Genomic DNA, 133,954 nt, shown 5'->3' on the forward strand with positions numbered 1-133,954 from the left:
ATTATGACCGCCGCTACATCTTGTAATAATAATGAGAAAAGAAGGAGAAAATGCATATTAAATTATGTCATAAATTATTTTTTAATTAAATACTGATTGGGCCAACAAGTTGCACACTCTTGCCAGGATTTGCACCTGGAGTCTCCCACCCAAAGGATGGACGTGTTACTATTACACCACAAGAGTTGTTTTTTTTTTTTTTTTTTGAAATAGTTGCATCAGCAACTATCCTATGTATTTTGTTTTTTGAAAATAGTTACAACAGCAACTAATTTTTTTTTTCTATTTGCAACAGCAAACATACTTTTTTCTACTTTATTTTCTTGCTTGTTTTTTCTTTGCAGATGGTTTGAACAGTGAATGTGAACATTTTCTTAAAATAAATAAAACATATTATTAAAAATATTTATAAAAAAGAATGTATTAGGTGCATTTACAAAGAGCTTCTCCACTCCTCAAGGGTCTGTCCAGATGCAGGGCAGTACCATTTGCCACGTACCTGTGAGTGTCCAGTTTGCTTTGATTTAGGTTGACCACACAGCTTACACTCATAGTGGTAGCTCTCTTTTGCCTTTCTCATCTTTGGGGGCTCACCTTTCCTCAGTCGCTCCTGGTTCTCAAGGGCTGCCTTGCGTAATCGCCATTCACGCTGGCGATTAAAGGGATCTAGTGCTTGGTGAGGGAACCTAGGTTGGTCGGGACAGTAGGAGGTGGATGAACAGCCCTGGGTGGATGCTGAGGGTGGTGGTTGGGTGGCAGGCCAGCCCTGGATGGATGCTGAGGGTGGTGGGTGGGTTGCAGACCAGCCCTAGGTGGATGCTGAGGTTGGTGGGTGGGTTGCAGACCAGCCCTGGGTGGATGCTGAGGGTGGTGGGTGGGTTGCAGACCAGCCCTGGTGGAGGACCAGCCCCGGGTGGATGCTGAGGGTGGTGGGTGGGTTGCAGACCAGCCCTGGTTGGAGAACCAGCCCTGGGTGGATGCTGAGGGTGGTGAGTGGGTTGCAGACCAGCCCTGGTTGGAGGACCAGCCCTGGGTGGATGCTGAGGGTGGTGGGTGGGTGGCAGGCCAGCCCTGGATGGATGCTGAGGTTGGTGGGTGGGTTGCAGACCAGCCCTGGGTGGATGCTGAGGGTTGTGGGTGGGTGGAGGACCAAACATGAGAGTGTGCCAGGGGTGCCTGGTAAGAAGACCAGCTCTGGTAGTGTGTTGGGGATGGCTTGTAGGCAGAGGACCAGCCCTCCATACAGCTGTTTTGAGAGGAAGCAGCATCGTGTTTGGCAATAGCTGCGTCTCCCCCACCTGTCTGTGGAATAGCAGGTGTTCTGGAACTGTGTCGCTGGCGGATTTTTGCCTCGCCCTCACGGTTCTCAGGCTCCTGGAACTCCAAAAGAGTGTGTCCATGCTGAACTGGCTGTGATGGTAGGTCACGAACCTCCAGGAGGGATTTTTTAGCCACGGCAATCTGCTGTGGAAGCTGCACACCCTGAAGTAAAGAACCCCGTTCAGTTCTCTTTTGGCAATCATGCAGCCTGCAGAGACAGAAAACAAAACACACACGAGAGTTTTTCAGAACATTTTTCAGTGTGTTAATTGTTAAAAATTTTGTTCAAATATGCAATTCAATCAATTAATGAAGATATTAAAGATGAACTCACCAGGAGGACACAGTGGTGTTGTTTATGTTTACCAGTACCAGGTCACTCCTGTCCATGATCTCTCTGCAGTCCTCAACTAGCTGCTTGATGTGAGAGTATGCCATGACAATAGACTGGGGTATGGCAAATGTCCTCCCTTTATTGTCCTTTGGCCTATTTCTGGCTTCCTTGTACTCTTTGTACAGCTTGAGAGCAACACACTCTGAAATTCTGTTTTGGTCTGGTCTGTGAGCAGCCTGACCATGGACCATGAACAATCTGCAAATAGATGACCAGATCACATAGTGCTCATTATATATGCATGTTCACATATTGACATAAATACATTGATACAAATACTAAAGAATATAGCTATATGAGATGTGGATACCTCTCAGCTGCTTGCCGGCCTGGAGCAGAGCCACTGCGCTTTCTTGAAGCCCTCCAAGGTCCTGGCAACGTTGTTTTTTTTGCTCTTGAGGGTGTATCTGGTGGGGGTCTGGTCAAAGACACTTAGATGTGAGTATAACCTCAAAATCTCTGCCACTTCAGCATTGGAGAGTTTTGTTATAGTTCGGTTAAGCCCAACCAGGTAACCTGCCAAGGCATCAACTGCCTCCCATCCAGGAATCCCTCTGGCATCACACCTAGTGCCCTGTTACAAGAATTGAACCAATAAACACCATAAAATTTTAAACATCTGGTACAAGAGCAAATATAAAGAAGCCCACATTTCTGATGGTGAAACATTATCCACTTTACCGTAGATGGAGTGACGAGCACACTCTCCTCAAATGGGGTGAGGACGGGACTTGCGGAGGCATCTCTCTCATCAAATCGGGTGAGGACGGGCCCAGAAGAGGCATTACTCTCCTCCAATGGGGAGTAGATGGGCCCAGCAGAGGCATTACTCTCCTCCAATGGGGAGTAGATGGGCCCAGCAGAGGCATCACTCTCCTCCAATGGGGACCTGGGATCTGGCCAGGGCCTAGGGCCTAGGGCCACCGCTTCCAAATTGCTGAGGTGATTAATAAAAGTATACACAGAATAAAGAATAAATAAAGAATAAACAATCTTTTACATTTTTTGTGTCCCTTCTACATTAAAAATGAACTGTTTATTAGTTTTAAAATATTTTTTTGATGTCTGATATACTCTTGATATAATATTACCTGCAATGTGAGGTCATGAGCCTGTGGTACGGTCACATCAGGACATTCGTCCTCGAGGACTTCATCCAAGATCTCAGGCAGGATGTACCTCACCAATACCAATCTGCTGGCTCATAAGATCTCCTCTGTTGGACTGTACCAGAAGATATTCTACAGCAATACGCTCTCCTGCAATAAGTATTCACCAAGGGAAAAATTATTGTTTACTTGCCTACCATGTCACAATATAGGTCTGATCATCATCAACAGCAGACTTTTCTTACCGTTAGGTTTCCCAGGGGGGATAAACTCTGGAAGAAGAGGTTTTCCCAACACTTTGTTGCTGAGCGTATTCACATTGGACATCAAACGAATGTTATACAGCTTTGTCCTGGATGTCTCAGTCATAGAAAGTGCTTGTGCTGACCGGTTTAAATTCCACCTTGACACACCCTCAAGCATGTACATCTGAGTGTGCAATGCATTGCATCTCCACCCGGATGAGACAAAAAACAGGATCACTGATTACAACAAATTAAAACAATATTTTGTCAACATTCAATAGCAAAATATACCATATGTGTGTGAGGTTTTAACATGCCTGGAATGAAAGCAAACTGGTGCTTATGAAAGCTTTCCAGAGAGGAGGACCCTCTGCTGCATCTTAGCACATCCAGTGTCTTCTCTCCTTTCTCCAGCCCTGACCCAATGTTTGTGTAAAGCTGCACTCCTGGTGGATCCTGAATGCAGGCAAGGTGCTTTTGCTGTACCTCCCACACTTGAGACATGCGTTCATGGTTTATAAGGTGCAGCCCAGTGCCGTCCACAAGGTGCCACATGGAGTCAAGAAGACTTTTGATGAGGGCACGAGTCTCCTCCACTCCACGGGTTTTCCTGCGGCAGCGCTTGGCTAGCTCTTTAGAGCTGATGCTCGCCAACACCTGGGCATCTGTTGGCTCGTGGCCCTGATGCTTTTGCCTCAGCTCTGACCGCTTCGCCTCTTTCAGATGACAGATGTCCTGGTAATCCCATTCAAAAATGCAACTCGACAATTTGGAGCAACGTACCGTACAGTGGATGGTGTTCTGTGGTGAGACCGTTGGTGAATCGCCTCATAAAGTGGAACACATCCAACCGCACAGTGGACGTCCATGGCCGAAACCAATGGAGAACTGGGCTCACTCCTGTGTAAAAGCATTTTTTGGTTTGTATTGTCACCAACTGCCTTAATTTGGCAAAAAAAACATCAACACAAATTACAGGAAACCCACCTCTGTCACTGCAACAGTCTCTATCCACATAGATAGCAGCTGGCTGTGGCTCACCAGCATCCCTGTACCGTTGAACGATCACAAGTCATCCAGCCCAGCCCCCTCGCCGGTTGTGAGGACCGAGTTGAGGACCTGACCATACTCGTTCCCCACATTGGACATCCATGTTGCCGTGTTCTCAATCCCCCCAGCAAGTTTTTTGGTAACCTGTTATAACAAAAGTATATACATCATTAGCATATGTATTCTTATCAAACCCTAAAAGAACAAATGAGCTCAAGCTTATATAGGTTTACATTTACCTTAGTGGAATCAAGCTTCAGAATTCTGCCAAACTTTGAAGTGGTGACACCTTTGAGTTCATCAAGGTGACCGACAACATCGTTGGCATGCACTGTCTCGAACCACTGGGCCAGGGGCAAGGGAGAGAAGGGTGGTGGTGGTGGGGGATAAACAGCCTGGGACTGCTTCAGGCAGGATCTCTTGTGAATTTCACAATCTGTGAAATAGTCACAGGATCTCCTAGCCCACTCCTCACTGTGTGCCTCTTGAAAGGCCTGCTGCAGGTAACTGGAGCTATTCCCTGCTGTTCTAGGACGCAAAAGTGTCACACATTTTCTGTCCAGTGCCAAATGTGTAGTCAACACAGCAGGGAATTTGTTGCGGTTTAGAGGGGTCAAGTTGCTTTAAAATGTCACTACTCCAAGGACAGACAGGTTGTTTGCACTGGCTGCACCTTGGGTAATCTCCCCCTATTAAATAGTACTTGCTATCCACATCAATGACCTCTCTGACCTTGGTGTAAATGCCAGAGTGGTGCATCTTTCGGTTGCACAGAGTGCATTTCAGAGGGATGCCCCACATACGCATTGGTGCCCAGGAACATCCTCTGTCGAAAGTAATCATGTGGGTTTGGAGGTGCCACAGATCTGATTGGGCTTGGGGGGTGGTGCCAATTCTCCCTGACATTCTGTCTCAGCTGCCAACTTGCGTCATAGAGGATGTGGGCAATCCACTCCCGATCACCTGGCTTGATGACCCGGAGGAACGGCTTTGGCAAAAACCTGGCCCGCCTTACCTCTGGAAAGCACAGAGGGACTGGGAGCCCTGGTGCTGCTGGAGGAGGAGCAGAAGCAGGAGAAGGAAGAAGTGGTGTGTCACTCTGAGTCGCTGGTGCCATCTCAGATAGTGTGGAAGGGCTAGGAGCAGGAGCAACTTGGAGACAGATGGTTGGTGTCGTCTCTTGGGCTGTGAGGCAGACTGGAGCTGGAGCATCTCGGGGAGAGACGATTGGTGTCGGTGTCATCTCTTGGGCTGGGGTAGTGGAGGGACGGGCTGAAGGGGTTAGAGGAGAAATGTTTGGGAGGTCTGTGGGAGATTTTGAGACATGACACTTCTCAAGGTGCTCTGATAACCTGACAGCACCCATGGCCTTTGTGCCGCAGTGCTCACACTGCTCCTGGACATGGAAGTCTGACAGGTGCTGAGTAAACTGGTCAAAGAGCACTTCCTGAGCACAAAGGGAGCATGTCATGGTATTATCACCGCTCCCTGTCTGCTGTGGACCTGCTGCGGTCCCTGTCTGTTGTGGACCTGCTGCGGTCCCTGTCTGCTGTGGACCTGCTGCGGTCCTTGTCTGCTGTGGACCTGCTGCGGTCCCTGTCTGCTGTGGACCTGCTGCGGTGCTTGTCTGCTGTGGACCTGCTGCGGTTCCTGTCTGCTGTCCTGACTGAGGGAAACAATATTTTGTATTTACTCTCTATATCCTCTTATCCTCTAAATCACACAAAAATCTGCATCAAAACAGTGATTTGGAGAATCAAGCACAACGAAGAACCAGCCATGGGAAACAGCTGTAGAGGAAGCATTTGTCAGCATCTTTGTCTCATATCATATGTTTAAGGATTCAATGACATTACTTACATCATGGTAGCCACATTTGCAGGGGATCTTTTTCTCAAAAATGTCTTTTTTTCTGACCGTTAGGCCAAATGCAGGGGTCAGGGGACAATTCTTTATCCTCTCTAACATTGCCTTCCAACGTCTGCTCCCAGGTCTCTGGCCAGTGGAAAATTTATATTTCCCCTGGGCAAACAGCATCATGACGCCGGTCCAGAATGAATCTGGCTTTCCTTCCTTTGGCATCTCTATAGGACAAGAGGCAGTCATTAGGCTGTTGTAGGCAACATGTAGGTCTACATGCACAGACAGACAGACAGATAGATAGGAAATTAAGCAACTACAATATAAGGTTGTATGTTTTTTTCCACAGTCTCAACTAATTTGGTCAGGAATATTTCAAGTCTTAAGTTTCTGAGACACTGTTTCATTTATATTGTTATGCTAATGTGAAATAGTTTGTTCAGATCTCATCAGATGGCATGAACTCACACGGATGGTTGTCGGTTATTAAAAATGTAATCAAAACAGTTTAGTGATGAAAGAAATGGAAAAAAATGATACTCTCTCACTCACCATCTCTCTCTCTCTCACTCTCTCTCTCTCACACACACACACACACACACACACACACACACACACACACACACACACACACACACACACACACACACACACACACACATTCACATTCACATTCACATTCACTCACTCACTCTCTCTTTGAAAAAAATGGCTGTTATTTTACAAACTGAAATTGTATGAGAACTGAACTGAAATCACAACACAAGCCAATCCTGTTTCTTCATGTTTGTTAAGAAATGATCATACCCACTCTTTCACTCACTCTTATTCTCTCTCACACACACTTTATAGCACTCTCTTTGAAAACAATTGGTATCTGAAATTGTATGATGAATGACATGAATATATATTAAAATATCCAATTCAGTTTACCTTGATGCCTATTTTCTGTGTCAATTTCTTGTCCTATTGCAATAGATGTTATATGGTCAGTTGGTGTAACCAATATTTTGTCTAAAAGACTAATATTTTACAAAAAAAGTTAATATGAATAATAATTTAATACTCTACTACACTGTAATAATGGGTGTTTAAACCATTTGTACTCAAATGGTCAAAGAATAGACATAAAACAAGATGTTTACAGCATATGGTCTTGCTCAGTACAACGAAAAACCCATATCATTTATAATAAAACATATTCTCATAGGATATTACTAAATAAACTACTAATTTCATGCAATTGCATGAACTCTAGGAGGTGTGAAATATTAGATATTGGTCATTTTTTGTGGTTACACCATTTGACAGTTTAACGGGCTGTCAGTTCTATCTTTTGTTAAAAATAGTATAAATTTCATATTAAATAATAATTAACATAGCGATCAGGTTTCTGACCGTCTTATCAAACTTAGCAGCGACATTTAACACTTGACACAGAGACAAAATCGAGCATCTCTGTTCTAGTTTAATTTGATGGACACAAGAAAGACACGCAAAAGACACTTAAAAAGTTCAGTAAAGAAAATAATTAACATTGCGATCAGCGTTATCTCTTAAGGTTTGTGACCGTCTTATCAAACTTCACGAAAAACATCCAAGGTTTGTCACAGCAGAAGTATTTACAAACACACCACATACTTTTACGATTTCATTTCAGTGATTTACATAATTTTAGTAAGTTCTACTTACTTTTAGTGTCGAGAGATATTCACCGCCGGTAAATAAAGTTACCTCAGAATGAACTGTGACATCGTCTCCATCAGTCAACCAATGAGAACACTGTGCGCACGGGGCCCTGTTTCGACGCATCTGATTGGCTCTTTTGCCCCCCTTGTAGCGGCAACTGTTTCGAAGCATATGATTGGCTCTTTTGCCCCGCTGTTGTTAGGAGTTAGGACACTGTTAGGAGTTGTTAGGACTTTGTTTGGACTTGTTAGGACTTTGTTTGGACTTGTTAGGACTTTGTTTGGACTTGTTAGGACTTTAGTTTTTTTGAATTTAGTGGAGGTTACGGCCACGACTACAAGCTGGCTGAAAGTGGCATGTCGTTTGGCTTGGTGCCTTGCAGCGTCGCTGCCCGAGGCCAGTGTAGATCAGCAAGAACTCAACAAGAAAACGTACCGCTCCACAAAAAGAGGCTTGTTCGCCCGAACAGGGACTTGAACGCTGGACCCTCAGATTAAAAGTCTGATGCTCTACCGACTGAGCTATCCGTGCTACTGACACCTAGCGATTAGAAAATATGCACACACCATATTCTCTCTGAAGCAAGATTCTTCCGAAATAAATAGGAGCGTTTCGTTTTCAGTCTTGTCTGAAAGAAAAGTCTGATGCTCTACCGACTGAGCTATCCGGGCTCTTGTTCGAGAAGCGTGCGTGCTGCGTGAGAACGCACAGCAAAATGAATCGTATTGGTGCAGAAAAAAGGGTGTCCTCCAATGCATTGCGTTTCCTTCTTCGAAGATTCAGAACGGCCGTCAAAACGTCTGCTATGTCAAAATATATTTGCAAATTAGTGGGAATGCAGCCTATTAGACTGATGATAATAGTCATTAAAGGAAAATAATGCTAGGAAAAAGAACAAAAACTCACTGCTACTTGTCTGGAAAGCCTCTTCACACGCTTCAATGCTGTTGACTTGCCGCGCTCTTATCGTTATTGTAAACTTGTGTCAAAGGCGCAGTTGTTTGTAGCAAATAGCAAGCCCGCGGCACTCAAGGTAACAGCTAGCGAGTGTACTGACACCTAGCGATTAGAAAATATACACGCACCATATTCTCTCTGAAGCAAGATTCTTCCTTAATAAATAGGAGCGTTTCGTTTTCAGTCTTTTCTCTAAGGGTTCGAAAATGAGAGCTCATGCTTTCAAAGAATGTCCCAGTTTCAATTCCCTCGAACATCCAGAGCACATCAAGGGCACGCGCCGTGCACAAAAAGAGTAGTCCGAAGGACGGGGTGAGGAGAGGTGGTGACATGGAGCTCAATTTCAATGGCACCCAGAAAACCTTTCCGTGACCCGGACTCAAACCGTGGTTGCTGCGGCCAAAACGCAGAGGACTAACCACTATACGATCAAGGCGAGCTACCGGTCTACCCGACGTGTCCTTGACTACAAAGGCGTCGATGCCCGATGCCAGTGTAGATCAGCAAGAACTCAGCAACAAAACGTACCGCTCCACAAAAAGAGGCTCCTTCGCCCGAACAAGGACTTGAACGCTGGACCCTCAGATTAAAAGTCTGATGCTCTACCTACTGAGCTACCCGGGCTCTTGCTCGAGAAGCGTGCGTGCTGCGTCGCAACGCACTGCAAAATGAATGGTATTGGCGCAGAAAAAAGAGTGTCCTCCAATGCATTGCGTTTCCTTCTTCAAAGATTCAGAACGGCCGTCAAAACGTCTGCTATGTCAAAATATATTTGCAAATTTGTGGGAATGCAGCCTATTAGACTGATGATAATAGTCATTAAAGGAAAATAATGCTAGGAAAAAGAACAAAAACTCACTGCTACTTGTCTGGAAAGCCTCTTCACACGTTTCAATGCTGTTGACTGGCCGCGCTCTTATCGTTATTGTAAACTTGTGTCAAAGGCGCAGTTGTTTGTAGCAAATAGCAAGCCCGCGGCATGCTAGGTAACAGCCAGCGAGTGTACTGACACCTAGCGATTAGAAAATATACACGCACCATATTCTCTCTGAAGCGAACCGGGGTTGCTGCGGCCACAACGCAGAGTACTAACCACTATACGATCACGGCGAGCTACCGGTCTACCCGACGTGTTCCTGACTACAAAGGGGCCTTGTCATCTTTAGCTTGAAGACAAAACTGTTTCTTACCAACATAACTCTTTTCAAGGGTAATCCTGTAACAGCGACTTTTTTTCCTTTTATAAAGTTTAAACTAGGCCTCCAGAAGGTTACAAACTAAAGCAGACGCACGCTGTCAACGTAGTCGGCAGGATTCGAACCTGTGCGGGGAGACCCCAATGGATTTCTAGTCCATCGCCTTAACCACTCGGCCACGACTACAAGCTGGCCGAAAGGGGCCTGTCGTTTGGCTTCGTCCCTTGCAGCGTCGCTGCCCGAGGCCAGTGTAGATCAGCAAGAACTCAACAACAAAACGTACCGATCCACAAAAAGATGCTCGTTCGCCCGAACAGGGACTTGAACCCTGGACCCTCAGATTAAAAGTCTGATGCTCTACCGACTGAGCTACCCGGGCTCTTGCTCGAGAAGCGTGCGTGCTGCGTGGGAACGCACAGCAAAATGAATCTTATTGGCGCAGAAAAAAGAGTGTCCGCCAATGCATTGCGTTTCCTTCTTCGAAGATTCAGAACGGCCGTCAAAACGTCTGCTATGTCAAAATATATTTGCAAATTAGTGGGAATGCAGCCTATTAGACTGCTGATAATAGTCATTAAAGGAAAATAATGCTAGGAAAAAGAACAAAAACTCACTGCTACTTGTCTGGAAAGCCTCTTCACACGCTTCAATGCTGTTGACTTGCCGCGCTCTTATCGTTATTGTAAACTTGTGTCAAAGGCGCAGTTGTTTGTAGCAAATAGCAAGCCCGCGGCACGCTAGGTAACAGCCAGCGAGTGTACTGACACCTAGAGATTAGAAAATATACACGCACCATATTCTCTATGAAGCAAGATTCTTCCGAAATAAATAGGAGCGTTTCGTTTTCAGTCTTTTCTCTAAGGGTTCGAACCTGAGAGCTCATGCTTTCAAAGAAGGTCCCAGTTTCAATTCCCTCGAACATCCAGAGCACATCAAGGGTACGCGCCGAGCAAAAAAAGAGTAGTCCGAAGGACGGGGTGAGGAGAGGTGGTGACATGGAGCTCAATTTCAATGGCACCCAGAAAACCTTTCCGTGACCCGGATTCGAACCGGGGTTGCTGCGGCCACAACGCAGAGTACTAACCACTATACGATCACGGCGAGCTACCGGTCTACCCGCCATGTCCTTGACTACAAAGGCGTCGCTGCCCGAGGCCAGTCAAAATATATTTGCAAATTAGTGGGAATGCAGCCTATTAGACTGCTGATAATAGTCATTAAAGGAAAATAATGCTAGGAAAAAGAACAAAAACTCACTGCTACTTGTCTGGAAAGCCTCTTCACACGTTTCAATGCTGTTGACTGGCCGCGCTCTTATCGTTATTGTAAACTTGTGTCAAAGGCGCAGTTGTTTGTAGCAAATAGCAAGCCCGCGGCACGCTAGGTAACAGCCAGCGAGTGTACTGACACCTAGCGATTAGAAAATATACACGCACCATATTCTCTCTGAAGCAAGATTCTTCCGAAATAAATGGGAGCGTTTCGTTTTCAGTCTTTTCTCTAAGGGTTCAAACCTGAGAGCTCATGCTTTCAAAGAAGGTCCCAGTTTCAATTCACTCGAACATCCAGAGCACATCAAGGGCACGCGCCGGGCACAAAATGAGTAGTCTGAACCGGGGTTGCTGCGGCCACAACGCAGAGTACTAACTACTATACGATCACGGCGAGCTACCGGTCTACCGGACGTGTCCCTGACTACAAAGGGGCCTTGTCATCTTTAGCTTGCAGACAAAATGGTTTCTTACCAACATAACTCTTTTCAAGGGTAATCCTGTAACAGTGACTTTTTTTCCTTTTATAAAGTTTAAGCTAGGCCTCCAGAAGGTTACAAACTCAACGTAGTCGGCTGGATTCGAACCTGCGCGGGGAAAACCCCAATGGATTTCTAGTCCATCACCTTAACCACTCGGCCACGACTACAAGCTGGATGAAAGGGGCATGTCGTTTGCCTTGGTGCCTTGCAGCGTCGCTGCCCGAGGCCAGTATAGATCAGCAAGAACTCAACAACAAAACGTACCGCTACACAAAAAGAGGCTCATTCGCCCAAACAGGGACTTGAACCCTAGACCCTCATATTAAAAGTCTGATGCTCTACCGACTGAGCTATCTGGGCTCTTACTCGAGAAGCGTGCGTGCTGCGTAGGAACGCACAGCAAAATGAATCGTATTGGTGCAGAAAAAAGAGTGTCCTTCAATGCATTGCGTCTCATTCTTCGAAGATTCAGAACGGCCGTCAATACGTCTGCTATGTCAAAATATATTTGCAAATTAGTGGGAAAGTTGCCTATTAGACTGATGATAATAGTCATTAAAGGAAAATAATGCTAGGAAAAAGAACAAAAACTCACTGCTACTTGTCTGGAAAGCCTCTTCACACTCTTCAATGCTGTTGACTTGCCGCGCTCTTATCGTTATTGTAAACTTGTGTCAAAGGCGCAGTTGTTTGTAGCAAATAGCAAGTCCGCGGCACTCTAGGTAACAGCCAGCGAGTGTACTGACACCTAGCGATTAGAAAATATACACGCACCATATTCTCTCTGAAGCAAGATTCTTCCGAAATAAATAGGAGCGTTTCGTTTTCAGTCCTTTCTCTAAGGGTTCGAACCTGAGAGCTCATGCTTTCAAAGAAGGTCCCAGTTTCAATTCACTCGAACATCCAGAGCACATCAAGGGCACGCGCTGTGCACAAAAATAGTAGTCTGAAGGACGGGGTGAGGAGAGGTGGTGACATGGAGCTCAATTTCATTGGCACCCAGAAAAACTTGCCATGAACCGGATTCGCTGCGGCCATATTGCAGAGTACTAACAACTATATGATAACTGCGAGCTACCGGTCTACCCGACGTGTCCCTGACTACCAAGGGGCCTTGTCATCTTTAGCTTGCAGACTAAACTGTTTCTTACCAAACATAACTCTTTTCAAGGGTAATCCTGTAACAGTGACTTTTTTTCCTTTTATAAAGTTTAAGCTAGGCCTCCAGAAGGTTACAAACTAAAGCAGGCGTATGCTGTCAACGTAGTCGGCAGAATTCGAACCTGCGTGGGGAGACCCCAATGGATTTCAAGTCCATCACCTTAACCACTCGGCCACGACTTCAAGCTGGCTGAAAGGGGCATGTCGTTTGGCTTGGTGCCTTGCAGCGTCGCTGCCCGAGGCCAGTGTAGAGCAGCAAGAACTCAACAACAAAACGTACCGCTCCACAAAAAGAGGCTCGTTCGCCCGAACAGGGACTTGAACCCTGGACCCTCAGATTAAAAGTCTGATGCTCTACCGACTGAGCTATCCGGGCTCTTGTTCGAGAAGCGTGCGTGCTGCGTGGGAACGCACAGCAAAATTAATCGTATTGGCGCAGAAAAAAGAGTGTCCTCCAATGCATTGAGTTTCCTTCTTCGAAGATTCAGAATGGCCGTCAAAACGTCTGCTATGTCAAAATATATTTGCAAATTAGTGGGGATGCATTCTATTAGACTAATGATAAATGATTTCCATTACAGGAGAGTAGGTGTTAAAACTTCATGCTGATTTGTACTCGGCTTTCGCCAAGATAATCACCAACTAAGACGTAGCTTTACAGTAACCTATGCTTCTCCATCCATTTACACTTCTTTCCATCTGGTGACGTGAATCTCCTTCTGTCTGGTGTTAATAGTGTATTGCACGTCAGCACACACAACGGCTGCAACCACAGTGTGGTCCCCCCATAACAACCCTCTGGATTGAGCGGAGTAGGGAACATCTCTTGGGTCTTCAAGTGGGCACCTTCCATCCTCAGTGTTTCGTCGACTAGCCCACGACACCTCAAGAGGGCTCGACAGTGACTCTGGCGTCCCAGAGTCACCCCCCTCCGTCCCCCACTCAACTCAGCCCAGCTTACTGACCTCTACTTCCCTCTTGCTGCTGAGACCTATCCACAATCTCACAATCTCTCCGCAACCCAACCATACGCGCCGACCCGTTTGACTAAGGCTGTCGAGCTCCGCTGGTGGGTTAATATGCAGTTTCAGTGGCAACGGTTCCGTATGGCCTACCACCTACCACAAAACACAATATCTGCCCAACCACCCCTCATTCACGCAATATACACAGGAACGTAATGACTGTAAATACTATACAACCTATACAAATAAACCAACAGTTGCTGCTGAGACCTAACCACAATCTCACAATCTCTCCGCAACCCAACCATGTGCGCCAACCCGTTTGACTAAGGCTGTCGAGCCCCACTGGTGCGTTAATATGCAGTTTCAGTGGCAACGGTTCCGTATGGCATACCACCTAACGCAAAACACAATATCTGCCCAACCACCCGTCATTCGTGCAATATACGCAGGAACGTAATGACTGTAAATACTATACAACCTATACAAATAAACCAACAGACTCTTCAAGTTTTCAAGAAATCTACGAAACCGTAGCATGGCGGCCTGTACACAGCCAGCTAGAATCTTTCCGTCTCAACCACAGCTAGTTGCTGCTCCTTTCTGCTGCTTCAGATAAGTTCTTTACTGTGCGACGCAACTCTTGGCCACTGAATCCGACGTCTCTGAGGAACCGGGTTGTAGAGTGTGCCACAAAACCTCGACAACCCACTTCCATTGGATAAACCTGGACTCTCCATCCTCGCTGTTCTGCCTCAGTGGCCAGATGAGCATACCGCAGTTTCTTCCTCTCATATGCCTCATCTACTGCATCCTCCCATGGCACTGTTAACTCTATCAGTTGAACAATGCGTGCTGATCCAGACCACAAAACAATATCTGGTCGTAGGTAAGTGGTGGCAATCTCAGGTGGAAAAATAAGCCGTTGATCAAGATCAGCCAGCATCTTCCAGTCCCTAGCAGCTTCCAGTTGTCCTGGGCGAGAATTGGTGTTAGCACCTTTTCTTGGTGGTTGCTCGCCTGGGCGGAGGAATATTGTCTTCTGCGTGTAATGTTTTGCTAGAACAGGCGGCAACTTATTGGTCATACTACGGTTGCCTTCCAATGCTAAAGCCAGACATCGCAATACTTGGTCATGGCGCCAAGTAAACCGACCCTGGCTAAGAGCCACCTTACATCCTGTCAAAATGTGCCTTAATGTGGCAGGTGATGAACACAAAGGACAAGAGGGATATCTCCTACCCAGAGGTTTAGGTTCTGCGGTGATGGGAGAACATCATATGTTGACCTAATAAGGAAACTGATCCTACTCTCTTCCATTGACCAAAGGTCTTGCCAGCCCATTTTGCGTTGTTCCACACTCTCCCATCTCATCCACTCTCCCTGCTTGGCCTGGGAAATGGCCTTTATACATCTCATCCTCTCCTCCTGCTTTCGCACCTCGTTGACTACCAGCTTCCTCCTTTGAGCTGGGCCTGCCTTGTGCCATTTAGAAGGAGCTAAACTGAGCCCAAAACCCCCTCTTCCATGCTGTACCTGTCCCACGATATCCCCAATTGGAAGGTCAGCCTTTGCCTCTACTACAGATTTCTTTGCTGACCACTTTCTACCAGTTTTTACCACAGGGGCTGCCTCCCTTACACATTTGTCGCGTGACTCTGCTAAAGTCATTTCCAGTCTGACCTTGGCACACTTAAACTCCTCAGTTAAAGCAGAGACTGGCAGCTGCAATACTCCTTTACTATAAAGTCCCACTCTGCTGAGGCAGCGTGGAACTCCCAACCATTTCCTGATGTATGAACTTATTAACGCTTCCAGCTTATCCACTGTTGTCAAAGAAACCTCGTACACAGTCAGTGGCCACAGCAACCTTGGCAGTAGACTGAAGGGGGTGGATTGGTATCCACTGCTGCTTCAATGTATATGTAATGATTGATTATAATTAAGGTATTAATCAATATTTTTCCTTCTAAATATCAAATGAGTTGAATGACTTCTCTGGAGATTTTACTTTATTTATATAAGTTACCAGTGTGATTACTGAAATGTTCTTTTCATGTATTCTTTAATGTCTGTATTTGATATCTGAATGCAGTGCTTGCTTATTTAACCCAGCTTCCAGAAATGAAGTAGGGACTTGTTTTGTGTTTGAGAAAGGTCTTCAATGTGTTAAAACATGTAGGGGTCATTGAAGCCAATAGTTTAAGGGGTCATTTCTTTGTTAAAGCCTTTCTTTCCAGTTAGACTAAAGTTTAGCTATCCTTGAGAGAAAGAACGCATTATCTTGATGTTTTGAGAGGACTCTCCTGTTTATAGTGAGAGCCCGGCCAAATCCAACCTTGGAAAAGCGGTGTGTCGGTGTGTGTGTTAGTCTTCTTGGTTACAGGTTAAGGAACCACTGGCATTATTGGAGATTGACTGAGTTGTTGTTCTGGACATGCTGGCGCCCAGCAACCCAAATCTGCGACCTGGAAGGTCATGACGTGCCTAACTTCAGCTGCATAATTGATGGAGATATGCTTCAGTCTATCTGTATATGTGTGGAAAATTACTGTGTTTATCTATTTCATAGCCAATGAGAATCATTCATCCTGTAAGCAATGACGTAGCTTAGACCTTGGAAATCGTATAACTGCTGTGATCTTTGTAACTGTAAGCGGGGCGGCCTACGAACTCCTGTGCGAGTATTGAAGCTGACTTCTGCTGATGAAACTGCAAACTATCTTCAGTAAATATTTTCTTAAATTTTTTAGAATTCTGACTCTGGGTCTTCATTCTTCATATCTGGTTCTGGGTCTTTAACTGTACACCCCTTACAAGAACAAACTGAAAGCACCAGAGTTTCAGTTTGCCTGGTAGAGCACAGCTGTTTATGCTCTTCAACCCTTCCACTGCTTGTCGTCTAACTTCTCCCACTCGAACTGTGTCCTTTAGATCCCCATCGTACCATCTCCCTAGACTCTTCACTGGCTTCTGAGAAACTGTTGGTATTGCCTCACCATTAATGAAGAATGTTTTATCTACTACCTTGCTTTAATTATTGAGATTCTCCTTGATTTAGAGGGCTTAAATTGCATTCGTGCCCATTCAATATTATCTGTTAACTTCCCCAATAACCGATTAGTGCAGGCTACCGTTGTAGTCATGGTTGTCATGTCATCCATGTATGATCTGATTGGTGGTAGTCGCATCCCAGAAGCCAATCACTCTCCTCCTACTACCCATTTTGATGCCCTAATGATTACTTCCATTGCCATGGTAAAAGCCAGTGGAGAAATGGTGCATCCTGCCATTATTCCAACCTCTAAGCATTGCCATGTAGTGCTGAATTCTGGAGTTGAGAAACTAAATTGAAAATCTCCAAAATAGGCTTTCACTAAATTTGTAATCGACATCGGTACCCTGAAAAAACCAAATGATGCCCAAAGAAGCTCATGCGGCACTGAACCATATGCATTAGCCAAATCCAGGAATGTCACGTGGAGATCCCTCCTCTCCATTTTAGCTGATTGAATTCGTTGCCAGATAACACTGATGTGTTCTAAGCATCCTGAGAATCCTGGAATGCCCGCTTTTTGAACTGAAGTGTCAATGAAGCCATTCTTTAATAGCTAGGTTGACAATCTCTGAGCAATAATGCTGAAGAAAATCTTGCCTTCGACGTTTAATAGTGAAATAGTGCGAAACTGACTGATGCTTGTAGCATCTTTTTCTTATAGTAATTAATAATAGTAATTAAAGGAAAATAATGTTAGGAAAAAGAACAAAAACTCACTGCTACTTGTCTGGAAAGCCTCTTCACACGCTTCAATGCTGTTGACTTGCCGCGCTCTTATCGTTATTGTAAACTTGTGTCAAAGGCGCAGTTGTTTGTAGCAAATAGCAAGCCCGCGGCACTCTAGGTAACAGCCAGCGAGTGTACTGACACCTAGCGATTAGAAAATATACATGCACCATATTCTCTCTGAAGCGAACCGGGGTTGCTGCGGCCACAACGCAGAGTACTAATCACTATACGATCACGGCGAGCTACCGGTCTACCCGACGTGTCCCTGACTACAAAGGGGCCTTGTCATCTTTAGCTTGCAGACAAAACTGTTTCTTACCAACATAACTCTTTTCAATGGTAATCCTGTAACAGTGACTTTTTTTTCCTTTTATAAAGTTTAAGCTAGGCCTTCAGGAGGTTACAAACTAAAGCAGGCGCAAGCTGTCAACGTAGTCGGCAGGATTCGAACCTGCACGGGGAGACCCCAATGGATTTCTAGTCCATCACCTTAACCACTCGGCCACGACTGCAAGCTAGCTGAAGGGAGCATGTCGTTTGGCTTGCTGCCTTGCAGCGTCGCTGCCCGAGGCCAGTGTAGATCAGTAAGAACTCAACAACAAAACGTACCACTCCACAAAAAGAGGCTCGTTCGCCCGAACAGGGACTTTAACCCTGGACCCTCAGATTAAAAGTCTGATGCTCTACCGACTGAGCTATCTGGGCTCTTACTCAAGAAGCGTGCGTGCTACGCGGGAACGCACAGCAAAATGAATCGTATTGGCGCAGAAAAAAGAGTGTCCTCCAATGCATTGCGTTTCATTCTTCGAAGATTCAGAACGGCCGTCAATACGTCTGCTATGTCAAAATTTATTTGCAAATTAGTGGGAATGCAGCCTATTAGGCTGATGATAACAGTCATTAAAGGAAAATAATGCCAGGAAAAAGAACAAAAACTCACTGCTACTTGTCTGGAAAGCCTCTTCACACTCTTCAATGCTGTTGACTTGCCGCGCTCTTATCGTTATTGTAAACTTGTGTCAAAGGCGCAGTTGTTTGTAGCAAATAGCAAGTCCGCGGCACTCTAGGTAACAGCCAGCGAGTGTACTGACACCTAGCGATTAGAAAATATACACGCACCATATTCTCTCTGAAGCAAGATTCTTCCGAAATAAATAGGAGCGTTTCGTTTTCAGTCTTTTCTCTAAGGGTTCGAACCTGAGAGCTCATGCTTTCAAAGAATGTCCCAGTTTCAATTCACTTGAACATCCAGAGCACATCAAGGGCACGCGCCGTGCACAAAAAGAGTAGTCCGAAGGACGGGGTGAGGAGAGGTGGTGACATGGAGCTCAATTTCAATGGCACCCCGAAAACCTTGCCGTGACCCGGATTCGAACCGGGGTTGCTGCGGCCACAACGCAGAGTACTAACCACTATACGATCACGGCGAGCTACCGGTCTACCGGACGTGTCCCTGATTACAAAGGGGCCTTGTCATCTTTAGCTTGCAGACAAAATGGTTTCTTACCAACATAACTCTTTTCAAGGGTAATCCTGTAACAGTGACTTTTTTTCCTTTTAAAATGTTTTAAGCTAGGCCTCCAGAAGGTTACAAACTCAACGTAGTCGGCAGGATTCGAGGGGGGGTTTGGGGGGGGTGGAGAGAAGAAAAGAGGGAGGAAAGGGAGAAAAAGAAGAGGAGAAAAAAGGAGCAAAACGTACAATATATTAATTTTTATCTACTTTCTTATCTTCTCAACATTGTTTACACACAGTTCTGCACTTATTGCAAGGTTTGCAAATAGCATCACTTCATCACTTTAATTAAAGTATCATCACTTTAATTTCATGTCTCTTGCGGGATTCGAACCTATGCCGTGGCAATATCGCTTGCATCTTCGCTTGTTCTCTAGTCTCGTAGTGCATTTCGGAAGTACTACATGCAATGCATTGTGGGTAACGTAGTCATTTTTAACACAGGAACTCTTTTCCATATAAATCCCTACAGTAGTAACCCTGTGATTATGCAATTATGCACATGAATGCATTTAAAGCAAACGCTCTTGTAAGTAAACATATTTTGTGATGTTAACAAATCAATATTCAAATAATTAACTCAAAATGTCACATGCTACATTTAAAGCTATAACAGTATTAACAGTGTATAAATGTAAATAACTCTCCCATCATGTTTCCCCTCCTTTTTTTGTAAACTCAATTATTTGAAAGACTACATCTGTGCAGCACAAGTGAATAAAACATATTCCAAATTGAGTGTTGGGTTTTGTGAATAAATGTAAAATGATTCTGCAAGTAATTCTGGCTTTAGTTTTAACAATTACATTCAATGGTTGACACTCACTGTCCTGGTATTCAAGAGGAAATTACTTAAAAACGTGAAGACTGTTATTGGCTCCAATAAAATTATTAAACTTTATTGTAACAGACAGACAAGTAATGGTGACAGCAATTATACACTCTTCCTCCAGTCATCCAGGGTCAGTCCTGATGCTGGACAGTACCACTGCCCCTTCAGCTGGGTGTGTCCAGTCCTTTTATTTTGTCCTGTCCAAACCCCTTGCAGGTGTAGTGGTACTTTTCGTTTGTCAGCCTCTTCCGTGGCGGTTCCCCCTTTGACACTAGCTCCTCATCCTCATGGGCAGCTTTTTTCAGCTATTGGAACATGTCTCAATAAACGTAAACTATTAGAGATTGCAATGAATCTATCATATATATAAAATCAGATACAAATAGGATTGGTATGAATAATAATGCTTTGTTATTAACAAAATGTTATGATAATAATTATGACCGCCGCTACATCTTGTAATAATAATGAGAAAAGAAGGAGAAAATGCATATTAAATTATGTCATAAATTATTTTTTAATTAAATACTGATTGGGCCAACAAGTTGCACACTCTTGCCAGGATTTGCACCTGGAGTCTCCCACCCAAAGGATGGACGTGTTACTATTACACCACAAGAGTTGTTTTTTTTGTTTGTTTTCATGGCGCCAAGTAAACCGTAGATCACATAGATCAGCAACTATCCTATGTATTTAGTTTTTTGAAAATAGTTGCAACAGCAACTAATTTTTTTTTTCTATTTGCAACAGCAAACATACTTTTTTCTACTTTATTTTCTTGCTTGTTTTTTCTTTGCAGATGGTTTGAACAGTGAATGTGAACATTTTCTTAAAATAAATAAAACATATTATTAAAAATATTTATAAAAAAGAATGTATTAGGTGCATTTACAAAGAGCTTCTCCACTCCTCAAGGGTCTGTCCAGATGCAGGGCAGTACCATTTGCCACGTACCTGTGAGTGTCCAGTTTGCTTTGATTTAGGTTGACCACACAGCTTACACTCATAGTGGTAGCTCTCTTTTGCCTTTCTCATCTTTGGGGGCTCACCTTTCCTCAGTCGCTCCTGGTTCTCAAGGGCTGCCTTGCGTAATCGCCATTCACGCTGGCGATTAAAGGGATCTAGTGCTTGGTGAGGGAACCTAGGTTGGTCGGGACAGTAGGAGGTGGATGAACAGCCCTGGGTGGATGCTGAGGGTGGTGGTTGGGTGGCAGGCCAGCCCTGGATGGATGCTGAGGGTGGTGGGTGGGTTGCAGACCAGCCCTAGGTGGATGCTGAGGTTGGTGGGTGGGTTGCAGACCAGCCCTGGGTGGATGCTGAGGGTGGTGGGTGGGTTGCAGACCAGCCCTGGTTGGAGGACCAGCCCCGGGTGGATGCTGAGGGTGGTGGGTGGGTTGCAGACCAGCCCTGGTTGGAGAACCAGCCCTGGGTGGATGCTGAGGGTGGTGGGTGGGTTGCAGACCAGCCCTGGTTGGAGGACCAGCCCTGGGTGGATGCTGAGGGTGGTGGGTGGGTTGCAGACCAGCCCTGGTTGGAGGACCAGCCCTGGGTGGATGCTGAGGGTGGTGGTTGGGTGGCAGGCCAGCCCTGGATGGATGCTGAGGGTGGTGGGTGGGTTGTAGACCAGCCCTGGGTGGATGCTGAGGTTGGTGGGTGGGTTGCAGACCAGCCCTGGGTGGATGCTGAGGTTGGTGGGTGGGTTGCAGACCAGCCCTGGGTGGATGCTGAGGGTTGTGGGTGGGTGGAGGACCAAACATGAGAGTGTGCCAGGGGTGCCTGGTAAGAAGACCAGCTCTGGTAGTGTGTTGGGGATGGCTTGTAGGCAGAGGACCAGCCCTCCATACAGCTGTTTTGAGAGGAAGCAGCATCGTGTTTGGCAATAGCTGCGTCTCCCCCACCTGTCTGTGGAATAGCAGGTGTTCTGGAACTGTGTCGCTGGCGGATTTTTGCCTCGCCCTCACGGTTCTCAGGCTCCTGGAACTCCAAAAGAGTGTGTCCATGCTGAACTGGCTGTGATGGTAGGTCACGAACCTCCAGGAGGGATTTTTTAGCCACGGCAATCTGCTGTGGAAGCTGCACACCCTGAAGTAAAGAACCCCGTTCAGTTCTCTTTTGGCAATCATGCAGCCTGCAGAGACAGAAAACAAAACACACACAAGAGTTTTTCAGAACATTTTTCAGTGTGTTAATTGTTAAAAATTTTGTTCAAATATGCAATTCAATCAATTAATGAAGATATTAAAGATGAACTCACCAGGAGGACACAGTGGTGTTGTTTATGTTTACCAGTACCAGGTCACTCCTGTCCATGATCTCTCTGCAGTCCTCAACTAGCTGCTTGATGTGAGAGTATGCCATGACAATAGACTGGGGTATGGCAAATGTCCTCCCTTTATTGTCCTTTGGCCTATTTCTGGCTTCCTTGTACTCTTTGTACAGCTTGAGAGCAACACACTCTGAAATTCTGTTTTGGTCTGGTCTGTGAGCAGCCTGACCATGGACCATGAACAATCTGCAAATAGATGACCAGATCACATAGTGCTCATTATATATGCATGTTCACATATTGACATAAATACATTGATACAAATACTAAAGAATATAGCTATATGAGATGTGGATACCTCTCAGCTGCTTGCCGGCCTGGAGCAGAGCCACTGCGCTTTCTTGAAGCCCTCCAAGGTCCTGGCAACGTTGTTTTTTTTGCTCTTGAGGGTGTATCTGGTGGGGGTCTGGTCAAAGACACTTAGATGTGAGTATAACCTCAAAATCTCTGCCACTTCAGCATTGGAGAGTTTTGTTATAGTTCGGTTAAGCCCAACCAGGTAACCTGCCAAGGCATCAACTGCCTCCCATCCAGGAATCCCTCTGGCATCACACCTAGTGTCCTGTTACAAGAATTGAACCAATAAACACCATAAAATTTTAAACATCTGGTACAAGAGCAAATATAAAGAAGCCCACATTTCTGATGGTGAAACATTATCCACTTTACCGTAGCTGGAGTGACGAGCACACTCTCCTCAAATGGGGTGAGGACGGGACTTGCGGAGGCATCTCTCTCATCAAATCGGGTGAGGACGGGCCCAGAAGAGGCATTACTCTCCTCCAATGGGGAGTAGATGGGCCCAGCAGAGGCATTACTCTCCTCCAATGGGGAGTAGATGGGCCCAGCAGAGGCATCACTCTCCTCCAATGGGGACCTGGGATCTGGCCAGGGCCTAGGGCCTAGGGCCACCGCTTCCAAATTGCTGAGGTGATTAATAAAAGTATACACAGAATAAAGAATAAATAAAGAATAAACAATCTTTTACATTTTTTGTGTCTCTTCTACATTAAAAATGAACTGTTTATTAGTTTTAAAATATTTTTTTGATGTCTGATATACTCTTGATATAATATTACCTGCAATGTGAGGTCATGAGCCTGTGGTACGGTCACATCAGGACATTCGTCCTCGAGGACTTCATCCAAGATCTCAGGCAGGATGTACCTCACCAATACCAATCTGCTGGCTCATAAGATCTCCTCTGTTGGACTGTACCAGAAGATATTCTACAGCAATACGCTCTCCTGCAATAAGTATTCACCAAGGGAAAAATTATTGTTTACTTGCCTACCATGTCACAATATAGGTCTGATCATCATCAACAGCAGACTTTTCTTACCGTTAGGTTTCCCAGGGGGGATAAACTCTGGAAGAAGAGGTTTTCCCAACACTTTGTTGCTGAGCGTATTCACATTGGACATCAAACGAATGTTATTCTTGTGTTGTTGTTGCATCTCCACCCGGATGAGACAAAAAACAGGATCACTGATTACAACAAATTAAAACAATATTATGTCAACATTCAATAGCAAAATATACCATATGTGTGTGAGGTTTTAACATGCCTGGAATGAAAGCAAACTGGTGCTTATGAAAGCTTTCCAGAGAGGAGGACCCTCTGCTGCATCTTAGCACATCCAGTGTCTTCTCTCCTTTCTCCAGCCCTGACCCAATGTTTGTGTAAAGCTGCACTCCTGGTGGATCCTGAATGCAGGCAAGGTGCTTTTGCTGTACCTCCCACACTTGAGACATGCGTTCATGGTTTATAAGGTGCAGCCCAGTGCCGTCCACAAGGTGCCACATGGAGTCAAGAAGACTTTTGATGAGGGCACGAGTCTCCTCCACTCCACGGGTTTTCCTGCGGCAGTGCTTGGCTAGCTCTTTAGAGCTGATGCTCGCCAACACCTGGGCATCTGTTGGCTCGTGGCCCTGATGCTTTTGCCTCAGCTCTGACCGCTTCGCCTCTTTCAGATGACAGATGTCCTGGTAATCCCATTCAAAAATGCAACTCGACAATTTGGAGCAACGTACCGTACAGTGGATGGTGTTCTGTGGTGAGACCGTTGGTGAATCGCCTCATAAAGTGGAACACATCCAACCGCACAGTGGACGTCCATGGCCGAAACCAATGGAGAACTGGGCTCACTCCTGTGTAAAAGCATTTTTTGGTTTGTATTGTCACCAACTGCCTTAATTTGGCAAAAAAAACATCAACACAAATTACAGGAAACCCACCTCTGTCACTGCAACAGTCTCTATCCACATAGATAGCAGCTGGCTGTGGCTCACCAGCATCCCTGTACCGTTGAACGATCACAAGTCATCCAGCCCAGCCCCCTCGCCGGTTGTGAGGACCGAGTTGAGGACCTGACCATACTCGTTCCCCATGTAAAAGCAATTTTCAGAGGTTAACAAAAACCAGCATCAAAAGGTGTAAGAAAACTTTCAAGAGGCAAATTGTAATAAAGAGAAAAGGTTTATTCTGTATGAGGATTCTTTTCACAAACCGCAGCTACCCAGTTTCGAAACAGAATGCCTGTTAGACTCAACAAAACATAGACATTTTATACAGCTCTCAGTCATCATAACCCCTCCTACCAAGTTTCTGTAATTTTCCTTAAAGATATCCTATATCTTTAACTGGTTTGGGCTGGTTTTCTACCCCCCTGGACAGGTCAAACTGTCCTTTGTCCCTGAAAAACCAAAAGGCCTTCATTTACGACCTAAATTACCTCCTGCTTCTCTCAGAAGAGGGTATGGGACTTTATTTTATTAGTAAATGACCCCCTGTATTCTCCTGACTAACTTACTTCTCGGGCTCTAGGTGTCTGTCTTCCTGGCCCATCTGGTTTTATTACGTTTGTTCTTTCCTGTTCCCCTTCAGCTGCCAGAAACCCTCACAGAAACACATGATAAAAATGAAATTAACAGTTTGGAAACAAATGAATATAAGTAATACTGAATTTTTCTGTAACAGTTTCCTCCTCTTTATCATTCTCTGATAAACTATATATAAAAATTCAGCCTTGTTTTTTTTCTAATTTTAATCCAACCCATTATACTATTAAATCTTAAGAATAGAATTAATTCAAGTCTTTACATCACAGTTATACTCTTCATGTCTGATTTTCATATAGCTGATCATTTTACTTGGACTTGATCAAAATTTAGAAGGGAACTAAAAACTTAGGCTGTTTTCGTAAGGATAGGCCCTTAATTACTTAGCAAGCAAATAAATATTTATATGAAGCTGGGCTAAATCATAAACACTGTCATTGCACCTTTGACTTGGATCAGTCACCTCAATATAAACAAGAAATAGTATAGATCACATTAGTAGAAGAAGAAGAAAATAAAAATAAAAAGAATAAAAATAAAAACAGTAAATAAAACAGTAAAACAATACTATCAAAATTTAAACAATCAAACATAGTTTAGAAAATCCCTTTCATGTTCCTCAGAAAGGCAAAGAGAGAGAATTTATCACATCTCTGTGTAAATGTCATAGCTGTCATAATCACCACACTGCTCTTCATTAGTTGCTGGGTACCTGGTCAGTTTCACTGCTTGAACTGATGTTACTGTGCTAACTGTTCCCGCCCTGATCAGTCTCTGTACTGAGCTGGAAACGCACTTCATAATACATTGTAAACAGAACAGAATTAATAACCCCATACCAGCAATTGGCAAGACAATTTGGATTATCCGGTAGAACCACCCTGACCACATAGACATCAGCCACCCCGCCCACTGACTACCAGTAGCTGGGGAGGGCTCCTTTACGGCTTCTCTCATGTGATCAATGATATTGGTTATGTTATCACTGTAATCAGGAATGTTAAAACAACATGATACCCCCAGCATTTTACAGACTCCACCCCTTTCTGCAGTAAGAATATCGAGAGCTAAACGGTTTTGAATAACTGATTCTCTTAATTGACGCATTTCCTCGCTTATTAATGTCAAAGCATTTTCCGTGCTATTGGCTATCGCTAATACTGTCCATGCTAACCCATTAATCTTATTAATTGTTACCGCTGTACCCACCCCTAAGAAGATTGACCAACCTATATTTTCTCCCGGTGTTGTCCATGGGTCAGTTAATGTATACCCCGCATAATGATTTGGCAAAGCCCCAGGCAAGATCTTAACATCTCGCTTCTCCCTTTTACCTACTTTGTTTGGCAAATACACAGAAGTTCCCACATTCATTAAAGCTGGATAACAGCAACCTGACCAGTCTTTTCTAGGCAAACGGTGATAAGCTCTGTTGCCACACACCCACACCGCAGCTGGTGAACTTTCGCTCGGTTTGTTGAATGGGCATGTGAAGTTGATTTCTTTGTTGTTGATGACCGCTGTACAATTGTCCATTGTTCTGTCATGTACGTTGATTTTGATCCTGCAGTCAGACCATCCAGTCCTTAGCAGTCTTGGTCTGTTGAAACAGACGCAAACGTCACCCTGGACATATGTTACTCTCAAAGGTGGAATTGCTATGTCAGTGTTGTTGTACTGCTGTATATGTTCACAGTTGTCAGCAGGCTGTTTCGTTGGTGTCCTTCCTTCCTCCAGGTCCACAACAGTTATTAGCACATCAGTCATTTGTTGAGGAATAAGACACTTAGTTTCATTGACTGTTGCTGTCCTCAGAGGGACAGCTTTCCAGGCATGAGATATTTGCAGACACATCCAGCAACTCGTTTTGATCTCCAATTCCTCTTTCTGTAGCATTGCCAGTGCGCAGGCTTTGTTCCCTTGGCATTTCATCATGGCTTTCCGCACTTCAGGATTTATTTGACCTCTGCTTATGTCTTCGTTTCCCATCCAGGCCAGTTCCTCTTCAGTAGCTTGTTCGACCTCGGGCGGCACAGGTGACAAGAAAGGTGTCGTCGTTGTTTCTGTTCGTGGTCTGGTTGCCTCGATTACCATAATGTCTACTGTCTCATACCAGTCAGTTTCAGTCAAGTCCAGGGCACAGTAATATCTGCCTTGGTCCGTACGTGTCGCATGTTTCAATGTTACTCTCATCCCGTATCTGTTGTTACTCATTTCATCTACAGTGTGCACCTGAAATCTTTCATCGTATTCCGTCCTATAGTGATGAGCGTATGCTTTTACGTCGGTCCACTTACATGGGCTTTCGCAGAAGTAGAAATGTGCGTACTCTTCAGTCTGTCCATCGCATCCGAGACAGTTCTTTTCGAATGGGTTGCACTCAAAAGTCACACTTGATCCCTCTTCTATCGTGATGATGCTTCCGTGCAGTCCTCTCACCGGCTCCACTTCCGTGAATGTGTCTCTTTTATCACGTTGTCTGATGGTGCTGTTCAGCACAGATGTTTCAGTCCAGTTGGTGTGTTTTTCCCCGGGCCACACTTTCAAACCCTCAGTGGAGCATAAATTTATCAAAATAGTCACTGATATCAAAGTTAAAATGGAAGGTTCACACATTCCTGACAGTCTGGATAGATGCCATGGCTTTGAACGATCCATCTTGTACAATACTGCAACTGTGTTGTGTCAGAGAATACCTTTTTAAAACGCTCAGAGTCTTATCAGTCTTTGTTGATATACAGTGTATGGCCTGACACTGATCGTCTCGTGTTTCACTCCGCTCGTCGCTGCTGTCTGCACACTGGTCTCACCACTCCCCCCTGAGTGACTTTGCACCTGTACTTCTGGCGTTCTGGCTTGACTTTAGGGCTTATTGTTGAGCTTGTTGTCGTCCTTGGGGCTCCTCCTCCTGTTGCTCTTCCGATATGGGTGGAACTCTCCTGCAGTGATTGGCATGCACCCACGTGGCTCGTTCTCCGACCTTCACCGCCGTATGCGTGATCAGCAAAACTTGGAACGGTCCTAGCCACCGTTTCGCCCTCCAGTTCTTTCTCCTGAGGTCACGGATCACCACGTAATCACCCGGCCTGATCGTATGCAGGAACGTCTCAGCAACCTTCCCCTGGGCAGCTTTGACCTGCACAGAAATGTTGGATAACAGACACGACATTTCTTTGCAGTAATTCAACATTTCATTTTCACACATATCAGTCGATGGAAGCCTGCGTTTTCCCCCTTCTATTCCCATGAATGGTGGTCTACCAAAGAGAATTTCGAATGGGCTCAAATTAGTTTTGACTCTTTTTCTCATCCTCATGTACATCAACACGGTTGGGAGTGCTTTCACCCATGAGAGTCCAGTTTCCTCACAACATTTTGCCAATTTGTTCTTTATCGTTTGGTTTGCACGTTCCACAGCTCCCGCGCTGGAGGGTTTATAGGCGCAATGCGTTCTCATATTAATTCCTAAGAACTGACCCACCTGTTTTATTATCTCATTGACAAAGTGTGTTCCGTTGTCAGAACTGATTTTTCTTGGAACTCCCCATCTTGGGACAATCTCGGTTAGCAGAGCTTTGGCTACTGCTGCCGCGTCTTGTTTCGAGGTTGGGAAAGCCTCGACCCATTTCGACCACATGTCTACCATTACCAAACAATATTTTTGCTTTCCGCACGGGGTTAATTCAATGAAATCGATCATTAAATATTCAAATGGCCCCTCCGGGGCTGGCTGACTTGCCAGTGGTGTTTTAATGCCTCGTGCAATGTTATATGTGGTGCAAATCACACATCTTTTGCAAAAATTCTCAGCGTATATTGTGAAACCTTTGGTAAACCACAATTCTCTCATTTGCATAATCATCCCTTCCTTTGATGCATGGTCCAACCTGTGCATTAATTTAGCATAATGTGGGAAAAAATGGTTAGGCAAACATGGCTTTCCATCGACAGATCTCCATACACCATCAACAAGGCTGCAGCCTGACGTCTTCCATTTGTTTTTCTCAGCTCCTGTGGAAAAAGACTGCATGCTCTGTAAACAAGGAGAAATGTCATTGTTAAGGTTAATGTCAACTTGTGCGCAAGTGGCGCCACTGTTATGAGCTTCAGTCTGCTTTGCTGCCGCTGCTTTCGCAGCCATATCAGCTCTGGCGTTGCCTGTTGATATGGAACTTTTATCATTAGTATGCGCTGCGCATTTACAAATTGCAATCTTGCCTGGTAGCAAAATGGCCTCTAACAGGTCAGATACCAATGAAGCGTTCAGTATCGGTCGTCCGTCTGACTTTAAGAATTGTCTGTGCTTCCACAAAGCACCAAAGTCATGCGTGACTCCAAAAGCATAACGCGAATCTGTGTAAATCGTCACACAGTTATCAGTCATCAGTTTACATGCTTCAGTCAAAGCGACTAATTCAGCTGCCTGTGCAGAGTAATTACATGGTAATTTGCCAGATTTCACAGTTTCAAATTCAGTCGTTACAGCATAGCCTACGTTATTTTGTCCTGTTTGTGGATCTTTTGACGCAGATCCATCCACAAACAGGATATTGTCACAATTATCAAGCGGAACGTCCATCAAATCTGGACGCGGTGTGCACACCTGTTCAAGCAGTGACAGACAACAGTGATGTTCCTCGCCGTCCTCCTGTGTGGGCAGGAGGGTGGCAGGGTTCAGTGTTGTGCATCTTTTCACAGTTATGTTTGGCATGTCCAACAAAATTGTATGATACCTCAGCCATCGGGCTGTAGACAAATGTGATGTTCTCTGCTCCTGCAAAATCATGGACACCGCATGTGGGACCTCCAAAGTTAAATCAGCATAGCCTACAAACTCTCTTGAGGCCATGACGGCCAATTCAGCTGCCGCCACTGCCCGGAGACAGTGTGGCAATCCTTGAGCCACAGGATCGAGTTTTGTTGAAAAATAGGCCACAGGTCTCAATCGGTCACCATGTGTCTGCAGGAGGACAGAAGTCATATAACCATTCTTTTCATCAACCATCTGTGTGAACGGACGGTCCACATCCGGAAGGCCTAACGACGGAGCCATAGACAGTTGTGCTTTCATGTTATTAAATGCTGTTTCAGCTTCACTTGTCCAAACAAGTTTGTCACATGGCTTCAGCCCTTTCCCTGTTGTCAGGGCTCGTAAAGGCTGTTCTAAAATGGCATAATTGGGAATGAACGTACGACAATAAGCACACATTCCCAAAAATGACAACATCTGTTTTTTTGTTACGGGCTTTGGCACTTCTTTTATGGCCTGCACCCTCTTTTGTGACAGTGTTTTGCTGTTCTGTTTAATAACATGCCCCAGGAATGTTACTTCCTGTTTCACAAACTGCAGCTTTGAAAGGCTTGCCCTGTGCCCCTCCCTCTCAAGATGCTTCAGGAGAGTCAAAGTGTCAGACCTGCAAACAGACTCATTTACTGAACAGATTAAAAGGTCATCGACATAAGAGAGAAGTGCGGTTCCCTCTGTCAAAGTTAGATTATCAATACTTCTCCTGAGCGCCTCGTTATATATCGTTGGACTTTCGCAGTAGCCCTGACATAATCGAGTAAATGTGTAACCTTTACCATTGAAATCGAACGCAAACCAAAACTGGCTTTTCTCATCGACCGGAACACTAAAGAAAGCATTGGCCAAATCCACCACAGTGAAATACGTTGCATTTTGCGGAATTTGTGACAGGATAGTATACGGATTGGGCACTCTGGGAGCTCTTGCAATGACAGATGAATTTACCGCCCGGAGGTCCTGAACGAACCGCCATTCGATTGGATGATTTCTGTCACGTATCTTTTTTACAGGAAAAATTGGAGTTCTGACTGGTGAATCATCACAGGGCCTGATTATACCCTCTTTCAATAAAGCATCAAACACTGGTTTTATGCCCTCTAATGCTTCACGTTTCAGGGGATATTGCGCTTTACATGGTCTGAAATCAGATTTTGGTATAATTACCCCTGGCTCACATCCTTTTATAAGCCCCACATCATATTTGGTTTTTGCCCACAATTTCGGTGATATTTGTGCCAAAGAAATATCAATTTCTGAAGCAGAAATATCCCCCTCCCCCTGTGCTGTCACATTTCTCCCAATAGCAGTCACATTTCTCAGGACCCCAACCTCAAAGTCACAGTTTGATTTAAATGCCCCCACACTCTCACTCTCTGCTGTCTGTGAATCAACTTTCACCCAGTCTGTGGCTAATAAACATTCTTTCACAAAAAAGCCCACATCTCTCCACTGCTGGCTTATGGTCTTCGACACAGATAAATGGCATACGGTGTTCTCTGTCATGAGATAACAACCTTTCTGACTCTCATTCAACACTGCAGACAGCGCACACACATTTTCATTCCAGAAAATCTTGTCAAATTTCACACTTTCATTTTCCACAGAATTAAACCACATCTTTTCAAAGTCTGAATCTCGCTCTGCCACGACATGTGATGTACAATGCATTTTATCATTGGTCATAAAATCTGTGTTGACTGGGTTTGTTCGACTTTTTGCCAATTTCAAAATTTTCTCTGCCCAATCAACATCTGTTACCTGCCATTCATATGCCCATTTCGGCTCAAATTTAGAACAAGTAATTTGTGGTGTTTCCTCAATGCTGATCCCATAGGGATCAGCAGAGAGGGACAAATTTAATTTGCACATCAAATCACGAGCCATCAGAGGTGCTGGACAGTTAGGGGACCACACAAACTCGTGGTTGAACAAACGACCGCTTTCTGTCTCGCACTCTAATGGTTCTGTTAACCGGTCAGAGAGCAAATGGCCCGAGGCCGATGTGCTTTCATACACTTTTCCGGTTAATTTCGGAACACATGGTAAATCACATGGTCGTAACGTGGACTGACAGGCTCCTGAATCCACAAGAAAATCGATTACTACCCCATTGACTAATATTGGATAAATTGGCATTTCAGAATACCCTGTACTTTTGTACAACTTAACACGTTCATCAATCACACACAAAGATTTGCAAGGAGTTTTTTTTTCATTGCAGGTAGCAGAAAATAAATCAGTGTATATGTTTGTGTGTGCGTCATGTTTGTGTGTGTTAGTAAAAATGATTTCACTTCCCTTTGCTGTAGCCAGAGATTGACTTCCTAGAGCTGAACCCTCTCCGTCCCGCTCTCCTGCCCTCTCGGTTCAATCAGACTTTATGTTCGGACACGCGCTGCTCCAGTGTCCGTCCTTCCTGCACACTCTGCATCTTGTACAGTCTCGGTGCGCGTGTGCATTTGTCGAGCAAACATAACAGTTCCATTTTCCTCCAGCAGCTTTTCCTCTCTGTCCCTTTCGATTAGCAGGGTTTGAATGGGAAAACGCAGGTTTGTTAGGTTGTTGTTGTTGCACAACTACCATTGTGAGGGGCTTTTTCTTGTCTTTCTTTTCCTCGAGCTCCTCTTCGGCGTGAATAGCGTGCTGCAGCGCTGAAGTCAAACGGCCGTTTTTCCACTCCACATAACTTGACTTTGTCCCTCTCTTGACTTCGGGTCTCAGTCCTCGCATAAAATATCCCATCAAATGACTCTCCCAAGTACTTGGTTTTGTTCCCCTATCTGCGGGCTCAAGTAAGCCACTGTACTGTGCAAATGTCTCAAAAAGTCTGAAATAATAGCTGCTTACCGATTCTTCTTTTTCTTGGATACAGCATGTGATTTTTTCAGTGTCCACACGCGGAGGAAAGGCTGTGCTGATGGCGGTGGAGAAATTTTCCACTTCTTTCTTGTATGAGTCGTTGCTTTCATGGTCCCAGTCTGCGTGCACCCTTCTCACGTCTGTTTTTGCCAGCTTTCCGGCCACTTTGCCCCACTTTACAGCGCCCATTTTCACAGTCAGCAGTCGTTTTAATTCTTGTGTGGTCGGGCTGAATTCTCTGCATATCGCAAGCAGTTCACTGGCAAACCGTTCACCCGCGTCTTGTGGGTCTGGTAGATGTGCCATAGCGTCCTTCATATCAGACATTGTCCAGGCTCTGAAGACTAGTATTGGCCCGTCCGTGCCAGCAACTTCAACCATCGGAGCCGTCACATTCGACATTTTGAATTTTGCCGCTGTAAAACTGACCTTTTCTGGCTTGGCTTGTGATCTTGTCAACATTTGCTGTTCGCTTGGTTCCGGTCTCCTCTCGCCTTCTTCGCTGCTTGTCGCGGTCCGTGCTGAGGAGTCTGTCTCCCCCTGCCGTACTGGCGGTGTTGGTAGTTGTGCTCGAAGATGTTCTGATAGTCTTTTTACCACTCGCTCAGCGGCTTCGGCTTCCGCTCGTGCTACTCTTGCATCTGCCTCTGCCTGCGCTGCTCTTTGGGCTGTCAATGTCAATTCAATTTGTGCTCTTGCTTCTGCGAGTTGTTCTTCTTGGGCTGCCATTCGGTGTGCCATTTGTTGTCTGTCCTGCTCCAGTTCTTGTGCGGTTCTCAGGGGTGGTGGAGAGCGGTCCAGATCGAGGTCCAGCTTGAGGGCCGTTATCTCTGCTACGGGATAATGATTTGTGTTGTAGGCAGGCGGCGGGGCCGTTGCCATCTCGGTCACATGTGGGGAAACACATACATTCGGTTCATTAGTAGTATTCTGTTCCAGTGGAACTGTCTTCACACATACAACATTCTTCACATCTTTCTCGCTGTTCCCCACTAGTTCTTTTTGTATCTGTTTTCGTTCTCGCCTGTCAGCCTCTTCTACCCAACACATTATAGTCTGTTCACACCCCTTGCATATATGTTTAACACACATACAGCAACCATTCTGTTTTCCCTCGTTCTTTTTTATTGATTCTTTTACGACATTAAGTCTTATCTTACTCAAAGTTCCCGCCTCGGGGAAATCGTGATATTTGATCAGTTTTTTTATGTCAACCATACATTTACCCCCATAATTATTTCTCATTTGACAGAATATAGGTGTGTAAAAATGGTCTAATTTACTATTAGATGACCCCATTTTTTGGCTGAATCTTCTCTCTTGGATTTTTTGCTTTTGACGCGCGTCTTATTTATCTGTCAAACGTCTTCGACAGATCCGGTACTGTCACCTTGGACCGACAAGGGTAGCAAATCTGCTCTGTAATTACGGTTTATTCAATCTCCTCACGCACCCAATCAATCAAGCGTGCACAAGAATTAGTTCAAGCGCGTTTCTTCCGTACGCTGTTTTACATAGAATTAACTCAAGCGCTTTTGCTGGAATTAATTAAGTTACAATCAAAGATTTTGAATAAACCAGTACTTCAGTTGTGACTCTTCCTGTTCACCTACGAGCAATTATGGTACTTCTGTTACCACCTACAGGAGCTTAGTTTTTTTTTTTTTTTTTTTATATAGAGATCGGTCTGATTCTGTCAGATCAATCTCTCCCTCAAAACTTACTCTGCTCGTACCAAAGAGACAAATTCAGCCAATATGGTTCATGTTCACTCACAATTATCAATTTACACTTAACATCAATAAAACAATTTGCAGTTTCTTACCCAGAGATGCTTTTTTTTTCTTTTCTGTAATTGCCACGGATTCTTTTGATCTTAGTGGGATTTCTTCCTCTGGTCCTGAATGCGGGTATTGGCTCTCTCTCCCTTAATCTGTTGAGTTCTATCTCAAACTGTCGAGGTATGAGACTGGCCGCCTGGTGCTGCCAGGGTTGTGCACTTCCGTCAAATCCGTTCTCAGGACCAGGAGAAGAAGTTTCCGCATAAGATCCCACTTCTGACACCAATTTGTAAAAGCAATTTTCAGAGGTTAACAAAAACCAGCATCAAAAGGTGTAAGAAAACTTTCAAGAGGCAAATTGTAATAAAGAGAAAAGGTTTATTCTGTATGAGGATTCTTTTCACAAACCGCAGCTACCCAGTTTCGAAACAGAATGCCTGTTAGACTCAACAAAACATAGACATTTTATACAGCTCTCAGTCATCATAACCCCTCCTACCAAGTTTCTGTAATTTTCCTTAAAGATATCCTATATCTTTAACTGGTTTGGGCTGGTTTTCTACCCCCCTGGACAGGTCAAACTGTCCTTTGTCCCTGAAAAACCAAAAGGCCTTCATTTACGACCTAAATTACCTCCTGCTTCTCTCAGAAGGGGGTATGGGACTTTATTTTATTAGTAAATGACCCCCTGTATTCTCCTGACTAACTTACTTCTCGGGCTCTAGGTGTCTGTCTTCCTGGCCCATCTGGTTTTATTACGTTTGTTCTTTCCTGTTCCCCTTCAGCTGCCAGAAACCCTCACAGAAACACATGATTAAATGAAATTAACAGTTTGGAAACAAATGAATATAAGTAATACTGAATTTTTCTGTAACACCCACATTGGACATCCATGTTGCCGTGTTCTCAATCCCCCCAGCAAGTTTTTTGGTAACCTGTTATAACAAAAGTATATACATCATTAGCATATGTATTCTTATCAAACCCTAAAAGAACAAATGAGCTCAAGCTTATATAGGTTTACATTTACCTTAGTGGAATCAAGCTTCAGAATTCTGCCAAACTTTGAAGTGGTGACACCTTTGAGTTCATCAAGGTGACCGACAACATCGTTGGCATGCACTGTCTCGAACCACTGGGCCAGGGGCAAGGGAGAGAAGGGTGGTGGTGGTGGGGGATAAACAGCCTGGGACTGCTTCAGGCAGGATCTCTTGTGAATTTCACAATCTGTGAAATAGTCACAGGATCTCCTAGCCCACTCCTCACTGTGTGCCTCTTGAAAGGCCTGCTGCAGGTAACTGGAGCTATTCCCTGCTGTTCTAGGACGCAAAAGTGTCACACATTTTCTGTCCAGTGCCAAATGTGTAGTCAACACAGCAGGGAATTTGTTGCGGTTTAGAGGGGTCAAGTTGCTTTAAAATGTCACTACTCCAAGGACAGACAGGTTGTTTGCACTGGCTTCACCTTGGGTAATCTCCCCCTATTAAATAGTACTTGCTATCCACATCAATGACCTCTCTGACCTTGGTGTAAATGCCAGAGTGGTGCATCTTTCGGTTGCACAGAGTGCATTTCAGAGGGATGCCCCACATACGCATTGGTGCCCAGGAACATCCTCTGTCGAAAGTAATCATGTGGGTTTGGAGGTGCCACAGATCTGATTGGGCTTGGGGGGTGGTGCCAATTCTCCCTGACATTCTGTCTCAGCTGCCAACTTGCGTCATAGAGGATGTGGGCAATCCACTCCCGATCACCTGGCTTGATGACCCGGAGGAACGGCTTTGGCAAAAACCTGGCCCGCCTTACCTCTGGAAAGCACAGAGGGACTGGGAGCCCTGGTGCTGCTGGAGGAGGAGCAGAAGCAGGAGAAGGAAGAAGTGGTGTGCCACTCTGAGTCGCTGGTGCCATCTCAGATAGTGTGGAAGGGCTAGGAGCAGGAGCAACTTGGAGACAGATGGTTGGTGTCGTCTCTTGGGCTGTGAGGCAGACTGGAGCTGGAGCATCTCGGGGAGAGACGATTGGTGTCGGTGTCATCTCTTGGGCTGGGGTAGTGGAGGGACGGGCTGACGGGGTTAGAGGAGAAATGTTTGGGAGGTCTGTGGGAGATTTTGAGACATGACACTTCTCAAGGTGCTCTGATAACCTGACAGCACCCATGGCCTTTGTGCCGCAGTGCTCACACTGCTCCTGGACATGGAAGTCTGACAGGTGCTGAGTAAACTGGTCAAAGAGCACTTCCTGAGCACAAAGGGAGCATGTCATGGTATTATCACCGCTCCCTGTCTGCTGTGGACCTGCTGCGGTCCCTGTCTGTTGTGGACCTGCTGCGGTCCCTGTCTGCTGTGGACCTGCTGCGGTCCTTGTCTGCTGTGGACCTGCTGCGGTCCCTGTCTGCTGTGGACCTGCTGCGGTGCTTGTCTGCTGTGGACCTGCTGCGGTTCCTGTCTGCTGTCCTGACTGAGGGAAACAATATTTTGTATTTACTCTCTATATCCTCTTATCCTCTAAATCACACAAAACTCTGCATCAAAACAGTGATTTGGAGAATCAAGCACAACGAAGAACCAGCCATGGGAAACAGCTGTAGAGGAAGCATTTGTCAGCATCTTTGTCTCATATCATATGTTTAAGGATTCAATGACATTACTTACATCATGGTAGCCACATTTGCAGGGGATCTTTTTCTCAAAAATGTCTTTTTTTCTGACCGTTAGGCCAAATGCAGGGGTCAGGGGACAATTCTTTATCCTCTCTAACATTGCCTTCCAACGTCTGCTCCCAGGTCTCTGGCCAGTGGAAAATCTATATTTCCCCTGGGCAAACAGCATCATGACGCCGGTCCAGAATGAATCTGGCTTTCCTTCCTTTGGCATCTCTATAGGACAAGAGGCAGTCATTAGGCTGTTGTAGGCAACATGTAGGTCTACATGCACAGACAGACAGACAGATAGATAGGAAATTAAGCAACTACAATATAAGGTTGTATGTTTTTTTCCACAGTCTCAACTAATTTGGTCAGGAATATTTCAAGTCTTAAGTTTCTGAGACACTGTTTCATTTATATTGTTATGCTAATGTGAAATAGTTTGTTCAGATCTCATCAGATGGCATGAACTCACACGGATGGTTGTCGGTTATTAAAAATGTAATCAAAACAGTTTAGTGATGAAAGAAATGGAAAAAAATGATACTCTCTCACTCACCATCTCTCTCTCTCACTCTCTCTCTCACACACACACACACACACACACACACACACACACACACACACACACACACACACACACACACACACACACACACACACATTCACTCACTCACTCTCTCTTTGAAAAAAATGGCTGTTATTTTACAAACTGAAATTGTATGAGAACTGAACTGAAATCACAACACAAGCCAATCCTGTTTCTTCATGTTTGTTAAGAAATGATCATACCCACTCTTTCACTCACTCGTATTCTCTCTCACACACACTTTATAGCACTCTCTTTGAAAACAATTGGTATCTGAAATTGTATGATGAATGACATGAATATATATTAAAATATCCAATTCAGTTTACCTTGATGCCTATTTTCTGTCAATTTCTTGTCCTATTGCAATAGATGTTATATGGTCAGTTGGTGTAACCAATATTTTGTCTAAAAGACTAATATTTTACAAAAAAAGTTAATATGAATAATAATTTAATACTCTACTACACTGTAATAATGGGTGTTTAAACCATTTGTACTCAAATGGTCAAAGAATAGACATAAAACAAGATGTTTACAGCATATGGTCTTGCTCAGTACAACGAAAAACCCATATCATTTATAATAAAACATATTCTCATAGGATATTACTAAATAAACTACTAATTTCATGCAATTGCATGAACTCTAGGAGGTGTGAAATATTAGATATTGGTCATTTTTTGTGGTTACACCATTTGACAGTTTAACGGGCTGTCAGTTCTATCTTTTGTTAAAAATAGTATAAATTTCATATTAAATAATAATTAACATAGCGATCAGGTTTCTGACCGTCTTATCAAACTTAGCAGCGACATTTAACACTTGACACAGAGACAAAATCGAGCATCTCTGTTCTAGTTTAATTTGATGGACACAAGAAAGACACGCAAAAGACACTTAAAAAGTTCAGTAAAGAAAATAATTAACATTGCGATCAGCGTTATCTCTTAAGGTTTGTGACCGTCTTATCAAACTTCACGAAAAACATCCAAGGTTTGTCACAGCAGAAGTATTTACAAACACACCACATACTTTTACGATTTCATTTCAGTGATTTACATAATTTTAGTAAGTTCTACTTACTTTTAGTGTCGAGAGATATTCACCGCCGGTAAATAAAGTTACCTCAGAATGAACTGTGACATCGTCTCCATCAGTCAACCAATGAGAACACTGTGCGCACGGGGCCCTGTTTCGACGCATCTGATTGGCTCTTTTGCCCCCCTTGTAGCGGCAACTGTTTCGAAGCATATGATTGGCTCTTTTGCCCCGCTGTTGTTAGGAGTTAGGACACTGTTAGGAGTTGTTAGGACTTTGTTTGGACTTGTTAGGACTTTGTTTGGACTTGTTAGGACTTTGTTTGGACTTGTTAGGACTTTAGTTTTTTTGAATTTAGTGGAGGTTACGGCCACGACTACAAGCTGGCTGAAAGGGGCATGTCGTTTGGCTTGGTGCCTTGCAGCGTCGCTGCCCGAGGCCAGTGTAGATCAGCAAGAACTCAACAAGAAAACGTACCGCTCCACAAAAAGAGGCTTGTTCGCCCGAACAGGGACTTGAACGCTGGACCCTCAGATTAAAAGTCTGATGCTCTACCGACTGAGCTATCCGTGCTACTGACACCTAGCGATTAGAAAATATGCACACACCATATTCTCTCTGAAGCAAGATTCTTCCGAAATAAATAGGAGCGTTTCGTTTTCAGTCTTGTCTGAAAGAAAAGTCTGATGCTCTACCGACTGAGCTATCCGGGCTCTTGTTCGAGAAGCGTGCGTGCTGCGTGAGAACGCACAGCAAAATGAATCGTATTGGTGCAGAAAAAAGGGTGTCCTCCAATGCATTGCGTTTCCTTCTTCGAAGATTCAGAACGGCCGTCAAAACGTCTGCTATGTCAAAATATATTTGCAAATTAGTGGGAATGCAGCCTATTAGACTGATGATAATAGTCATTAAAGGAAAATAATGCTAGGAAAAAGAACAAAAACTCACTGCTACTTGTCTGGAAAGCCTCTTCACACGCTTCAATGCTGTTGACTTGCCGCGCTCTTATCGTTATTGTAAACTTGTGTCAAAGGCGCAGTTGTTTGTAGCAAATAGCAAGCCCGCGGCACTCAAGGTAACAGCTAGCGAGTGTACTGACACCTAGCGATTAGAAAATATACACGCACCATATTCTCTCTGAAGCAAGATTCTTCCTTAATAAATAGGAGCGTTTCGTTTTCAGTCTTTTCTCTAAGGGTTCGAAAATGAGAGCTCATGCTTTCAAAGAATGTCCCAGTTTCAATTCCCTCGAACATCCAGAGCACATCAAGGGCACGCGCCGTGCACAAAAAGAGTAGTCCGAAGGACGGGGTGAGGAGAGGTGGTGACATGGAGCTCAATTTCAATGGCACCCAGAAAACCTTTCCGTGACCCGGACTCAAACCGTGGTTGCTGCGGCCACAACGCAGAGGACTAACCACTATACGATCAAGGCGAGCTACCGGTCTACCCGACGTGTCCTTGACTACAAAGGCGTCGATGCCCGAGGCCAGTGTAGATCAGCAAGAACTCAGCAACAAAACGTACCGCTCCACAAAAAGAGGCTCCTTCGCCCGAACAGGGACTTGAACGCTGGACCCTCAGATTAAAAGTCTGATGCTCTACCTACTGAGCTACCCGGGCTCTTGCTCGAGAAGCGTGCGTGCTGCGTCGCAACGCACTGCAAAATGAATCGTATTGGCGCAGAAAAAAGAGTGTCCTCCAATGCATTGCGTTTCCTTCTTCGAAGATTCAGAACGGCCGTCAAAACGTCTGCTATGTCAAAATATATTTGCAAATTAGTGGGAATGCAGCCTATTAGACTGCTGATAATAGTCATTAAAGGAAAATAATGCTAGGAAAAAGAACAAAAACTCACTGCTACTTGTCTGGAAAGCCTCTTCACACGTTTCAATGCTGTTGACTGGCCGCGCTCTTATCGTTATTGTAAACTTGTGTCAAAGGCGCAGTTGTTTGTAGCAAATAGCAAGCCCGCGGCACGCTAGGTAACAGCCAGCGAGTGTACTGACACCTAGCGATTAGAAAATATACACGCACCATATTCTCTCTGAAGCAAGATTCTTCCGAAATAAATGGGAGCGTTTCGTTTTCAGTCTTTTCTCTAAGGGTTCAAACCTGAGAGCTCATGCTTTCAAAGAAGGTCCCAGTTTCAATTCACTCGAACATCCAGAGCACATCAAGGGCACGCGCCGTGCACAAAACGAGTAGTCTGAACCGGGGTTGCTGCGGCCACAACGCAGAGTACTAACTACTATATGATCACGGCGAGCTACCGGTCTACCGGACGTGTCCCTGACTACAAAGGGGCCTTGTCATCTTTAGCTTGCAGACAAAATGGTTTCTTACCAACATAACTCTTTTCAAGGGTAATCCTGTAACAGTGACTTTTTTTCCTTTTATAAAGTTTAAGCTAGGCCTCCAGAAGGTTACAAACTCAACGTAGTCGGCAGGATTCGAACCTGCGCGGGGAAAACCCCAATGGATTTCTAGTCCATCACCTTAACCACTCGGCCACGACTACAAGCTGGATGAAAGGGGCATGTCGTTTGCCTTGCTGCCTTGCAGCGTCGCTGCCCGGGGCCAGTATAGATCAGCAAGAACTCAACAACAAAACGTACCGCTACACAAAAAGAGGCTCATTCGCCCAAACAGGGACATGAACCCTAGACCCTCATATTAAAAGTCTGATGCTCTACCGACTGAGCTATCTGGGCTCTAACTCGAGAAGCGTGCGTGCTGCGTAGGAACGCACAGCAAAATGAATCGTATTGGTGCAGAAAAAAGAGTGTCCTTCAATGCATTGCGTCTCATTCTTCGAAGATTCAGAACGGCCGTCAATACGTCTGCTATGTCAAAATATATTTGCAAATTAGTGGGAAAGTTGCCTATTAGACTGATGATAATAGTCATTAAAGGAAAATAATGCTAGGAAAAAGAACAAAAACTCACTGCTACTTGTCTGGAAAGCCTCTTCACACTCTTCAATGCTGTTGACTTGCCGCGCTCTTATCGTTATTGTAAACTTGTGTCAAAGGCGCAGTTGTTTGTAGCAAATAGCAAGTCCGCGGCACTCTAGGTAACAGCCAGCGAGTGTACTGACACCTAGCGATTAGAAAATATACACGCACCATATTCTCTCTGAAGCAAGATTCTTCCGAAATAAATAGGAGCGTTTCGTTTTCAGTCCTTTCTCTAAGGGTTCGAACCTGAGAGCTCATGCTTTCAAAGAAGGTCCCAGTTTCAATTCACTCGAACATCCAGAGCACATCAAGGGCACGCGCTGTGCACAAAAATAGTAGTCTGAAGGACGGGGTGAGGAGAGGTGGTGACATGGAGCTCAATTTCATTGGCACCCAGAAAAACTTGCCATGAACCGGATTCGCTGCGGCCATATTGCAGAGTACTAACAACTATATGATAACTGCGAGCTACCGGTCTACCCGACGTGTCCCTGACTACCAAGGGGCCTTGTCATCTTTAGCTTGCAGACTAAACTGTTTCTTACCAAACATAACTCTTTTCAAGGGTAATCCTGTAACAGTGACTTTTTTTCCTTTTATAAAGTTTAAGCTAGGCCTCCAGAAGGTTACAAACTAAAGCAGGCGTATGCTGTCAACGTAGTCGGCAGAATTCGAACCTGCGTGGGGAGACCCCAATGGATTTCAAGTCCATCACCTTAACCACTCGGCCACGACTTCAAGCTGGCTGAAAGGGGCATGTGACCCGTGATTTGAACCGGGGTTGCTGCGGCCACAACGCAGAGTACTAACCACTATACGATCACGGCGAGCTACCGGTCTACCCGACGTTTTCCTGACTACAAAGTGGCCTTGTCATCTTTAGCTTGCAGACAAAACTGTTTCTTACCAACATAACTCTTTTCAAGGGTAATCCTGTAACAGTGACTTTTTTTCCTTTTATAAAGTTTAAGCTAGGCCTCCAGAAGGTTACAAACTAAAGCAGGCGCATGCTGTCAACGTAGTCGGCAGGATTCAAACCTGCGCGGGGAGACCCCAATGGATTTCTAGTCCATCGCCTTAACCACTCGGCCACGACTACAAGCTGGCTGAAAGGGGCATGTCGTTTGGCTTGGTGCCTTGCAGCGTCGCTGCCCGAGGCCAGTGTAGAGCAGCAAGAACTCAACAACAAAACGTACCGCTCCACAAAAAGAGGCTCGTTCGCCCGAACAGGGACTTGAACCCTGGACCCTCAGATTAAAAGTCTGATGCTCTACCGACTGAGCTATCCGGGCTCTTGTTCGAGAAGCGTGCGTGCTGCGTGGGAACGCACAGCAAAATTAATCGTATTGGCGCAGAAAAAAGAGTGTCCTCCAATGCATTGAGTTTCCTTCTTCGAAGATTCAGAATGGCCGTCAAAACGTCTGCTATGTCAAAATATATTTGCAAATTAGTGGGGATGCATTCTATTAGACTAATGATAAATGATTTCCATTACAGGAGAGTAGGTGTTAAAACTTCATGCTGATTTGTACTCGGCTTTCGCCAAGATAATCACCAACTAAGACGTAGCTTTACAGTAACCTATGCTTCTCCATCCATTTACACTTCTTTCCATCTGGTGACGTGAATCTCCTTCTGTCTGGTGTTAATAGTGTATTGCACGTCAGCACACACAACGGCTGCAACCACAGTGTGGTCCCCCCATAACAACCCTCTGGATTGAGCGGAGTAGGGAACATCTCTTGGGTCTTCAAGTGGGCACCTTCCATCCTCAGTGTTTCGTCGACTAGCCCACGACACCTCAAGAGGGCTCGACAGTGACTCTGGCGTCCCAGAGTCACCCCCCTCCGTCCCCCACTCAACTCAGCCCAGCTTACTGACCTCTACTTCCCTCTTGCTGCTGAGACCTATCCACAATCTCACAATCTCTCCGCAACCCAACCATACGCGCCGACCCGTTTGACTAAGGCTGTCGAGCTCCACTGGTGGGTTAATATGCAGTTTCAGTGGCAACGGTTCCGTATGGCCTACCACCTACCACAAAACACAATATCTGCCCAACCACCCCTCATTCACGCAATATACACAGGAACGTAATGACTGTAAATACTATACAACCTATACAAATAAACCAACAGTTGCTGCTGAGACCTAACCATAATCTCACAATCTCTCCGCAACCCAACCATGTGCGCCAACCCGTTTGACTAAGGCTGTCGAGCCCCACTGGTGCGTTAATATGCAGTTTCAGTGGCAACGGTTCCGTATGGCATACCACCTAACGCAAAACACAATATCTGCCCAACCACCCGTCATTCGTGCAATATACGCAGGAACGTAATGACTGTAAATACTATACAACCTATACAAATAAACCAACAGACTCTTCAAGTTTTCAAGAAATCTACGAAACCGTAGCATGGCGGCCTGTACACAGCCAGCTAGAATCTTTCCGTCTCAACCACAGCTAGTTGCTGCTCCTTTCTGCTGCTTCAGATAAGTTCTTTACTGTGCGACGCAACTCTTGGCCACTGAATCCGACGTCTCTGAGGAACCGGGTTGTAGAGTGTGCCACAAAACCTCGACAACCCACTTCCATTGGATAAACCTGGACTCTCCATCCTCGCTGTTCTGCCTCAGTGGCCAGATGAGCATACCGCAGTTTCTTCCTCTCATATGCCTCATCTACTGCATCCTCCCATGGCACTGTTAACTCTATCAGTTGAACAATGCGTGCTGATCCAGACCACAAAACAATATCTGGTCGTAGGTAAGTGGTGGCAATCTCAGGTGGAAAAATAAGCCGTTGATCAAGATCAGCCAGCATCTTCCAGTCCCTAGCAGCTTCCAGTTGTCCTGGGCGAGAATTGGTGTTAGCACCTTTTCTTGGTGGTTGCTCGCCTGGGCGGAGGAATATTGTCTTCTGCGTGTAATGTTTTGCTAGAACAGGCGGCAACTTATTGGTCATACTACGGTTGCCTTCCAATGCTAAAGCCAGACATCGCAATACTTGGTCATGGCGCCAAGTAAACCGACCCTGGCTAAGAGCCACCTTACATCCTGTCAAAATGTGCCTTAATGTGGCAGGTGATGAACACAAAGGACAAGAGGGATATCTCCTACCCAGAGGTTTAGGTTCTACGGTGATGGGAGAACATCATATGTTGACCTAATAAGGAAACTGATCCTACTCTCTTCCATTGACCAAAGGTCTTGCCAGCCCATTTTGCGTTGTTCCACACTCTCCCATCTCATCCACTCTCCCTGCTTGGCCTGGGAAATGGCCTTTATACATCTCATCCTCTCCTCCTGCTTTCGCACCTCGTTGACTACCAGCTTCCTCCTTTGAGCTGGGCCTGCCTTGTGCCATTTAGAAGGAGCTAAACTGAGCCCAAAACCCCCTCTTCCATGCTGTACCTGTCCCACGATATCCCCAATTGGAAGGTCAGCCTTTGCCTCTACTACAGATTTCTTTGCTGACCACTTTCTACCAGTTTTTACCACAGGGGCTGCCTCCCTTACACATTTGTCGCGTGACTCTGCTAAAGTCATTTCCAGTCTGACCTTGGCACACTTAAACTCCTCAGTTAAAGCAGAGACTGGCAGCTGCAATACTCCTTTACTATAAAGTCCCACTCTGCTGAGGCAGCGTGGAACTCCCAACCATTTCCTGATGTATGAACTTATTAACGCTTCCAGCTTATCCACTGTTGTCAAAGAAACCTCGTACACAGTCAGTGGCCACAGCAACCTTGGCAGTAGACTGAAGGGGGTGGATTGGTATCCACTGCTGCTTCAATGTATATGTAATGATTGATTATAATTAAGGTATTAATCAATATTTTTCCTTCTAAATATCAAATGAGTTGAATGACTTCTCTGGAGATTTTACTTTATTTATATAAGTTACCAGTGTGATTACTGAAATGTTCTTTTCATGTTTCTTTAATGTCTGTATTTGATATCTGAATGCAGTGCTTGCTTATTTAACCCAGCTTCCAGAAATGAAATAGGGACTTGTTTTGTGTTTGAGAAATGTCTTCAATGTGTTAAAACATGTAGGGGTCATTGAAGCCAATAGTTTAAGGGGTCATTTCTTTGTTAAAGCCTTTCTTTCCAGTTAGACTAAAGTTTAGCTATCCTTGAGAGAAAGAACGCATTATCTTGATGTTTTGAGAGGACTCTCCTGTTTATAGTGAGAGCCCGGCCAAATCCAACCTTGGAAAAGCGGTGTGTCGGTGTGTGTGTTAGTCTTCTTGGTTACAGGTTAAGGAACCACTGGCATTATTGGAGATTGACTGAGTTGTTGTTCTGGACATGCTGGCGCCCAGCAACCCAAATCTGCGACCTGGAAGGTCATGACGTGCCTAACTTCAGCTGCATAATTGATGGAGATATGCTTCAGTCTATCTGTATATGTGTGGAAAATTACTGTGTTTATCTATTTCATAGCCAATGAGAATCATTCATCCTGTAAGCAATGACGTAGCTTAGACCTTGGAAATCGTATAACTGCTGTGATCTTTGTAACTGTAAGCGGGGCGGCCTACGAACTCCTGTGCGAGTATTGAAGCTGACTTCTGCTGATGAAACTGCAAACTATCTTCAGTAAATATTTTCTTAAATTTTTTAGAATTCTGACTCTGGGTCTTCATTCTTCATATCTGGTTCTGGGTCTTTAACTGTACACCCCTTACAAGAACAAACTGAAAGCACCAGAGTTTCAGTTTGCCTGGTAGAGCACAGCTGTTTATGCTCTTCAACCCTTCCACTGCTTGTCGTCTAACTTCTCCCACTCGAACTGTGTCCTTTAGATCCCCATCGTACCATCTCCCTAGACTCTTCACTGGCTTCTGAGAAACTGTTGGTATTGCCTCACCATTAATGAAGAATGTTTTATCTACTACCTTGCTTTAATTATTGAGATTCTCCTTGATTTAGAGGGCTTAAATTGCATTCGTGCCCATTCAATATTATCTGTTAACTTCCCCAATAACCGATTAGTGCAGGCTACCGTTGTAGTCATGGTTGTCATGTCATCCATGTATGATCTGATTGGTGGTAGTCGCATCCCAGAAGCCAATCACTCTCCTCCTACTACCCATTTTGATGCCCTAATGATTACTTCCATTGCCATGGTAAAAGCCAGTGGAGAAATGGTGCATCCTGCCATTATTCCAACCTCTAAGCATTGCCATGTAGTGCTGAATTCTGGAGTTGAGAAACTAAATTGAAAATCTCCAAAATAGGCTTTCACTAAATTTGTAATCGACATCGGTACCCTGAAAAAACCAAATGATGCCCAAAGAAGCTCATGCGGCACTGAACCATATGCATTAGCCAAATCCAGGAATGTCACGTGGAGATCCCTCCTCTCCATTTTAGATGATTGAATTCGTTGCCAGATAACACTGATGTGTTCTAAGCATCCTGAGAATCCTGGAATGCCCGCTTTTTGAACTGAAGTGTCAATGAAGCCATTCTTTAATAGCTAGGTTGACAATCTCTGAGCAATAATGCTGAAGAAAATCTTGCCTTCGACGTTTAATAGTGAAATAGTGCGAAACTGACTGATGCTTGTAGCATCTTTTTCTTATAGTAATTAATAATAGTAATTAAAGGAAAATAATGCTAGGAAAAAGAACAAAAACTCACTGCTACTTGTCTGGAAAGCCTCTTCACACGCTTCAATGCTGTTGACTTGCCGCGCTCTTATCGTTATTGTAAACTTGTGTCAAAGGCGCAGTTGTTTGTAGCAAATAGCAAGCCCGCGGCACTCTAGGTAACAGCCAGCGAGTGTACTGACACCTAGCGATTAGAAAATATACATGCACCATATTCTCTCTGAAGCGAACCGGGGTTGCTGCGGCCACAACGCAGAGTACTAACCACTATACGATCACGGCGAGCTACCGGTCTACCCGACGTGTCCCTGACTACAAAGGGGCCTTGTCATCTTTAGCTTGCAGACAAAACTGTTTCTTACCAACATAACTCTTTTCAATGGTAATCCTGTAACAGTGACTTTTTTTTCCTTTTATAAAGTTTAAGCTAGGCCTTCAGGAGGTTACAAACTAAAGCAGGCGCAAGCTGTCAACGTAGTCGGCAGGATTCGAACCTGCGCGGGGAGACCCCAATGGATTTCTAGACCATCACCTTAACCACTCGGCCACGACTGCAAGCTAGCTGAAGGGAGCATGTCGTTTGGCTTGGTGCCTTGCAGCGTCGCTGCCCGAGGCCAGTGTAGATCAGTAAGAACTCAACAACAAAACGTACCACTCCACAAAAAGAGGCTCGTTCGCCCGAACAGGGACTTTAACCCTGGACCCTCAGATTAAAAGTCTGATGCTCTACCGACTGAGCTATCTGGGCTCTTACTCAAGAAGCGTGCGTGCTACGCGGGAACGCACAGCAAAATGAATCGTATTGGCGCAGAAAAAAGAGTGTCCTCCAATGCATTGCGTTTCATTCTTCGAAGATTCAGAACGGCCGTCAATACGTCTGCTATGTCAAAATTTATTTGCAAATTAGTGGGAATGCAGCCTATTAGGCTGATGATAACAGTCATTAAAGGAAAATAATGCCAGGAAAAAGAACAAAAACTCACTGCTACTTGTCTGGAAAGCCTCTTCACACGCTTCAATGCTGTTGACTTGCCTGCGCTCTTATCGTTATTGTAAACTTGTGTCAAAGGCGCAGTTGTTTGTAGCAAATAGCAAGCCAGCGGCACTCTAGGTAACAGCCAGCGAGTGTACTGACACCTAGAGATTAGAGAATATACACGCACCATATTCTCTCTGAAGCAAGATTCTTCCGAAATAAATAGGAGCGTTTCGTTTTCAGTCTTTTCTCTAAGGGTTCGAACCTGAGAGCTCATGCTTTCAAAGAATGTCCCAGTTTCAATTCACTTGAACATCCAGAGCACATCAAGGGCACGCGCCGTGCACAAAAAGAGTAGTCCGAAGGACGGGGTGAGGAGAGGTGGTGACATGGAGCTCAATTTCAATGGCACCCCGAAAACCTTGCCGTGACCCGGATTCGAACCGGGGTTGCTGCGGCCACAACGCAGAGTACTAACCACTATACGATCACGGCGAGCTACCGGTCTGCAGACAAAATGGTTTCTTACCAACATAACTCTTTTCAAGGGTAATCCTGTAACAGTGACTTTTTTTCCTTTTAAAATTTTTTAAGCTAGGCCTCCAGAAGGTTACAAACTCAACGTAGTCGGCAGGATTCGAACCTGCGCGGGGAAACCCCAATGGATTTCTAGTCCATCGCCTTAACCACTCGGCCAAGGAAGAGGCAAAAGAGACTGCTTGGGGGGGGGGGGGGGGGGGGGGGTGGAGAGAAGAAAAGAGGGAGGAAAGGGAGAAAAAGAAGAGGAGAAAAAAGGAGCAAAACGTACAATATATCAATTTTTATCTACTTTCTTATCTTCTCAACATTGTTTACACACAGTTCTGCACTTATTGCAAGGTTTGCAAATAGCATCACTTCATCACTTTAATTAAAGTATCATCACTTTAATTTCATGTCTCTTGCGGGATTCGAACCTATGCCGTGGCAATATCGCTTGCATCTTCGCTTGTTCTCTAGTCTCGTAGTGCATTCCGGAAGTACTACATGCAATGCATTGTGGGTAACGTAGTCATTTTTAACACAGGAACTCTTTTCCATATAAATCCCTACAGTAGTAACCCTGTGATTATGCAATTATGCACATGAATGCATTTAAAGCAAACGCTCTTGTAAGTAAACATATTTTGTGATGTTAACAAATCAATATTCAAATAATTAACTCAAAATGTCACATGCTACATTTAAAGCTATAACAGTATTAACAGTGTATAAATGTAAATAACTCTCCCATCATGTTTCCCCTCCTTTTTTTGTAAACTCAATTATTTGAAAGACTACATCTGTGCAGCACAAGTGAATAAAACATATTCCAAATTGAGTGTTGGGTTTTGTGAATAAATGTAAAATGATTCTGCAAGTAATTCTGGCTTTAGTTTTAACAATTACATTCAATGGTTGACACTCACTGTCCTGGTATTCAAGAGGAAATTACTTAAAAACGTGAAGACTGTTATTGGCTCCAATAAAATTATTAAACTTTATTGTAACAGACAGACAAGTAATGGTGACAGCAATTATACACTCTTCCTCCAGTCATCCAGGGTCAGTCCTGATGCTGGACAGTACCACTGCCCCTTCAGCTGGGTGTGTCCAGTCCTTTTATTTTGTCCTGTCCAAACCCCTTGCAGGTGTAGTGGTACTTTTCGTTTGTCAGCCTCTTCCGTGGCGGTTCCCCCTTTGACACTAGCTCCTCATCCTCATGGGCAGCTTTTTTCAGCTATTGGAACATGTCTCAATAAACGTAAACTATTAGAGATTGCAATGAATCTATCATATATATAAAATCAGATACAAATAGGATTGGTATGAATAATAATGCTTTGTTATTAACAAAATGTTATGATAATAATTATGACCGCCGCTACATCTTGTAATAATAATGAGAAAAGAAGGAGAAAATGCATATTAAATTATGTCATAAATTATTTTTTAATTAAATACTGATTGGGCCAACAAGTTGCACACTCTTGCCAGGATTTGCACCTGGAGTCTCCCACCCAAAGGATGGACGTGTTACTATTACACCACAAGAGTTGTTTTTTTTGTTTGTTTTTTGAAATAGTTGCATCAGCAACTATCCTATGTATTTTGTTTTTTGAAAATAGTTGCAACAGCAACTAATTTTTTTTTTCTATTTGCAACAGCAAACATACTTTTTTCTACTTTATTTTCTTGCTTGTTTTTTCTTTGCAGATGGTTTGAACAGTGAATGTGAACATTTTCTTAAAATAAATAAAACATATTATTAAAAATATTTATAAAAAAGAATGTATTAGGTGCATTTACAAAGAGCTTCTCCACTCCTCAAGGGTCTGTCCAGATGCAGGGCAGTACCATTTGCCACGTACCTGTGAGTGTCCAGTTTGCTTTGATTTAGGTTGACCACACAGCTTACACTCATAGTGGTAGCTCTCTTTTGCCTTTCTCATCTTTGGGGCTCACCTTTCCTCAGTCGCTCCTGGTTCTCAAGGGCTGCCTTGCGTAATCGCCATTCACGCTGGCGATTAAAGGGATCTAGTGCTTGGTGAGGGAACCTAGGTTGGTCGGGACAGTAGGAGGTGGATGAACAGCCCTGGGTGGATGCTGAGGGTGGTGGTTGGGTGGCAGGCCAGCCCTGGATGGATGCTGAGGGTGGTGGGTGGGTTGCAGACCAGCCCTAGGTGGATGCTGAGGTTGGTGGGTGGGTTGCAGACCAGCCCTGGGTGGATGCTGAGGGTGGTGGGTGGGTTGCAGACCAGCCCTGGTTGGAGGACCAGCCCCGGGTGGATAATGAGGGTGGTGGGTGGATTGCAGACCAGCCCTGGTTGGAGAACCAGCCCTGGGTGGATGCTGAGGGTGGTGGGTGGGTTGCAGACCAGCCCTGGTTGGAGGACCAGCCCTGGGTGGATGCTGAGGGTGGTGGGTGGGTTGCAGACCAGCCCTGGTTGGAGGACCAGCCCTGGGTGGATGCTGAGGGTGGTGGTTGGGTGGCAGGCCAGCCCTGGATGGATGCTGAGGGTGTGGGTGGGTTGTAGACCAGCCCTGGGTGGATGCTGAGGTTGGTGGGTGGGTTGCAGACCAGCCCTGGGTGGATGCTGAGGGTTGTGGGTGGGTGGAGGACCAAACATGAGAGTGTGCCAGGGGTGCCTGGTAAGAAGACCAGCTCTGGTAGTGTGTTGGGGATGGCTTGTAGGCAGAGGACCAGCCCTCCATACAGCTGTTTTGAGAGGAAGCAGCATCGTGTTTGGCAATAGCTGCGTCTCCCCCACCTGTCTGTGGAATAGCAGGTGTTCTGGAACTGTGTCGCTGGCGGATTTTTGCCTCGCCCTCACGGTTCTCAGGCTCCTGGAACTCCAAAAGAGTGTGTCCATGCTGAACTGGCTGTGATGGTAGGTCACAAACCTCCAGGAGGGATTTTTTAGCCACGGCAATCTGCTGTGGAAGCTGCACACCCTGAAGTAAAGAACCCCGTTCAGTTCTCTTTTGGCAATCATACAGCCTGCAGAGACAGAAAACAAAACACACACTAGAGTTTTTCAGAACATTTTTCAGTGTGTTAATTGTTAAAAATTTTGTTCAAATATGCAATTCAATCAATTAATGAAGATATTAAAGATGAACTCACCAGGAGGACACAGTGGTGTTGTTTATGTTTACCAGTACCAGGTCACTCCTGTCCATGATCTCTCTGCAGTCCTCAACTAGCTGCTTGATGTGAGAGTATGCCATGACAATAGACTGGGGTATGGCAAATGTCCTCCCTTTATTGTCCTTTGGCCTATTTCTGGCTTCCTTGTACTCTTTGTACAGCTTGAGAGCAACACACTCTGAAATTCTGTTTTGGTCTGGTCTGTGAGCAGCCTGACCATGGACCATGAACAATCTGCAAATAGATGACCAGATCACATAGTGCTCATTATATATGCATGTTCACATATTGACATAAATACATTGATACAAATACTAAAGAATATAGCTATATGAGATGTGGATACCTCTCAGCTGCTTGCCGGCCTGGAGCAGAGCCACTGCGCTTTCTTGAAGCCCTCCAAGGTCCTGGCAACGTTGTTTTTTTTGCTCTTGAGGGTGTATCTGGTGGGGGTCTGGTCAAAGACACTTAGATGTGAGTATAACCTCAAAATCTCTGCCACTTCAGCATTGGAGAGTTTTGTTATAGTTCGGTTAAGCCCAACCAGGTAACCTGCCAAGGCATCAACTGCCTCCCATCCAGGAATCCCTCTGGCATCACACCTAGTGTCCTGTTACAAGAATTGAACCAATAAACACCATAAAATTTTAAACATCTGGTACAAGAGCAAATATAAAGAAGCCCACATTTCTGATGGTGAAACATTATCCACTTTACCGTAGCTGGAGTGACGAGCACACTCTCCTCAAATGGGGTGAGGACGGGACTTGCGGAGGCATCTCTCTCATCAAATCGGGTGAGGACGGGCCCAGAAGAGGCATTACTCTCCTCCAATGGGGAGTAGATGGGCCCAGCAGAGGCATTACTCTCCTCCAATGGGGAGTAGATGGGCCCAGCAGAGGCATCACTCTCCTCCAATGGGGACCTGGGATCTGGCCAGGGCCTAGGGCCTAGGGCCACCGCTTCCAAATTGCTGAGGTGATTAATAAAAGTATACACAGAATAAAGAATAAATAAAGAATAAACAATCTTTTACATTTTTTGTGTCTCTTCTACATTAAAAATGAACTGTTTATTAGTTTTAAAATATTTTTTTGATGTCTGATATACTCTTGATATAATATTACCTGCAATGTGAGGTCATGAGCCTGTGGTACGGTCACATCAGGACATTCGTCCTCGAGGACTTCATCCAAGATCTCAGGCAGGATGTACCTCACCAATACCAATCTGCTGGCTCATAAGATCTCCTCTGTTGGACTGTACCAGAAGATATTCTACAGCAATACGCTCTCCTGCAATAAGTATTCACCAAGGGAAAAATTATTGTTTACTTGCCTACCATGTCACAATATAGGTCTGATCATCATCAACAGCAGACTTTTCTTACCGTTAGGTTTCCCAGGGGGGATAAACTCTGGAAGAAGAGGTTTTCCCAACACTTTGTTGCTGAGCGTATTCACATTGGACATCAAACGAATGTTATTCTTGTGTTGTTGTTGCATCTCCACCCGGATGAGACAAAAAACAGGATCACTGATTACAACAAATTAAAACAATATTATGTCAACATTCAATAGCAAAATATACCATATGTGTGTGAGGTTTTAACATGCCTGGAATGAAAGCAAACTGGTGCTTATGAAAGCTTTCCAGAGAGGAGGACCCTCTGCTGCATCTTAGCACATCCAGTGTCTTCTCTCCTTTCTCCAGCCCTGACCCAATGTTTGTGTAAAGCTGCACTCCTGGTGGATCCTGAATGCAGGCAAGGTGCTTTTGCTGTACCTCCCACACTTGAGACATGCGTTCATGGTTTATAAGGTGCAGCCCAGTGCCGTCCACAAGGTGCCACATGGAGTCAAGAAGACTTTTGATGAGGGCACGAGTCTCCTCCACTCCACGGGTTTTCCTGCGGCAGTGCTTGGCTAGCTCTTTAGAGCTGATGCTCGCCAACACCTGGGCATCTGTTGGCTCGTGGCCCTGATGCTTTTGCCTCAGCTCTGACCGCTTCGCCTCTTTCAGATGACAGATGTCCTGGTAATCCCATTCAAAAATGCAACTCGACAATTTGGAGCAACGTACCGTACAGTGGATGGTGTTCTGTGGTGAGACCGTTGGTGAATCGCCTCATAAAGTGGAACACATCCAACCGCACAGTGGACGTCCATGGCCGAAACCAATGGAGAACTGGGCTCACTCCTGTGTAAAAGCATTTTTTGGTTTGTATTGTCACCAACTGCCTTAATTTGGCAAAAAAAACATCAACACAAATTACAGGAAACCCACCTCTGTCACTGCAACAGTCTCTATCCACATAGATAGCAGCTGGCTGTGGCTCACCAGCATCCCTGTACCGTTGAACGATCACAAGTCATCCAGCCCAGCCCCCTCGCCGGTTGTGAGGACCGAGTTGAGGACCTGACCATACTCGTTCCCCACATTGGACATCCATGTTGCCGTGTTCTCAATCCCCCCAGCAAGTTTTTTGGTAACCTGTTATAACAAAAGTATATACATCATTAGCATATGTATTCTTATCAAACCCTAAAAGAACAAATGAGCTCAAGCTTATATAGGTTTACATTTACCTTAGTGGAATCAAGCTTCAGAATTCTGCCAAACGTTGAAGTGATGACACCTTTGAGTTCATCAAGGTGACCGACAACATCGTTGGCATGCACTGTCTCGAACCACTGGGCCAGGGGCAAGGGAGAGAAGGGTGGTGGTGGTGGGGGATAAACAGCCTGGGACTGCTTCAGGCAGGATCTCTTGTGAATTTCACAATCTGTGAAATAGTCACAGGATCTCCTAGCCCACTCCTCACTGTGTGCCTCTTGAAAGGCCTGCTGCAGGTAACTGGAGCTATTCCCTGCTGTTCTAGGACGCAAAAGTGTCACACATTTTCTGTCCAGTGCCAAATGTGTAGTCAACACAGCAGGGAATTTGTTGCGGTTTAGAGGGGTCAAGTTGCTTTAAAATGTCACTACTCCAAGGACAGACAGGTTGTTTGCACTGGCTGCACCTTGGGTAATCTCCCCCTATTAAATAGTACTTGCTATCCACATCAATGACCTCTCTGACCTTGGTGTAAATGCCAGAGTGGTGCATCTTTCGGTTGCACAGAGTGCATTTCAGAGGGATGCCCCACATACGCATTGGTGCCCAGGAACATCCTCTGTCGAAAGTAATCATGTGGGTTTGGAGGTGCCACAGATCTGATTGGGCTTGGGGGGGTGGTGCCAATTCTCCCTGACATTCTGTCTCAGCTGCCAACTTGCGTCATAGAGGATGTGGGCAATCCACTCCCGATCACCTGGCTTGATGACCCGGAGGAACGGCTTTGGCAAAAACCTGGCCCGCCTTACCTCTGGAAAGCACAGAGGGACTGGGAGCCCTGGTGCTGCTGGAGGAGGAGCAGAAGCAGGAGAAGGAAGAAGTGGTGTGCCACTCTGAGTCGCTGGTGCCATCTCAGATAGTGTGGAAGGGCTAGGAGCAGGAGCAACTTGGAGACAGATGGTTGGTGTCGTCTCTTGGGCTGTGAGGCAGACTGGAGCTGGAGCATCTCGGGGAGAGACGATTGGTGTCGGTGTCATCTCTTGGGCTGGGGTAGTGGAGGGACGGGCTGAAGGGGTTAGAGGAGAAATGTTTGGGAGGTCTGTGGGAGATTTTGAGACATGACACTTCTCAAGGTGCTCTGATAACCTGACAGCACCCATGGCCTTTGTGCCGCATTGCTCACACTTCTCCTGGACATGGAAGTCTGACAGGTGCTGAGTAAACTGGTCAAAGAGCACTTCCTGAGCACAAAGGGAGCATGTCATGGTATTATCACCGCTCCCTGTCTGCTGTGGACCTGCTGCGGTCCCTGTCTGTTGTGGACCTGCTGCGGTCCCTGTCTGCTGTGGACCTGCTGCGGTCCTTGTCTGCTGTGGACCTGCTGCGGTCCCTGTCTGCTGTGGACCTGCTGCGGTGCTTGTCTGCTGTGGACCTGCTGCGGTCCCTGTCTGCTGTCCTGACTGAGGGAAACAATATTTTGTATTTACTCTCTATATCCTCTTATCCTCTAAATCACACAAAACTCTGCATCAAAACAGTGATTTGGAGAATCAAGCACAACGAAGAACCAGCCATGGGAAACAGCTGTAGAGGAAGCATTTGTCAGCATCTTTGTCTCATATCATATGTTTAAGGATTCAATGACATTACTTACATCATGGTAGCCACATTTGCAGGGGATCTTTTTCTCAAAAATGTCTTTTTTTCTGACCGTTAGGCCAAATGCAGGGGTCAGGGGACAATTCTTTATCCTCTCTAACACTGCCTTCCAACGTCTGCTCCCAGGTCTCTGGCCAGTGGAAAATTTATATTTCCCCTGGGCAAACAGCATCATGACGCCGGTCCAGAATGAATCTGGCTTTCCTTCCTTTGGCATCTCTATAGGACAAGAGGCAGTCATTAGGCTGTTGTAGGCAACATGTAGGTCTACATGCACAGACAGACAGACAGATAGATAGGAAATTAAGCAACTACAATATAAGGTTGTATGTTTTTTTCCACAGTCTCAACTAATTTGGTCAGGAATATTTCAAGTCTTAAGTTTCTGAGACACTGTTTCATTTATATTGTTATGCTAATGTGAAATAGTTTGTTCAGATCTCATCAGATGGCATGAACTCACACGGATGGTTGTCGGTTATTAAAAATGTAATCAAAACAGTTTAGTGATGAAAGAAATGGAAAAAAATGATACTCTCTCACTCACCATCTCTCTCTCTCTCACTCTCTCTCTCACACACACACACACACACACACACACACACACACACACACACACACACACACACACACACACACACACACACACACACACACACACACACACACACACACACATTCACATTCACTCACTCACTCTCTCTTTGAAAAAAATGGCTGTTATTTTACAAACTGAAATTGTATGAGAACTGAACTGAAATCACAACACAAGCCAATCCTGTTTCTTCATGTTTGTTAAGAAATGATCATACCCACTCTTTCACTCACTCTTATTCTCTCTCACACACACTTTATAGCACTCTCTTTGAAAACAATTGGTATCTGAAATTGTATGATGAATGACATGACTATATATTAAAATATCCAATTCAGTTTACCTTGATGCCTATTTTCTGTGTCAATTTCTTGTCCTATTGCAATAGATGTTATATGGTCAGTTGGTGTAACCAATATTTTGTCTAAAAGACTAATATTTTACAAAAAAAGTTAATATGAATAATAATTTAATACTCTACTACACTGTAATAATGGGTGTTTAAACCATTTGTACTCAAATGGTCAAAGAATAGACATAAAACAAGATGTTTACAGCATATGGTCTTGCTCAGTACAACGAAAAACCCATATCATTTATAATAAAACATATTCTCATAGGATATTACTAAATAAACTACTAATTTCATGCAATTGCATGAACTCTAGGAGGTGTGAAATATTAGATATTGGTCATTTTTTGTGGTTACACCATTTGACAGTTTAACGGGCTGTCAGTTCTATCTTTTGTTAAAAATAGTATAAATTTCATATTAAATAATAATTAACATAGCGATCAGGTTTCTGACCGTCTTATCAAACTTAGCAGCGACATTTAACACTTGACACAGAGACAAAATCGAGCATCTCTGTTCTAGTTTAATTTGATGGACACAAGAAAGACACGCAAAAGACACTTAAAAAGTTCAGTAAAGAAAATAATTAACATTGCGATCAGCGTTATCTCTTAAGGTTTGTGACCGTCTTATCAAACTTCACGAAAAACATCCAAGGTTTGTCACAGCAGAAGTATTTACAAACACACCACATACTTTTACGATTTCATTTCAGTGATTTACATAATTTTAGTAAGTTCTACTTACTTTTAGTGTCGAGAGATATTCACCGCCGGTAAATAAAGTTACCTCAGAATGAACTGTGACATCGTCTCCATCAGTCAACCAATGAGAACACTGTGCGCACGGGGCCCTGTTTCGACGCATCTGATTGGCTCTTTTGCCCCCCTTGTAGCGGCAACTGTTTCGAAGCATATGATTGGCTCTTTTGCCCCGCTGTTGTTAGGAGTTAGGACACTGTTAGGAGTTGTTAGGACTTTGTTTGGACTTGTTAGGACTTTGTTTGGACTTGTTAGGACTTTGTTTGGACTTGTTAGGACTTTAGTTTTTTTGAATTTAGTGGAGGTTACGGCCACGACTACAAGCTGGCTGAAAGGGGCATGTCGTTTGGCTTGGTGCCTTGCAGCGTCGCTGCCCGAGGCCAGTGTAGATCAGCAAGAACTCAACAACAAAACGTACCGCTCCACAAAAAGAGGCTTGTTCGCCCGAACAGGGACTTGAACGCTGGACCCTCAGATTAAAAGTCTGATGCTCTACCGACTGAGCTATCCGTGCTACTGACACCTAGCGATTAGAAAATATGCACACACCATATTCTCTCTGAAGCAAGATTCTTCCGAAATAAATAGGAGCGTTTCGTTTTCAGTCTTGTCTGAAAGAAAAGTCTGATGCTCTACCGACTGAGCTATCCGGGCTCTTGTTCGAGAAGCGTGCGTGCTGCGTGGGAACGCACATCAAAATGAATCGTATTGGTGCAGAAAAAAGGGTGTCCTCCAATGCATTGCGTTTCCTTCTTCGAAGATTCAGAACGGCCTTCAAAACGTCTGCTATGTCAAAATATATTTGCAAATTAGTGGGAATGCAGCCTATTAGACTGATGATAATAGTCATTAAAGGAAAATAATGCTAGGAAAAAGAACAAAAACTCACTGCTACTTGTCTGGAAAGCCTCTTCACACGCTTCAATGCTGTTGACTTGCCGCGCTCTTATCGTTATTGTAAACTTGTGTCAAAGGCGCAGTTGTTTGTAGCAAATAGCAAGCCCGCGGCACTCAAGGTAACAGCTAGCGAGTGTACTGACACCTAGCGATTAGAAAATATACACGCACCATATTCTCTCTGAAGCAAGATTCTTCCTTAATAAATAGGAGCGTTTCGTTTTCAGTCTTTTCTCTAAGGGTTCGAAAATGAGAGCTCATGCTTTCAAAGAATGTCCCAGTTTCAATTCCCTCGAACATCCAGAGCACATCAAGGGCACGCGCCGTGCACAAAAAGAGTAGTCCGAAGGACGGGGTGAGGAGAGGTGGTGACATGGAGCTCAATTTCAATGGCACCCAGAAAACCTTTCCGTGACCCGGATTCGAACCGGGGTTGCTGTGGCCACAACGCAGAGGACTAACCACTATACGATCAAGGCGAGCTACCGGTCTACCCGACGTGTCCTTGACTACAAAGGCGTCGATGCCCGAGGCCAGTGTAGATCAGCAAGAACTCAGCAACAAAACGTACCGCTCCACAAAAAGAGGCTCCTTCGCCCGAACAGGGACTTGAACGCTGGACCCTCAGATTAAAAGTCTGATGCTCTACCTACTGAGCTACCCGGGCTCTTGCTCGAGAAGCACGCGTGCTGCGTCGCAACGCACTGTAAAATGAATCGTATTGGCGCAGAAAAAAAGAGTGTCCTCCAATGCATTGCGTTTCCTTCTTCGAAGATTCAGAACGGCTGTCAAAACGTCTGCTATGACAAAATAATAATAATAATAATTAGCTCACTGTATTTGTGGATACGACCTGAAAACGCTTGGCTGGTTCCATGCTGAAAATTCAAAAGAGCTCACTCTGTGGTTCAGTCTCAGTCGGTCTCAGTTCACTACCGAAGCGCATGACACGAAACCTGCGCAAGGTTCGCGCTATTTATGAATCAGAATATGAAGCAGTCACGTGGCTGTTTGTCAAAACGAAGCTTCGGACGTCACTGGTCACATGGTTATGTCAAAACGAATCAAGCTCCGGTACAGTGGTTCATGTGAGATGTTTCGTTTTTTTGATACAAGCTTCGAAGCCTCGGTGCCGAACGTCACATCACTACCTTGTGGGTTTGCGGATCTTCCCTCACCGTGGGAGTCGTCGAGGACAACGCCACCATCAACTCCAAGTCCCCGGGTCTTTTAACACCTCCAGCAGCCATCTCTCTGCCAGATCCAGATAGGACACATCGCCCCTGCCCGGAGTGTCCCGGACAGCTAGAGAGATCCTCCAGCTCCATCATTCACCTCGACGGAGATCCTCCACTGACCAAAATCCCGAGCCAGCACCTGACTCGTATCACGAGCAAAAAACCCTCCACAGAGCCAGAGCCAGCCATAGAGTTCATCCCGGAATCAGAGCCTGAGCCACGGCATCTGAACCGAAGCTGGATCTGATCGCCAGGTCCATCACAGAGTCAGCACCGTCAGGTCAGTCCACGGCCCTGGATTCGCCTGCTCCTCTGGTGTCTCGCAGCTCCGGCTCGGCCTTCGCATAGCTCTGTGAAGCAGATCCCCTTGCTTCACCTTGGCCCCCAGGCCCATGTCTCCACCTCGGCCTGTCAATCCTTTGGCTCTGCGCTTCCTCTGCTCCACCGTGGTCTGCCATCCCTCAGGCTCCACCATGGTCTTTCACTGTGGACTGCACCTCAACACTCCACCCCTTCTGCTCCACCAGGCTCCTCCTTCCCTCCGGCATCACACTGTTTTGCCAGGCGGCTGCGTCCGAAAACTGAAAAAGGCTACCTCTGCAGGCAGGAGATGGAGGTAGGAAGGTAACAAGGCACGTCCCAATCCAATGATCATGCCACATCCCATCTACTGATATACCTTCATCTGAGTGATTTTTGAAGGCAGCATAGATGGATCCTTCGCTGCCTTTGATATCCCACAATCCTGTGTGTTCCATTTCCTGACTGTTGAGCTAAGAAATAAAAATGGCGTCTGAAATTTGAAGTTGGTGGTAGGGTTTGTGTGTAAAGTGTACATTTTTAACAACTTTTCCCACTCTTGATGACATTTCTACCGAGAAGTTAGTATTGTAGTAATTAAATATTACATTTGTTTTGTCAGCAAAGCTCTCTCTGTTTTGTTATCGATCATTACATCTTTACACTGCCAGAAGTGTGTCTGAAATAAGCTTTGTGAGGTGTGGTCCAGTGGCGTGTCTATTGGTGGCATCTGTGCAGTGGGCGGTTGGTCTTTGCCGTCCAACTTCGCCAGATTTTACAACTTGGAGTCATGCAGAACTTAATGTAGTCATTTGACCATTAAAACAGACATGTTAATCTGCTTTATGCAGAAATGTTTTCTGAAAACACCTGCAATAGCTGAAAAAGAAACTACTTAACAAAAGTCAAGAGCCCAACTAAAGCAAACACTGCGCAACTAAAGCAAACTAAATATTTTCAACCAAATATCAACATCTAAACCTCTTGTTAATTCTCAATAAGAACTGCTGTAGACATCTGACAGAAAGTAAATCTGGTTAGTAATAAATGAAGCTGGAAATGATGTCTGTGGAGTTGTTTAATCCTTCTCTGCTGAGATCTTCAGAGATTTAAAAAAAAAAATTTAATCTTCCGATTATTTCATCTAAGGCTGTGGCTGAAGAAAGTTGTAGTTTGTGTTCTTATTTCTCTTTCTTTTAGTGAAAACGCACCTTGGAGAAACTCAACAGCAGTGCAAAATATGAAAAGACAATGCAGAAAAGACAAAACTTGTAGTCCATTATAACATCTACAAAGACAGCATCCATGCTTTCAATAAGAAACTAGGCAAAGCTAGACAGACTTTCTTCTGGAATATTATAAACAGCAATATAAACAACACACACACTCTTTTTGCTACTGTAGAGAGACTGACAAACCCCCCAAGCCAGATTCCCAGTGAAATGCTCTCAGTGAGAAAGTGCAGTGAGTTTGCTTCTTTCTTCTCTGAGAAAATCAATAATATCAGAAAGGTGATCAGATCATCCTTGAGTTGCGCTGGGGTCAGGCAGATCAGACAACAGCACGAGAAAGTAGTTACTATGTCTGATTTCGAAGAAATTGATGGCAAAATTTTGGAAGAAACTGTACAGCACCTTAACTAATGAACCTTATGTAAAGTGTTACCTAAATATATAATAACAAGCTATAATTATTTGTTCAAATAAAGTATCAAAGTAATCATATGGGTTTTATAGAACAAGGCTTTTAAAATAGACCATGTAAAATAAATGATATAAACTAATATAAACATAACTTATGTACATCACGTAAAAACAAATGTCCGCAGAGAGCACCAACGGCTTGGTTACACTAAGGCATGATCAAATCCTAGATTTACAAATGCAGACCTGCAAACTTAACAGTGGTGAAAAAGGTGACATGTCTCCTGTTGGGGAGAATACTTTTTGTGCGCAAAAACAAACAAAAATAACGACTTTATTTCAACTATTCATTTCCTTCTCTGTGGGCCTCTAGTCAGTTAACGTAGTGTGATAGAGGTTTTACTGTGAAAGGTACTTTTAACACAATCTGCAAGCATGTAATTAATTAAAGGTTTGTGCTTTTCTGTGGGGAAAAAAAACAGCGCATATATTTAACTAAGCCTTTTGTCTTTTTCTCCATCACTTGTGGGCCAAACTCAGATTTCTGCACTAGACATATCAGCAAAGCGTTTTCTATTCATTTATCTGATCATTTGATACCAGCCGCTCGAATCGGAATCCTGAATATGAAAATATGCATCCTTGTTCAAATGTTCAGGCTAAGTCAACGTTTTCTCAAAACTCCCTACTGCAGCTTTAACAGTGCACAGTAACAAATATGAACAACAAACACACGTACAACAAGAAGAATATTTAACAAAACCGTTCTGATAATAAACAATCAACATTAGACTACTTAAAAGTACAATTTATACATTCTGTAGATTTAAAAGATGTAGTTACTAATAGTTATATATTAAAAGCAGTGACAGCAATTTATAGCATCTATTTCCAAAAATGTCATGTAGTGTTTAAATTGACCAAAAGAAATCAGATTTCGCAACTGCAAATCAGTCTGCGATGTGTTCCATGTGGAAGGGGCTGCATAACTAAAGGCCTTCTTACCGAGCTCTGTACGGACCGTAGGTACAGATAACAAACACAGATTACCAGAGCGCAAATTGTAGGAACAGCTGTTGCGAGACATAGAAGTGCAAAGGTAAGAGGGAAGCATATCCAGCATAGACTTGTAAATAAACGTAAGCCAGTGAAAGTGCCTCCTCACTGATAATGAAGGCCAATTTGTCATTTTGTACAAAGTACAATGATGTGTTGATGCTTTATATCCAGACACAAATCTTAGTGCACTGTGGAAAACAGTATCCAACAAAGATAAACATTTATCAGGCGCATTTCTATAGAGCAGGTCACCATAATCGAGTGCAGTAAGAAAGGTTGCAGCAACCAATCACCTCCTGGTTTTCCAAGAAAAACAGGCTTTGTTTCTAAAATTAAATCCTATTTTTAATTTGAGCTTATGTACCAATTTATCAATGTGCAACTTAAAAAGAGAGCTGATCATCAATTAATATACCCAAATATTTATACAATTTGACTTGTTCAATCAGTTCGCCATGTATAGTAGAAATACTTGGAAGACTGTCAAGAGACTTCTTAGTATCACTGACGATGTGTCCAGGTTGCACCACAAGGTGTATTCAAGTACTAAGCCAGCATGGCATCGCCATTGACTTCCAGGAAAAGGCTGGATGACGACCTCGAAAGTGTGGTGACTGCTGGAGAGACAGTGGACAGCGCGGAGAGACGGCAACCGGGGCAGGGCGGGTTAGCTCCCCAAACTGCAGCTCCCGAGAGGGAGCACCCAAAACACGCTACGGAAAACCCTAAGGAGAAATACCCCCAGGGGCGCCCGAGAGGGGGGGAGAATGAGCTCCCCGAACGGACTGTTTTTCTGGTAACGACTAATGCAAATGGACAATCGACTACGAGTGCAGTCTGCAAATGTGGCAAGGTCTGCAAAAACACGACTGGTCTAAAAATACACCAGACCAAGATGGGCTGCCTAAGGAAGCTTGTGACGCAACGCACAGTGCCAGTACTCAGTATAGCAACTGGTGAGACGGAGGAGGAACCAGGCCCGGATACATACCACAGTGCCCAGAGCCTCCAAGCACCACAAGCTACACCCCAAAGCAGACCATCAGAGCGGCGTCGGTTTTTGTGGCCTGCTGCCAACAAAGAGTCAGTGTGGCGACAGTTTGATGAAGATGTTGATGCAGCCCTTGAAGTAACAGCCAAGGGTGGTGTGGACCAGAGGCTCCGAACCATGAGCACGTTCATAACCAGCATCGCTTCAGAAAGGTTTGGCGCCAAGGAACAGCGCGCCACCAAGACGTCTACTGCGGCACCAATTCCGAACCGACGAGAGGTCAAGATTACCCAACACAGACAAGAGCTGAGGACACTCAGGAGACAGTACCGGAAGGCAAGCGAGGAGGAGAAGGTAGCCCTGGCAGAACTTAGGGGTGTGGTAAGGAAAAGGCTAATCACCCTTCGGCGGGTTGAGTGGCACAGGAAGAGGGGCAAGGAGAGGGCCCGTAGGCGCAGTGCCTTCATTGCAGATCCATTCGGTTTTACAAGGAAGCTGCTGGGAGAGAAACGCAGTGGTCAACTCTCATGTCCTGAGGAGGATATCAAGCGCTATATCCGTAACACCTATAGCGATGGCATGAGGGAGCACGACCTTGGTCACTGTGCAGCCCTTATTTGTCCACCTGAACCTAGCACCCTCTTTAACATCAACGAACCCACCCTGAAGGAAGTCAAAGAGGTTATCAAATCGGCCAGAACATCATCAGCACCGGGCCCAAGTGGAGTTCCATACAAGGTCTTCAAACATTGCCCCAGGCTTCTGGAACGTCTTTGGAAGATTCTAAGAACCATCTGGAGAAGAGGGAAAGTACCTCAGCAGTGGAGATATGCAGGAGGCGTGTGGATTCCCAAGGAGGAGAATGCAAGTAACATCGAGCAGTTTAGGACAATCTCCCTCCTCAGTGTTGAATGCAAAATCTACTTCAAGATTGTTTCCAATCGTCTGATGGGGTTTCTCCTTAAGAACACCTACATAGACACCTCGGTGCAGAAAGGAGGAATCCCAGGGGTCCCATGGTGTATTGAACACACAGGGGTGGTGACACAGCTGATCAGGGAGGCACGAGAGGGCAAAGGGGACTTGGCAGTGCTGTGGCTGGACCTTGCCAATGCTTATGGATCGATACCACATCGATTGGTGGAATTGGCCCTGAGCAGATACCACGTCCCAGAGAAGATTTGAAATCTCATCCTTGACTATTATAACAACTTCAGTCTTAGGGTGTCCTCTGGGACTTCAATATCGGAGTGGCATCGTCTGGAGAAGGGCATCATTACAGGCTGCACAATCTCTGTGACTCTGTTTGCACTGGCCATGAATATGCTCGTGAAGTCTGCAGAAGTGGAATGTAGAGGTCCACTGTCCAGATCTGGCACCCGACAACCCCCGATTAGAGCATTCATGGACGATCTCACGATGGCTCTCGGCAGTGGATAAGTCAGGGCTTCCTGGTAGGTTTAAGGCCTGGATCTACCAACATGGCATCCTCCCTCGTCTCCTCTGGCCACTGCTGATATACGAAGTCCCAATTACCACCGTGGAGGGCTTTGAGCGGAAGGTCAGCCGATTTCTGCGCAGGTGGCTGGGCCTGCCACGGAGCCTAAGCAGCGTTGCTTTCTTTGGCCATAACACCAAGCTACAGCTTCCCTTTAGCAGTCTGGCAGAGGAGTTCAAGGTCACCCGAGCCAGAGAAGTCCTGCTCTACCGAGACTCAGTTGACACCAAGGTCTCTTCAGCAGGGGTAGAGGTCAGAACAGGAAGGAAGTGGCGCGCCCAGGATGCAGTGGAACGGGCGGAGGCAAGGCTGCGGCATAGCACCCTGGTGGGTACGGTGGCTACTGGGCGGACCGGGCTTGGTAGCAATCCCAAGCCATGCTACAGCAAAGCCAGAGGAAAGGAGAAGCGGAAGCTTATCCAGGAGGAGGTACGAGCCGAGGTTGAGGAAGCTCGCTTCAGCAGAGTGGTGGGCATGTCCAAGCAGGGGGCCTGGACAAAGTGGGAGCAAACAGCTGGCCGTAAGATCACTTGGGCAGAACTCTGGAAGGCGGAACCACACCATTTCAAGTTCTTGGTCCAGTCAGTGTATGATGTCCTTCCTAGCCCTGCCAACCTGTTCACCTGGGGCCTGGTGGACTCACCTGCTTGCCAACTCTGCCAGAAAAGGGGATCATTAGAGCATATCCTCAGCTGCTGCTCAGAAGCCTTGGGAGATGGGCGTTATCGTTGGCGCCATGATCAGATCCTGAAGGCAGTAGCAGACGCCATCAGCACTGGCATTAACATTAGCAAGCAGCATCATCCAACCAAGTCTGCAATTGCCTTTGTTCGAGCAGGAGAGAAGCCTCAGCCCCCTAGAAAGACCCAAGGGGGCGTCCTCGCAACAGCAAGAGACTGGCACCTCCTGGTGGACCTGGGGACTCAATTGAGGTTCCCAGAAACCATTGCAGTTACATCACTACGACCGGACATGGTCTTGATGTCCGCAGCAAGTAAGCAGGTGGTGTTACTGGAACTAACGGTCCCCTGGGAAGATAGAATGGAGGAAGCCCAGGAAAGAAAGAGGGCCAAGTACGCTGATCTGGTAGCGGAGTGTCGGAGGAATGGATGGAAGGCCCGCTGTGAGCCTGTTGAAGTGGGCTGTAGGGGCTTCGCAGGCCAGTCTCTACACCGGGTCCTGGGACTCTTAGGGATTTGCGGACTGCACAGGCAAAGAGCCATCAAGAACATCCTGGAAGCCGCTGAAAAGGCAGCACGGTGGCTCTGGTTAAGGAGGGGGGACGCGTGGCGGAGAGCGCTACCTGGACACAAGTCGGGGCTTGATCACCCCCGGCTGGGTCGCCCGGGTGAGGGTGTCTGATGTAAGACCCGAAACACCCTATGACCCCGGGAGTATCACTGACGATGTGTCCAGGTTGCACCACAAGGTGTATTCAAGTACTTAGATTTTGGAAAAAAAAGCATCATCTTAGTTTTCTCAACATTTAAAACTAGTTTAAGCTGATACAGTTGCACCTGAACAAGGTTGAAAGCAGATTGTAAATTAGAAAAAGCTTGGTGTAAAGTTTCAGCCTTACAATAAATAACGGTGTCATCTGCATAAAAATGAAAATGAGCTTGTGGGATGTCTTCACCCAAGTTATTAATATAAATTTGGAGTTAATAATATAAAATTTGACCCAAGACTGATCCTTGCGGTACCACTAGATACAGTCAATGTTGCTGATTTGAGATTGTCAGAATAAACACACTGAGTTCTGTCTGCCAAATAATTAGTCTACCAATCTACAGTCTGGTCAGAAAAAACAATATTATGTAGCTTTTCCAGTAAAAGGCAATGATCCACTGTATCAAATGCTTTAGATAAATCTATAAAAAGAGCTACACAAGTGTTCTTACAGTCTATTGCTTCAATAAAGTCATAAATGACCTTCATTGTTGCAGTAGTAGTGCTGTGCTGCCTTTGAAACCCAGACTTTAAGTCAGACAAAATATTGTTGGAAACCAAATAGTCCTTCAACTGATCACCAACCAGAGTTTCTAAAACTTTAGCTAAAATTGGTCATTTAGAAATCGGTCTATAATTACAATTTTTTATTTATTATTTTTACTTTGTTATCCTCCTCCTCCTCGTCTGCAAAATACTGGAGAAATAAAAATCAAACAAAAAATGAACAACACAATTGCAACTGCAACCAAACTGAAATCCTTCAAACTTCAAGCTTTTAAAACTTCTTAAAACTTTGATACTAACAAACTATCTTTCTATCTTTCTTTGTTTCTCTCTCTCTCTCTCTCTCTTTCTTTCTTTCTAACTTATCTATCTATCATCTAACTATTTTTATCTATCTATCTAATATTTCTAATCTATCTATCTATGAATTAATTTATTAATAATATCCAAGATTTTGATTGTCAAGTCACCTTTATTTACACAGTGATAACATGAAAAAATACAACAAAGTTTGTTTCTAGAAGAATATTGCATCGTCGTCCACCTTAAGCGAGACGGATCAATAATATTGTTGAATATTAAATGTCCCCAACTAAGCAAGCCAAAAGCCAAGGCAACAGTGGCAAGGAACCAAAACTCCATCAGTGACAGAATGGAGAAAAAACCTTGGGAGAACCCAGACTCAGTCGGGGGACCAGTCCTCCTCTGGCCAACGAGCAAACAGTGTCTGTTTATGATCCAGGCAGCATTACAGGTCAGAAGTCAAATTGGATCAGAACATTATATTATGCAGTGCATCTGGTTGGAAGTCGGAGTCATCACGCCGGTATGGAGACGAGATTGTTGAGGATCAGTGCCGATGGCTGTCGTGTCGATGAGGCCTTCACAGGGCTGATGAAGGATGCGTCATGGATGGGTCCAGGTGCTGGTCCACCATCTGATCTGGATACGGCCGGGATCCGGCTGACTTCAGTAACAGGGACGGGACTGGTTGACACTTCAGGACTGCGTTGTTGTCGTGTCCAGGCGAAGGTCCTTCATCAGATCTGGATCCGGCAGACTGCGGCAAACCTCGGATAAACAGAGAGACTAGTATTAGCGTAGATGCCATCCTTATGATGTAACGAGTAGATCAGGATTTATGGGGAGTGTCCCCGGTTCCGGCTGATCTAAACTATGCAGCCTAACATTGAATTATAGAAGTCTATAATGTAGTATGTGTATGGTAAGCCAAAGAGATGTGTTTTTAGTCTAGATTTGAACTGACAGACTGTGTCTGCTTCCCGGACGATGTTAGGAAGAATGTTCCAAAGTTTTGGTGCTAAATAGGAAAAGGATCTACCGCCAGCAGTCGATTTAGATATTCTAGGTATTATCAACTGGCCGGAATTTTTAGATCGCAATAGACGTGATGGACTATAATGCGTTAAGAGCTCGCTCAAGTACTGCAGAGCTAAACCATTTAGTGCTTTGTAAGTAATCAGCATTTTTTTTTAATTTATACGATGTTTAATAGGGAGCCAATGCAGTGTTGACAGAACCGGGCTAATATGGTCATACTTCCTGGTTCTGGTAAGAACTCTAGCGGCTGCGTTTTGGACCAGCTGTAGTTTGTTTATTAAGTATGCAGGGCAACCACCCAGTAGAGCATTACAATAATCTAGCCTTGAGGTCATGAACGCATGAACTAATTGTTCTGCATTTTTCATTGAGAGCATATGACGCAAATTAGATATATTTTTAAGATGAAAAAATGCGGTTTTATAGAAACTAGACACGTGACTTTCAAATGAAAGATTGGTATCAAAGAGCACACCCAGGTTCCTAACCGACAACGAAGACTTGACAGAGCAGCCATCAACTGTTAGACAGTATTCTAGGTTATTACATGAGGAAGTTTTTTGTCCAATAATTAGAATCTGTTTTTTCAGAATATATCATATATATGATAAATATATATATATATATATATATATATATATATATATATATATATATATATATATATATATATATATATATATATATATATATATAGTATCATCAGCATAACACTGAAAACTAATGCCATGCTGACGAATAATATCTCCTAAGGTTAGCATGTACAGAGTGAACAGCAACGGTCCTAGTACTGAGCCTTGTGGTACCCCATACTGAACTTTTGATCGATAAGATATCTCTTCATTTACTGCTACAAACTGATAACGGTCAGATAAGTATGATTTAAACCATGCTAGTGCAATTCCATTAATTCCAACATAATGTTTGAGTCTATTTAAAAGAATGTTGTGGTCGATAGTGTCAAATGCAGCACTAAGCACTAAAATGGAACAGTTTATTTGAAAAAAATGCCTTTTCTTGTATCTTTGACAGAAAAAGTAGATTCGAGATCGGCCTGTAATTGACTATTTTTAACAAGTGGTTTAATCATAGCCAGCTTAAAAGTTTCCGGTACGTATCCTAAAGCCAAAGAAGAATTAATGATTAATGAAGAGGATCTATGACCTCTAGAAGCATCTCTTTCAGTAGCTTAGTCGGTATAGGGTCTAACATTCATTTAGTCGATTTAGATGATTTAACGAGTTTAGAAAATTCTTCCTCTCCTATAGCAATGAATCATTTTTCTTCATGGAGAATACACTGCACTGCCTGAAATCTCAAATCTCAAACGGGATTTATCATTTACACTAGATATTGTTACATTAAGCACCAACACTTCAATAGAATTCTATTTGAAACTAGACTAATTTTGAAAGTATTACTATAAATTACAACAACAACTCCCCCTTTGCCTATTAGACGAGGCTCATGTTTAACAGTAATCTTGGGGAGTGCACTCATTTAAAGTAATGTAATTGTTTGGTTTTAGAACAGGTTTCTGTCAAACACAGCACATCTAGGTTATAGTCTGTGATCATATCATTAACTATGAGTGCTTTTGATGTGAGAGATTGAATATTCAGCAACCTGAGCTTTATCATTTTTTCATTTGTATTATATCTGTTTTTTATTTGTTGAACATCAATTAAATACCCTTAGATGGGTTTGGAAGTTTTTTGTATTTCCTAATTCGGGGAACAGACACAGTCTCTATGTGATGATATCTAGGTGACAGAAGCTCTATGTGATGGGGTTTATCTGACCTTGGTGACGTGAGACAGCTGGCAGGCGGTCGGTTTAGCCAGTTTGTCTGCTTCCTGACCTGAGCCCCAGATTGTCAAGTTTGAGCTCTAAGAGTATGTGCCATATTACTAGACAGAAGAGCAGCACCATCCCAGGAGGGATGAATACCATCTCTTTTCAACAGGTCAGGTCTGCCCCAAAAACTTTTCCACTTGTCTATGAATTCTATATTATTTTGTGGACACCACTTAGACAGCCAGCCATTGAGTGATGACAGTCTACTAACTATCTCATCACTCCGGCGAACAGGAAGGGGGCCAGAGCAAATTACAGTGCCTGACACCGTACTTGCGAGTTCACACACCTCTTTAACATTAATTTTGGTGATCTCCGACTGGCAAAGTCGAACATCATTAGTGCCGACGTGAATAATAATCTTAGAGAATTTACATTTAGCATTAGCCAGCACTTTTAAATTTGCTTTGATGTCAGGCGCTCTGGCTCCCGGCAAACATGTGACTATGGTGGCTGGTGTCTCTATTTTCACGTTCCGTGTGATAGAATCTCCAATAACTAAGGCACATTCAACAGGATTCTCAGTGGGTGTTTCACTGAGTGGGGAGAACCTGTTTGATGTTGTAACCGGAACGAAGAGCGGTGTTTTGTCCCGCGACTACAGCGCCTCACAGTCACCCAATTGCCCTGCTGCACGGGCTCTACTTCAGCCAGAACCGAACAATGTACAGTGTTCTATAAGCTAGTCACATCCAAAGCAGTATCTAAAGCCCTTGCACTCTTACAATTAACCTCAATTAAAGTTTGGATGCGTGTCTCTAGTTCTGAAATCTCCTCCGTCGGCCAGACTATCTCCCTGCATTTATCACATGTAAACCCTGTGCTGACAGAGAAGGCCATGCTATACATGTTACATAAAGTGCAAGTCACAATAAGAGGAGAAGAAGACATGACTTACCGTGTTTGTTGACTGATCACTACTTACCACAGCTTTGATGGATTTGTGAAAGGCGCAAGCTAAATAAATAAATAAATAAACAAATAAAGAGCGCACGGATGGCACGCCAACAGGCTAGCGAATTACTAGCGTGTTGTACTAGTAACGATTTAGATTGAAGCTAGCGATGTCAAGTTAATATGTGATGTTGAGTAAGATATTTTAGCAGTATAAACAAAAGGGAATGGTAGTAAATAATGATTCAAAACAGGAAGATTTACGAAGCTACAGACGCCAACCAACTCAGCATAGCAGCGAGGTAGCGAGTGTCAGAGAGAGTGAGGGAGTGTGTGTGTGTGTGTGTGTGTGAGAGAGAGATATTGAGTGAGTGTGTGTGTGAGATTGAGTGAGTGAGTGTGTGTGATTGAGTGTGTGTGTGATTGAGTGTGTGTGTGTGTGTGTGTGTGATTGAGTGAGTGTGTGTGTGTGAGAGAGTGTGTGTGTGATTGAGTGTGTGTGTGAGTGTGTGTGATTTAGTGTGTGTGTGATTGAGTGTGTGTGTGATTGAGTGTGTGTGTGTGTGTGTGTGTGTGTGTGTGTGTGTGTGTGTGATTGAGTGTGTGTGTGTGTGTGTGTGAGATTGAGTGAGTGTGTGTGTGTGTGTGTGTGTGTGTGTGATTGAGTGTGTGTGTGTGTGTGTGTGTGAGATTGAGTGAGTGTGTGTGTGTGTGTGTGTGTGATTGAGTGTGTGTGTGTGTGTGTGAGATTGAGTGAGTGTGTGTGTGTCTATAATTCAATGTTAGGCTGCATAGTTTAGATCAGCCGGAACCGGGGACACTCCCCATAAATCCTGATCTACTCGTTACATCATAAGGATGGCGTCTACACTAATACTAGTCTCTCTGTTTATCCGAGGTTTGCCGCAGTCTGCCGGATCCAGATCTGATGAAGGACCTTCGCCTGGACACTACGACAACGCAGTCCTGAAGTGTCAACCAGTTCCTTCCCTGTTACTGAAGTCAGCCGGATCCCGGCCGTATCCAGATCAGATGGTGGACCTGCACCTGGACCCATCCATGACGCATCCTTCATCAGCCCTGTGAAGGCCTCATCGACACGACAGTCATCGGCACTGATCCTCAACAATCTCGTCTACATACCGGCGTGATGACTCCGACTTCCAACCAGATGCACTGCATAATATAATGTTCTGATCCCGGCCTTATTCAGATCAGATGCTGGACCTGCACCTGGACACGAATTACAACAATAACTTTATAATATTTGAATGATATAGTACGCCTCACTCATTTCTGGTTATGTTTACTTTCAATGTACTGTGGTCGTCTAAACTAGCGACCGCGACGCTGAAGTGTGTGAGAACAGAGGAATAACATTAGTGCGAATCACCAACATTTGCTTATTGGGATTAAATATTTTAACCATTCTGTGTCATTTTTCAATATCAATCTTTTCACTATTTACATGTTTATGCCCAAAATGCTATAACATTCCAAGTAGTTGACTGTCATTCTCCTCTACGCTGTGTGTGTTATTGATTAAATAGCCTAGCCTATTTAACATGGTTACAGGCACCTCGGTCTGCCCATTTTAAAAGACTGGATTAAACACCAGCGCACACAAGCAATTCTTTTAATACTCAATTTCATTTAAAAATGTAAACCCAACAGGTATGACATGTCAGAAAGAGAAAAAAACTTCATGAGAAGACGAACATATAGGACTGCCACAGCTTAGTGGATAAATATATTTTAGCTATTTATTATTCAGGATGCACAGCAGGCTCAAGATAATTAACACAGAGATCAGAGTATTCACAGAGAACACAGAGTATTCACTGTTTTAATCAATTGGCAGCCATTAAACAGTGATAATAATCTGAATGTGTGGAGGTGTGCTGAAAGCTGTAACCGGAAACTCCCGATATGCACTAACTAGAACGCGGAAGAAGTTGTGCAAGTAGTCCATTGACGTGCTACATGTGAACGATATTATTTGTACTGTCCTGTAAAAATAATGTAGTTCATTTCAATTATTCAGCCTTTATGAGCAAGAAACTAATGCGCAAATGGCAATCTCATCGTTTTGATTTCAGCAAATTAGTTTGAGCAAATGCAGTGATTAATATTCACGAACCCGGCAGTTCATCAATACTTAGTGCGGTTTATATTCTTATTAGTAGCAGAATTCGTAGTAGTATTATTATCTTATCAGTGTTATTGTTCGTTTTATTTTTACAGAAACACTGACCGACAATGTCTTAAGCAACACCAGTCCTAATTTCAGTTAAAATGACAAATCTGCATTCTTACGTCCTCATTCATACTGTTACCAAAAGTGAGAGAGCTTGCGCAGCACTGAGACAACGGTACTTTTAAATCCATAAGTAATTAACACGCTAGTTTTCATACTGAAAGAATATTTAACATAATTTGGTACTTTAGATATTTTTAACACAAGAACATTACACATTCTTCATGCTACATTTCTCAACACTGAGAATGAATAAATAAATGCTTGTTTCTCCAGACTCGCAGTTGTCAGTCATCCACAAGTCAGAGCACTTTCATAAAGCCATAGCGATTTCAAGTTTATTTAGATTATATTGTTCCGAGTGTCTATGAATGACAAAGCGTATTTTCAGAGTCAATCCATGCGATCACGCAGAGGATTAAGTTAACTCAACTCAATATTTTAACACATCTCCCGCAGCCTGTTTAGCGTGAGGAGCCGGACGCACCGAGACGACTGTACGGTCCTCGCTGAAGAAACCCGTCACACAGCGGGAGTGAAAGGGGGATCGAGCGGGATTCTCTGTCGCTGTCTCTTTTCTATCATAAGCCTTACGCATTTGTCAATCATCCTGGCTTGCTATTTGGGGAATGAGCCAGCGCTGTGATCGGCCAAACTCTTCTTCTTCTTCTGCTGTTGCTTGATTTGAGGACAGCGCGTGCAACAGGCTTTTGCGTAGTTTAGAGTGACAAATCGTACCAGCGTACTTTGAGGTCAAAATGCGAACAGGTTGGCAGGTCTGAGTCTGTCTCAAATAATATCTTTTTGATTTAAAGGCCAGAATTGATTAAACAAACAAAAAATAATCTTTTTCTTACTTATTTGGCTTCTCTCTTCTTCATTCTATGTCCAAATCTGCAAACAAGGGATGATCTACCAAGTTCTCTGCAGTCAAGTAGTATTTTGCATCAGGCACATGTTCTGTGGAAGAGTCAGTGAAGAGGGCGGATTAATCACATTTGGCCTTTCTGTAGTAGGCGTGTACACGTAAGGTGAATGTTACCATGACATTCAAAGCATGTTTTGCTGTAACTATGACATGAACATTTAATCACTGCTAACAATCATTATCAGTCCCCTGTGTTTTACACTTTGCTCATTTGTCATCAAGGTTTGACACTTATCATTTTACTGTCACTTTATGTTTCAGAACTTTATATGTTTTCCAAGCAATGTTAGTTCCACTTTGTTCTTGTTATCATTCTTACCTAATAATGGGTCTTTGTTGTGTTTTTCCATGAAGAATAGAGCGATGTATTCACAGCGCAAATCCTCATCCGTTTCTTCAATTCCTGCAAGCAATAGATTTCCAGTGTTTAGTAAAACATCACCAGTCATCAGTGATCTGTGTTCAAAAAGCCAACTCACTACTGAATTCTTTTTCGGCAAGGTGTGCATATTTTATATGCAGGGTTTTTGGGTTGATCAGTATCAATCTCTTGAGTAATGGGTAAGAAAGATCATTATCCGTCCAGTGACGGATTGCAACATGGATTTGGCTCATGATGCGGTTCGCTGTCTCGTCAGTCAGGCTCCCTCCGTTTCCTCTGATGAACTCCCTCAAGGTCACATAGGCAGGAAGATGTTCCATTACCAGGACGGTTTGGTCTTCCAAGATGAAACGCTCATATAGACGTACGGAATGGTCGCAAGTTGGACGCTTTTGCATTTTCAGCAATGAAGTGCCCTCTTCGACAAACTTAGGCTAAAGAAAAGAGATTGATAAAACATTGGCTAAATTCAAATCTCCTAATTAAAGAGTGAGGGAAATGAAAGATGAAAGCATTAGCCATGTTTCCATCACCCTGTTTTTATGCACATTTTAAAGTCTCGCATCAGAAACATGATGGAAACGGCAAATGAGAAAAAAACTCTTAAGTCGCTAAAAAGTTCACACACTCACTTGAGGTGGTTTTTGACTTGTGCGAAAAAGGAATAATGCGAATATTGGGAGATGGAAACGCATTTGCCAAATTAATTTGATTTATATTGAACTATTCAAAATAAAACCATTGTAAGCACATCACAGTATCATTCGAATCAATGTCTCAGTGTGACTGGTACAAATGTCTCATTTCCAAATAAGTAAAACAAAAGGTAATATGGTTTTTAAGAGTTTAGAGATAACTGGCACACAAAGGAAGATGATCCAACCCCCAAAAGGTGTCAACTCTGAATGCATATTACCATTGTTTCCTTGTGAAAGAGGTTCTGGCTATTTAATGGGCCGCAGCGAGGGATTCTGGGCCTTTCTGTACTTCAGATCAGGCCGTGAGGCTGAGAGTGTCCGAGACTCTCAGACTCATGTATTTTTTAAAATGTTTGGTTTGCATCTCTTCTCTTTATTCCAGAGCATTTGATGTTTGGTATCGATTATCTTTGGATTGATTATGTAATTGGCATGATACATTTACCTGACAAAATAAATTGTTACATTTGATTATTCTAACTGACTTTGACACTATTTTCATTAGAGTTAAAAGGAATAGTCAAACATTTGCTCACATAATGATGCTCATTCGAAAAAGATTTGCTTCACGTTTGGATGGAAACCCAGCTAATGAAAAAAAACTCTAAAACCGATGCTTCTAGGCTTTGGTTGTGTAATTCAGTTATATATCATACTATCTATATTACCGAATTTAACAAACCAATTCTTACTAGAGAATTTCATGAAGAATAAAGTCTTAGAATTAGTCTTAGATTTTTCTACACTGTTTCTGTTAATAATGTATTGTATCAAGTGTCCATTTCATTATAATATTCAGATTTATCATAAATAATTGAACATGCACATGTATTTTAAGTTCTGTTAAAGAGGGGTGGAGGTGGGGTCACATTTGAGCATTTAAAAATTGACTTGAAAGAAACGCAATAGTCACTTTCTGAAGTAACTAGTTACTTTTATAATGTGTAACTGAGTAACTAATTTAGTTACTTTTTGGAAGAAGTAACTAGTAACTGTAACTAATTACTTTTTAAAAGTAACTTGCCCAACACTGGTTATATATCATACTATCTATCTTATCGAATTTAACAAACCAATTCTTACTGGAGAATTTCATGAAGAATAAAGTCTTGTCAACTTACCGATGTTTCCCAAAGTCTGCACCTCTCAACAAATTTGATGGCAACCTAAAAAATAAAGACAATTTTTTGCACATGATCATCTACAGTCTACATTTTTTTAAACACTTTTTGAACAAAACTGTCAACACTGATGTTTATGGCAAGACTCAAAGTTCACAGAAGGAAACAAGAGACAAAACATTTGTTTTTGGAGAAAGAGCAACATACTTTCTGGCCGTCCGATCTTCTAATTCCTTCATGGACACGATCATCATATCCCACTTTCTTTCCAACTTTATAAAGACACCGAAAGTATTTATGTTGCAGTATCGGTTGACGAGGAAATCTTAAGGTCACTGAAAAACACACAGCAACAACGTGTTAACATACAGCATGAGACTGAACACACCAGTGCAGATCAGGAGCCAGTATGAGTGGAGATTACAAACAAAACCAGAACAACAGATTGAAATGGACATGAATCCAGTGGTACGTGATACCTCTACTGTAAGTAAAAGTCGCATATATGTTCTCATGAATGTGACCGTAGCAGCAGCGGCTTGTTGCTATATTGGATTGTCTCTAGAACTAGGTGTGCAGGAATCTCAGTTTACTCTAGACTACAGCACTGCATGATGACTGGAGACTCACGGTCTGTGGGCTCGGCCGGCCTCGGCTCCTGTCCGGGAGTTTGCGGACGCTCCTGCGAAGGCTCAGGCACACAAGGACACACTTTCCCTATAAAGGACTGGAAGCCGCGCTTTACAGCAGCCAAACGAGGACGGCCTTCCCTCCCTTCAGTGTGTTTTTCGGAAAGCAAAGAATATTGATTAGAAACATTTATTAGCACAGATTACAGCTGAATGATTAATGTAAAACTGTCCAGATGTTCATGTGAATAATTAGCAGGTTTAGCACTGAGGGTCATGTTAGAAAGATAACTTAGTCCAGTATCCAGGCGCTGTTTGACAGGCTTTTAGTGCCTGTGAGCGTCGGGTGTATGTGAATGAGATGTTTAGCCGGCAAGGCTTTCAATCACATGCAAATAATGAACTTTAGTGAATGGCAGTGTCCCGTGAGTGTAACTCTACCTCTGCCTTAACATGTGACGTGAATGTAACAGAACTGCCACTGATAGAATGAGCGCAGTAACGCGATACTACGACATTTCTTCAGAAGCAGATCGTGGAGACTCGCCCACGATCAAATACTGTGATATCGCACACCCCCATGTGTCCCGCTGTTATTTCTGCATACAGTTGGTACTCAACCAGAAAATAGTTTTGCCGCCGCCGTTTCCCCGCGGTGGCAAATTGGCATGTGTATTTGCTGCCCTTTACCGCTAATTGGCGCTGTAATCACAGACTTTGAAAAGTGTAAGTTTATTCTCTCTATGGCGTAATCTGCCGCGGCTCATTGAGGGCTGAGGACGCAGATAAATTCAAGTTAAACACTTGAGTATACTATAATAGCCTACTTGTCTTTTACTTCGTGTTATTTTAATTTGTTAGTAGATTTAATAACTGACATACACTCTAAAACCCTACAAAACCAGTTGAAACAACTGGATTGAACCCTTCCATTTTTTTCAATCAAAAACCTATTTGGACACATCGAGAGATTTATCTGAAAGGAATCTTTCCTTTGCCTGTTCTGCTGAATCAGAGTGGTAATAACTCGAGACTCACCGTCTGACTCGAGTGCATCAGTGCCTGGTGTTTTTTTAAACCAGTCATGATCTAAAATGTTCTGTAAGGTGATCTCTGACTCTCTGTCACGAAGTTTCCGAAGTAGATCCTGGCATTCTGTAAACGTTTTCAGAAGAGAGCTGATTAGTCCTGTTTGATTTTGAGATATGTCGTTTGTGTAAGTACGGTAATGTTAATATCAAATACACTGCATTTGTTGCTGTTACTATGGCATTCTCTGGATGCCCATGAACATTTATTCATTGCTAAACTTCACTGTCAGTCCGCTGTGTTTTACACTTTGCTTAATTGTCATCAAGGTAACTTTACTGTCACTTGTGTAAGAGCTTGACATGTCTTCAAGCAATGCTATTTCCATTTCGTTCTTGTTTTTGGTCTCACCTTTGGACAAGCGTGTATTTTTCCAACCAAACCAGAGTTTCAAAGAGTTTGCTTCGACCATCCCCCTCAGCACTCTGTATAAGCCTTCATTGGTTGCAAATAAAGCGTGAAATCTCCTCACTAATGCTGATTTCGATTTGGCTGTTTCTGTAAGCAATACGTTTTCAGTGTTAAAAAAAAACTTTAAAACGCCCTTATTTCCATATCCTGTGCATAATAAATCAGTGATTTGTGCTGGAAAAGCAAACTCACGTGTTTCGAAGATGGTCAGTGCTCTGTAAAAGCCGGTTAACTTGATCTGCATGGTGTCAGGGTCGATGAGTACTTTACTCAGGCTCATGTCTTTATAATAAACACCCCGTTCACTGCAGAGCCGAAACGCAGCGATGAGTTTCTGCATGATGTCTTTCGCTACCGCTTCAGTCAGACGACCTTCGTTTTCTTTGATGAAATCACACAAGGTCATGCTGGTACCTGGATGCTCCATAACTAAGATGTTGTGATCTTCCATGTCAAACCAGTCGTATAACTTCACGACATGGTTGCTGTGTCTCATTATCCGCATTATAGCTGCCTCTCGACACAAAGGTTCGGAATGGCCAATCTAAAAGAAGAGATTGACGAAAGGTTCGTTGACTTCTAACCTCAAACCTCCTCACTAAAGAGTGAGTGACATTCAAGAAGAAAACAACCAACTGTACATGTACAATACAACTGATGCTTCAAGGCTTTGATTGTCTATTTCAGTTTTATGTTATGCTGTCTACATGCAGAATTATCAATTACCGAATAATAATTTAATAAATAATTCTTAATAGTAATTTTCATGAAGAATAAAATCGTGTCAACTTACGTGGAAATCAAACCGGCGCTTCTTAACAAATTTGATGATCACCTAAGAAATAAAGAAAATATTTGCAAGCGTAAGTGAACTGATACATTTTAGTTGTTTAGATGACAATCTACAATCTTTTTTAAAACATGTTTTGATCAAAACTGTAAACACTGATGTTTATGTCAGGACTCAAAAGACAGAAGGAAACAAGAGGCAGAAAGTTTGGTGTATCGAGAAAGAGCAACATACTTGTTTGTCATCTGATTTGCGAATTCCTTCATGGACGATGCCATGAGATCTTGATGCCAGTTTCTTTCCCAGGTCATAAAAAGAGTCAAAGGATCCTGAAAAACACACAACAGCATGAGACTGAACTGCATGTGACTAAACACACCTGTGCAGAACAGGCGAGGAACCAACCGGTGTGAAGATCACTAATAAAATCAGTAAACAGGCTGAAATTGACACATGTGAATAATTAGCATTAAGGTTTTGCATTTAAGTTCATGTTCCTTATACTCGAGATGGCAACTTCTTGAATCTGCAAGCCTATTACAGTATTTTTCTCAAATAAAGTAATTGTTTAAAAATATGTGAATATGTGAATAAAAAGGAAGTAAACACTGTAACAGGACACTCAGTAATCTGGTAATTTCGTGCGCACTGATAATCATATTTCTTCAAATAAAGGTAATGCTAATTTTACATACAGCACACAGTGAAAACTATATGAATATGACACAGTGGGCAACTGGATATAGCACAGCATATTTTACAATGAAGGATTTAAAGTTTTTCGATCATGTCTCCCGTGAAGCTGATCTTCAGTTCGCACTCACTCGCTTCACACGGCCCGACCGTCACTGGCGATATATATATCGCTCGTCCACTACATGTGAGTTTTGATTTGTTATAATGTCCTCAAGACAGTTACCTGTTGGGTTAATCTTCACAGGTCCATCTGTTGGGCTTCTGCTGGGGTTTCTCTCAGATAACACAGCAGCGCTGGTCGATGTTTGAGCGTAGTCCACCATTGGCTCGGTCTCGAGCGCATCTGTGGCTGGAGTCGGCTCCTGTCCGGGAGTTTGAGGACGCTCCTGCAATAACACAGCAGCGCTGGTCGATGGTTGAGCGTAGTCCACCATTGGCTCGGTCTCGAGCGCATCTGTGGCTGGAGTCGGCTCCTGTCCGGGAGTTTGAGGACGCTCCTGCGATAACACAGCAGCGCTGGTCGATGGTTGAGGAGCACTGCTGATATCCATTCCCTCAGGCAAATACTCGTATGCGTCCACGAACACGTCGCTGCTGCTGCTATCCATTCCTTCAGGCAAATACTCGTATACGTCCACGAACACATCACTGTTGCTGCTATCCATTTCCTCGGGTAAATACTCGTATACGTCCACGAACACGTCGCTGCTGCTGATATCCATTCCCTCGGGTAACGTTGCATGCATGATGTTTACTTTCTGCATGTTGCCTAAAGAAAAGTTCAAACTAACATCAGAAACATCAGGCTGAAACGGACATGAATCAGAGTGGTAATAACTAGAGACTCACAAACTATAAGTGTAAGCTATTGTGATTGTCAAAACATTTGGTAGCCTAACTCAACATCATTTTTTCAAGTTTAGTGACAGCATGGTGCAAGAACTCGCTGGAAATAATGTTTTAAGTGTGCTCAGCACATGTTGAAAGAGTCCCTCTTTTTGACGAGACATTGGTTGGGAAGTAATGCCATAGCATGGTGTTGGTGAGAATGAGCTGTTTGTGTGTGTTCTGTTCAGGTTTTTCCCAGCGGCTGCACTCGAGAGGCAGTGGGCGCACGTATGCCGTTTACTTTAGTGGATGCAGTGGTTTGGTGTCAGGGTGTCACATATATTTAACAAAATTAAAGTTTTGGCTCACCTGGGACTGGTAGATGAAAAAATCCACCAGCCAAGCATATTTTTTACCTTTTTGTGTCACATATACATTCATTCCTACATTTAATTGAGATAAGGTATTATGTTGAATGAATAAGAGTACATAGAAGTCAAATCAGAGCAACAAATAGTAAGACATGGAAGATGTGAGCATGGAACTAGTGCTCATAACAGTACATTTGAAGGTTTTGTAAAACTATCAGATACTTTACCGAAAGTAAAAAACAAATTACCGATATATATATATATATATATATTTTTTTTTTTTTAGCTTTTTGGTTTGTTTGCTGCATGGTTAAAAAAACACAGCCTATATTTGTTAAATCACGAGGCACGTCGACACGCGCAACCACACGCGGTGGTTCATGTTATACATCAATACATGATGTACCTGTGAGCTCTTTAAGTGGGCTAGGTTACAATAAGCTGTAACCGTAATTAAACTAAACTAAACCTGTTCTGTCTCCATGCAGTGTATATTCTCTGGCTCTGTACGCATTATTGCCCCACTCCGGTTCCAACAGATAATGACATTTCATGAACACAAAGGTCCATGTTTAATAAAAATGTTCATGAAATTAGAAAATATTTAAGAGATTGATGTTTAATTTAGTTTTATACATGTTCTCATACTCATTTATTTTGTTATAATGTCAGTAATAATATTTTAGAAGTATAAAATGTGTATAAAGTGTCAAGAAAAAGTTTGCTTTTTCTTATATTTATAGAATCTTAGAAATCGTGACTGGACAATAAGAAATGTGTGACTAATGTATGACTGAGACAAAGGGCCTTTACTCAAGGCTAGTAGATCAACAATGTGTTAGTTATGGGACATGTTGTTCATGATGGCATAGAGGGAGTCCACTATAAAGAAGAAAGGATGCCCTCCTTCTCTGTGTGACTGGATGACCCCTGACCTTTCCTTGCGAAAGAGTGAATAATCTTTAAAGACAACTGGCACATGTCTGTCTCTTATTCAGTGATTTAAAAATGTTTGCCTCTACAAAATAAAACCGGTTTCTAGGTTTCACATTGTACATTTATGCTAACCGTTTAAATAACGATCTAGTCTTGCGTGTGCGCATCAGTTGCGTTTGTGTAGAACTGAAGAAGTTTGTCCTTTTTCAACCGTATATAACAGCAAGTATGCAAAACGACATATTCTTCACTTAAATCAACACGTTTTCCACTATGGAATGACAAAGCTGTCGAAATAATAAATAAATAAATGCGTAAATAAATAAATACACATCAAGTATCTGTATCATGTCACATTGCAGGCTAAAGGTGGTGCCAGAAAGTGGGAAAACGGGTGAAAGAAATCTATCGGTTTTAAACTCGGTATAAATGGAGAGTTTCTCCATGTAAAGTATTTAAGGAGTTTTACCTCGAGACTGACACTTCTTAAAGAGAAACCGTAATAAGAGTCCAGCGAAGATCAGACCCAGAGGAACCAGAACCAGAGGGATGATCAGAGAAGAGCCTGAAAACACAGGAGAAATCATCAGAGAATATGATCACGTTGAGCTCATTATATTACAGTTATATCCCTTTGTTGGTTCCAGACTCAAACCAACACTTTCTCCATCTCTGAGACTAGTATTTCTTTTTTTGTTAAACCTTTCAAGGTCATATAATGTGCAACGATTTGCATTCACAGTAATATGGTTGTATCGCTAATATCGCTGGTATGAGAGATTCGGCATGTTGGGACACAGTGCATCCAGTGATGCGGTTTTCTGTAAGTCCTGCCGGCAGTTTCTGAGCAAAGTGAAGCAAAATTTACCCAGCTTGTTTAATACCGAAGTATATCCCTCACACACACAGTTCATCTATATAATATCACACACAGTGCAGTTTTTCTCCAGATACAAGCATGATAACAAAATGTGATTTTGATTTTATACACGTTTAATAAACAAGAAGTTAATATTAAGTTTAGTACATTTAAGACACCATATTGCCTGTTTTAGCTCTATTTCGCCAACTAAAACAGTGGAAAACGAAGCCACAGCACTGTATTAGCGTCTCTAAGAAACACTCCTCACTGAATGAATCAGCTTTTTCAACGAATCAGTTGAATCTCAATGACTCACTCATTAACCGCCTCCTACTGGCGGGTTTAATCTTACATTTAAAGTACCTTTTCATGTTTTAAATCATTTCAAATATCAATATTCAACGTTTTATGTTTAAAACATCAAAACATTATTTATGGATAACTACAGGTTCTTCATTTGTCATTAAACAGTCTGTGTAAATGCATTTAAATGCCACTTCAGATGCAGATTCTGTTTCCTCTCCATTGCAAAGATTTTGTTGATACAATTTTATTGCTAAAAGCCCTATTGTGTGTTATTATTATAATTTAATAAATGTATGAAATTCATACAAAAGGTGATGCATGCTTAAAATACATTTATAAAGGTAAAACTGCCCATAAAATCAACTGAAACGTATTGGTAAAAATGATTTCTGTCACTGCTGTGAACTGACCAACACACAGAGTATGAAGAATATCACACACTTCAGGAGTCAGCTGTACACAGCAGTCCTAAACATGCAAGCTACAGCACAATAACACACTCTGCTAAATATGTCCTCTGTGTAGGGGAGACGGGGACAGTTGCAACACTTTTTGCATTTGGCTCTGTTACTCAAAGACGGTTTGGATTAGACAAACCAATTGTTTATACAATAAACTTACATCTGTATGTTAATAGTCTAAACCATTTAAAGATAATTACAGAATTGACATTTTTCACAATTTGCATGTGAATGTAAGGAGTCAGATGTTGCCCGGGACCGGGGACAGTTGCAACATTGTTTGGGGATGGTTGCAACATGTTACAAATACAATATATTACAATATATGTCAGTGTTAGCAAAATGATTATTACCAAAATTGTAAGTTATAATAATATTACAGTGTTCTTTATCATCAGCTTTGAATAGATGACAATTATTTGTCTAGATGAGTAGGCCCTATGTGCAGATGTCAAATATTCAAATTGATATAAAATACAGTCGGCTTTTAGTGACATGGGAAGAATGGAACAATTTGGGAGGCAATTGGCTTTTATTTAGCCTATTGTCATGTAAAACATTTTTTTTAAACTACATTTTATCATTTTTCATTTTAACAATGTTATGCATGGTCACAGACATCTGCACACATGTGCGCACGTGCACACACACATAAACATAAACCTCGTGTCCTTGCTACAACTTTATGAACTATATTATATTTAAGTAAAAACTTATGAAAAAAATGTTAAAAATACTGCTATGTGGTCTGTTTTTATATTAATGCATTGTACGGGGACAGTTGCAACAACTGTAAGCCATGATATTAAACTTCCTGTGCTAGCTAAACATTGACCTTATTACATGCTAACCATACTAGCTTAAAGTTATCACTCATTTAAACAATATAAGTTTGAGCTGAATCACAAAAATAGTGACAACAGTTTAACAAAAACAAAGCTCAAGAAAATAAATACGTTCATACTTTAAAAACAGTTTTTCTTCAATAAATCCTGATGAAGCAATCTCCTTGATTTTTCTCTGCAAGGGGGGGGGGGGGGGGGGCATCCAATTGTGCATGTGCAGTGTGAGTGTCATTACTCTATTGTTTCTGGTGGAGAAAAATGACATGTTGCAACCATCCCCTGTTGCAACTGTCCCCGGTCTCCCCTACATATCCTTGCAAGTATAATTTAGTTTGTATTATTTTAAGTAAGAAGAGAGTTATAAAAAGGGGGACTGCTCGGTTGGGGGACTGGCTTTAGGCAATGCTGTGTTACATGCGCTTCATGAGGCACACACACACGCACACACAGAACACACACACACACACACACGCGCGCAAGGTCTCTCCCTCTCTGCCGTGCGCGCGCTGTTTGAACATACATATTATCACATAGGCAAAGCCTTTTGAAAACCGAGACATTTTCACGTAGCCTTTCCCGGGACAGGTTGTTAAAAAGAAGGAAAATCCCGGGAAAACCGGGACGGGTGGCAACAATAATGCTGTGCCACATACAAGTCCTGCCATTTATGTCGATGTGTGTGTCAGTTCTGATGTGTATAACTCAGTACCTGTTGTGTGGTCCTCCCAAGCCTCAGTTGTGTTCAGGCTTCTCCCAGCGAACACAGCAGCGCAACTCTGCGGCCGAGAGTCCTCGAACAAGCTCTCCAGATCCAGCGGGAACTTTACAGACATGATGTCGGATTGACACGGTCTCTGACTGTTGTTTATAGCGGTGAACTGCGTTTGCAAACCTCGTCCGTTAGTGACTGAACTACTGTTATGATCAGAAGATTCCGTCAAAGTAACTCAATATTGTATAATATATATTGAATGACACCGTATTCTGTCAGATTCTGAAACTCGACGAGCTGTGTAGACGTGCCTGTTGTTTAAAGCGGTAAACTGCGTTTGTAACACTTTGTCCGTTAGTGAATCTCGACTCTGATCATCGCTGTTGAACTCAGTCTGTGACGTCACATGGAACTCGCGCTGCCTGTGGCGTCACGGCTGATGCTCTGCTAGCGCTCGAGCACGCATAATTAAAGGGATAGTTCACACAAAAATGTAGAGAAAAAAATAATGTCACAATTTACTCACCCTCATGTCGTTCCAAACCTGTAAGACTTTTAATCATCTTTGGAACACAAATGAAGATATTCTAAACGAAATCTGAGAGATGTCTGTCCGTCCATTGAAACTCATTCACCCAGATTCTCAGAAGAGACTCGATCACTTTATATAATGAACAGATTGAATTTGGGCTTTTATTCTTTATTTTTTTTATTCTATGCTACAAAACAAATAAACCCTCTAAATTCAAATGGTTAAAGTGAATTGTATTGTTTTTATGGCCAAAACGCAACGCATTTGTTTATTAATCAGCATTTATTCAGTTACACATTTTATACACACACACACACACACACACACACACACACACACACACACACACACACACACACACAGACACACACACACGGTTTATGAGGTCAACGTGACTTTTTAGTGGTTTACGGGGACACACCTTTCACAACATCCAATCGCCATGAAAGTCATGTCAAAAATTTTCATTTGATCTACAAAAAACAAACCATGCTTCAAAATAGCAATTTCACTTTTACAACAAACAAATAATAATTATGTGACATTTCACAGGCTTATGGGGTCCGGGCAAAATAGTGGTTTATGAGGTGTCTCTACACAGTGGCACAAAAAGTGGGTATGCGCGTTCACGAGTCCGCAGTGACGCTGATGACGTGTATCTGGTGTATACACGTCACGTCATGTGACGCTCGTGTATCCGTGTATTCGGGTTCAAATAAATATGGCTGGGCAAAAAAATGCAAGTCTTCGTCTGTGTGGAAATCCTTAGACATGTTTGTGAAGATTGTTTTGTTTCCAGCGTGCGTCTCCCTCAGACTGTAAACGAAGCTCGGGCGCACCAGACACACGTCAGCAGCGTCACTGAACGCGGATCCACAACAGAACCGGAAGACAATACAATGCTGAATAAAGTCCTATTTTTTGTTATTTTTGGACCAAAATGTATTTCCGATGCTTCAAAACATTCTAACTAACCCACTGATGTCACATGGACTACTTTGATGATGTCTTTATTTCCTTTCTGGACAAGGACAGTATACCGTTCACACATTTTCAATGGAGGGACAGAAAGCTCTCGGACTAAATCTAAAATATCTTCAACTGTGTTCTGAAGATGAACGGAGGTCTTACGGGCTTGGAGCAACATGAGACATTTATGACATCATTTTCATTTTTGGGTGAACTAACCCTTTAAGAACAAAGGCAAGTTCATGAAGTAAGCAGCCACCAGTTAACCACACCCTTGCCTAAAGAAAGACGCCCCCCTCCGCTTTTACAGCATTTTTCAAATATTGCCAGTGGGTCAGGCTCTGACCAGGGGTTTAGTTACCCTTTAATTTAAGAACAAAGGCAAGAGCCTGTCTTTACGAATGGATCACTGAATCATTGACTCGAATGATTCATTCAAAATGCTGAATCATTCAGTTAAGAAACACCACTGTGTGTTGCTCAGAGATGCGTAACTGTTCTGCAGTGATCTTTTTTTAAACTAATTTAAAAAGTATTCTATTTAAAAGTGTAAGTCACTTATTGCAACTTTGTTTATTGAGTGAATAAAATCCATGTCAAATCTACAATCGTGCTGATATTCGAGAAACAACACTACTGGCGGTCTCATGTTGCTTAACTAGGCTACATCATAAACTATAAATGTAAAAGCTAAATGTTTACAGCAGTGTTTGTTCTATATGTTTCTTTGTCAGTACTAATTTGTTCTGATTTCTCCATGAGATTCTCTCACCTCAACTGGTGTGGCTGTTACTGTCAATACATTATTCATGATCAACTGAGGCAGTTCAGGTGTTTGTATTTCTGTATTTGTTTTTCTTTTTTAAATTGCTGATTGGTTTTTTTTCTTGGTGTTTAACAAAACCTTAAAAAAATCAACAGCATCAGTAGGAGAGTAAAAACGTTCAAAGAAAAATTCATTTTTTGAAATGGGTAAAAAAAACAACATTATCACTCAGTGAGTTTTTTGTTTTTTAAAATATTGTAAAAACAACAATAATATTACATTCTAGTGCTGTCAAACGATTAATCGCATCCAAAATAAAAGTTTTTGTTTACATAATATATGAGTGTGTACTGCGTATATTTATGTATACATAAATACAAACACATGCATGTATACATTTAAGAAGAATATGCTGTTTATACATTTAATATAAAATTTTTAAATATATATTAATACTGTATCTGTATTTATATGTACATAAAGTACGTAAACAAAAACATATTTTGGATGTGATTAATGGCGACAGTAAAGGATAGCAGATGCAGGCAGATGGATGTTGTCAGATGTTGCTGACCCAGAGCACAACCAGGACAATAGCCCACGGCGGATTGAATGGAGGGAGGAGCCATGATGGTGGTTTAAGGGGCATCATCCTGGTGACGATCGACGAACAGGCAGCCGCTGGAAGAGACTCCTTCACAAACGTAGAGCCGAGGAAGCGATGAACTGCCGATGACCCTGGCGACCCACCGACGGAGCCGCAGCGACGACCCCCGAGAAGGAAGCGAGGATCCTGAGGGCTGAGGACGAGCCGATGTGACTGAGGGCGGAGGGACAGCTGGGGGAAGGCGGAGCTAGCCGGAGCCGAAGAGATGGAGGGTCGGAGGGCAGTGGACAACCCGCAAGTCCGCAGCAGAGGCGTGGCGAGGTCTGACCCAGGCGAGGTTGAGCGGCCGAAGGTCAACGCTACAGTCGAGGGATGAAGGAGTGCAGGAGCCAGGGCGACGGGTCGAGGTGAGTCTGAGCACTCCAAGGCTGGAGGCGGAGCCACGGGCTCAGACCACTCAGGAGGGATTGGCTCCTTGCAGGTCCAAGCTGGAACCATGCCACTGAGTTACCAATGGAAGACGATGACGACTGGGTGGTAGCAGTGGCTGATGACTGAGGATAGGCACAGAGAGATGAACAGAATCCAATTAAAAACAAAGTGCTACCAATAGCAGTCAGGAGAGTTACTCATGGTTTATGAGGACATGATTTGGTTTGTGACGACTGATGACTATTGTATGTGACTCAGCGGTAGACTATTGTTTTACAACACTTGTGTGTTTTACTCATGGTACTGTTAACACACACGAGTGTTTTTAAAACTTTTTTAGAGTCATTTCGTTCTTTGAATGAACAGAATGACTCGAAAAAAGATTTGTTCATTTTGATGATCGAGTTCGAACAGGAGAGTCACGAACGTGCATCACAGAACAGAGCAAGGCGAGCATTTGAGCTTATAAAACTTAAACGTTTTTTATTTATTTTTGAAGTGACCGATTGTTTCGCTAGATAAGACCCTCATGCATCGTCTGGTGTCGTTTAAAGCCATTCGAAGCTGCACTGAAACTGTCATGTGGACCTTGAACCGTTTGGTACCCAGTGAAGTCTATTATATGGAGAAAAATCCTGGAATGTTTTCATCAAAAACCTTCATTTCTTTTCGACTGAAGAAAGAAAGACATGGACATCTTGGATGACATGGGGGTGAGTAAATTATCAGCAAAAGTTTTTTAAAAATTGAACTACTCCTCTAATTTAGAAATTGTTTGAGATCAGAAAAAGATCAGAGATCGGTGTTTTACAAGTAAAGCCCTGTTTTAAGATCATTTCTGATGAAATCGAACGGTTGAGATTAAAATTTGGACACATGCTGCTGTCCTGAGAATTTTAGGTTTCTAGGTTTCTGTTCGCTGCAAAAGATGCTTAGTGTTCACACAAACACCTGTCAAAACACAGCGATAGGGACATTGATCTATTTTTTTCTTTCTGACAATGAGCATTGTTAATTAGTGGCGTTTTAGCACAGGCAATATCGCGTTCTGTCAATAGATGCCAGCAGGGCCGTGCAGAGACCTCTGGAGGGGCAGGTGCTCAAAGTATAAAAGGGGGCACATGCGGAACAAGGCTTTAAATAGGGCTGTGCTCAAAATATCAATACAGTAATATATCAATACGGATGATTCTGTACCGATACAGTAGCAAATGCATTGATGCATTTTTGAAAAAGAAACAGAACAGAAAAGACAAATTTTACGTTTAAAAGTTAAAAAAAATAATTAATGTGCAGTGTGCACCTATTAATAACTCTGGGATTAGAAACTGAAGTATCTTAATTTGACCCAACCTGATGGCTTTTTCTTCTCTGTTATACAGAATAATAAAGAACAGCTGTTATAGTAAACTGTGTAGGACAAAATCAACGGGGCCCATGTTTCGTACAGTATAGTTTTATTTAATGCCATATCAGCATCTATGGCTATTTTCATGGCATAAACTGATTTACACAAATACAAGAGTTACATTTATACAATGAAAATAAAAACAAAGCAAACAGAAACAGCAAATAATACTTTACAAGATGTTTTACATTAATGTGATACCTGTTCTGGTACATTCTTACTAAAGTCAAAGTGAGTTTGCTGCCTTTGCTGTTGTTGTTGATGATGTTGTTACTGCTGGAGCTGATCTGAGACTGTAGACATTAAAACAAACATATAGAGATATATTAGCTGATTAAATCATTTTTATGTGACTATGACAAGATGTAAAGACAGCTGACAGTGTTTGGCACCTTCACTAGCTCACTGACCTGCTGTAAAGCTGCAGATCCTGCCCAGGCTGCTATAATATAATAATATAATAATAATAGTAGCCTAATAGTATTAGGGGAGATGTTCACAGAGGCTTCTGCACACAAAACATAAGATATTGGTAAGCCTAACGGTATGTGATAATAAGCCTAAACTCTTACCAGATTTGTGATCATTTTTATGGCACTATTTTTTTAAATAAATACTGTAATAATAATAATAGTTTAAAGTAAAAATAATAGTTTTTAGTGAAATAACATAAAAAGACCAGACCCCTCGACGCCCGTGAAACTTTTCTCCCTCAAACAGCAAGCTAACGTTACTTCTACAGCCTACACACAGCAATACAAACAACATCTCTGCATGCTCTCTTCACGTCGTTCTTGTAAAATAATAATAATAAGTAAACAAACATCAAAATCACTTCGCTGAGAATAAAACACCACTTACCAGCAGCCGCAGAGTTGAAGATATCCTCTGGTAGTGCGCGTAGTCGCGCGAAATTAAAAAATGCGCGTGCAGCGTGAGGAATCGTCCCGGATGCGATATTTTTTTTCACAGGATTGTAGGGGAAGACTCATGAATATTCATTAGGGAACTCATGTCTGATTGGTCTGATGACCTAGCCCCTAACCCCGCCCCTAAACCTACCCGTCACTGGGGTTAAGACCAATCAGGCATGAGTTCCCTAATGAATATTCATGAGTCTTCCCCTACCATCCTGTGAAAAAAAATATCGCGTCCCGGATGAGTTCGTCAGGTGAAAGGTCATCATGTGGGTCCTTTTATTTACGGCTAAATTATTATTCATTAATTTTACTAATAGTTAGATTGGGAAGGCATCCACAAAAGGGCCTTTAATTACAAAAAAAGGAGAGGAAATTTTGCCTTGACAAAAGGGCACTTTGGGCACCAAGGGGCAAAAGGGCAGGAGCTCAAGCAACAAAAGCCCCCCCCCCCCCCCCTGCACGTGCCTGGATGCCAGCAAAAGTGCCATTGTGCCTGTGCAGTGTGTGCATCTCTACAGCTCTGATTAGGACCACTAACACCATGTAAGTAAATAATGTCTTCAGTTGTTGTCCCTTCTTGCTATTCTACATGATGGCAAGATTTTGAAAAGACTTTAGCTTGTTTCCTAATGTTATCCGGGCTAGCATCAGGCTAACCTAGGCTAGCTCTAGCTACTCACCAGGAAACCTGGCCAAGCCTCCACTAATTTTCCTCACACCAAGCATTAATAACTCTTTGAGGGCCATGATTTCTGACAATTTCCTCCCCTCTCTCACGCCTGACTGGTTCAAAATTGTAGGGCTGTGGTCCATCAAGAATTTGATGGTTTCCCTCCTCTTCAGTCTCCCAGTCGTTCTCCATAGTCAAACCGCAAACAGAAGGAATCTAGCCGAGTACGGGTTGCTACTCCCTGTTATGACGTCATCACCCAGTTACGGTAAAAAACATGCTACCTTTGAAGAAACCCCAATAAATGTTATTTTAACGTATTTTAAGACAGAAATTATTAAAATATATATATATATATATTGAGCACTTAAATTAACACATTAATTGATTGTGGTGGTTAACCTGCAATTTACACTTTAACACAGCCTCTAAATATTTTCACGTTTTGATCTATGACATAAAACACACCAGTTATAACCTGCTCGTGGTTTTTTAAACTTTGTGTCTGCTTGTGGTTTTTTAAACTTTATATAGGCTTCAAAATGTATTAATTTTGGATTAACTTGTGAAGATTATCTTGATAGACAAAACGTGTAAGGGTCACAACTCTTTGTTGAACACAGATCTTATTTTTTGCGATTTTCCAAAAGTCTATGGGGAAGATGCATAGCTTTTCGATCGAGGGAACCCATGCGCCGCTAACTTCTGAGTTGTCCTACAAAGTGACGTCATAACTTCGGCACTCTATCCACCTTTTTCCTGGTTAGCGAATTTACCCATGATTCATAGCGAGTTTGAACCGGAAGCCGGTTGTCCTTTTCCGGTTCGAAGTTTTAAGAAGATAAAGCGCCGCTCGCTCAGAACGCAGCAGTGATGTGCTGGTTAGAAAATATGTGAAAAAAGTAGGGCTGCCCCTGCCCGTGCACGACTGAAGTTGGGTTGGAAGTTATGTATACTATATGGGAGAGAATGCTAAACCATAATGCGCGTTTTCGTAATATATTGCCTGATCTGCATCTCAATGCACGCATAAGCTTGCCACCAAAAAAAACGGTACAAGTAATATGCATTAAACATTTGAATTGTTTATTAATAAACTAGTGTTTTCTGTCACTGTAAAGATAAATTTGATGATGCTGACGCCATGTTCGCAGTAGTGAACGCGCCTATAGAGAGAAATTCACACTGCTACATAAGCAGAGAGCAGACCATTTCTGCTCGTTTTTAATTATTTTGTTTAAAAGTACACATTTCAAGCTTTCTATAGATATACTTCTCGTGTATGTGAGGCAAGTAACTTATACGCTGAGTTTCGTTGATTAATAAGACGCGCTCCAGTTCACGCGCCCGCGCCTCCGTGTCCTTTCCTATATCTAATATTTACTCCTTATTTATTATTGCAGGCAAATTGTTGATAAAACATTGATTAAAAAGAAGATACAATTTATACTAAACGAAATTCACTTTAAAGAAAGGCTTTCTACAAAACAAAACTTAATAAATGGTCAAAATCATGTCTGAGCCATTCCAAATGTTTTCTGATATATTGGGCATCTTATGATCATATCTGACTCATCTCATGAGGTTCCCTTTTCATATAATCAACATAGACAAAAACAAACAAAAAAAAACATTATATTGTGAAACTTAAATATAAAACGTATGTTTAGTTGTTGTTGGTTTTTTTTTACTTATATTTAAGCGTCACACTGCTCCGCTTTGCTCACGTGCTCTGGTGTGTATCATGCATGTGTGCGTGATGTGATGGAGGGGTGCGATTTTCGAATAATAATTGAATAATACCCAGCGATCTTCGATTATTATTTTTGCTTAAAATGCCCATCCCTACTGGTAACGTATTAGGCGTTTGTAAACAAAATGGTGCGGAGGGACAAACCTTTTTCGTTGGATGCTTCAGTTTTAGCGCAGCTAACCAAAAACGTCTACTCTCTGGAATTGAATGTAGCTGATACGAACCGGACATGGGCATTCTCTCCTTTTTATTCTCTCCTTATGCTCAAAGCACCCAAAAGTTTTTTTTATCTTCTTTGAATTGTTAAAACAACCAACAACAGCACATGTAGAGCCCGAACTCATTCTCTCACTGCTAGGGAGTACGAACCGGAAGTTGGCAACCGGAGTTGTCGTCATGGCGGCGCGCATTGTTTAGAGCAGAAAAAGGTGGATATGATGATTTGCTGCTCAGAAATTCTGATTATTATCAATGATAAAAATAGTTCTGCTGCTTCATATTTTTGTGGTTGCTGAAAAAACTACTTTGCATCACAGGGATTGATTACATTTTAAAACATAATTCAAACAGGAAACAGTTAAAGTATAAAAGTATTTCACAACATTTACTCTTTTTTATCAAATAAATGCTGACTTGGTGAGCATTAGATAGCCTACTTTCAAATTCATTAAATTATCTTAAATACTACAAACTTTTGACAGCTGTGTGTTTACACAAATAGGTTTAAAACAAGTTTAGCTCAGTCAACAGCATTAATATCACAATGTCACATAGTTAATTAAAAATAACTTTGAAACGTCATATTCTAGCTACACAGACAAAACAAGCTAAAAGCTTTATGAATTAGTTTTATTTATCAAATCAAGACCTCCTGCTGATTATTTTAGTTGCATGAAAAACAAATTTCAGTTTGGAAATAAATTACATAAAGGCTACGTTAGCACGAGTTATGCGCTTATACAAAACCTCTGAATCTCTGATCACTGGATCTAGACACTGAAAGGAATCTTGCATCTTTTTTTGACTATGATGAGATCATTTACAAGAGAGCAGAACGTACCTTACAGTCTATGGTGCATACACTTGAGAGAAAAAACTTGACTGTTACTAACCGCAACATGAAGTGTGATTAGTTATAAAACTAATCGCAACAAAAATGCCTAAAAATACATCTAACTACAACGTGAGCAGATCTAAATAAACCTTTTGATGGCCTTAAAGCCAGGACATTCTCACTGCAGACTTTTAATACTTGAGCGGGACTGTTGCCTAACGTTAGCTGCAGAAGTAACTTAAATTAAAGGCAACCTTTTTTAACGTTAGCCCTTGCCTTCAAAAGCAGAATTCTTACGTGTTTAACTTAGACACTCATCTTATGTCGGATACCCTAAAAATTCAGAATTATGCCATTAAAAGTTCTTATTATAAATTGTGTTATCATCGGCTGCTGTGGAAAGTTTTATGTTACATTACCTCAGGTGAATGCGCCTATACAGCCACAAAAAGCATCATTAAAGCATAAAATCTATAAAAATGGGAATGTCACTTGATTAATGACATGCAAAAACAAAAGTACACCTTACTGTCAAAAGAAATGACCTCAATTTTAAGCCCCACAAACATAATAGGCATAATTTACTGTTACGCGCCTAAAAACAAAAAGACAACTTAACGGCTAAATTTGTTTAAAGGTCATTTCAGTTGCCAAAACAAAGTTCCCTATGGTTTAAAACACAGATAATACAGACATGTTTAGAAAATATTCATTTTACCTCCTTACTTTATCCACGACCTCGTCGTATATCCAGAAACGATTATGAAGTCGTCGCTCGCTTCGCCCGTTCGCCGGCGCCACCGCTCTACGTTTGGTTTGAAAGAAACTGTATCCTTGCGCCTGGGGGGGAATTCTTGTAGTTTGAATATTTCAAATCTTTATAGCTGTATTTTAAATTTCCGATTATTTTTGGGAAATATTATATGACATATGATATAATGATATGTGAAAAAAAAATCGTAATTAAAAACATTCAAAGCAGGACTACTTTGTCAAGCGTAATGTGTCGTCAGTCAGTGACTAGGTCATGTTGAACCCGTACGTCTCATATGGGACCCACTTCATTTCTGACATTTCTTAATTTCTCTCATTCCCAGCTTTGCAAATTGGAAATAAAATACATGTTTGATAAATTCATAGGCAGGTGAACGTTGTAATAATGATAATTCAAACAAAACGAAATGTCACAATAGAAAATAATGCATTTATATTTAAAAAAGTTGTTATACTGATCCGATGCTATCTATGATATTAGTTATTTGTATAAAAGTGACTACCAACCAAATGTTATCATTTCAAAATTTTAAACGTATAAATAAATATATATATATATATATATATATATATATATATATATATATATATATTTTAAGCATGAAATTATTTTGCCCACATAGGTCCTATGAAGGTCCCATATTATCATCCAACATGGGCATACCTATATGTGACCCACATTGTGAAACCCACATGGGACCCACATCAATTGCCCATGTTCAGCCCATGCCCACAAGGAACCCATGCTGCCTGGATATAACCCACATGGGGCCCACATATCAATGTTGGCTGGGTACCCAGTCATATTGTGAGTAAAACCCCAATAATTGATGTTTGAAGCTCGTCTGATGAAGATTGCTGTGACCATTTTGCACCGAATTCATAACAAATAGAAACTAAGAACTAATTGCCAGTGTACTAGCCATAGCTCTTGGTTTTCCTTTATAGTGATGTGATTTATTCAGGATGTAGTGCGTAATGATTGGAGTGGGTATTTGTGTGCGCAATTGAGTGGCAATAGGCTAACGTTAGCTTTTATTTGCATTGGACTAGAGATACTGGTAGTTGTTTCTTCTTTTCCTTCCGGTAAACTACTGTCTGGATCTGTGGAGATCGACGTGCGGTGGGACCAACCCAGGACATTTATTCATTGACCATAAGGACATCATACCAGACTGTGCTAAGGACTGCAGCTTTTTTTGACAATGTGTTTTAATAATTAGATCATCTTGATTTTATGGTAATAAATGATTTTGTAATTCAATCTACTACTGTTTGAGTGTCAATAGTGTCCAGCCCTCAGTGAGAATTATTTAATTGGGTGAATTTGGGTCCTGGGTTTCAGTAAATAACCTAGGTGGCGTAGTCGGCTACTTTTTAACTGGGTTCAATACCAATAGTATTGCTCCTTTTCGTAGGAAGAGGTGTTATAAGAGAACAACCCTTTCATCTCCATTGAACAATGGACAATCATCTCCATTTGCTGTGCCGTATCGCGCCACATATCTATCAATGCAAACAAATATCATTTGGGAATTACCCGTCTTTCGAATATCTGGATATTGTGTTAAAAGGTGCTCCACGCATTTTACTTATCATTGTTTACAGGCCTCCAAAATACTCTCCAGCCTTTGCTGAGGACTTTACAGAACTGTTATCAACAATTGCCTCAGAGTTTGACTGTTTTGCCATTGCTGGAGATTTTAACATTCACATAAATAACACAGAAACCAATATGGCAAAAGAAATCAAAACTGTTTTAAAAACTTGATCTGACTCAGCATGTACATGGACCCACACATAATCGTGGACACACTCTAGATTTACTTATCAGTAAGGGTCTAAACATTTCATCGATTGTTATTAAGGACGTAGCACTGTCTGATTATTTTTGTATTCTCTTTGATATATTGATCTCTCCTGCCATTGAAGCTAGATCTTTGTCTGTCAAGAAGAGATGCTTAAATGAGAACACTAGTGTACTATTCATGAAGGGTATATCTTTAACACCAAGCATATCTGCTGACTGTTGATTTTCTCCTTGATTCTTTTAACTCAAAAATTAAGAGTGTAATTAATGATATTGCTCCTGTGAAAGTCAGGAAGAAGAATGGCACACAAAAAGCACCTTGGAGAAACTCAAAAGCAGTGAAAAATATGCAGAGTGCATGTGGCGGAAGACAAAACTTGTAGTCCATTATAACATCTACAAAGACAGCATCCATGCTTTCAATAAGAAACTAGGCAAAGCTAGACAGACTTTCTTCTGGAATATTATAAACAGCAATATAAACAACACGCGCACTCTTTTTGCTACTGTAGAGAGACTGACAAACCCCCCAAGCCAGATTCCCAGTGAAATGCTCTCAGAGAGCAAGTGCAGTGAGTTTACTTCTTTCTTCTCTGAGAAAATCAATAATATCAGAAAGGTGATCAGATCATCCTTGAGTTGCGCTGGGGTCAGACAGATCAGACCGCAACCTGAGAAAGTAGTCACTATGTCTGATTTCGAAGAAATTGATGGCAAAATTTTGGAAGAAACCGCACAGCACCTTAAAACATCAACCTGCACCCTATCGAAATGATATTCGCTTAAATACTGATACAGGCAAATTATCAGTGCTGGTACTACTCGACCTCAGTGCTGCATTTGACACTGTCGATCACAACATACTTCTTGACAGGCTGGAAAACTGGGTCGGGCTTTCTGGGATAGTCCAAAAATGGTTCAGGTCATACTTGGTAGGGAGAGGTTATTATGTGAGTATAGGAGACCATAAGTCTGAGTGGACATCCATGACATGCGGAGTCCCTCAAGGCTCAATTCTTGCGCCACTCCTATTCAACCTGTACATGCTCCCAATGAGCCAAATAATGAGAAAGAACCAAATCGCTTACCACAGCTATGCAGACGACACACAGCTCTACTTATCCCTATCGCCTAACGATTACAGCCCCATTAACTCCCTCTGCCAATGCATTGATGAAGTAAACAATTGGATGTGCCAAAACTTTCTTCAGTTAAACAAAGACAAAACTGAAGTCATTGCATTTGGAAACAAAGATGAAGTTCTCAAGGTGAACGCATACCTTCAGTCTAGGGGTCAAACAACGAAAAATCAAGTCAGGAATCTGGGTGTGTCTCTGGAGTCAGACCTTAGTTTCAGTAGTCATGTCAAAGCAATAACTAAATCAGCATACTATCACCTGAAAAATAATGCAAGAATTAGATGCTTTGTTTCTGTTACAGGCCCCACGCGGAAGGCTCAGTATACAGATAAGACAGTTCTGCAAAATTACAGGAAAAATTTATGAGACAGGAGCCACAGTGTCACGTCGCACTAAATCCTCAGCAGATGTGAGGGCGCAGGCGCACACAGCTCCTATATGAGAGTCCTCCTTTCACTTTTCATAATACGAGTCCCGTCTTCTCACTACAACAACAAACTATATTTCTACACCGATCCTGTACTGATTCACTTTCAAGTTCCACAATTCTTTTTAGTTCACATAAATAACAATCCAATTTTGCTTAATGAATTAACACTTTACCGAAAATGTGCACATACTTTGGGGTGTCACATTTCCAGTCAAGACTTAGAGAAACTTGTGCATGCTTTCATCACCAGCAGGGTGGATTATTGTAATGGACTTCTCACTGGCCTTCCCAAAAACACCATAAGACAGTTGCAGCTCATACAGAATGCTGAGCAGAACCAGAACATATGAACACATCACACCAGTCCTTAAGTCTTTAGAGTCAAGCTAGAGTCTTTAACCCTCTGGCAAGTTTATCCAGAAATGCAGCAATGTTGGCAAAGCACTGCAATTCAGTTCATGCTAGAATTAACCAAACATTAAAGTAACACTGACCTGCAGTACATGACCTTTAAAGTAACACTTTAGTGCAATGTATGGGATTCTATGGCACTTGGAATTTCAAGTCATGACATTTCAGAAAAAATGGACATGTTGATTGACTCGGATTCAACTGAATTTCACGCAATAACATGTTGTGATGTTTACCGGAAGAAGATGCAGTAGAATTTCATGGCAAGGATTCTTGGAAATTTCTTGGAATTAAATGTCATGGGTTTGGGGGCATGGGGTGGAGTGTCATGACACAAGTTTCAAGGAAAGTCATGTAAAACATTACATTAGCATTAACAAGACATGCCATTAGAATGAAAGAATGATATAAGCCTTAACAAAACATTGTAACAACACTGACACATATGACATGAATATGAGAGTAATACTATTACTGCATTTGTTCAACATTAGTCTTAAAAAAACACTGGATTTCAATTACATTGCATATGAAGAAATGGACAAAGGCATAAAAGGGAATACAGAAAGCAGCTCATTAATTTACACGGTCCGTGTATCAAAAAGCACCATTCTGCCCCATGTGAGGCTCGAACTCACGACCTTCAGATTATGAGACTGACGCGCTGCCTAACTGCGCCAACGAGGCATGTGCTCTGACTCGGGTGAGCGGTGAAGCCCTACCTTCTAGATCATCTGCCATTCGGTGTAGGTCCAAAAATGCTGCTCAACACCGGCCGTCATGTCAGGATGGCCGAGCGGTCTAAGGCGCTGCGTCAAAGCTGGGGAACAATAGTCCAACAAAGGTGGGGAAGAAGGGAAGAAAAGGGGAAGGAAGAAAAAGAGAGGGGGAAGAAGAGAAAGAAAAAACGAAGAAAAGAAAGGCTGAAATTTGATGTTCAAAGATATGCCTTCATTAGCATAGATCTTATGATACATTTTCCGGTTTCTTCGTGTGTGAAAATCACGCATTTATATCACACTGTTTTCTATTGCAGGTGTGCACCAAGACCGGGGTTCGAATCCAGCTAAAGACAACTTTTTGTAATATTTATTATTTGAATAAATAATCATTATTTTTGAATGCATACTGTTCCCGTTTTAATAAAATATACATATTTAATTTGTTTGTTGTGTTTTTTGATATTCTATCATGAAAAATAATGTTATTTGCATTATTATGCAATGAACAAAGATGCAAATCATTAATTAGTAACTTATATGCTGTAAAATGTTTCACAAGAATAACAAAATGTACAAATTATATTTTTTATATACAAATGTTATATTGTTGCAGTGTACTGATAAAATATTGTTATAATAAAGTAAAAGTAAATAAGCTAAATTTTTTAATGCATACTGTTCCAGTGTTTATAAAATATACATATGTAATTTGTTTGTTGTTTTTTGATATTCTTTCATTAAAAAAAAAATGTTATTTGCATTATTATGCAACGAACAAAGATGCAACCCATTAAATAGTAACTAATATGAAGAATGTCTGTCACAAGAATAACAAAATGGACAAATTATCTTTTTAAATACAAAATGTTATATTGGTGCAGTGTACTGATGAAATATTGTGTTATATGAAAGTAAAAGTAAATAAGCAAATTCTTTTTGAATGCATACTGTTCCAGTGTTAATAAAATATACATATGTAATTTGTTTGTTGTGTTTCTTTGATATTCTTTCATAAAAATATATAATTGCCAATGGAACAGTGTTATTATTTAGTAGTTGTTGTATTATTATTGATCTGATTAAGTATTTTTTTAGGTTACATTCAAACAAGACACTTGCAAATCTGTTATTTGTAATGAACAAAGATGCAACCCATTAAATAGTAACTAATATGCTGAAAATGTCAATCACAAGAATAACAAAATGTATAAATTATATTTTTTATATACAAATGTTATATTGTTGCATTGTTCTGATGAACTAGTGTTATATGAAAGTCAAAATCAAAAAGAAATCACTTGCCAATTTGTTTTTATTTTCCAATCATGCCAACAGAACAGTAATGAATATTAAAATGTTAAATACTGGTAACATGTTTTAAAAATAAATAAATAAAATGAAGAGTTAAATAGGTTTTCAAAAACAAGAAATAAAAAGTTAAAATGTTAAATAACGTTAAAAAAAAACAATTAAATAATATTCAACAAGTATTAACTATTTAAACAACTGTTTACACTATATACATGATGCTATATACATGAAAATATATACATTATTTGGAAATGGTTCTCCGCATTTCCTCTAACCACACCTCTTTTGAAACAGTCTCAGTCTGTGGGCAGTACACCCTGCCCCTGTACTGGCTATGTCCTGTAGCACTTGTTTTAAATTGCCCACATTTTTTGCAAGTGTTGGCCTCTACGGTTCTCCTGTAGGGTCTCTTGGGCATGGCGTCTGGATTGGCAGCTGGTGAAGCGGGTAAGCGGGTGCCCTGTACAGCTGTTGGCTGTAACAGTGGCTGTACCATTTGCATCCCCTGGGCCATTGGGATGCCCTGGATCATTTGCACTCCCTGGAACATTGGCACACCCTGGAACATTGGCACAGCCTGGAACATGGGCACACCCTGGAAACCTGGTGCTGATGGTATAAGTATATTTGGTACCATCTGCAGTGATGCTCCAGATGCTGATGGTGTCAGCAACGTCTGACTCTGCGCTGGTGCCTTGGGTCTGATAGGGGGTCGCCCAACAGAAGTCTGCCTCTGCTTTGCCTGACCAGCTGTACTCTCTGGTAGCTTGTACTGGTGCTGCTCCCCTGGTTGTTCTGGCTCAGTCCGTAGACGTTTGGCTACCTGGAGAGGCTCATGAGCTTCAGGGAGGGGCTGAGGCAACTGAATGCCCTGAAGCAGCACAGACAGCTCCTGATTTTTCTGTCTTTTGTTATACCACTGAAGCAGGGTGTTCTGGTTAACCTCCACCAGCTGCATGGATGTTCCTCCCATCACCAAGCTGTTGCCCAGTAAAAGCTGCCTTATCCTGCGATAGTCTTGCAGGATCATAGACCATCTTCACAGGGCTCCCTTGCCTTTTCTTTTGGGGCTTGGGTGGACAGTGCAAAGTCTGATGAAGATGGTCTCCACCAGACGGCAACAGTCAGGCCACTGAGCAGGTGCGCTGCTTGCACCCAGCACACATCTGGTGGTGCTCTCTACACCAGGGTGAGTGGGCTTCTTCGGGACCTTGAAGCGTCCACTCAGCAGTCTCTTTCGGCATCGACTGTCATACACCACCCGTTCCTTGTCCCGGTCATCCAGGTTCTGCCAAAGAGCAATTATGGTGTTGGCTTCCTGGTTGGTCAGGCTGAGGGCTGTGTGGTCCCGGAGATCCACCAGATATTCTGCCAGCTGGTCCACATGTTGATAACCCGGGATATTTTGGTAGTCAACAGCCTATTAAAAAACACAAACATGCAATACAATTATTATATCACATCTGTCTAATGCATAATTCCATAACTGATTGTGTTATTTTCCTGTTTATCACCGTAAAGCACTGTATAGTACAAAGCAGAGAGAGCGCCATTCTTGACATTTTACAAAGCACCAAATAAATAAAGATGACTTGACTTGATGTGTATTTGCAGCTTACAAATGAATTTAGGCTGTACTTTTAAATGTAAAATATGTGGAAAGTCTGGATTTAAAGCACTGGATGTTAATTCATCATAATTATTCTAGTTAATTTGAAAGACATACAAAAGAGTATTATTTACCGTCTCTTCTTCATCAACATCCTGACCAGCATCCTCTGGCTCTGAGGGGAGAGTTGAAACAGATGTTTCAGAGGGAACAGGTGTGACAGCAGTCCCTGAGGGTCCAGGTGATGAAGGAGACTGTGTGAGGACAAGTTTGGGGTCAGGGATCAGTGAAGGGGATGTGGAGCCCAGTACAGGTGTGGCACTGCTGGTGACCAGGGTGGAAGAACCCAGTGTCAGTGTGGAAGAGGGTGGTGACAGAACAGCCTCCGGATCTGCTATTGTGTGATCCTCGCTGATGTCACAGAAGCCCTCATCTTCATCTCCCTCCTCCACACTGAGGTCCTCAATGAGCTCTGCTGTCTGCTCAGAGTCAGGATTCATGTCCTGCAGTGCCTGACCAGTCTGCTGGAACAGATACTGCACTCCAATGAGCTCACCTGAAATAAAAACAATAAACAAACGGAAATTAAATAGAATGTTGTGTATCATATTTGATACATTAGGCTTTTGTAGTAGCTCATATAGTGTGAGAATATAGAGCTCATCGTCAAGGAGAAAAAAAACAAAACAGTTTTATTTAGAGGCCCAACACATTTAATTATGTGGGCAAAACATGAAATGAAATGCAATACAATGATGATTGAGAGAAAAGTCTGATGATCATTTTGATATTTACATGTAACATGATTTTCTAATCAAGTGAACCCAAGCTGCTTCAGTCTAGTAACTAGTCATTAAATATTAGTAACAATATAAAAGTTATTCTTACAACTACTTTATAAAATCAGTAAAGGTTTCACAATGAAAAGAAACGTGAAGCACGAGCTGAAGGTGGACACTTTTACAATTATACTAAAAGACTATAATCAATCAGACGACAGAGGCCAGGTTTCCTAAAAATTTTTGATCATGTTGATCATTTAGAGTCCTTTAGAAACTTGCATATCAATTATGATACAATCGACTCTATAGGGTTAAATCTGACATATAGACGGAGGTTACACAGAAATTGCAAGTTGATAAAATAAAAAATATATAAAATAATTCTCACCGGTGTAACATGCAGGGGGACAAAACGTGGGGACCACTTTCCTGCCAAACAGCTTTTCATAATTGCCGTTTACACAGTGAACAAGTTCTCCTGTGTAGCTGCGCAAAGCTGATGGCTCCGATGACAGGGAAGCAGCCTCCCGGTCCTGGTTCCACCGGTGTAGACCCTCCAGCAGATAAATCTGAAAGTTCAGACTGTTTGCACTGGTCCCTGTAAATAGACACAACAGTGTTTAGGAGGTGTTAAAGGAACACACAAAAACACTTAATGCTCTTTCTTTACACATGCACAGTGTGTGTGACAAAGACAATACCTGGGATGAAACGGTTCAGGTGTAAATGAAAGGACTCGAGAGAAGTGGAGCCTCTGGCACATCTGTAGGTCTTCAGAAGCACGCCTCCCTTGTTTAGGCTCCCTGTCTCTGTATAGAGCACAACACCAGGGGGGTCTTGAATGCATTTCACATGCTTCTTCTGGACATTCCAGATGTGCTCCATCCTTTCTCGGTCCAGGAGAGGAACACCCAGGGAGTCTTTGCCCTTGCTGCTCAGGAGCTCTGTAAGCAGCCGCTCAAGGAGAAGGATGGTAGTCTCCTCTCCACAGGTCCTCCTCCGGCAATGGAGTGCCAGCTCATTCCTGGTAAGATGCTTGTTGACATCTTCATCTGTCAGCGCAGGCCAACCCTGGGATATCAACAGCTCTCTCTTTGCTTTGCGAAGCATAGAAACATCAGCCGCATCCCACTCAAAAATGCACGCTGACAGCCGTGACATGAAGATGGGATACAGCTGATGGGCATCAGTTGTACACCCCATGGCAATCCTGCGCATAAAATGCCAGATGTCCAACCGAATCATGAGATCAGGCCACCCTCTGAATCTGGTTTTCAGCTTGGTCTCACCAACATCAGTGCAGCAGCCACAGTCCACGTACAAAACAGCAGGTGGATCCACACTAGCCTGCTGGTACCTTTTCACCAGACCATCGACCATCATGTCCAGTCCTGCTCCTTCCTGTGCTGTCAGCACACTCATGAGCACCTGACCAAACTCATTGCCAACAGAGGTAAGCCAGAGTCCCGTTCCCCTTGCCGTCCCAGCCAGCTTCTTAGTGATCTGCAGTAGATGACAGGAAGCATGCAATGCAATGAAACATCACACCATCTAGAATATGATACTCATGCTCTGATAATGATATAACAGTAAACACCATAAATTAACAAAAATCCCCTGCTAACCTTTTTAGTAGAATCCATCTTCAAGACTGAACCATACGTAGATGTTATCCTTGCATGGATTTCATCCAGCCTTGTCAGGATGTCTTGGCTGTACACGGTGAGCAGCCACTTGCAGCTTGGGACCACTGTAGGCTCTGGGGGTTCCTGGAATTGTATTTGCAACACCCCGGGTCGTTTGAGGAAGTCCACACATTGGGTGGTGTACCGGGCCATACGCTGGAGCCACTCCTCACTGTGGTTCTCACGCAGCTGTTTGATGACCCGCGTGGGACTGTTGCCTAGGCCACGCTCACGCAGGAGCCGAATGACTCTCATATCACAGGCATACCTTAGGAAAAGCTAAATCCACACATTCATATATTTTACGTAATTGATTTGTAAAGTATTTGCAAACATATGTGATGATGGGCTATCAACTGGATGTGGAATTAAAGTGTACTTACTTCCGCGTGAGGATGACCCGAAATTCAGAGCGATGGCCCAGATCCAGCTGTTGCAGGACAGTCTGACTCCAGGACACATGCGAGGCTTTACACTTGGTACAGATGAGGGTTTCTGTGACCATGTTGTACATCCTATCGATGTCCAGAACCTGCCGTGCCCTTTTGTGCAGAATTGGGACAGAGAGCCTTGATCTTCCACAGCTTGTACGGCATCCACAGCAACAGAGCATGACAAAAAAATCTGTCTGGAGCTGGAGCCTGGTTGTAAATAAGTGCTGGCTGTGGTGGGTAATACCAGAGCTGTAGGTTGTCTCGAAGCTCTGGTTTTCCCTTGGGCCCCATTTTAAAAAGCCTGCTGGCAATCCACCTGTGATCCTCTGGTGGCAAAGTGTCCGACCACAAACGATGCAGTCGAACTGCAGATGCATCTTGCAGTAATGCCCCCGAAGGAGTAGTCTGTGAAGGAAAAAGACAAAACATATTTAGTCTAGCAGGTCATTTATTTAATTACCGCTTTATCTATCCAAGACTACCCTCATATAAAATAGAAAATATTGGATGTCAAATACGTACTTAAGGTTATAGAATAAAATGTATACATTTGTTCCAATAGTTTTCAGAATTGTGTCAGCTGCTAGCACTAATTTGTGTGACTCTACTGAGTTGTGACAGTTAATATGCAAATTCAATTATTTTGGACCAATAAAATTTGAAATTACTTACCGAGACAACATGCAATGAAATATAATATATGTTGCATATATAACAAGAGAAAGAAACAGTCATAACTGTCCAATAATTTTAACTAATCCTAGATGGAATTATACAATACTGTTTAAAGGTCTATGTTCAGTAAGATTCTTTTTGTTTTTGAAATATGATTAAAATACAGTCAAAAACAGTAATAGTGGGAAATAATATTGCAATTTAGGATCGCCGCTTATTTGAATCTGTTTTCAAAAGTATTTACAGTTTTTTTCAATCGCTAACAAGCGCTTACCCATACTTCAGATACTTTTTCCTAAACTCTTAACACAGACTCACACCAACAAAACACAATTGGCCAAATGGATAATTTTCTTCTCAATAACACATTTTGTTACAGATTTTTATGATTGTTTACACACTAAAATAAAAATTTCCACGCAATTTGCAAAATTCTACTCCAATGAGCAAAACCCCTCCACAGATTTGCACAACATTACACACAATGTCTGTTTTACCCTTTTAGCAAAACATTACCCACAGTGATTTGTAAAACTCTACACACATTTTCACACCTTAGACACAGATAAGGATTGTGAGGTTACTTCCTTGTCATTACAAAGCCCCGGATTGCCACTGACCACACTAATGAATGAATTGGATATGCACATCCATCAGGCGTGGAAGCACACATGTGCTAATTTGAAAACGCATCACTCAGGAGTGCTATAAAAGGCAGCAGGTGAGTTCACCTGTCTTCAACAAAAATGGAAGGAGCTAGAAGAAGAAGAAGAAGAAGAGTGAGAATAAGAGGGGGGGCTCAAAGAGGAGATGAAGGAGGTAGAGGAAGAGGAGAAGGAGGTAGAGGAAGAGGAGAAGGAGGTAGATGAAGAGGAGAAGGAGGTAGAGGAAGAGGAGAAGGAGGTAGAGGAAGAGGAGAAGGAGGTAGATGAAGAGGAGAAGGAGGTAGAGGAAGAGGAGAAGGAGGTAGAGGAAGAGGAGAAGGAGGTAGAGGAAGAGGAGGTAGATGAAGAGGAGAAGGAGGTAGAGGAAGAGGAGAAGGAGGTAGAGGAAGAGAAGAAGGAGGTAGATGAAGAGGAGAAGGAGGTAGAGGAAGAGGAGAAGGAGGTAGAGGAAGAGGAGAAGGAGGTAGAGGAAGAGGAGAAGGAGGTAGAGGAAGAGATGAAGGAGGTAGATGAAGAGGAGAAGGAGGTAGAGGAAGAGGAGAAGGAGGTAGAGGAAGAGGAGAAGGAGGTAGAGGAAGAGGTGAAGGAGGTAGATGAAGAGGAGAAGGAGGTAGAGGAAGAGGAGAAGGAGGTAGAGGAAGAGGAGAAGAAGGTAGAGGAAGAGGTGAAGGAGGTAGATGAAGAGGAGAAGGAGGTAGAGGTTTTCAAAATTGCGTGTAAACAATTGAAAAAAACTGTAAATATATACTAACTCTTCATTTCAAAATAGAACACATCTTTCTCTGCACACACTAACTTTACCAAAACACTGGAAATCTGACTCAGAATGAAATTATTCTGTCAAAGAATAACACTTGTTTTCACTTCACAAGGTACATGCAGTCAATCAAAGTACTAGGGTTTCAAAATACTGGCTATTGTATTACAAAAACTTCATAGACTTTTGTGTTTCAGTTTTACAGGTATTTGCATACAAAACATGCAATCCACCATTTTTACACTAAATGTATTGGTTGGGAACTGTATGTCCACATGTACAGTATTCCAGTAAAAAGCAAATCAGTTTTTTTTCCCTTTACTGTTTACCAGCCTCTCTTAGCGAAAGACCGTGGTTGATTACATGGTCAATGAGAGTGGCACGAATTTCATCACTGACTACTGTTCTTGCAGCCTTTGGAAGTCCTTAGGCCTGCTCTTCTCCCTGGCCCTGCTCCTCTCACTGCACCTCTCATCTCTCACTGCACCTCTCACTGCACATCTCACTGCACCTCTCACTGCACATCTCACTGCACATCTCACTGCACCTCTCGCACATCTCACTGCATCTCTCACTGCACATCTCACTGCACATCTCACTGCACCTCTATCTGCACATCTCACCGCACCTCTCACTGCACATCTCACTGCACCTCTCACTGCACCTCTCACTGCACCTCTCACTGCACATCTCACTGCACCTCTCACTGCACATCTCACTGCACATCTCACTGCACATCTCACTGCACCTCTCACTGCACATCTCACTGCATCTCTCACTGCATCTGTCACTGCACATCTCACTGCACCTCTCACTGCACATCTCACTGCATCTCTCACTGCATCTGTCACTGCACATCTCACTGCACCTCTCACTGCACATCTCACTGCACCTCTCACTGCACATCTCACTGCACCTCTCACTGCACCTCTCATTGCACCTCTCACTGCACATCTCACTGCACATCTCACTGCACCTCTCACTGCACATCTCACTGCACATCTCACTGCACATCTCACTACACATCTCACTGCACATCTCACTGCACCTCTCACTGCACCTCTCACTGGGCCTGCTCTTCTCCCTGGGCCCCTTGCTCTTACTCTTCCTCGTCCAGACTTTACAGTGTTTGTCTTTTTCTGTTTCCAAAAACATCACTCCTCAAAGTCCTCCTTTTAATGTATAAGTGTCAATGTAACAGAAAAAAATAACCCCTGCCACTGAGTCTAAGCCAGACTGGAATCAGCTATGGTTGGCCCAATTTACCCAACATAAATCAGGTGTGTGTCAATTATTCAATTGTTTGTTTATTATCAGCTGAGATATATTGTTTTTGAACTGATATCATTGAAGAAGCCGAGGTTTTTATACTGTATCTAAGGTTTGGAATATTGTTTTTGCTATTGTGGGGTGGTGTGTGTTAACATTTGTAAATACTACAAAAACAATCCATAATTTTGTTGGGAGGTATAGCTTGTCTGTTAAGAAAATGTAAGCATTGTGGAAATGTGTTCACTGACTGCATATTGTGTGAAAACTGTATATTATTGCTCTTAATTCATTATGATAAGATTTCCTGCATACAAAATATATTTCTAAAAAGTGCACAGATGTGGAATGTGTCTTAGAATGCAATCTGGATTATGCCAGTACTTACAGAGACAGTGGTGCTTGGTGTAGGGGCACTGGACACTGCTGCGCTGGGTTGGTCAACAGCCTGAGATGTTTCCTGGAATACAAAATATGTTTCTAAAAAGTGCACAGATGTGGAATGTGTCTTAGAATGCAATGTGGATTATGCCAGTACTTACAGAGACAGTGGTGCTTGGTGTAGGGGCACTGGACACTGCTGCGCTGGGTTGGTCAACAGCCTGAGATGTTTCCTGGAATACAAAATATGTTTCTAAAAAGTGCACAGATGTGGAATGTATCTTAGAATGCAAGTTTCTAAAAAGTGCACAGATGTGGAATGTGTCTTAGAATGCAATGTGGATTATGCCAGTACTTACAGAGACAGTGGTGCTTGGTGTAGGGGCACTGGACACTGCTGCGCTGGGTTGGTCAACAGCCTGAGATGGTCTCCTAGCCACACTCAGATTTGGCTTTGCAGCAGCAATGTGGGACCCACCAAATCTTGGTTTGGTAAACTAAAAAAGGGCAAAACAATTTCAATGAAAAGACAAATTGAATTGTAACAGCACATTGGCCAAAAATATAATAAAATGTAAAATGAGAAAATATCTATTGATCCTATCATTCATTATATAACTAAAGGACCTGCTTTCTTTCTTTAACTTATTTTTTTGTCTGTGTATTACCACACTCTACTACTTATACAGATTGAAATAAGCACAGTTAGAATAGAAAAATGTGTGGGAAGGTATTGCTAGAATGTGAGTATATAGTAATTTAACAAGTACCTTTTAAAAATGACTTAAAATCAAAAATAGTTTGCACATAGTTTGTAAGAGAAAGCGTTTATTAACAGTAATGAAGGTTACCCTTGAAATTGCAACAAAGCAGATTCATGATGACTTAATTAATAATACGTGTATAATTAATTGTGCATAAGTGGAATGTTACCTGAGAAATACAGAATGAAAGACGTAGCTTCAGTAGCCAGTTGGAAAAATCAAGAGAGATGCCATGAAGGACGCGAGTGTCCTTTAACCCATAATGGCAAAGCCCAATTAGAGAGGAAGAGGAGAATGCAAGAGCAGAGCCCAGAGAAGAAAGAGAGATCACATAGGTTACATTGTTCTTTCACCATTTTACTTGATCTAAACCAACCTGAGACAGTGAAACTGACCAATAAGCAGACTACAGCCGCCCCTGTACAAGGTGTCACAGCTGGCAGGTAGGTGTAAAAACATACCAGCCATTTCCACTGAACTTAAACCTTTATACTAAACGTATATTAAAACTGCAATTATATATATATAAAAAAAATGTTATTACCTTTGACAAACTTGGTATAATTTTAGAAGTAGGCTGGGGTGGGAGCTGACGCTGACTCTGCGCCATGACCTCCTGTGCTGGTCCAGTAGTGGCAGACTGTTGTTCAACAACCCTTGGTGCTTGTCCAATAGAGGCTGTGGCCTGCTTAAGACAACCACAAAAATACATAGGCTACAATAATTGTTGAATGAGAAGAATTTGTTCAGTAAATTATACATATATAAAAAAAATACAAGTTACATCTTTACATTGTTACCCTTTGAGTGTGAAAACCACATATGCACTTTGGGACCGCTCCGAGCAAGGTTGTCTGGCCGCGAGACTGCATCGGACATCTTTCAATCTGTAAACATTATCACACATATAACATAGAATACATGCATTTCTAACTTATCAGTATGAATGCCACATTAATTTATTGTAGTCTGTCATTTATTTTTATTCATGTTCTTTGAAGGGGAGATACAAACTGTAAAATTAGAGATAAAGAGTGAGTAAAGTTTGTATCCTCCTTTAAAAGAACAAGAGAGGAACATTTCACACCTTCAAAAAAACATCCATTCACTCAACATCCCCACCCCCACTGCCTCAAATCTCTGAATCTCCCAGTGCAAAAAAAAGGTTTTTTTTTTTACATAAATAAACATAAATCTCAAATACCTGCAACATTATCTACATACATATCTATAAATAATGATGACATTGAATTAAATGATTAGGATTACAATTATTACATCATGCAAAGGTGACAAAAGCACACTCACCCTTTGGTACACGTCATGCCACTTTTTCTGTCGAGGAGCTGGCCTGTTACCCTCATTTGATGGCCAAACTCCTGTGCTGGCAAACTTTTTTAGCCTTGCAATCCAGTCAGTATCTGACATGGCTTTATGGGATTTTTTGCCAGACATTTTTTTGTTGGGGGGCTAACGGTTAGGTTATATCGTTTTGAACAAAACTACTATAATACAAATTATTTCTTTAAAAAAGGCACACACGATATTTACAATTATAATATATACAATTATATACAAATATAAAATTACATTGTCCGAAAATACAGTTAAAGTTACCGAAAAATAAGTTTCGCAGTCCTCCGTTAAAATGATGATGCCTGACCTCCGTGACAGTGATGCTCGACGTCTGAACTTTTTGACCTCTGACACGCCCCTCAGGATATGTCATTACTTCGTACACCTTCGGCTCAGTTCGGCAACTTGATTGACACTCGGCTAGCTTCCTGACTCCTCCTCCTAGCGGTGCTAAGCGTAAACGTGCCATCGACATTTCCTTGTACTCTGATTGGTCAAATGTCGAAAATGATAAGGAAAAAGTCAAGAATGGCGCTCTCTGATTGGCTGCAAATGTTATAATGTCGAGAATGGCGCTCTCTAATTGGCTGCAAATGTTATAGCGCGTCGACGTGATTGGCTGTGGCGTTCAACATTGTTCAACATTATCCCCATTTTGACGGACTATCCTTCGGCAGCTGGCGCGTTCAGGTCGCAGTCTCCCCTGGAGGCGTGGGTTCAAATCCCACTTCTGACAAACCTAACCTTTGGCTGCGGGCTCAAGCTAGGTTCTTTAACCCTCTGGCAAGTTTATCCAGAAATGCAGTAATGTTGACAAAGCACTGCAATTCAGTTCATGCTAGAATTAACCAAACATTAAAGTAACACTGACATTTCAGAAAAAATTGACATGTTGATTGAATCGGATTCAACTGAATTTCACGAAATGACATGTTGTGATGTTTACCGGAAGAAGATGCAGTAGAATTTCATGGCAAGGATTCTTGGAAATTTCTTGGAATGAAATGTCATGGGTTTGGGGGCATGGGGTGGAGTGTCATGACACAAGATTCAATGAATGTCATGTAAAACATTACATTAGCATTAACAAGACATGCCATTAGAATGAAAGAATGATGTAAGCCTTAACAAAACATTGTAACAACATTAGCACATATGACATGAATATGAGAGTAATACTATTACTGCATTTGTTCAACATTAGTCTTAAAAAAACACTGGATTTCAATTACAGTGCATATGAAGAAATGGACAAAGACATAAAAGGGAATACAGAAAGCAGCTCCTTTATTTACACGGTCCCGTGTATCAAAAAGAACCATTCTGCCCCGTGTGAGGCTCGAACTCACGACCTTCAGATTATGAGACTGACGCGCTGCCTAACTGCGCCAACGAGGCATGTGCTCTGACTCGTGTGAGCGGTGAAGGCCTAGATTCTAGATCATCTGCCATTCCGTGTAGGTGCAAAAATGCTGCTCACCACTGGTTGTCATGTCAGGATGGCCGAGCGGTCTAAGGCGCTGCGTTCAAGCTGGGGAACAATAGTCCAACAAAGGTGGGGAAGAAGGGAAGAAAAGGGGAAGGAAGAAAAAGAGAGGGGGAAGAGGAGAAAGAAAAAACGAAGAAAAGAAAGGCTGAAATTTGATGTTCAAAGATATGCCTTCATTAGCATAGATCTTATGATACATTTTCCGGTTTCTTCGTGTGTGAAAATCACGCATTTATATCACACTGTTTTCTATTGCAGGTGTGCACCAAGACCGGGGTTCGAATCCAGCTAAAGACAACTTTTTGTAATATTTATTATTTGAATAAATAATCATTATTTTTGAATGCATACTGTTCCCGTTTTAATAAAATATACATATTTAATTTGTTTGTTGTGTTTTTTGATATTCTATCATGAAAAATAATGTTATTTGCATTATTATGCAATGAACAAAGATGCAAATCATTAATTAGTAACTTATATGCTGTAAAATGTTTCACAAGAATAACAAAATGTACAAATTATATTTTTTATATACAAATGTTATATTGTTGCAGTGTACTGATAAAATATTGTTATAATAAAGTAAAAGTAAATAAGCTAAATTTTTTAATGCATACTGTTCCAGTGTTTATAAAATATACATATGTAATTTGTTTGTTGTTTTTTGATATTCTTTCATTAAAAAAAAATGTTATTTGCATTATTATGCAACGAACAAAGATGCAACCCATTAAATAGTAACTAATATGAAGAATGTCTGTCACAAGAATAACAAAATGGACAAATTATCTTTTTAAATACAAATGTTATATTGGTGCAGTGTACTGATGAAATATTGTGTTATATGAAAGTAAAAGTAAATAAGCAAATTCTTTTTGAATGCATACTGTTCCAGTGTTAATAAAATATACATATGTAATTTGTTTGTTGTGTTCCTTTGATATTCTTTCATAAAAATATATAATTGCCAATGGAACAGTGTTATTATTTAGTAGTTGTTGTATTATTATTGATCTGATTAAGTATTTTTTTAGGTTACATTCAAACAAGACACTTGCAAATCTGTTATTTGTAATGAACAAAGATGCAACCCATTAAATAGTAACTAATATGCTGAAAATGTCAATCACAAGAATAACAAAATGTATAAATTATATTTTTTATATACAAATGTTATATTGTTGCAGTGTTCTGATGAACTAGTGTTATATGAAAGTCAAAGAAAAAAAGAAATCACTTGCCAATTTGTTTTTATTTTCCAATCATGCCAACAGAACAGTAATGAATATTAAAATGTTAAATACTGGTAACATGTTTTAAAAATAAATAAATAAAATGAAGAGTTAAATAGGTTTTCAAAAACAAGAAATAAAAAGTTAAAATGTTAAATAACGTTAAAAAAAACAATTAAATAATATTCAACAAGTATTAACTATTTAAACAACTGTTTACACTATATACATGATGCTATATACATGATGCTATATACATTATTTGGAAATGGTTCTCCGCATTTCCTCCAACCACACCTCTTTTGAAACAGTCTCAGTCTGTGGGCAGTACACCCTGCCCCTGTACTGGCTATGTCCTGTAGCACTTGTTTTAAATTGCCCACATTTTTTGCAAGTGTTGGCCTCTACGGTTCTCCTGTAGGGTCTCTTGGGCATGGCGTCTGGATTGGCAGCTGGTGAAGCGGGTAAGCGGGTGCCCTGTACAGCTGTTGGCTGTAACAGTGGCTGTACCATTTGCATCCCCTGGGCCATTGGGATGCCCTGGATCATTTGCACTCCCTGGAACATTGGCACACCCTGGAACATTGGCACAGCCTGGAACATGGGCACACCCTGGAAACCTGGTGCTGATGGTATAAGTATATTTGGTACCATCTGCAGTGATGCTCCAGATGCAGATGGTGTCAGCAACGTCTGACTCTGCGCTGGTGCCTTGGGTCTGAGAGGGGGTCGCCCAACAGAAGTCTGCCTCTGCTTTGCCTGACCAGCTGTACTCTCTGGTAGCTTGTACTGGTGCTGCTCCCCTGGTTGTTCTGGCTCAGTCCGTAGACGTTTGGCTACCTGGAGAGGCTCATGAGCTTCAGGGAGGGGCTGAGGCAACTGAATGCCCTGAAGCAGCACAGACAGCTCCTGCTTTTTCTGTCTTTTGTTATACCACTGAATCAGGGTGTTCTGGTTAACCTCCACCAGCTGCATGGATGTTCCTCCCATCACCAAGCTGTTGCCCAGTACAAGCTGCCTTATCCTGCGATAGTCTTGCAGGATCAGAGACCATCTTGACAGGGCTCCCTTGCCTTTTCTTTTGGGGCTTGGGTGGACAGTGCAAAGTCTGATGAAGATGGTCTCCACCAGACGGCAACAGTCAGGCCACTGAGCAGGTGCGCTGCTTGCACCCAGCACACATCTGGTGGTGCTCTCTACACCAGGGTGAGTGGGCTTCTTCGGGACCTTGAAGCGTCCACTCAGCAGTCTCTTTCGGCATCGACTGTCATACACCACCCGTTCCTTGTCCCGGTCATCCAGGTTCTGCCAAAGAGCAATTATGGTGTTGGCTTCCTGGTTGGTCAGGCTGAGGGCTGTGTGGTCCCGGAGATCCACCAGATATTCTGCCAGCTGGTCCACATGTTGATAACCCGGGATATTTTGGTAGTCAACAGCCTATTAAAAAACACAAACATGCAATACAATTATTACATCACATCTGTCTAATGCATAATTCCATATAGTACAAAGCAGAGAGCGCCATTCTTGACATTTTACAAAGCACCAAATAAATAAAGATGACTTGACTTGATGTGTATTTGCAGCTTACAAATGAATTTAGGCTGTACTTTTAAATGTAAAATATGTGGAAAGTCTGGATTTAAAGCACTGGATGTTAATTCATCATAATTATTCTAGTTAATTTGAAAGACATACAAAAGAGTATTATTTACCGTCTCTTCTTCATCATCATCCTGACCAGCATCCTCTGGCTCTGAGGGGAGAGTTGAAACAGATGTTTCAGAGGGAACAGGTGTGACAGCAGTCCCTGAGGGTCCAGGTGATGAAGGAGACTGTGTGAGGACAAGTTTGGGGTCAGGGATCAGTGAAGGGGATGTGGAGCCCAGTACAGGTGTGGCACTGCTGGTGACCAGGGTAGAAGAACCCAGTGTCAGTGTGGAAGAGGGTGGTGACAGAACAGCCTCCGGATCTGCTATTGTGTGATCCTCGCTGATGTCACAGAAGCCCTCATCTTCATCTCGCTCCTCCACACTGAGGTCCTCAATGAGCTCTGCTGTCTGCTCAGAGTCAGGATTCATGTCCTGCAGTGCCTGACCAGTCTGCTGGAACAGATACTGCACTCCAATGAGCTCACCTGAAATAAAAACAATAAACAAACGGAAATTAAATAGAATGTTGTGTATCATATTTGATACATTAGGCTTTTGTAGTAGCTCATATAGTGTGAGAATATAGAGCCATCGTCAAGGAGAAAAAAAACAAAACAGTTTTATTTAGAGGCCCAACACGTTTAATTATGTGGGCAAAACATGAAATGAAATGCAATACAATGATGATTGAGAGAAAAGTCTGATGATCATTTTGATATTTACATGAAACATGATTTTCTAATCAAGTGAACCCAAGCTGCTTCAGTCTAGTAACTAGTCATTAAATATTAGTAACAATATAAAAGTTATTCTTACAATTACTTTATAAAATCAGTAAAGGTTTCACAATGAAAAGAAACGTGAAGCACGAGCTGAAGGTGGACACTTTTACAATTATACTAAAAGACTATAATCAATCAGACGACAGAGGCCAGGTTTCCTAAAAATTTTTGATCATGTTGATCATTTAGAGTCCTTTAGAAACTTGCATATCAATTATGATACAATCGACTCTATAGGGTTAAATCTGACATATAGACGGAGGTTACACAGAAATTGCAAGTTGATAAAATAAAAAATATATAAAATAATTCTCACCGGTGTAACATGCAGGGGGACAAAACGTGGGGACCACTTTCCTGCCAAACAGCTTTTCATAATTGCCGTTTACACAGTGAACAAGTTCTCCTGTGTAGCTGCGCAAAGCTGATGGCTCCGATGACAGGGAAGCAGCCTCCCGGTCCTGGTTCCACCGGTGTAGACCCTCCAGCAGATAAATCTGAAAGTTCAGACTGTTTGCACTGGTCCCTGTAAATAGACACAACAGTGTTTAGGAGGTGTTAAAGGAACACACAAAAACACTTAATGCTCTTTCTTTACACATGCACAGTGTGTGTGACAAAGACAATACCTGGGATGAAACGGTTCAGGTGTAAATGAAAGGACTCGAGAGAAGTGGAGCCTCTGGCACATCTGTAGGTCTTCAGAAGCACGCCTCCCTTGTTTAGGCTCCCTGTCTCTGTATAGAGCACAACACCAGGGGGGTCTTGAATGCATTTCACATGCTTCTTCTGGACATTCCAGATGTGCTCCATCCTTTCTCGGTCCAGGAGAGGAACACCCAGGGAGTCTTTGCCCTTGCTGCTCAGGAGCTCTGTAAGCAGCCGCTCAAGGAGAAGGATGGTAGTCTCCTCTCCACAGGTCCTCCTCCGGCAATGGAGTGCCAGCTCATTCCTGGTAAGATGCTTGTTGACATCTTCATCTGTCAGCGCAGGCCAACCCTGGGATATCAACAGCTCTCTCTTTGCTTTGCGAAGCATAGAAACATCAGCCGCATCCCACTCAAAAATGCACGCTGACAGCCGTGACATGAAGATGGGATACAGCTGATGGGCATCAGTTGTACACCCCATGGCAATCCTGCGCATAAAATGCCAGATGTCCAACCGAATCATGAGATCAGGCCACCCTCTGAATCTGGTTTTCAGCTTGGTCTCCCCAACATCAGTGCAGCAGCCACAGTCCACGTACAAAACAGCAGGTGGATCCACACTAGCCTGCTGGTTCCTTTTCAGCAGACCATCGACCATCATGTCCAGTCCTGCTCCTTCCTGTGCTGTCAGCACACTCATGAGCACCTGACCAAACTCATTGCCAACAGAGGTAAGCCAGAGTCCCGTTCCCCTTGCCGTCCCAGCCAGCTTCTTAGTGATCTGCAGTAGATGACAGGAAGCATGCAATGCAATGAAACATCACACCATCTAGAATATGATACTCATGCTCTGATAATGATATAACAGTAAACACCATAAATTAACAAAAATCCCCTGCTAACCTTTTTAGTAGAATCCATCTTCAAGACTGAACCATACGTAGATGTTATCCTTGCATGGATTTCATCCAGCCTTGTCAGGATGTCTTGGCTGTACACGGTGAGCAGCCACTTGCAGCTTGGGACCACTGTAGGCTCTGGGGGTTCCTGGAATTGTATTTGCAACACCCCGGGTCGTTTGAGGAAGTCCACACATTGGGTGGTGTACCGGGCCATACGCTGGAGCCACTCCTCACTGTGGTTCTCACGCAGCTGTTTGATGACCCGCGTGGGACTGTTGCCTAGGCCACGCTCACGCAGGAGCCGAATGACTCTCATATCACAGGCATACCTTAGGAAAAGCAAAATCCACACATTCATATATTTTACGTAATTGATTTGTAAAGTATTTGCAAACATATGTGATGATGGGCTATCAACTGGATGTGGAATTAAAGTGTACTTACTTCCGCGTGAGGATGACCCGAAATTCAGAGCGATGGCCCAGATCCAGCTGTTGCAGGACAGTCTGACTCCAGGACACATGCGAGGCTTTACACTTGGTACAGATGAGGGTTTCTGTGACCATGTTGTAAATCCTATCGATGTCCAGAACCTGCCGTGCCCTTTTGTGCAGACCGCCTCCAGTCAGCTGATGCTGCCCGCAGGCAGAATTGGGACAGAGAGCCTTGATCTTCCACAGCTTGTACGGCATCCACAGCAACAGAGCATGACAAAAAAATCTGTCTGGAGCTGGAGCCTGGTTGTAAATAAGTGCTGGCTGTGGTGGGTAATACCAGAGCTGTAGGTTGTCTCGAAGCTCTGGTTTTCCCTTGGGCCCCATTTTAAAAAGCCTGCTGGCAATCCACCTGTGATCCTCTGGTGGCAAAGTGTCCGACCACAAACGATGCAGTCGAACTGCAGATGCATCTTGCAGTAATGCCCCCGAAGGAGTAGTCTGTGAAGGAAAAAGACAAAACATTTAGTCTAGCAGGTCATTTATTTAATTACCGCTTTATCTATCCAAGACTACCCTCATATAAAATAGAAAATATTGGATGTCAAATACGTACTTAAGGTTATAGAATAAAATGTATACATTTGTTCCAATAGTTTTCAGAATTGTGTCAGCTGCTAGCACTAATTTGTGTGACTCTACTGAGTTGTGACAGTTAATATGCAAATTCAATTATTTTGGACCAATAAAATTTGAAATTACTTACCGAGACAACATGCAATGAAATATAATATATGTTGCATATATAACAAGAGAAAGAAACAGTCATAACTGTCCAATAATTTTAACTAATCCTAGATGGAATTATACAATACTGTTTAAAGGTCTATGTTCAGTAAGATTCTTTTTGTTTTTGAAATATGATTAAAATACAGTCAAAAACAGTAATAGTGGGAAATAATATTGCAATTTAGGATCGCCGCTTATTTGAATCTGTTTTCAAAAGTATTTACAGTTTTTTTCAATCGCTAACAAGCGCTTACCCATACTTCAGATACTTTTTCCTAAACTCTTAACACAGACTCACACCAACAAAACACAATTGGCCAAATGGATAATTTTCTTCTCAATAACACATTTTGTTACAGATTTTTATGATTGTTTACACACTAAAATAAAAATTTCCACGCAATTTGCAAAATTCTACTCCAATGAGCAAAACCCCTCCACAGATTTGCACAACATTACACACAATGTCTGTTTTACCCTTTTAGCAAAACATTACCCACAGTGATTTGTAAAACTCTACACACATTTTCACACCTTAGACACAGATAAGGATTGTGAGGTTACTTCCTTGTCATTACAAAGCCCCGGATTGCCACTGACCACACTAATGAATGAATTGGATATGCACATCCATCAGGCGTGGAAGCACACATGTGCTAATTTGAAAACGCATCACTCAGGAGTGCTATAAAAGGCAGCAGGTGAGTTCACCTGTCTTCAACAAAAATGGAAGGAGCTAGAAGAAGAAGAAGAAGAAGAGTGAGAATAAGAGGGGGGGCTCAAAGAGGAGATGAAGGAGGTAGAGGAAGAGGAGAAGGAGGTAGAGGAAGAGGAGAAGGAGGTAGATGAAGAGATGAAGGAGGTAGAGGAAGAGGAGAAGGAGGTAGATGAAGAGGAGAAGGAGGTAGAGGAAGAGGAGAAGGAGGTAGAGGAAGAGGTGAAGGAGGTAGATGAAGAGGAGAAGGAGGTAGAGGAAGAGGAGAAGGAGGTAGAGGAAGAGGAGAAGAAGGTAGAGGAAGAGGTGAAGGAGGTAGATGAAGAGGAGAAGGAGGTAGAGGTTTTCAAAATTGCGTGTAAACAATTGAAAAAAACTGTAAATATATACTAACTCTTCATTTCAAAATAGAACACATCTTTCTCTGCACACACTAACTTTACCAAAACACTGGAAATCTGACTCAGAATGAAATTATTCTGTCAAAGAATAACACTTGTTTTCACTTCACAAGGTACATGCAGTCAATCAAAGTACTAGGGTTTCAAAATACTGGCTATTGTATTACAAAAACTTCATAGACTTTTGTGTTTCAGTTTTACAGGTATTTGCATACAAAACATGCAATCCACCATTTTTACACTAAATTTATTGGTTGGGAACTGTATGTCCACATGTACAGTATTCCAGTAAAAAGCAAATCAGTTTTTTTTCCCTTTACTGTTTACCAGCCTCTCTTAGCGAAAGACCGTGGTTGATTACATGGTCAATGAGAGTGGCACGAATTTCATCACTGACTACTGTTCTTGCAGCCTTTGGAAGTCCTTAGGCCTGCTCTTCTCCCTGGCCCTGCTCCTCTCACTGCACCTCTCATCTCTCACTGCACATCTCACTGCACCTCTCACTGCACATCTCACTGCACATCTCACTGCACCTCTCGCACATCTCACTGCATCTCTCACTGCACATCTCACTGCACATCTCACTGCACCTCTATCTGCACATCTCACTGCACCTCTCACTGCACCTCTCACTGCACATCTCACTGCACATCTCACTGCACATCTCACTGCACATCTCACTGCACCTCTCACTGCACATCTCACTGCACATCTCACTGCACATCTCACTGCATCTCTCACTGCATCTGTCACTGCACCTCTATCTGCACATCTCACTGCACCTCTCACTGCACCTCTCACTGCACCTCTCACTGCACATCTCACTGCACATCTCACTGCACATCTCACTGCACCTCTCACTGCACATCTCACTGCACATCTCACTGCATCTCTCACTGCATCTGTCACTGCACATCTCACTGCACATCTCACTGCATCTCTCACTGCACCTCTCACTGGGCCTGCTCTTCTCCCTGGGCCCCTTGCTCTTACTCTTCCTCGTCCAGACATTACAGTGTTTGTCTTTTTCTGTTTGCAAAAACATCACTCGTCAAAGTCCTCCTTTTAATGTATAAGTGTCAATGTAACAGAAAAAAATAACCCCTGCCACTGAGTCTAAGCCAGACTGGAATCAGCTATGGTTGGCCCAATTTACCCAACATGAATCAGGTGTGTGTCAATTATTCAATTGTTTGTTTATTATCAGCTGAGATATATTGTTTTTGAACTGATATCATTGAAGAAGCCGAGGTTTTTATACTGTATCTAAGGTTTGGAATATTGTTTTTGCTATTGTGGGGTGGTGTGTGTTAACATTTGTAAATACTACAAAAACAATCCATAATTTTGTTGGGAGGTATAGCTTGTCTGTTAAGAAAATGTAAGCATTGTGGAAATGTGTTCACTGACTGCATATTGTGTGAAAACTGTATATTATTGCTCTTAATTCATTATGATAAGATTTCCTGCATACAAAATATATTTCTAAAAAGTGCACAGATGTGGAATGTGTCTTAGAATGCAATGTGGATTATGCCAGTACTTACAGAGACAGTGGTGCTTGGTGTAGGGGCACTGGACACTGCTGCGCTGGGTTGGTCAACAGCCTGAGATGGTCTCCTAGCCACACTCAGATTTGGCTTTGCAGCAGCAATGTGGGACCCACCAAATCTTGGTTTGGTAAACTAAAAAAGGGCAAAACAATTTCAATGAAAAGACAAATTGAATTGTAACAGCACATTGGCCAAAAATATAATAAAATGTAAAATGAGAAAATATCTATTGATCCTATCATTCATTATATAACTAAAGGACCTGCTTTCTTTCTTTAACTTATTTTTTTGTCTGTGTATTACCACACTCTACTACTTATACAGATTGAAATAAGCACAGTTAGAATAGAAAAATGTGTGGGAAGGTATTGCTAGAATGTGAGTATATAGTAATTTAACAAGTACCTTTTAAAAATGACTTAAAATCAAAAATAGTTTGCACATAGTTTGTAAGAGAAAGCGTTTATTAACAGTAATGAAGGTTACCCTTGAAATGGCAACAAAGCAGATTCATGATGACTTAATTAATAATACGTGTATAATTAATTGTGCATAAGTGGAATGTTACCTGAGAAATACAGAATGAAAGACGTAGCTTCAGTAGCCAGTTGGAAAAATCAAGAGAGATGCCATGAAGGACGCGAGTGTCCTTTAACCCATAATGGCAAAGCCCAATTAGAGAGGAAGAGGAGAATGCAAGAGCAGAGCCCAGAGAAGAAAGAGAGATCACATAGGTTACATTGTTCTTTCACCATTTTACTTGATCTAAACCAACCTGAGACAGTGAAACTGACCAATAAGCAGACTACAGCCGCCCCTGTACAAGGTGTCACAGCTGGCAGGTAGGTGTAAAAACATACCAGCCATTTCCACTGAACTTAAACCTTTATACTAAACGTATATTAAAACTGCAATAATATATATATAAAAAAAATGTTATTACCTTTGACAAACTTGGTATAATTTTAGAAGTAGGCTGGGGTGGGAGCTGACGCTGACTCTGCGCCATGACCTCCTGTGCTGGTCCAGTAGCGGCAGACTGTTGTTCAACAACCCTTGGTGCTTGTCCAATAGAGGCTGTGGCCTGCTTAAGACAACCACAAAAATACATAGGCTACAATAATTGTTGAACGAGAAGAATTTGTTCAGTAAATTATACATATATAAAAAAAATACAAGTTACATCTTTACATTGTTACCTTTTGAGTGTGAAAACCACATATGCACTTTGGGACCGCTCCGAGCAAGGTTGTCTGGCCGCGAGACTGCATCGGACATCTTTCAATCTGTAAACATTATCACACATATAACATAGAATACATGCATTTCTAACTTATCAGTATGAATGCCACATTAATTTATTGTAGTCTGTCATTTATTTTTATTCATGTTCTTTGAAGGGGAGATACAAACTGTAAAATTAGAGATAAAGAGTGAGTAAAGTTTGTATCCTCCTTTAAAAGAACAAGAGAGGAACATTTCACACCTTCAAAAAAACATCCATTCACTCAACATCCCCACCCCCACTGCCTCAAATCTCTGAATCTCCCAGTGCAAAAAAAAAGTTTTTTTTTTTACATAAATAAACATAAATCTCAAATACCTGCAACATTATCTACATACATATCTATAAATAATGATGACATTGAATTAAATGATTAGGATTACAATTATTACATCATGCAAAGGTGACAAAAGCACACTCACCCTTTGGTACACGTCATGCCACTTTTTCTGTCGAGGAGCTGGCCTGTTACCCTCATTTGATGGCCAAACTCCTGTGCTGGCAAACTGTTTTAGCCTTGCAATCCAGTCAGTATCTGACATGGCTTTATGGGATTTTTTGCCAGACATTTTTTTGTTGGGGGGCTAACGGTTAGGTTATATCGTTTTGAACAAAACTACTATAATACAAATTATTTCTTTAAAAAAAGCACACACGATATTTACAATTATAATATATACAATTATATACAAATATAAAATTACATTGTCCGAATATTACAGTTAAAGTTACCGAAAAATAAGTTTCGCAGTCCTCCGTTAAAATGATGATGCCTGACCTCCGTGACAGTGATGCTCGACGTCTGAACTTTTTGACCTCTGACACGCCCCTCAGGATATGTCATTACTTCGTACACCTTCGGCTCAGTTCGGCAACTTGATTGACACTCGGCTAGCTTCCTGACTCCTCCTCCTAGCGGTGCTAAGCGTAAACGTGCCATCGACATTTCCTTGTACTCTGATTGGTCAAATGTCGAAAATGATAAGGAAAAAGTCAAGAATGGCGCTCTCTGATTGGCTGCAAATGTTATAATGTCGAGAATGGCGCTCTCTAATTGGCTGCAAATGTTATAGCGCGTCGACGTGATTGGCTGTGGCGTTCAACATTGTTCAACATTATCCCCATTTTGACGGACTATCCTTCGGCAGCTGGCGTTCAAGTCCCAGTCTCCCCTGTAGGCTTGGGTTGGAGTCCCACTTCTGACAAACCTAACCTTTGGCTGCGGGCTGAAGCTAGAGTCTTTAACCCTCTGGCAAGTTTATCCAGAAATGCAGTAATGTTGACAAAGCACTGCAATTCAGTTCATGCTAGAATTAAGAGAGGAACATTTCACACCTTCAAAATATCCATTCACTCAACATCCCTCATTTGATGGCCAAACTCCTGTGCTGGCAAACTTTTTTAGCCTTGCAATCCAGTCAGTATCTGACATGGCTTTATGGGATTTTTTTCCAGACATTTTTTTTGTTGGGGGGCTAACGGTTAAGTTATATCGAACAAAACTACTATCAATAAAAATGATTTCTTAAAAAAAAGCACACACGATATTTACAATTATAATATATATACAATTATATACAAATATAAAATGACATTGTCCAAAAATACCGTTAAAGTGACCGGAAAATATGTTTCGCAGTCCTCCGTTAAAATGATGCTACCTGACCTCCGTGACAGTGATGCTCGACGTCTGAACTTCTTGCCCTCTGACATGCCCCACCTGATATGTTATTACTTCGTACACCTTCGGCTCAGTTCGGCAACTTGATTGACACTTGGCTAGCTTCCTGACTCCTCCTCCTAGCAAGGCCGGCGCTATGGTCGGGCCTTAGGGGGCCGGGCCCGCCTAGAGAGCTCCTGTGCCACCCCTCCATCCAATTTGCATTTAATAAATTATTTTAATAATAATAATAATAATTTACGTGCAGTATTTATATATTTATTGATGTGTATTTAAGTGCAATGTTTGACTTATAGGCTAATCTTATAAAAAAAAACTCCCGGAAGTTTGACTGATTGTTTACAAAAAAGGGGTTTCCCGCTGAGCCGCTCTGACCGTGTCAGGGTTACATCATCCAGATCACCATCTCCGCCCACTCGTTCCCTTTCACCCAACCAGACTTTTTCTCCGTTCATTATCCCCTGAGTACTAATCACCGTCACCTGTGTCCCATCAACCATATGGACTATAAAACACTCACCTTCACTGCAGTCACTTGTCTGGTCTCGTCATTCCATGGCTCACAGACTTCCCGATCACTTACCTTCTACTTACCGTCGCTTCACTCATCTTGGATCAACCCATCCGTACCAGCCATCGCCATGCCACCTGCAAGAGAGGGAAAGAAAGAGAGAGACTTAAAACCACAGCTAAGCTTCATTGAACTTTCTATGTTACTTCTTCTCACCTGTTATCTCCGACCGCATTCCTTCTGCAAAATAAACACTGATAACTTACCATCTTGTCTGATTCCTCTGTGATCCGTGACAGAAGACCAGACCACAGAAAGGAGTAATTATGCAGAATCAGTCGGATTTAGAAGAGGATTCCTCAGCGGCTAATCCTCCGGTCGCCGCGGCACTCTTTCCACCACCTCCACTTCCGCAACCTCCCGCTGCTTCGTTCACTGCCTCTGCGAGTCCCATGGCCCGGCCAGCACCCTACTCTGGTGAGGCGGAGAACTGCAGTGGGTTTCTTCTCCAGGTATCCTTGTATATCTCCATGAATGAGCATCAGTTCCGTAGGGATACCGCCCGGGTGGCTTTCATTATCTCACTGTTATCTGGTCAAGCACTTCGATGGGCACAGTCATTGTGGGATTCAGATGCCCCGGTGGTCAAATCCTTCTCAAGTTTTAAACAGCACTTTAAAGAGGTTTTTGGGCAAACAATATCAGAACTGTCCATTCACGACCAACTCTATAACCTCCGTCAAGGAAATTCTTCAGTGAGTTCATATACGCTTCAGTTCCGCACACTAGCCGCAGCTAGCGGCTGGAATGAAACCGCCCTTATCACCGCCTTTCGTCATGGTTTGAATTCCAACGTCCGCCAGCTGTTGGTGGTGTATGAGGACAGCATGGGGTTAGAGAATCTGATCCAGCAGACAATCCGTACAGCCCAGCGTCTCACCGCTTGTGATAGGTTTGTACCCACTGTAAGTTCTCCGCCTCCGGCGCCTTCAGTCACTCCTCCAGCACCAGTTCCAATGGAAGTAGACTCCACCCACCTTTCTACAGCTGAACGCCAGCGCAGATTTCAACATTCCCTCTGTCTATACTGTGCTTCCGACAAGCATCTCCTCAGTTCTTGCCCTGTACGACCTCCGCGACAGGCGGTAAGTGCCATTCAACTCTCCCCGAAGATTGAGCCTCTCACACGTACCAGAGTACATGTATTAACCTCCTGTGTTTGTCTCCCAGCGCAAGCCCTCATTGACTCCGGGTCTGCGGGGAACTTCATATCCACCCAGTTTCTCCAAAAGTTGAATATTCGGCGACGCCGTCTGTGCCGAGATCTTCCCGTCCAAACCATACAAGGCAAGCCATTAGGTCGTGGTCGAATTCGCCATTATACACCCACTCTAACTCTTCGTATCGGCTGTTTACACTCTGAGGAAATTTCTCTTATGGTGCTGGAGGAGTCCACCGCGGATATCATCCTGGGACGTCCCTGGTTAGTACAACATCAGCCGGTACTCCACTGGGGAACTGGAGAGGTACTCCGTTGGGGTGAAGATTGCCATAGATCCTGCCTCAGTTCCATCCAGAAGGTTCATTCTTCGTCCCGTTCCAAGTCACCCGCGGGGGAAACTAGAGTTCCTGTCTGTTCTACTTCGGTGGAAAGCCCTGAAGTCCAAGTTCAAGGCGAAATCCCAGTGGAGTACCAGGCGTTCCAGGACGTATTCAGTAAGGAACTGGCAACCAAACTACCTCCACACCGGCCATGGGACTGCGCCATCGACTTGCTACCCGGAGCCACCCTTCGCAAAGGTCGTATATATCCTCTGTCCATCCCGGAACAGAAGGCCATGGAGGAGTATGTGAAGGAAGCTTTACATCAGCAGTTTATTCGACCATCTACCTCCCCTGCCGCTTCGAGCTTCTTCTTTGTGGCCAAAAAGGACGGAGGCTTGCGGCCCTGTATCGATTACCGTCATCTTAACTCTCAGACTGTCAAATTCAGCTATCCCCTTCCTCTGGTACCTGCCGCCCTGGAACAGCTGCGTGGTGCACGCATTTTCTCCAAACTGGACCTTAGAAGTGCGTATAATCTGATCCGAATCCGGCATGGAGATGAGTGGAAAACTGCCTTTGTGACCCCCTCGGGCCACTACGAGTATCAGGTCATGCCTTTCGGACTGTCCAACGCTCCTGCCGTCTTCCAAGGTCATATGAATGAAGTCCTTCGAGAGTTCCTCAACCGTTTTGTAATCGTCTACATTGATGATATACTCATATACTCTTCTTCTATGTCTGAGCACCATCAACATGTCATCCAGGTCCTCGAGAAGCTGAGAGCACACAGGTTATATCTGAAGCTGGAGAAGTGCGAATTTCACACCTCTACCGTTCACTTCCTGGGTTATGTCATCAACCAACAGGGCATCCAAATGGACCAGAGGAAGGTGGAAACTATCCAGAACTGGCCACAAGCCTCCTCCGTAAAGGAACTGCAACGATTCCTGGGGTTCGCGAACTTCTATAGACGATTCATCCGGAACTACAGTCATATCAGTGCTCCCCTCACTTCTTCCCTCAAGGGACGGCCCAAGTCTCTGTCCCTATCTCCCTCCGCAGTACAGGCCTTCCAGCGTTTAAAGGAAACTTTCATCACTGCTCCCATCCTCATTCATCCAAACCCGGACCTTCCGTTTGTGGTAGAGGTAGATGCCTCATCTACTGGAGTAGGAGCAGTTCTCTCTCAGCGGCAGGGTGAGCCACCCAAACTCCTTCCATGCGCCTTCTTCTCCAAGAAATTAGCCCCGGCGGAGCGGAACTATGACGTCTGTAACCGAGAGCTGCTGGCCATCAAACTGGCCCTTGAGGAGTGGAGGCACTGGCTGGAGGGAGCTAACCATCAATTCACAGTAATCACCGATCATCGCAACTTGGAGTACTTAAGGGAGGCTAAAAGACTGAACCCTAGACAAGCCCGCTGGGCTCTATTCTTCACACGCTTCAACTTTGTGGTGTCATATCGTCCCGGGAGTAAGAATTGCAAGGCTGATGCACTTTCACGACTCCATCACACCTCTGTTGAAGATCTTCATCCCGAACCTATCCTCCCTCCAGCCGTAATCCTCAGTCCAATCGTCTGGGAGGTTGACCAACAGATCGCCCAGGAACTGACACGTCAACCCGCTCCGCCGGGAGGTCCAGAAGGGCGTATTTTCGTACCTCCACATCTACGTACTCCCCTTCTGGACTCCGCTCACTCCCTTCCGGGCTCTGGACATCCGGGTAGCAAGCGTACCCTCTCGCTCCTCAGTCAACGGTACTGGTGGCCGTCCATCTCCAGAGATGTCTCCAGGTTCATCCGCGGTTGTTCAGTCTGTGCCATCACCAACACCCCGAGGAGAGTCCCAGAAGGCAAGCTCGTGCCGTTACCTCTTCCCAGGCGACCATGGTCACACATTGGTGTCGATTTCATGACTGATCTACCCAATTCAGAAGGCTTTACCTGCGTATTCGTTGTTGTGGACAGGTTCTCTAAAGGTTGTAAGCTGATTCCCTTACCTGGTCTTCCCACTGCGTTACAAGCAGCTGAAGCTCTATTCCACAACGTCTTTAGGAACTTCGGCCTCCCAGAGGATATCGTCTCGTATCGGGGACCTCAGTTCATCTCAAGAGTATGGCAAGCCTTCTTCAAACTCCTCGGGGTCACCATCAGCCTTTCCTCTGGCTACCATCCGCAGACTACCGGCCAGACTGAGCGGAAGATTCAGGAGATTGGACGTTACCTGCGGACGTACTGCCATCAGTACCAGGACAGCTGGAACCGTTACCTCCCATGGGCTGAGTATGCCCAAAACTCTCTGCGGCAGAACACCACCGGGCTCACCCCCTTCCAGTGTATCCTTGGTTACCAGCCTCCACTCTTTCCTTGGTCGGGTGAGCCCTCGGAGGTTCCAGCTGTCGACTTCTGGTTCCATCAGAGCGAGGGGGTATGGGACTCAGCTCATGTGCATCTACAGCAGGCAGTACGGAGACACAAGGAACAAGCGGACCGTCACCGACTCGACACCCCTCAGTATCAGCCAGGTCAAAAGGTGTGGTTGTCGACTCGAGACATCCGTCTCCGTCTACCTTGCCGTAAGCTGAGTCCTCGATTCATCGGACCATTCACCATCCAGAGGCAGTTGAACGAAGTGACCTACAGGCTCAATCTTCCCCCTCATTTCAGGATTGCTCCTTCATTCCATGTTTCCTTACTTAAACCCTTCACTGACCCTGTCACCCCTGTTCCCTCAGATAACCTTCCCACTGACGTACCTCCTCCCGTTCCCGTTGAAGAGGAGCCCATTTATCGAGTCCGCTCTATCATGGATTCTCGGCGGCGAGGTCCTCGGCTGGAGTACCTGGTGGACTGGGAGGACTACGGACCAGAGGAACGTTCCTGGGTCCTGCGAGATGACATCTTGGATCCAACGCTACTCACCCAGTTCCACAGTGATCATCCGGATCGTCCGGCTCCCAGGGGTCGTGGTCGACCTCGCCGCCGGCAGCGCCCGTCTCAGGCGTCAAGAGCCGCCTCGGGAGGGGGGGGGGGGTACTGTCAGGGTTACATCATCCAGATCACCATCTCCGCCCACTCGTTCCCTTTCACCCAACCAGACTTTTCCCCGTTCATTATCCCCTGAGTACTAATCACCGTCACCTGTGTCCCATCAACCATATGGACTATAAAACACTCACCTTCACTGCAGTCACTTGTCTGGTCTCGTCATTCCATGGCTCACAGACTTCCCGATCACTTACCTTCTACTTACCGTCGCTTCACTCATCTTGGATCAACCCATCCGTACCAGCCATCGCCACGCCACCTGCAAGAGAGGGAAAGAAAGAGAGAGACTTAAAACCACAGCTAAGCTTCATTGAACTTTCTATGTTACTTCTTCTCACCTGTTATCTCCGACCGCATTCCTTCTGCAAAATAAACACTGATAACTTACCATCTTGTCTGATTCCTCTGTGATCCGTGACAGACCGCAGCATCTCGGTAAAGTTATAGCGACGCGACGTGCTCGGTTTTGCCTATTCAGAAACGAATGGAAAGAGAAACTCATGAGATTCCAATCCCAAAAACGTCGACTTCAGCTGTATTTAGAACGTGAGTAGGACAGTTGGTTTTATTACTCTTCGTAAGTTGCACCAGACGTGGTGTAAATTATGCATTTGACACTGATATGCAATATGTGTGTGAGTGTGTCGTAGTTGATTATGCATGGTTGATTTAATACTTAACTTGAGATTTGTGACTATTTGACTGTTATTATAGGAATTTGGCTTATAGCATGCTGTGTTCACGGAACAATTCAGACAAGGTTCATTAGTTAACATTAGTTAATGACTAACATGAACTAACCATGAGCGATACATTTGTTACTGTATTTGTTAATGTTAGTTAATAAAAATACAGCTGTTCATTGTTTGTTCATGTTAGTTCACAGCCTATAGGCTATAACTGTAACATGATATCTCATGATAGCCGAAATATGATTGGGCAATAGGCTAATTATAGTTAGGATATTGAAATCGGTGTGAAACTGTTGTAGCTAGTGTTGCCACCCGTCCCGGTTTTTCCGGGATTGTTCTTCTTTTTAACAACCTGTCCCGGGAAATTTATAAACTCTCCCTGATATACAAAAGGCTCATAAGAATTATGATATACAAAAGGCTCAAAAAAATTTCAAAAGGCTATGTGAATATGTCCCGGTTTTCGAAAGGCAACGAAGAATATGTCCCGGTTTTCGAAAGTCTACGTGAATATACGTTCAAACAGCGCGCACGGCAGAGAGGTAGAGAGCGCGAGACCTTGCGTGCATGAAGCGCATGTAAGCACCCCCCCCCACAATTTATTTGTTTGTCATAATTAGCCCCCCCCCAAGAATATTAAATGCCCGTCCATTGATTTGTTTCTGCCGCCAGCTCTGCCTCCTAGCGGTGTTAAGCGTAAACGTGCCATCAACATTTCCTTGTACTCTGATTGGTCAAATGTCGAAAATGTTAAGGAAAAAGTCAAGAATGGCCCCCTCTGATTGGCTGAAAATGTTATAATGTCAAGAATGGCGCTCTCTAATTGGCTGCAAATGTTATAGCGCGTCGACATGATTGGCTGTGGCGTTCAACATTATCCCCCTTTTGACGGACTATCCTTCGGCAGCTGGCGTTCAGGTTGCAGTCTCCATTGGAGGCGTGGGTTTGAATCCCACTTCTGACAAACCTAACCTTTGGCTGCTCAAGCTAGAGTCTTTAACCCTCTGGCAAGTTTATCCAGAAATGCAGTAATGTTGACAAAGCACTGCAATTCAGTTCATGCTAGAATTAACCAAACATTAAAGTAACAAAAACCACCCACAGTTTCCTCCCAGTTTCGAACTGGGGAACTTCTGCGTGTGAAGGGAACGTGATAACCATTACACTATGGAAACACATCTTCAGGATTCAGACATAAATCATTAGGTGCACGCTTTTTAAAAAGCGTATAAAGGAAATGAGCGCTACACCCACCTAGCGTGGCAAACAGTTTAAATCTTCTGTCAGAAGACAACTGCTGTTTCTGTTCAGTTTCGAACCAAGGACCTTACGCACGTTAGGCGAACGTGATGACCACTACACTACAGAAACCTGTTGATCAGGTCATTAGGCATGGCAGTCTGCCTACAGCTCCTTGGTACGATGGCCTTCACCTGTCTCAAAAGTAAGGGTTTTGTAGCGAATTGCAGCATTTATGTCTAAAGTGCCTCCACTTGGGAGATCCAGTCCTTTACTGCTGCCAAAAGACCGGTACAAAAGTTTTGCTCCAGCAAACAAGTTACAGGAGGAGCTGGCCAGGGTCCCCAGACAACTGTTTTAATGACAGCTTGAGCAAAATGCCAGGAATCGAACCCGGGTCAAATGCTTAGAAGGCAGATATTCTCACCACTATACCACCAACGCAAGACCATTGGGTGTAGGCTTAAAAAAATTGCATGAACTTATTGACCTGACCTACCAGGCACCATATTAAAAAAGAGGTCTCTAATATAATAATGTAACACGTTTTATACAGACACTTCATATTTAAATGGTATTAGATTATTTTTTGGATTCTCTGGCTTCTGTGAAGCGTTGAGGTAAAATGATGCATGACGCCGTTCCGGGAAATCGCGCTGTCGGGGACAACTACCTGTCTCTGCAACTCCTCTTTAGTATAGTGGAAAGTATCTCCGCCTGTCACGCTATAGTCTGGGGTTCGATTCCCTGATGGAGAGATCCAGTTCTTTACTGCTGCCAAAAGACATTAACAAAAGTTTTGCTCCATCAAACAAGTTACAGGAGAAGTTGGCAAGGGGCCCGGACGACTGTTCTAAAGACAGCTTGAGAAAAATGCAATTCGTTGGGCGGGAATCGAACCCATACAGCAAGAATGGACAGACCCAGGAATTGAACCCATACAGGAAGAATTCTCATAATCAAGGTATTTAATTTAAAAATGTGAGACTTTTTATACAGACACTTCATATTTAAATGGTATTAGATTATTTTTTTTTGATTCACTGGCTTCTGTGAAGCGTTGAGCTAATATGACGCTGTTCCTGGAAATGGGAAGGCTGTTTGTAGCGAGCTGTAGTCGCGCTGATCGGGGGTGACAACCTGTCTCTGCAACTCCTTGTTAGTATATTGGAAAGTATCTCCGCCTGTCAAGCGTAAGACTGTGGTTCGATTCCCCGACGGGGAGATCCAGTCCTTTACTGCTGCCAAAAGACCAGTACAAAAGTTTTGCTGCAGCAAACGAGTTACAGGAGGAGCTGGCCAGGGTCCCCAGACAACTGTTTTAACGACAGCTTGAGCAAAATGCAATGCGTTGGCAGGTAATCGAACCCAGGTCAACTGCTTGGAAGGCAG

General features: G+C 42.9%; 1 protein-coding gene, 2 long non-coding RNA genes, 17 other non-coding genes and 1 pseudogene across 20 annotated transcripts; 1 reads left to right on the plus strand and 20 right to left on the minus strand.

Moving 5' to 3' along the window:
- Positions 1-9,924: 9,924 nt before the first annotated feature.
- On the minus strand, positions 9,925-10,006 carry trnas-aga (transfer RNA serine (anticodon AGA)). Its single transcript has one exon. It is a non-coding gene; the product is annotated as a tRNA-Ser (tRNA).
- A 120-nt stretch (positions 10,007-10,126) lies between these two features.
- On the minus strand, positions 10,127-10,199 carry trnak-uuu (transfer RNA lysine (anticodon UUU)). The gene has a single exon. It is a non-coding gene; the product is annotated as a tRNA-Lys (tRNA).
- A 1,458-nt stretch (positions 10,200-11,657) lies between these two features.
- Positions 11,658-11,740, minus strand: trnas-aga (transfer RNA serine (anticodon AGA)). The gene has a single exon. It is a non-coding gene; the product is annotated as a tRNA-Ser (tRNA).
- Positions 11,741-12,835: 1,095 nt separating this feature from the next.
- On the minus strand, positions 12,836-12,917 carry trnas-uga (transfer RNA serine (anticodon UGA)). The gene has a single exon. It is a non-coding gene; the product is annotated as a tRNA-Ser (tRNA).
- A 120-nt stretch (positions 12,918-13,037) lies between these two features.
- Positions 13,038-13,110, minus strand: trnak-uuu (transfer RNA lysine (anticodon UUU)). Its single transcript has one exon. It is a non-coding gene; the product is annotated as a tRNA-Lys (tRNA).
- A 4,806-nt stretch (positions 13,111-17,916) lies between these two features.
- trnas-aga (transfer RNA serine (anticodon AGA)) lies at positions 17,917-17,998 on the minus strand. Its single transcript has one exon. It is a non-coding gene; the product is annotated as a tRNA-Ser (tRNA).
- Positions 17,999-18,118: 120 nt separating this feature from the next.
- trnak-uuu (transfer RNA lysine (anticodon UUU)) lies at positions 18,119-18,191 on the minus strand. The gene has a single exon. It is a non-coding gene; the product is annotated as a tRNA-Lys (tRNA).
- A 650-nt stretch (positions 18,192-18,841) lies between these two features.
- Positions 18,842-18,913, minus strand: trnah-gug (transfer RNA histidin (anticodon GUG)). Its single transcript has one exon. It is a non-coding gene; the product is annotated as a tRNA-His (tRNA).
- Positions 18,914-41,159: 22,246 nt separating this feature from the next.
- On the minus strand, positions 41,160-41,242 carry trnas-aga (transfer RNA serine (anticodon AGA)). Its single transcript has one exon. It is a non-coding gene; the product is annotated as a tRNA-Ser (tRNA).
- A 1,095-nt stretch (positions 41,243-42,337) lies between these two features.
- Positions 42,338-42,419, minus strand: trnas-uga (transfer RNA serine (anticodon UGA)). The gene has a single exon. It is a non-coding gene; the product is annotated as a tRNA-Ser (tRNA).
- Positions 42,420-42,698: 279 nt separating this feature from the next.
- trnas-aga (transfer RNA serine (anticodon AGA)) lies at positions 42,699-42,780 on the minus strand. Its single transcript has one exon. It is a non-coding gene; the product is annotated as a tRNA-Ser (tRNA).
- A 120-nt stretch (positions 42,781-42,900) lies between these two features.
- trnak-uuu (transfer RNA lysine (anticodon UUU)) lies at positions 42,901-42,973 on the minus strand. Its single transcript has one exon. It is a non-coding gene; the product is annotated as a tRNA-Lys (tRNA).
- Positions 42,974-47,778: 4,805 nt separating this feature from the next.
- On the minus strand, positions 47,779-47,860 carry trnas-aga (transfer RNA serine (anticodon AGA)). The gene has a single exon. It is a non-coding gene; the product is annotated as a tRNA-Ser (tRNA).
- Positions 47,861-47,980: 120 nt separating this feature from the next.
- On the minus strand, positions 47,981-48,053 carry trnak-uuu (transfer RNA lysine (anticodon UUU)). The gene has a single exon. It is a non-coding gene; the product is annotated as a tRNA-Lys (tRNA).
- Positions 48,054-48,704: 651 nt separating this feature from the next.
- Positions 48,705-48,776, minus strand: trnah-gug (transfer RNA histidin (anticodon GUG)). Its single transcript has one exon. It is a non-coding gene; the product is annotated as a tRNA-His (tRNA).
- A 15,058-nt stretch (positions 48,777-63,834) lies between these two features.
- On the plus strand, positions 63,835-66,828 carry LOC143712779 (uncharacterized; annotated as a pseudogene).
- Positions 66,829-72,753: 5,925 nt separating this feature from the next.
- Positions 72,754-75,139, minus strand: LOC143712765 (uncharacterized). Its single transcript, XR_013195076.1, has 3 exons — positions 75,056-75,139; positions 74,666-74,768; positions 72,754-72,784 (listed from the first exon to the last, which is right to left on the minus strand). It is a non-coding gene; the product is annotated as an uncharacterized LOC143712765 (long non-coding RNA).
- Positions 75,140-75,229: 90 nt separating this feature from the next.
- On the minus strand, positions 75,230-77,225 carry LOC143712766 (uncharacterized). Its single transcript, XR_013195077.1, has 3 exons — positions 77,145-77,225; positions 76,938-76,982; positions 75,230-75,552 (listed from the first exon to the last, which is right to left on the minus strand). It is a non-coding gene; the product is annotated as an uncharacterized LOC143712766 (long non-coding RNA).
- Positions 77,226-79,092: 1,867 nt separating this feature from the next.
- LOC143712780 (uncharacterized) lies at positions 79,093-85,994 on the minus strand. The gene is made up of 7 exons (XM_077204788.1): positions 85,871-85,994; positions 83,157-83,252; positions 80,776-81,321; positions 80,091-80,185; positions 79,860-79,901; positions 79,255-79,610; positions 79,093-79,153 (listed from the first exon to the last, which is right to left on the minus strand). Exons 1-7 carry the CDS (start codon positions 85,992-85,994, stop codon positions 79,093-79,095), a joined length of 1,320 nt encoding a protein of 439 aa, XP_077060903.1.
- A 14,167-nt stretch (positions 85,995-100,161) lies between these two features.
- trnam-cau (transfer RNA methionine (anticodon CAU)) lies at positions 100,162-100,235 on the minus strand. The gene has a single exon. It is a non-coding gene; the product is annotated as a tRNA-Met (tRNA).
- Positions 100,236-113,282: 13,047 nt separating this feature from the next.
- trnam-cau (transfer RNA methionine (anticodon CAU)) lies at positions 113,283-113,356 on the minus strand. The gene has a single exon. It is a non-coding gene; the product is annotated as a tRNA-Met (tRNA).
- Positions 113,357-133,954: the final 20,598 nt, after the last annotated feature.

Source organism: Siphateles boraxobius, unplaced genomic scaffold, assembly GCF_051911475.1.
Source record: "Siphateles boraxobius isolate OS27281-9 unplaced genomic scaffold, OSU_SipBor_1 51, whole genome shotgun sequence".
In the NCBI taxonomy this organism is placed as follows: domain Eukaryota; kingdom Metazoa; phylum Chordata; class Actinopteri; order Cypriniformes; family Leuciscidae; genus Siphateles; species Siphateles boraxobius.

Coding starts and splice junctions, on each gene's coding strand:
- LOC143712780 (XM_077204788.1), bottom strand. CDS start 85,994: ATGTCTGTAAAGTTCCCGCTGGATCTGGAGAGCTTGTTCGAGGACTCT. Junction 79,611..79,859: donor AGCGCCGGTTTGATTTCCAC/GTAAGTTGACAC, acceptor CTCTTCTTTTAG/ATTGGCCATTCCGAACCTTT. Junction 79,154..79,254: donor ACCATCTTCGAAACACGTGA/GTTTGCTTTTCC, acceptor TATTGCTTACAG/AAACAGCCAAATCGAAATCA.